Source organism: Tiliqua scincoides, chromosome 8 (genome assembly GCF_035046505.1).
Source record: "Tiliqua scincoides isolate rTilSci1 chromosome 8, rTilSci1.hap2, whole genome shotgun sequence".
In the NCBI taxonomy this organism is placed as follows: Eukaryota; Metazoa; Chordata; class Lepidosauria; order Squamata; family Scincidae; genus Tiliqua; species Tiliqua scincoides.
In genome coordinates this window covers 59,257,189-59,362,456 of record NC_089828.1, presented here as the reverse complement: position 1 = coordinate 59,362,456, position 105,268 = coordinate 59,257,189, and the positions used below count along the sequence as shown (strand labels likewise).

Below are 105,268 nucleotides of genomic sequence, written 5' to 3'. Positions count from 1 at the left end.
AAGCAGCTGAGGGGGGCAGCCCCCGAGGCCCCCTTCGACTGGCCTTCCTGAAGGCTTGGGGGTCGGTGGCGTAGCTGGGGGGCGGACAAGCGGCCCCTCCCTTCGGAGCCATTCCCGGCGGGGGGAGCAAAACGGAGCCGAATGGCTCGGAAGGGAGGGGCCGCGTGTCCGCCCCCCAGCTACGCCCCCGCTGGGGGTCACACACACCTGCAGCCCAAGGACGTCCGCGGGCGGGGCGCCCCCTGGCGGCCGCAGGGCTCCCTGCGCCCCCGCTGGAGGTGTCAAGATGGCGGCCGGGGCGCTGCTGCTGAGGCGAGGCGGGGGCGGCCTCCGCCTGGGCCGCTGCGCCGCGCGGGGCGCCCCTTCCCGCCTTCTCCTCAGGTGAGGGGCCGCGGGGGGTGGCGGGGGCGCGCGGGCCGCTCCGTCGCCGTCCAAGGTCACTGCCGGCGGCCCCGCCCAGGCCGCGTGGGGAGGGCGGGCGTCCCGGCTGCTCCCCGCCCGCTGGGGCAGCCGCCCCCCCGCAGGCCCCCACCCTCAGGCCGGGCGGGGGCTGTAGTGTCTCGGTCGGGGAGGGGCCGCCTCAGCGCTGCCCGCCAAGGGGCAGCTGCAGCCTCTTGACAGACCCCCGGCGCCCCCCTTGACCACAGTGGTGGGGGTCCCCGCAGGCAAGTGGGGGGCAGGCAGGTGTCCACGCTCATCCCCCCACGCGTTGTGGGGGAATCATGGGGGCAGGCAGCGGCTGGAGCCCCACTGGCTGATTCCTGGGCTCCCCCTTGACTGCAGTGGTGGGGGTCGCCCTCCCGTGACACTCAGTGGGGCAGGCAGGTGTCCACTTTAGTCTCCCCTCCCCCCCACACACTTTGTGGGGGGAATCATGCACGCAAGGTCTGTGTTAATCTCACCTTAGACCCCATTGTTAACCCCACACACACCCCGTGCACAGGGTCACCTTCAGACCACCCCCAAGGCCACCTCAGAACCCTCATTATTAACCCCTCACACCACCAATGGAGGGTTCACCTCATAACCCCTTTCAGTCATTCTAAGAGCCAAACAGTGGGTTGGGACCCACTAGGTGGGTCGCAAGCCAATTTCAGGTGGGTCCCCATTCATTTCAATATTTTATTTTGAATGTATTGGAATTGATGCTCCCATGGTATGTGACTGCATTTGGGGAAATGTGATAGACCTGTACCTTGAACAAGCTACTCTGTATGTTCTTTTAGCAATGATAATAAATGGGATTTACTCCTGGGTAAGTGTGGTAGGATTGCAGCCGAACAACCCAATCCTATCCACACTTTCCTGGGAGTAAGCCCCATTGAATCTAATGGAACTTACTTCTGAGTAGATGTGCATAGGATTGGGCTGTAAGATTGTTAAAAATTTTCCTGCTTGATGATGTAACTTCCAGTCATGACATCACTTCTGGTGGATCCTGACAAATTCTCATTCTATAAAGTGGGTCCCAGTGTTAAACATGTGAGAACCACTACTCTAAGTCAGTGGTTCTCACACATTTAGCACCGGGACCCACTTTTTAGAATGGGAATCTGTTGGGACTCACCAGATACATTCTCCAATCCCTTTAGTTATGCAATTAGGTCATTAAGTGAACATTCAGTCCAATCTGTTGCCTTTGTTGCGTTCACAGACATTCCCTGCCAGACACTAACCAGTGGCACAAGCTACTGGAGATAGATTGCCTCTTCTTTCCATTGAGCCTCTCTGTTGTGTAAACAGACACTCTGCTGCAGGCTATGGGAGATGCAAGTGCCTCATTAAGAGCATCTTTATTGTGCTTTGACCACCGTCGTATATGCAGTCTGTCATTAAGCGAGTGGTTGTTAAGAGGTGTCACATAATCACATTGAGTCACTGTTTCAAAAGTTACCTCTCAAGTAAGGAGAATTTTCCTCTCATCTGGGATTCTGAACTCAGACATTGTATATACACCATGGACAAAGTTACAAATGTTCCCCATTTTGCTTGCTTTTGTAACAGAAAAGCCAAGACAAATCTTTTCAGAAACCCACATGGTAGAATGTTCTAAGGTTAACAGATTGTTTTTGTTACATGTAACTGATCTGTATGCTTACTCTGTCAGTAAATTTTGTTATGACCTATGATCATGGCAGTAAACTGAACTGAAAAATATGTAGTTTCTAGAAACAAATACTTAGGAGCCAAAGTCAGATGTTCAAAATCAAAGAAGACATTTATGCTTGTCGTGTTTTTAGCCACATGGGATTTTTCCATCCCTGAACAGAGGCTGTGCTAATGCGTGAACAACGATATGAGCTTACTTAACACTTTTGCCTTCAGCACAGTATGTCAATATTGTATAATCCTCTGGAGCCTGCATGGAAGATAAGGATTGGGACACTCCAGGTCACAAATTGTGGGAAATTAGATAGAGCCATTTCCTCAAGATAACAAAAAGCACCATATTGAAATTTGTGAGGGTGCCCTTCTACATTATCTTTGCCTTTAAGTCTTCTTTGGTAAGGCCAGTATTCATGTTTTTTCCACTTTTGCCTCTTTCCACTTTTACCTCTTTTCACTAAGCCATCCTTTTAAAAAAAATTGCAGTGCCCTGTCTAAGATTTGTGTCAGCTTCCTCTAGGTCTAGGACATACCTAGCTCTATCCATGCTGTTCTTTTAGATCGTTGGCATTGTCACTGGGCAGTCAAGGACACACTGCCACCCTGACATTTGTGACTTTGAATGTTAGTCTGTGCTCTTCCCCCTACACTAGGGGGCAGTAGTCACCTGTCTCTCAGACACTGAAGCTTGGAGACTTACTCAAACATCTTCCTTCTAAAATATCCAGACTTATTTTGTGAAAAGGAGAGTTTGCCAGAGTTTGAAAAATTAGTTATATGGATTAGAGCACAATCCTAACCCCTGGTTAGGCCAGCAGAAGTCCCTTGCACCGGCCTAGGGGTGTCACTAAAGTACCGTAAGGAACTTCTGCACCACCGCAGGAGTCCAGAGATTGGCACATGTCTGTGTGCCAGCCTCTAGAGGCCAAATCTGACCTCTGCTGCACTGGCAACAGGTAAATACATGCCAGCTGAGTCAGGCCAGCATGGGGGTTTGGGGAGGGTGGGGGAGGATGAGTGGTAGACGGGCCTGTGGGCAGACTGGTCCCAGGAGTGGGACCAGGATCTGGCACTTACACCAGATCTTAACTGCCCTCCCGGGCAGCTCATCCTTGCAGATCCAAGTAGCCCCATTGGGATGGTTGCTGCGTTACTCAGGGTAAGTAATTCCCCTTAGTTCAAGTTGTACTGCAACCCAGCTCAATCCTGCTTTGGTTACAGCATAGGCTACTGTGGCCTGCCTGTTCTAGTGCAGGTTAAAATTGGGCTGCCCATCAACTAACAATATTTTGATTGATCAAAAAGATGTACCCCAGTTATTTGGTCAGCAGATTTTTTAATTGGTTCTTATAAAAACTGAAGATGGGAAGTACCATCTTAAAAGAGGCATGTGAGAGGAAGGTGCTTTCCACCACACCTGCATGCATCATTTGAAAATCAAGACAAGAGCTTTTTTTCTCTCATGTAATTTATGCAGTTTTAAATTATTAGTTAATCTACTTAAAATGCATATGATTAATCAAGCTAGATTTCTTCTTGGTTGGGCAGTAGCACTAGTTGAGCAAAATACATTCTAGTAGCTGGGAGTCTAGCATAACACTGACTGTGTCTTTGCCCACTCCCAGGGGTCTTGTGTCTTCGAACAACCGATCTGGGGAGGACAGCTGGTTAAAATCACTCTTTGTCCGCAAAGTGGATCCTAGGAAAGATGCTCACTCCAATCTCTTAGCCAAAAGGGAGACCAGCAGTCTTTATAAATTACAATGTGAGTAGATGTTTTAATATTTTCCCCTTTTTTATTTTTTTCCCCAAAATATTTTTTTCCCCCAAAATATTTATTTTTTCCCCCAAAATATTTTTTCTTTTTTCTTTTGTGTTCAACATTTTATTGTAAACGTTTGCTGTTTCAGTTCACAATGTCAAACCGGAATGCCTAGAATCCTACAACCAGCTTTGGTAAGTTCGGATGTTACACTGGGTGGTTTGAAGAGTTCAAATCTGGAAATGCATTAGTTAGTGAGTTAAACCTGATCTGTACATTTAGCAGAAAGAGGTGGGAGTGTGTTGAAAGAGTTTCAGGTGGCAGATTTAACTATGCCACTTCATGTAGTAGGTGGTGGATGTAGTTGTGGAAGTTAAAAAACAGCAAGAGTCTCTTCTGCAGAGTAGGAGAAGCTCCTGCTGTTTCTTCTCTACACCCTAAAGCAAAGCAGAGAAGATCCCGCTTTCTCCCAATCCCTCTGCATGTGCCAGAGGACTCAGGGGGGAGGGCGTTGGTGATGGCCACAAAGAATGGCTGACTAGTAAGCTGGGTCAACTTGCTTTTAAGAATACTTATTGGCCTAAGGCGAGAGTGCAGAAGTATTTCATGAAATACTTAAACAGACTGGGCACTTGTTCTGAGGGTCAGTCATAGCAAAGTCAATGCAACATGGTGTATGTGTTGTTGTTTTTTAAGTCAAGAGGTGCTGCCAAAGATCCACGAAGGGAAGGAGTATCCATGTACACTGGTGGGGACCTGGAACACGTGGTACGGAGAGCAAGATCAGGCTGGTAGGAGATAGATGTACATCAAAATGCGTAACTGCCAATGATGTGTGCTTGTGGCAGGTGTCCTGTTCCAGCTGGGCAAAGTCTGGGGAACAGAGGGCAGCCAGCAGCAGTGAGCAGATAACAGTGAGCCTCTTAGAAGTATCTGGTCAGATTCCATTACTGCAGAACCTGGAAGAGGTCCCAAGAACAGCAAGATTTGATCCAACAAAGTCCAAAAGTCAGTGGAGTCTTTGTATCCAGCAGGCCCTGCTAACTCTCAGAGCTCCACCCCACCAAGAAACGCTCTGGTCTGGACATAGGCACTGTAATGCCATTGAATGGCTTTAGATTGCACTACTTGCTTTCCCCAGGTGGTCTTGAGAAGAGCCAACAGCCTTGGTTAGTAGAGAGGCTGATTTAGATTCCTCTTAAACTGCCAATCAAAGAACTGGAGTCTTGTAACTTGTCCTCCCCCTCCAGCCTCTATGTCTGACCAACTGAGGGGCTGAGAGCCCTGCCTGCTGGTGCTGCTGCTATTATTAGTATTAATATTTATATATTATTTTCAACAAAACAAACATTTACGAACTACTTTACATAGCAAAGGCCATGAAAAGAATAGTTGTTCCCTATCTTAAAGCAACTCACAATCTAAAAAGTCTGACTTGTTTGCAGGTTGTTTTTGGAGAGGTCTCAAGCAGGCTCCCAACACTGGGCTTCTTCCAGTCACAGCCTCTCTCTTGTTAGTGCTGGATTCATGAAGGAGCTATTTACTCTTCTGCATCCTCCGTTCATTGTGTTAGAAAACTTCACAGTGAATTACACCCTTGATGTTTTGTCTGAGTGCTTCATTGCATAGACAAAGTCTACTGGTGGAAAGAGGAAACTAAACAGGAACAGGGAAGGGCAATCATAACTCAGTCATTACTTTTGGGCTGGAATATGGAGCAGCACAAGTGGCTGATGAGGGTTGGTGGGAATCCAGGGGACCCACTCAGGGTTTTCAAAGTGGTAGTTCAGGGAACATTTAGGCTCCCAGAAGGTTCCCTCTTGGCTTTGCTGCCATTTGCTGATGGCCTAATAGGCACTGAAAATGATTAATTATCAGTGTGGAGCCTGGAAGTGGTAGGGCAATTGTGGGTGGAATGACTGTATGGTTTGGAGAACTAATTGGAGGCCTGCTGAGTTTCTCCTAAAAGGAAGGAATACTCTAAAACATGCCCCTTTTAAATTGCAGTCCACCTCTGGAGGTATGAAGGAGGCTACCCAGCCCTGACAGAGGTCATGAGTAAGCTTCGGCATGACAAGGTAAGTCTAGGCTCCGAAGTGGACATAGTTGGCCCAGTTCTGTGTTGAGCTGGGTAGGCCACTCATTTCAGATTTTGGCATGCCTAATCTGCCTAGGTCTGTATGAGTTCTCTTACAAGCATGTTCTAACAAACCATAAAGCAAGAATTTTGAACTCTTTTTTTCTTGGTCAGGCTCTCAAAACAGCCCTGTGGCTAGCAAAGCAAAATCCAAGGAATGGTGTCCCCGATATCATTCTTATTATTATTGACAGTATTTATATATCGCTTTTCAACAAAAAGTTCACAAAGCGGTTTACAGAAAAAGTCAAATAACTAATGGCTCTTATCACATGAGCTCTATGTGGTTTGCTGTCCGATACAGCACGGTGTTGTCTGATGTTGTTAGGATGATTCAATGCTTATAAATTATGGAGCCAAACAGTGAAGGAACAGGTAAATGGGGTTATTCTGGACTCTTTTGTCACACTGCAGCAGACAAAGGGCCCAATCCAAACCAGGCCTTGGTCTGGCATACATCCCTTGCGCCGGCCCAAGGCTGTCGTGAAAGTGCCGTAAAGCACTTTTGCAACAACCTAAGTGGGGTTAGGCTGGCACATGGACATGTGCTGGCCTCTCCACGCTGATGCGGCCCCGGGAGCCAGGTCGGTTGCATCGGCCAATGCAGGGGTCTGGGGGGCATGGGGAGGGTGGGGAGGAGGCGTTTTGAGAAGGGGGAGGGCAGGTGACGGGTGTTCCCAGGGGTGGGCAGGCGGGCAGGGAGTGGGAGGCGGGGCCAGGTTCCGGCAGTTATGCCAGATCCTAACCCCATTCCCTTGCAGTCCGGGGCTGTCTTGGACTGCTCAGATCCAAGTAGTCCCACTGGGGCTGCTGCGGCTTTATTATTATTATTATTATTATTAACAGTATTTATATACCGCTTTTCAACCAAAAGTTCACAAAGCGGTTTACAGAGAAAAATCAATAACTAAATGGCTCCCTGTCCCCAAAGGGGCTCACAATCTAAAAAGATGCAAATGAATACCAGCAGACAGTCACTAGAACAGACAGTGCTGGGGTGAGGTGGGCCAGATTCCCCTTGCCCCAGGCTGAGCTGCTTGCAGTCCCAATCCTGCCTTGGATGCAGCGCAGACCTGCCGGCCTGCCTGCTCCAGGGCAGGTTTGGATTGCACCCTAAATCAGATTATATGGGAAGACCTGTTCTCTGTCAAATCTTCCTGGTCACAGTTGTGCATTGAACAGCAGAGACTCTTTGTTGCCTACCTCTTACCTCCAGGACCTCAGAGCCAGGTCTGATGACCACCCAGTTTTTTCCCCACTTGCAAGGAAGTAGATATCTTGACTGGTAGAGACTTGGGAACCTCTGCTGCCATGAGATGGCATTCTGCAAATTTAGCAGTTGAATGGAAACTTGGAAATAGGTGCTCAAAAATAACATCTTGTGTGTGGTGCATGGCCTGTGCCGCCAACACAGCTTTGATGGTGCTGTGCCATAGCATTTGTGCTCTGCTTTGCTGCTCTGTCTATCAGCATGTTAAGACTGCCATCATGGTCAAATGCACAGGCTGCTAACTCCAATGTTATTCTTATGAAACTACCCACCTCCATGAGAACTCATGTCCTGGATTACTCATGTCTTGGTTCACAGTCCAGTCACTGAAGCATTGTGTAGGCACACTTTTTGCAACTTCAAAACTACTTTGGGGTATTGTCTACCTGGTTCTGGCTTAGGTTAGTAGTGCCTGGTTGTCCATTCCCCCTAAGGCAGCTTTGAAAGCCTCTGCCTCTGGCTTCTGCTGTGTATACAACGTACCAAGCTGTCACAAATGTTTAAATTGTTTATTTAAGAAAGCATTCTTGTGTGTGTTCACATGCCGCCGTTACATAATGAAATCAAGCAGCCCGTTGCCCCATTTCCCATACCACTACTCATGCTGTATCTAAACTATAGACTTTAATCAATATTGAACATTTATTGTACATTATACAATCTCCTATATATTGTACATTAATAAAACGTTATACAATACTCTGCACATACTCAATTAAATGTTATTAACATGTGTTGTTCAATTACTCAGCTAATAGCTACCTATCCTGCATACAAGAATTTTGGTTTGCCTCCTGGACTTAAACAAACATTTTGTTAATGTATTTCTTTATAGACGAAATGTACTTGATTAATTTTAAATAAACACATTTTAGCTTCATACCAATCTTATGAGTTAGGTTAAGCTCAGAGAGTAATGACCAGCCTAAGGCTATCCAGTGGGTTTCATGACTGAGTGAAAAATTTGGGTTTCCTTGGTCCCATATGCTTGAACCACTGCACCACATGGCTGCCACAAACACATGCTTGTTGTGGTAGTTTGTCCATCTTCAAGAAGCTTGTGTATCTACTCAGAAATGAAGTTTGATGTACTTCCAATATTGAGCCGTCAAGTGTCTGGACAGGATGGGCACAGTCCTAACCAACTTTCCAGCACTAGCTGAGCCTCAATGCAGCCCCAAGGTAAGGTAACAAACATACCCTTGCCTTGAGGAGGCCCCCCTGACTGCCTCCCCACTGCAGAATGCAGTGCATGCCACATTGGCACAGCTATGTCTGTGCTGGAAAGTTGGTTAGGATTGTGCCCTAAGTAGCATAAAGTGGATCAGTTTTTTCTCAGTTCACAGAGCATCCTCCTCTCACAATCTTAAAGAATGCTTTAAACATATTTTATTTTTGGTAGGCGTTCACAGAATTTCGCAAAGCAAGAGGAAACATGCTTCTCTCCCGCAAGAATCAGCTGCTGTTGGAATTCAGTTTTTGGAATGAACCTATTCCCAGGCCGGGGCCCAATATCTATGAATTAAGGTCTTATCAGCTTCGTGTGAGTACCTGTTAACATTTCTAGGAAGTGTTTTTAACAATTTAAATCAAACAAAAAAATAAGTGAACCTGCCTGTGACCTCAGATCAGGAATGTGTTTTTCTCTTATCAGAGTAGCTGGAAATTTAAATGCTCAGAATTGGGGCATAAAAGCACCATTTGTACTCCAGTAACACTTTCTGTGTAAAGCTGCCCTTGAAGGTGGTTCAGAGAATAGAGTTGGTAGAGGGGAAGAGTAACTTGGAATACTTTGACCAGTGCTTCCTTATTTGCTTGTTTCCTCCTGGAAGTTCTACCTTTTGAGTGTGGAAAAGGTCACACTCACTAAATTGTAATTCTGACTGAAAGAAAAAAAAAACCCTAAGAGTTCTAATGGCTGTTGGCAGTGAAAGGTGAGATGGTGGAAAGGCATCTGAACATATTCAGTCTTAAATTGGCTCATCTCACTTTGGACCCAGTCCTAGTGTTTCTGCAGCCAAAGTTCCTTAACAGTAGAGCAAAAACCAGGCTGCTGCCTCAAATGGAGTGCATGTGCAGTAGCTGGCAAGTTGGTGGCAGGGGTTTGTCATGGGCATGGCGGGGAAAGGGTAGGAGGATTTGTCGGGAGGGCAGGGGGAGGGAGTGTATAGTGGCACTGGCATGTCCCAGATTTTATCCCCTTTTCTCCAGTCCATCCTGCCCCCTTTTTTTTCTCCTTGGACATATGCCAGCAAAATGGCTGGTGTGTCTCCAAAGAGACCCATAGTCTACCAGGGTAGGCTACCAGGTAAGTAAAAATATTTTTACTTACGCCCTGCTGGCTATCTGGTCATCTGCCACAATTGAGTTCAGCGCACACTCCACCAGCACAGCTGTGTCAGCACCAATGGTGGGGGATAGTCTTGGCAGTTTATCTGTTAGACTGTGAGTTATTTTTTTTAAGAATGGGATAAAATCCATTGGGATTTCTGGAAGTAGAACTTGCAGCTCACAGCTCCTTCCCAACCTGGAGAGGTAGACAAATTGTACTCATATAGCACTAGTTACATCTTTTGTTGCTTCTTTCAGCCTGGAACAATGATTGAATGGGGAAACTACTGGTAAGTATCCTTCACTGTGTTATGGCTGGTCGCCTAGACTCGTTCACAAACGGCTCCTATGCTGGGTTCCAGCAATCAAGAAGGCACTTGAAATGATTAAATGGCTTTTTTGGCTCAGATTGAGGCTCATTTAGCCCAGCATCCATTTCCTTCCAATGGTTCCTTACCAGATTCCCCTGCAGGCTCACAAGTTCGGTATGATAGTGGCCTTCTGCTGCTTATACCAGTCAAAGGGATAGCGCCTCCAAACACAGAGGTTTCGTTTTTTTATCGCAGCTACATTATCCTCCGCAAACCGGTTCAATCCTTTTTTAGGTTAGAAGCCATCACCACCTGCCAAAACGTGCTTAATGGCATTAAGACGCTGTTTTGTTTTATTTTCCTAATAATGTCTGAATCTATCTTTTTACTGCTGCTGCAGACATGTGCAGGGAAGGATTTGTGTTGGGCTAGCTTGTTCTTCCCAATGAGTGATGTTCTACTATCCCTGTCCCCTTACTCTATATTCTTTCAAGTGCCTTATTGCTAGGATTTCTGAATTCATTGCAGGCTATTGCTTTTAATAGGCAGTGTCCTCACATCACTTCCAATGCCACATGTATCTTTATTCAGTAATATTCATTTGTAGCTTCTTTTTAAAAAGCACCATCAGTTTTTCAAAGTTGTAGAACTGATCCAGGGATAGGGTAGGAAGTGGCTTCACGATACTAGCGCTGCCAGCTAATCAGCATTGTGTACAGCCAGCTTCTGCTGCAAACCGCAGAACTGATTTTCCTTGAATTTGACCCTAGAGAAGGACAGGTGCAATTGACTAGACCCCACAGTGGGTGTGCTTCCAGAGTGCAATAACCGCTATTTGAATGTTAATGGCCTCCAAAGGCCAGGACTGTTTCCAGAATGGATAGGTGAGGAGGCGGCATTCCTGTCCAGGGCAGTGTCCTCCTGTACAGCAATCTCAGTCACCCTTGTTTGATTTGTTGACATGCCAAAGGGCCAAATGCCTAGGAAGCAGAAAATCCCTGTGTGGGGAGAACAAATGTCAGAGTCACACTCCAAAAAATCAACTGCTCAGGGAAAATTTGTCCAGTTTTGTCAGGAGTAAATGAGGGGGTTGCGAGCATGAACAGCTCTAAAAATGTAGTATGTGACTTATTATTTACAGAAAGAAACAGACACCCCTTAACTGTATTTTTGGGGAATACAAATTGTGACCAGATTTGGGCCTCAGTTTCTTATTTGCAAGATGGGAGGAGGAAAGGCCTGTTTTGCATAATAATTCTAAGAATGGATAATACAATACAAAGTTTAATGCTGATGGATGGAATGATTCTGATCACCTTCTCCCAAGCAGCACTGGCTTTAGACAGTTCTGTATCTGAAAGAAAAGTTAAAGTGATGTCTTATTGTCCATCTCTGAACTTTGTATTTTTTAAATGATACACAGGAGATGGAGATTGGGCATTAGGTAAATGGCATTGGGATCTGCTGCCTGAAGTGCCTGCTTCATGTCACTTTTTGGTAAAGTTAGTCTTTCTTCCGAGGCACGCTCAGAACAACCTGGGAGGGAACATGTCAGAGGCCGAGCCTGTGCTTTGCATACAGAGGGTCCTCCCAGCAGGTTCAGGTGTTCTGAGAAAGACCTTAAGAGCCTACACCAAGTTGCCTTAGCAGAGTATTGAGCTAGATGGACTGACTCCATAGAAGGCTTCCTCATTTCATGTAAAGCCTCACGGCCCAGGGGATTAGAAAGCAGGGTTTGAGTTTACAGCACGTGATTTCAGAGGCTGTGACTTTTGCGCAAGTTACTCAGCCTTGATTTCCACCTACACAATGGGAAGGAAGAATAGATGCCTGAGTCCTAGGATTGTTTTAAGAGCAAGCACAGTAAGGATGGTAAACCACTGAAACTGCTGTGGTTAAGGATAAATCGGCCAAATAATCTGTGCCAGGTGCCCTAACCAAAAACCGATGTGAGCTTGTGTGGTGCTGGGGTTTACTGCTCCTTGTTCCCAGCTGCAGTCACCTGTAGCAGTGCTTGAACTCTGGGGCAGAGTTAGTCCTATGTTTGCCATCACCTAGCAGCTCCTGAGTTCATGTCTGGTTCTCAAAGACCTGCCTCCTGCCTTTCAGGGCCCGTGCCATTCGCTTCCGGCAGGATGACAAAGAAGCTGTTGGTGGCTTTTTCTCGCAGATTGGGCAGCTGTACATGGTTCATCACCTCTGGGGTAGGACGGGTCATCATTGTAATGCGCTGGGCACATGCTGAGTTCCATACATAAAAGACGTGCTTGACAACAACTTGCGGTCTGTGACCATTTTCTTGGGAAAGTTTGATCCATGTTTATGTTCATACTGTCATCTTTGTGGTTGGAAAAGAATGTTCCCTTATGGAGGGTTATTCCAGAATTCAGACCTTACTTCTGAACTGTCCACAGTATACATACAATAACGACGCTCAGGTTGCCTGAGAGAACCCAAGATGTCCTGCTTTAGAAGGTAGTGGTGTTTGTGGGTGGCAGGAGGCACACTGAAAGCAGCAAAGCAAGCCCCACTCTAGCCTGTGAGCCACACAGCATGGGAGCCACACAGGAGTAGGGGCATGCACTTCTGTATTAAAAAAAGAAGAGTCCTCACAGGTCACACAGCAAAGCACAAGCATTTCTACAGTTAAACTGGAGTTCGTATGAAGCTGAGGAGCTGAGTCTACCTTTCTCCAAGAACTGGAGCTCCCAGGGCTCAAAGGGGAAGGTTGGGTGGAGCCACAGCAGTAGAAATATCAGTTTAAAATGGAGAAAGACCTGCCCCAGGGAAGGGGTGGACATCAGGGCGCTTGGGAGTTCAATGTAATGTTTCTTCCCATCATACTTCCAGCTTACAAAGATCTACAGACAAGAGAAGACATTCGAAACGCAGCCTGGCACAAGCCTGGATGGGATGAACTGGTGTACTACACAGGTGAGAGTTTAATGCAGAGGAAGGAGGATGTACCTCAAAAATCCCAACTGAATTGTCTTTCTTGGCTGTGTCCCTACCAGGGTTGGGTGATGTCTGTGTTCAGTGTGGGGTTCTGACCACTGGGAATTTGACCAACCACACCACTCCCCTTCAAAGGCTGCCACTGCTCCTTTGGAATTTGTCCCTTGTTAAGGCCATTTCTTTGGATACTTGTTCACCCAGCACCGCCTTGTTCACCTAGCATTTCCCTCACTCCACCAATGCCTGCTTTGAAGCCTTTGATGGCTTATTGTTGTTACCTCTCCAGTCCTTTGTCCTTTTTGAGTTTGGCACCTGAATCTGGTGTGTGTGTCTATGTGAAAGAATGCATGTGTACATTGTTGTTACAGATGCTAGATCAGTATTTAGTGTACTATACAGATGCATCCTGTATTAGAAACAAACATGCAATATTTATTTAAACTGACTTTTTTCAAACACTCTCCTGAGGAAAGGCACTGTAAATGTGTACTGTCTTTGCCGGCCAGAAGCATTGTAAAATGTCTTTTAGGTGCCCATGTTTGGCTGTCTTTCTCATGGTTTACGGAGGCCTACCAAGCAAAGGTCTTCAGATGCAAAAATCAAACTTTAGACTTCTGAAATAAAGCTATTCCAGCAGGAAAATCCCACAATCAATCAACAATCAACAGTATTTATATACCGCTTTTCAACTAAAAGTTCACAAAGCGGTTTACAGAGAAAAATCAAATAACGTAAATGGCTCCCTGTCCCAAAAGGGCTCACAATCTAAAAAGATGCAAATGAATACCAGCAGACTGCCACTAGAACAGACAGTGCTGGGGTGAGGTGGGCCAATTACTCTCCCCCTGCTAAAAAAAGGAGCACCCACTTGAAAAAGTGCCTCTTACCCAATTAGCAGGGTAATCCTAACCAACAGCCCAATCCTAACCAACTTTCCTGCACCAATGCAGCCACAGCGCAGCCTTGACATATGGGAACAAATATTCCTTTACCTGGAGGAGGCCTCAGTGACTATTCTCCCCCCCACCCGGGCAGGATGCAGTGTGCACCCTGTTGATACAGCTGCATTGGTGCAGGAAAGTTGGATAGGATTGAGCCCACAGTCACCTTCCATGTGTCTGACCTTGCGTAAGCCTTTTTAAAGGAGCAAACACAACTCCTTTCTTGTTTTCTTCTTTCCAGTACCCCTTATTCAAGAAATGGAATCCAGAATTATGATACCACTGAAGGTTTCTCCACTTCAGTAGAGTCACTGATCGATGGGTGCCTCTGTGTAGATTTCAGTTGACAAGTGTTTGTCTTTTAGTTCATTTGATGATCTGTGTGTGGCAATGAAAATTTCTGAAAGTACTGTATGCTTCTGGGGCTTCTGAATGAGACCTCTTTTCTTCAGACCCTGCTAGATCACTTAGAGGTGCCCTGGAGAGAGTAGCAGCGTCTTCATATTAAGACTTGGTGTTCCACTGTGTAATCTGTTTCGATGTGAAACTGTCTCTTTGAAGCACGGCTAGGCTTTTGGAGCCTTTCCCATATGTGGGAGAGCCAGTGGGCACTGATGGAAACGCACAAGCTTCAGTAGTAGTTGCACGAGCTTTAAACTCTTGAATGAAGCTGTATTTAATCTTGAGGAGATTTGCCATGTACACTCCTGTTTGTTGTTCTTTTCGTAATTGTACTTGATTGTTAAGCTGGCGAAGTTGCTTTTCAGGAGGAAAACAAAGTGGTCTGCCTGGAAAAAAATATCTCCAGTTTTTCCTGACACTCCAGCGAACTGATGATGGAGTGGCCTGCTTGCTAGGAAGATGCAATTCTGTTAACCTACACAGTTGCTGCGAGATCTCAAAGGGATCTCTGCACTGATGAGTGTGGCAGGGACTTCCTATAAAACAAGATATGGCTACTGGGAGACGTGCCCTTTCCTTGCCTCCACCTTCCTCACCTGGCTTTGTGCAGAGCAATAATTGGGATCCTAGCTTTTCTCTTTGGGGAAACAACTTTTAAAGCCTTGATTTTCGTCTCCTTTTCCACTGATCCACCCAGGAGCAGCCTGAGCACTCCACAGTTCTGTCTTTGGTTAGTCATTGCCAGTTTTTTTTCAGCCAATCAGTGAATCAATCAATAGTGCTTTTTTCCCTGGATTGTACCATTTCAGACTTAGCAAGTTTGAATGGTCCTTTATGAAAAAGAAATCCCTGTGTGTAGAAAACTAGTGTGTCAGGGAAACAGCCAGGCTGAACACGTTGAAAAAGGATTTAGGCAAGCCCCCCAGACCCAGCATGAAGTGGTTCAAGTTCTGGAAAAGCTGTGCAGCTTGATTTGATGAATGTATAAACTGGCCCTTTAAGTGCTTCCACAAGCACCCTTTTTAGAACTTTTGAAGATTGTTAATGCAGCCCCATAACACAAGAAAAAGGCCATACCCAGCTGGAATGAATATCCCCAGAAATATGGCTCTTTCATTTCAATGACCTGATAGACATATGTTTGAAAAGAAATATATATGGCTCACAGAGCAAACCTGTTCATGTCTACTTAAAAGCAAGTCTGTTGTATTCAGTGGAACCTACAGGGTTGCTGCCTTAAAGATGCACGTTATCAACTGGTGATCTTTGTTTTTACTGTGAAAAAAGAAACACAAAGTGTCTTTCCTGAGGGGTTTGGCCTTGATTCTCGGGGATATCAATTCTTGCTTCATGTTTGCTCAGTAGCAACCTTTGCAGCTCCCAAGTTGTCTGTTTGTCCTGAGCCAGACAGGAAGGGGAGAAACTTGACCTTGGGCAGGGTGGAAAACCACCTGTGCAAGAACATGCGGAATTATAATTCCAAGAGGCAGCCACTGACAATTGGGCCTAATGAACGCCAACAGTACAGGGATGGAAGACCCTTCAATCTTTTGCAGCTTTGTGTGCAGTGGTGCTTGTATAGTTCAGTTCCATATGGGATCTCTGATAAGTGAGTTCCACAGTTTTCCGTAGGGCTTATTCCCAGGTAAGGGTGTATAGGAGTGCAGCTAAGGGTGGGATGGCCCTCTGCATGCATGGTTAGCCGTGTGTGGGAGGAGGAGTGCATAGCCCTTCTTGTGCCTGTCACTTCTGCATGGCAATCTCCCCTTCCCACAAGTTAGTGTTCTGGAACTGGGGAGGGGACCAGAGGCAAAGCAGTAGCCAGGGGAGCCTGAAGCATCTTTCCCCCTGCAGATTGCCTCTCCCAACTCTACTTTTTGTTATGAGATCATCAGAAGAGCCTTGCTGGATCAGGCCAAAGGCCTAGTGGCCCACCAGATGCCTCAGGGAGCACACAAGACAAGATACCTATATCCTGTTGCCACTCCCTTGCGTCTGGCATTCAGAGGTAGCCTACTTCTTATGGCTTGTAACCTTTGATGGACTTTTCTTCCATAAATCCCCTTTTAAAGGCATCTAGGCTAGATGCCATCACCACATCCTATGGCAAGGAGTTCCACAGAGGAGTTATGGAGGAAAGGAGTGGTGAGAGTTCCTCCAACGTGTATAGTAGACAGATTGTGTTGTGGGAAGACTGGGTGTTCCTCAGCCTTGTTAGTGGGTTGGAGAATCATTGTGCAAAGCTTGAGAATTCAGCTCAGTCTACAGGCTTAGACTAAGCACGCTTCAGTGGCATGAACATATGTACAGACACTCCTGGATTGTGCAGTGAAGTGGAAGCTGAGGGGGGAATAAGGAGTTTCTTTAATGAGCATTCATTATTCCCACCATTTGTGTGGTTTGACTGATGTAACTCCAGGAGATAATTCTCAAAAGCTACACCAGGGTGAAGCATATTAAGGATTAGGACTGGCACAAACCAGTGTGCTTCCCATGTCTAGTTTTGCTTTTGCTTTTGAATAGACTAAGGATTATTTTTTTTGTAGGTGTCTGTAATGATGTGAACATCCTGTATGTCAAACCAATTATCCTGTTCGCTAATGAATCAGTGCAATACACTGTGTGGTTGATTATCCACTTTATACATTTCAGTGCATTTTTCAGCCAGAATGTGTCAATAAAATCCTTTTGATTTTCGCATATGATTGGCATTGTTTGAACCTATTTCTGAATCATGCCGCATCTTGACTTTTCAACAAGGAGGTCATCCACTGGGATTCTGTAGTGCGTGCATACATGTGTCCTGTTTGGATTTCCTATCCCTGGAACCCAGGTGTCTTTAGGAAGGCCCTACCAAAATCCCTCCTCTTTCCACTGTTGGAGTTCAGGGCTGCAGAATGTAGAAGTTGCAACCCTGTAAAAAACTGGCTCTGTATGTTCCTGTGGGCTGCGCAGGGGAGGATCCACTGAGAGATGTGTGAATAATACATCGCTGTGAGTGTGGGGAAAACAATTCTCAGAAGAGCACGAGGTGCATCGGCGGCCAGTGCTGTGCATGTACCTAGACAGCATGTCAAGGCTTTTCACCCTGTTGTTGTCCAGGCAGAACTGATTAACTAGTCTCAGGCACAGCCTCTGACATGAAGCCAGCTCTAGTTTTTGGATTCCAAAGGGGGTTGAGGCCAAGTTGTCCTCTGCAGCAAATTCAGATATAAGGATCTTACACAGTACAAACGTAAGGACTATTCCACTGACTCAGGCAGGCCCAATCCAAATGTAATGGTGGCGGGTGGTTCCCACCAAAGCAGATTTCTATGTGATGGTGTCAGGCATCTGTGTCCTACCAGCTGTGACTGGCTTCCCATCTGAATCACCCAAGTTGTATGGTCGGTCCCAGGCCAAAGCTGCACCTTCCTGTGGAAAGGGAATGCTGGTTTGGGGACGCACTGAATCCCCACCCCACCCTACACTGAAAAGCCACTTACAACACTGGCAGCAGCCACTTGCCTGGAAAGAGCCCTTTTTCTTATACTCCCCACCAAGACACCCAGGCACATCTCCAGCTCCCTGGCTCCAGCTAACGGAGCTACTGTTTCTGCAGCAAGTTCAGCAGGAGAAGGCTATCCTCAGCGCTGCTCACCTGGGAGTCCATTCCCTCTTCTTCATCTTTGTAAAATCTCCCCTGAGCAGGAGGAACATGAAACACCCTTGACCCCTAAGAAGAGCTCCTTGCAGGCACACACTGCAAGCCTTGCTGGTGGTGGTGCTGGCTGGGATCCTACTGCAGAGAAGAGCGAGCAGCACCATAGGTTTGGGGAGGGATTGTCATGGACTGAATCTTTTGATGGTTTGAGCATTCTGGGGTGAGCAAAGGCTGCCTCCCTTTTCCAGCCCTGACAGTTTCAGCTCTGGCCTGGGACTTGCACATCTCTAGATACAAGAACTTACTGCATCCTGCCCAGGGACTGTCCTGACTGACAGCATCTCTTCAAGATCTCAGGCACGGAGGCATTTCCCTGCTGAGCCCTCAGCTGAGATCCTTTTAACAGATGTTGGGAACTTAGCCTGGGCTCCCCCACAGGTGCTTACCACCAAGCCCTTCCAATAGAACTGAACAAGTGTGAATGAACAAATGAAGCTGGCTTTCACTGAGCCAAGCCATTGGTCTGCCTAGCCCAATACTGTTGCTTCTGCTTCCACTGAGTCACCAAAGCCCATTTTCTCCTGCTTGGGAGTAAAGGTGGGGCTTGGGGATCAAATGGTGTGGCTGTGGGGGAAGTTTGCACTTTTGATCTTCTATTTTTATGTACTGTTCATGGTACGATCTGAACCCCCCACCCCCACCCCGGTGTCAAGCCAAGTTTTGTCCTCTGGTAAACAGAAGCAAAGTATCCTCATCCAAGGAGAAAGATGGAAGCTGTTTTCTCCCCGGCACACCTTTTGGCACACGATGGCAACAGCACATGCTTCTTCCAAGGACAGAAATGAAAGGGCAAATGCCTTCATTTGCAAACAACAAGAACATGTTTAATTGCATAGTTATACATCTATCTAGGGTAAAGGTTAATAAAATAAGACTAGGTGACTCTGTGATTTATCGTTCTTCTAGTTCTTTCAGCAGCTCGTCAAAGTGGGTGATGTACCATTTGGCTTTCTCCTTGACTTGTTTTCGGACTACGTTGCCTCCAAACCCAATGAAACAGTCCTGGGGAAACAGAAAGGGGACAGCTGGTTATGCCTCTTGGAAATAACCTTCATCTGCACAGGCTAAAAGCCCTAGCAGGGGGCAGGAAGAATGCAGACGGGACAGACAGAGGGGATGGATTATGGTCCTGTCTGCAGTGGAACAGGCACATTTGGAATCCTCTGTGGTTCCATTTTTTTAAAATTTCTGGATTTTTCTGAGTTTTTTCTCTGCACATGCACATGATTTTTCTGCACATGCACAATTTGCTACAGGTTTCAGTCCCTTCAGCTTGTTTGTGTCTCCTGCCGCAGCCCCATTACTCTGAAGACAGGAGCAGAATCTCCTCCTTTAAGGCCCTCCTGTGAGAGTGAATGGATGGAGATAACCCCACCTTTCACCACTGAGATGCAGTCTTGGTGTAACTATATGGTCGATTGTGTCACAACAGCGCTCTCTCTCTCTCTCTCTCTCTCTCTCTCTCTCTGTACGTACACATTGGTACCGATAAGGGAAAAGAGATGCAAATGAACGGAAGGAACCCTGTAACACAAGTTCCAGTGAGTGCCAATTCTCAAAGCCGTTGCACTCGCTGACACTTTGCCTTTAACTTGGCTCTGCTCTGCTGGTAAATACCAAACGCAATCATTAACAGATAGTTGAAATCATTAACCAGCAACAAGCATGGTGTCCAAGGCGTATGTAAAACAGCACAGAATTGTTTTCCCCATATATGATCATAGGGGCTTCCCCCATTTACTGAGGAGTTGCCACATCCAGGAATGGGTAACTGAGTGGTGTGGAGATGTACCCTAATTGTTAGGTACACCTCCACATAATTAAGTTTGGGGTGATGTGGTGGATCGTCTCCACTTATGCTCAGGGTCTGATTGCTGAATGTGGCATTGGAAGGCATTTATTTCTACGACAAACTGACAGCAATGGAAGGATGTGACTTGGCTCACTTGTTTGAGATATCTGGAGTCAGGGCTATAGTCACGAGAGCTGTTTAGGGAACTGGGGCCTCAAGGACATTCGATGTCCCTCCCCTGGATTTTCAGCTTTAATTTTAAAAAGGAACATCTAGTCCCTATGTCTTATGGAGATACAAAAGCAAACGCACAGGCAGGATTCTACCCAACTGCTTGTTGAGAAGTCAGTCAGCCTCTGCCTTCTTGTCAATGCGTGTAAACACTGGGGTGCCTGGCAAGTTCCAGCACTTCTTTTCAGATATTCTACAATTACATGTTCTTCTGTTAATATAAAGTAAAATGAAATAATTTTGAACATATAAGACCTATGTGTATGTAGATTCTGGCTGTTCTGCCTTGATTCATCCTCCTGTCAATCCCATTCTAGTGCCAGCTCACTGTGGGTTGAAAGTATTTCCAGAGCCAGTGAGGTCTCACAAGGAGTAGGGCTGGGCAGCCTCAGGAACAAATCCCCCGTCAGCCCCAAAAGGCACTGAATGGTTGCTGCCCCCCCCTTTGCCTAGCCTACCTCACAGAGCTGTTGAGGAGATAAAATTGGGAGGGGGAACCCCAGATATCCTGCTTGGGCTTACAGGAGGAAAGATGGGATATGAAGGTACGCACAGAGTCAAAATCTGCTTCCGATACTCACCGCAGGGGGGCAGGCTTCCATGTCTGTGGCACCATCTCCGATCATGACCACCTTCTTAAACTGAAACTGTTCTTTTAGGTAACTAATAACTTGTCCTTTGCCGCCTGACTCAGCTGTGGGCTGCGTCTCATCAAAGCCAGCATATTCTCCTAGAGGCACAGGACAGAGAGAGAGCTGAGCAGCCGGACCAGAGCTGCAGGTCATCGTGGAGAACTGAAAGGACGTGAGATGCTTTAGCAAGCGAGAGATGAGCAGGCCTCCAAGTGGGGACATGGATGGTGCCAGGGCTCATGCCTGGGACATCAGAAGAGCCCAGCTGGATCAAACCGAAAGTCTGTCCAGTCAAGCATCTGACTTCCCCAAGTGGCTGCCAGAGGCTTTTGGAAAACTCAGCAACATGCAAGCAGGTGGCCTCTTCCCACCCCATCACTTCCTGGCATTTGAGTGCACAACCCCCTTGCTCATTCCAGGGCGTGACAGTGTGCAGTGGTTACCCAGGTGACAAAAGGCACTTTTTATATGTTCAGGAAGCACTGGTGTCCACCATTTAGTCCATAACTGAGCCCAGAAATTCAAAGCAGATTTTGTGATAGGAGCCTCAGCTCCATAAGGGTCTGTTTGCAAATTACTGCTCTGTGATGCATGGAGAGGCTGGGAGTGGCCCTTTGATGACTTGGGTTACCTGAGTGAGCCCAACATCTTGTGTCCCAACATCTCTGAAATTTGAGTTTGGCCATAAAGCTGCGTTTTTACTAGGGAGACAAAATCTCCTGACCTGGGAGCTGCATTCTTTGAGCCCCAGCCAGTGAGTGAGGAGTCCCTGTTGCTCCCCCCGCCACAGAGTGCTGACCTCAGCAGCTGCCCAGGTTCACTCTGCATGTCAGAGCTGAACGCAGAAACTTGACCACCAGAAGGAATTTTCCATTCCACACCATCGGGGCAAACCATCATTTATCACAGCCAGCAGGTGGATTGTCGTGTTCCTTCAAAAGTCTAGGGAGATTACCACTGCTGATTTGTTTTGCTTTTTTGTGGTTTTATATTTTAACTGGCTGTTGTGGAGGATTCTGCACACTGTTTGGGTTTACATTGTAAAGGAAGGTGGGCTTCTTTTTTATAAGTAAACCAAAGGAATTGGCTAAAAAGAAAAACTACACCACAGATGTAAAGCAGTTCCACCCCTGTTTGCACAGCTCTCAAAGCTGCCAACTGAGAGACCAGATGACCTTCAGTTCTGCGAAAGGGTTCAGAGCTCTCAAACAAGGACAGAATGACAACTCTCAGGATTTTTGGCAGGAGCCAGAACAAATTAGTTTCACGCAGTTTGAAGCTGGTTTAAACAAGCGGTGTAGATGTGAAAATACAGGAGACAAAATTACAATGCGGACCATGCATCGGTCAAGGAAACCCCTAGCCTGGCTCTCATAAACAGCAACCTACATACATAAGAAAAGTCCTGAAACAGACTGCGTCTCAGCACAGGCAAGAACATCAGAAGAGCCCTGCTGGATCAGGCCAAAGGGGACCAGCATCCTGTTTCCCAGAGCGGCCCACAGGTAGTGGCTGAAGCACAATAACCGTCACCTGCCATTGCTCCTTTGCAACTGGTATTCAGAGACACACTGCTGCTAAACCTGGAGGGAGCACATCCCACCATGACTGGTGGACACTGATGGACCTTTGGTCCATCATCATCATCATCATCATCATCATAACAATAATAACAATAACAATAATAATAATAATTAATTCATGGATTTGAATAATAATAATAATAATTTATTATAATAATTATTATAATAAATAATAATAATAATTTATTATAATAATTATTATAATAAATAATAATAATAATAATTATTATTATTATTCATGGATTTGTCCAAGCACTTTTAAAGCCATCACCACATCTTGTGGCAATGAATTGCACAGACTAATGACGCACTGTGTGAATAAGTCCCTCCTTTCTGTCCTAAATCTCCCACCGACCTGTTTCGTTGGATAATTCATTCAAACTGTTTCCTTGTTGGAATGCTCATCATAACTCCCAGGATTCTTTGCTTCTTTTTACAGTGTGCATCATGAAATCTCCTTAACTACTCTTCTTATCTGTCTGTGGGCCTTTAGAAAGTGAGTTGGCATGATGTGATCCTGGGCAAGAGTGGAATCCGGGGGAGAAGCTAATTGCTGTTCATGAACTGAGGCCCCTCAGCCAACCAGGATCACGGCCAAGGCCGGCCTGTAGGTTAAACTTTTGTTCTGAAACAGGACAGGGAGGAGCTGGCTGATGGGAAAATCATTTTATAAAGTATTTTCTCATACAAAAATCAGGGACAGGAAAATCTTGCATGAAAGAAGAACATTTTGATCGCTTGCCACAGATCAAATTCCTTCACAAGGAGAAGGTCCTTGGCAAGATATTAGCTGCAATCAGATGCCTGGAGATTGGAAACAAGCCCTGAGCTCACACTCCCCCATCCCTCCCCTCCCCTCCCCATGCATGGCTTGACACATGACTTTCTGTACTGATCAAATGGCAATTGGCCCTCAAATCCTGATTACAAGCCAAGGTCATAAGTAATGTATTGAGCCACATGCAAGAAGAGAGGAGGAACGTGTAGGCCTTACTGTCTATCCTGCCTGGCTTGGAGGATCTCGACAGCCTTGCCTCTTGCCTTCCTTGCAGTACCTGCGCATGGCTTCATCTGCAGTGCTCTTTAATTGTTGCTTAATTACCCACACGAGGCATGGGTGTCTGAGGCATCACAATTAGACCCTGAAGAGCCCCACACCCTCATTTGCTTTCACCTCAGCTGTTCAGGAATCCTTACCATTGAAGTAGAACTTCAACCTGTTTGCAAAGACATTTGCTGTCGGGATGTTCAGCTGCAGTGCGACGTGTTCAACGATGCTCTGGAACCCCCCAGAGACTAAGAAGACCTGAACGCCTCGCTGGTGGAGCCGGTTGACCAGTTCCCTTTGAGACAGACAACAGAGAGTAGCCAATAGGGCAATGTCAGCAAGGCTGGTCGAGACGGGAAAGAAACTTATGGAAGTGATGGGTCAAAATGAGTGACTTTTGCTTTTCCAAACTGGTTTAGAAATTGAATTCTAAACCGATTGACATTTAAACCACAGGCAACTGTTGCCAAAGTCAAAGATTTATCCGGGATTACTGATGAAAATGGCCACAGCCATTCTAATGAAATTGTTCTTTCACATTTTCAAGCTTTCCCTTCAGAATCATGAGGGTAAGGGAATTGGGCCACAATTTATTGGGGTACATTTGCTGCAAAAAGCTCCCTGAATAGCTCTTCGTTTCTGCTGGATTGTCACCCTCTTTTTCCACACCCTCTTTTTCTTTGATTTCACAATGCCTTTTTCTGGGAAAGCTCACCACAAGGTGAGAAATCCTTGCCATTGCTCCACGGCTCTTTTCTTTCCTAACTGTGCTCCACTCTAAAGAAACCAAGGTACAAAAACAGACTTCAGACTCTGAAAATTTAACCCGTTCCTTCCCAGTATGGCAGAAAATCCTTTCTTTTATGACCAGCCAATCCTTCATGAAACAGAACACAAAGGTCAGCATGAAAGAAGATCCCAAAGAATCTTGGGATAGTTCAATGGCTACACGATGCAATAATTTAGACCGTCTTACCTTATTCCTGGCGTTAGCTGAGGTGGATGTTCGGATATTAATTTCTGCACCTGCTCATAGGAGGGGCGTATAAGGCCTAGCCGTGCAGTGAGAGCAGCCTTGAATGTGACTGTACCACCCATAGCTCTGCGAGTCCTAAATTGAGATCCAGAGAAATTCAGATCAAGCTTGGGCTGCTGGTGGTCACATACACACAACAACCTGTAGCTATTTTGGGATAAAAGACCGGAAATTGCTTCCACCCCTTGTTACTTCCAACTCTTACCAGCTCATAAAAATGTCCCAGCCAGCATTATGCTGACCTCAGCTGCTTTGGAATCTCCCTCCCAATGAATCAGCTGTTTGGCTGGCATGAGCCCCAGCTGGATTGGGGTCAGGGATGGCACTGAACGCCTTGCCTCTCAACTACGTACTTCTAGCTAGAATCAAAGTCCGTGCCCGCTCCCTCCTCCACAGAATCACGCGAGCAGGAGCCACGAGCCATACGTACATTTCAGCCACCGCATCTCCGACCCCACAGAATTTCGCCAGCTCGTCGATGCCTTCCTCCCGGATGACCGTGCTGTCCACGTCGAAGCAGACGGCGTCAGCGTTGAGGAAGACCTCCTTCGTCTCCATGAGGGAGGACATCCTTTTGGGAACCTTCCTGTTGTGTGAAGGGAAAATCAGTTCCTGCTGCAGGTCACCACACTGCACCCTGTGTTGGTCCATCTTGGGAAGCAGCACTGTGTAGAGAGGGAGCCGCTGGGGGATAGCACCTTTTCAGTAGGAGCTGGGGGGTGGGAGCAGCTGCTGATTTGCCAGCTGTGGGGGCAGTGCCTCAATGGGCAATCAGTCAAGGTTGGCTCCTGCGCTGAGTTAACCCTTCCAGGAGCCCCAAGCTGACGCAAAGAGTCATTCTGAAAGTTGGCACTTAAAAAAACCATGTTAATTATGCTCCCTCCGGACGTGGCCAACTCTGGACACCACCGCCAAGCAAACTCCCCGACTGCAGCAAGAACATGGCGATCAGTGATCAGCCTCGCTTCTTCACTCAGGGCTTTATCCTCAGCACCCATCCACTGCCCTATCAACAGACGAGAACCACAATCCTAAAATGCAGGAAAATGTCACCGAAACCCCATTTTCAGACTTCTGTTCTAATAGAAAGGAAATAAGACACTAGAACTTCTAAAAGCACCTAGAGGATTGAGGCTGGAGAAGAGGGTTGAGCACGAAGAAGCAGAGACAGCCCTGCCAGGAGGAGCTACAAGGTGGCTCCCTCTGGCAATAGTCTGTGGGTGACAAGAAGGGCAACCAAGTGGAATTCAGGCAGACTGCACCCTGGGGGTGCTTCCCTGCACAGGCTCCACTGCCATGATGGGAACTGTGCCAAAGGACGGAGCCCTTTGGATGTTCTGCTTCAGGACACTGAGACACACGGTTCAGCTCCAAAAAGTGCCAAGGGAGAGGTTTGCCCCACTCCAACTCCAAAATAGATTGTGACTGCATGTGAGGCTGCGTGCTGTGGCTGGTGACACTCTTTGGCTGTGCCCCAAGACCCCCAGCAGGACAAGGATGCAGTGATGTGATTGGGGAGGGGGGCAGGGCTGGCAGTCATCTTCACTTCCAGCTGGACTGCAGCCATGATGGAATTTCCCTCCATCCCTACCTCCTGGGCCAGACCTGCCAAGAATCCTGCAGCCCAGGTTGGGCCAACCACTGACCTCCATCTCAGCAGTGAGATCCCAGTACGGCAGGCGGCCAAGCCCACCCAGTGTGAGAGTCCATGCTCAAAGCCTCGTGGCCACACTCCAAATTTATCTAAGTGCCTCCCAAGCAGAAGAGAGGACTTCACAGGTAGCAGCACCCTGGCATGGTTCGTCTCCTGGCATATTTTTAGGGGTTGCTGACCACAAAGGAGTGTGGTACAATGACTAGCAGGCTGGATCCCAGGGAGACCCTTCCTCCTGCAAAAAGGGCTTACACAGAACTCTCTTTGGAGTGGCGCTATAATATTCATCAGTGCAGTACTAGGCAAAGCTTCCAACATTTTGTGGGTGAAAACAGTGAGGCCCCCCTTCATATCAAAGACCAGGCCCAAGGGACTCACCAGCTGCTATTTATACATGCGCAGCAGACCCTCCCCTGCTTGCAGACTGTCCCCCACTGATTTAAAAGCCCCCAAGGGGTGACCGCTCTTCTGGTTAAAGACATATCTGAAAAACATTCATTGCCCCACAATATTTTATCAATCGTGCAAAACAAACTTTCGAGGCTGTAGAGCAAAACAACACCAGGCTGGGGGTACCGCCCGAGGCCTTTGCAATCATGCGCCCACATGAACCTGAATGTGTTGCTAGAAAAAGGATGCATCCTCACTGCCAGGAGCCCTGGGGGTAGACCTGAGGAATAATGCTGGCACCTCACACTACAATAGTTTGACACCACAGCCCTTGACCAGGGATGGGGGCCCAAAAATACTGTTCCCACTAAAATTAAGGACAGTTGGAAAGAGTTATTTGCTCTGCCCACGTGAATAGCTTCTATACTGTTGTGGTTGCCTCTAAAGACTCCTGGGAAGTGTAGTTTGGGAAGGTGTTGAGCATTCTCTGCATGCTCTGAAAACCACAGTTCCCAGGACTCTCTGGGGAGAAGATGGCTTTTTAACTACTGTACTTCTAAGTCTGGTGCAGATGCAGCCAGAATCTGGTGGTATTGAGAAAGTTGGGGATATCAATTCTTGCTTCATGTTTGCTCAGCAGCAACCTTGGCAGCTCCCAAGCTGTCTGTTTGTCCTGAGCCAGATGGGAAGGGGGGAGACTTGGCATTGGGCAGGGTGCAACACCACGAGCCATGATGCTCCATTGCACAAGGGAAGGCAAAAAGCACGTGCTGCTGGCACCTCCAGAATTCTTTTTGAAACCTGCTGTATTTTTCCAGGCTGCAGGAGAGGCTGATTGTCCAACCAGGTTGCAGGTTGCCAGTTTGGAAAGGTCTGCCCCGCAGGGCAGCACGGAGCCATGTGCGTCACTGCGTCGCCACAACGCCCACAGCCCGAGGCTGGATTGCAACAGGGCCTGTTCCATGATGCAAGGCCAGGATGGGGTTGCCACAAGAGGATGTTTTGCTGAGCCGGAGCAGTCCTCAGGAGGAGCTGCTTCCTGAGATGGGAAAATGCACCACTCCTGGCTGCTCCACTGAAGGCAGAGTCCTGCTCGCCTGCTTCACTGGTCATCAGTTCGGAGCAAGCCGGGGCTCAGAACTCCCACTCACAGGCATTGTACATTTATTTATTATATTTAGACTCCACTCTTCCTCCAAAGACCTCAGCGTGGCACATTCGGTTCTCCCCCTACACAAACAGGCTGAGAGAAGCTTATCCAGGAGGCTTCATAATTAGTACAAGATAGAGGTAGGCTGCCTCTGATTGCCAGGTGCAGGGGAGGGCACCAGGATACAGGCTGTGTCTGTGGTCTAGTGTGTTCCCTGAAGCATTTGGTGGGCCACTCTGAGATACAGAAGCTGGACCTTTGGCCTGATCCAGTGGGGTTCTTCTTATGTTCTTACGTTCTTAGTTGAGATTTGAACTTGTGTCTCCCTGATCCTGCACCACCACCACATCACACTAGCTTGAAGAAAAAGGAGAGAGTACCTTTAAGCATATGGACACCATGACAAACTCACAGGGGTGCCACGGGATGTCCCTGCCCAATGGCCTCTTCTTACCAGCTCTCCTGGTAAGGATCACACATCCTGAGGCGCACAAGGTCTTACACAATTAAAGATAGCAGTGCCCAGGACAGCTGAGGGATGGCGCTGCTGCAACAGGGCTCACAGCAGATTTGGGAACTGCTGCCTTATTGTGAAAGAGCTCATGCTGGGGAGGGGCAACCAGAGGCCAATCACTCTCTCTCAGCCTCACCCACCTCACAGGGTTGTTGTGAGGACAAAAGGAGAGCAGGAACTCTAGGTACACTATCCTGAGCCCCTTGGAAGGAAGGAAGGCAGAAAAATGTGGAAAATATATAAAATAAATAACTGGAGGTTTCCTGGCAATGGGGTGTGCAAGCCAACACTGTTTCACTCAAAACTCTGCCTCCTCAAGTTCAATGTACCTGACTCTCGGCTAAATGTGCACAGGGTTGAAATCTGACTCACAGCTACCTTTAGACAGAGGGGCACTGAGATAAATTCAGCCACTAACACCTTAAAAAAAAATCCAGGAAGCCAACCTCCGTCTGCTCAGAGCCCCACATGTAGGGGCACAGGCCATTGACCCATCTTAGCAGCCTGTGGGGAATGTGGCATCTGCTTTGGAAAGTGGCTTGCGGAGGACTCTGGTTCAGGACAAAGCCTCCAAACTCCTGGTCCTGATGGAGGCTGGTGGAGCCTGGGGGGGGGGGGCTCTGAGGCAGTTCCACCAATCAGGCAGTGGGTGTGGTGCCTCTGCCCTGCCTATGACTCCTAGGTCATTGGGGGCATTCCTCCCCCCACCAAACCAGGGATGCCACCCTCCCTGCCAAAGACGCACATCTCAGCAGGCAACCAAACAGAGCCCTGAGGATGCTCTATGCAAACAGGTGCTGCAATCCTGCCCAAAGTTACATCATGCTCCTCCTGCTGGAGCCAGAGGGCTGTGTGAAGGTCCCAGGGAAGAAGTCCAAGGCAGAAGCACACAAACCCAAACCCACTGGCCAGGTCTTGCCAGTAAGATCAGCCTCCTCCACAAGGCAGAGGAAAGAGATGCCCCTCAGCTCTGCTTGGCCCAGGCACAGGCAGGCGCACTCCCTGCTTTCCTTGTTGTTGGAAGAACCCGGTGTGAGTTTTTCAGCTGCACAGAACCTGATGTGGCATCTCCTTGACAGAGAAAAGGATGCCCAGTGAGCCTGTGGCACTCCATGCCACAAGGTGCCTGTGAGTGCAGGCAAGGACCCTTCGTGTTCAGAAGCAGCAGGTCAGGAGCCCAGTAGCTGGGTGACTTCACACTGAGAGCACTGCCTGGCCACTGGGTGCCTGGCAGCAGGGCGCCAGGGGCTTGGGCCCCCTTCGTGGGCAGGCGCCTCCCTGTACAGGGGCAGGGAGGAGAGGGCCCTGCTGCCAGCTTGCTGGGCTGCTCTGGAGTGGCAGGCACTGCCCTGCACCCCGCCAAGGGTTGAGGGCTGCAGTCCTGTCCACGCCCCCGGGGGTCGGCCCACTGACTAGCATGGGACTTACTTCTGGGGCTGCCCGAGTGCCCTGATCGTCAGTGGGGTGACTCTGTGGCCGGGGCGCTTGGGGCGGCCACTGGCTCCGCGCTCCCCGGCAGCGAGCCGCTCGGGGGGACTCGCAGGGCTGCCGTCCCCTCCGCACCTCCCTAGAGTGAGCCCCACTGACCTGCTTGCGAGCGGACGGCGCTCCCCTCCTCGCGCTGCCCGCGCACCGGCCGGCTCTGGGCGCGCGGCCCTGCAGGCCGGCCGGCCGCCTGCCAGCCAGCCAGCCTCCGGAGGAGGGAGCGGGGAGGGGCCCGAGCCGGCTCGGCGCCCGCGCCCATTGGCCGCCGCGGAGGGCGCCCCTCCCGCTCTGCAGGCACCTGCCGGGAGCAGCGCAGCGCTGGGGGGGCGCCACGCGGCGCGCACTATCCCAGGCGTCCGAGCGGTGGCGTAGCCGCGGGGGGTCGGGGCGCTCATCCGGCGGGGCGGGCCAGCGGCCCCTCCCTTCGGAGCCGTTCCCAGCCTGCGGCTCCGCTTCGCTTCCCCCGCCGGGAATGGCTCCGAAGGGAGGGGCCGCTCGCCCGCCCGCCCGCCCCGCTGAGAGTCCCTGCCAGCCTGACAGCGCCGCCTCTCCGGCTACGCCACTGCCACGCTCGGGATTTGTGCCGCAGTTTCTCCCCTTGTGCGCATCTGGTTGTCTCCCTTTGTCTCCCCTTGTGCGCAGTTTGTGCCCCCCTTGGATGGTCTTGCACCCGCCCGCCGCTGGCCCGCTTTTCTGGTGTGTTGCAGGTAACACAGCAATGCATCAAAGGCATCAAACCAAAGACAGTGGCAGTCTTTGGTGGCAGTGCCAAGTTCAGGCCCGCGGAAGGAGAAACCGGTTAAAACCACGGGGAAGAAGATGAGTCTGCAAGACGAGCACCTGCACTGGTTGCTCTCACTGACACCAGAGGCAAGGACCAGAATGCGCATTTGGTTAATTGCTGCAGCCACTTAATGATGCCACCTTCATGCCAACTTCAGACAACAAGGGCGTGTAGAGCGGATGAACTTCCTGGCTGATCTGGATCTTGAAACACTCCAAAGCCCCAGCTGAGCAGGGCTTGCCAGCTGAGCAGAAAACGACCCATCCCGTTTGCCAGCACCGGTGCAGCTGCAATGCAGAGGTCGGGGAACAAATGTTCCCAGACTGTAAGGCCGGGATCTCCAAACCTTTTGGCCAGAGGTCCACATGAAATATTGGGTGCAGTGCTGAGGACCAGAACCAAATTGTAATATAAAATTGAAATAAATAAGAGATGGAACTTTGATGCATGAATAAATGAATGAGTGGGCTCATTCACTCAGCCTCTCCGGCCCTCAGAACACCCTCCAGATGCAATCAGAGCACAGCTGGGCCAGAGGCGTTCAGGGGACAAGAGGCTGGTCACAGGCCGGATAGAGGCTCGCTGTGGGCTGCATCTGGCCCCCAGGCTGGGCTTTGGAGACCCCTGCTTTAAGGGGGCCTCTGTGATTGCCTCCCCACCACAGGATGCAGCGCATGCCCCATTGGCACAGCTGCACTGGCACTGGAAACTTGGATAGGATTGGCCCACAGTCCATACCACACAGAGACAAACATTATTGCCAACTCATGTCTGCATAAGCTGCTCTTGGGCAGCCCAAAGCTAAGCTGCCCAGAGGAGCAGTGGCACCAAAATGGCTACTACTGCATCCTAAGCATATGGGCATCTCCTCTGGAGGAGGAGACATTCGTCCCCTTCCCCTGGGTAAGGGCGCAGGCCTCACAATGGAGTTACTCAAGTCTGTGCCAGCTATTTTGCTGGTGCAGTGTTGAGAATCCCCATGTGGGACCAGAAGACTCAGCACAGAGTTCAGGATACAGCGAAGCAAAGCTCTGCTGATCCCACCCCTTCTTGCCCCAGTTCTTCCCCCTCCCCAGAACACCGCCCCTCCTGCCCTGATTTACCTCTCCACTACCTGGAGCTCATCCCTTACTCCAGGTAGCATGCAGCAGGTTTCTGGCTGGCACTGAACCAGCGCCAGTGCTGAGTGTTTGCAGGCATGCCTTATGGCACATTTGCCACACTCAGCACCAGCATAAGCCTGTCACTGTGAGCTCAGGATTGGGCTCAAAATTGGCTACAGTGGCCAGCTGAAAAGCTGGCAACTCCAATCTGAGTATCATGCCGGGTGGCAGAATCACTGTGTGCCATGCGAGGAGGGAAAGCCAGCCAAGCAAGGGATTGCCACGGACCGTGGTGGTCCCTCCCTTAGTGACTTCAAGACTGGATTACTGTAACACGCTCTACATGGGGCTGTCCTTGAAGACAGTTCAGAAACTGCCATTTGTGCACAATGCGGCAGCCTGGGTGGCGACTGGAGCTGGGCAGTTTGACTCTTGGACCACTGCTCAGTGACTGCACTGCTGCCCATTCATTTCTGGACCCAGTTCAAGGTGCTGGGATTCGTCTTTAAAGCCCTTCATGGTTTGGGTCCAGGTTGTCTGAGGGACTGCCTTCCCCCATATATTCCAGCCCATTCCAGGTCATCTGAGGGGGCTCTCCTTCAAGTGCCACCTTGATCCCAAGTTAGAGGGATAGCCGTTTTGGGGGCGAGCCTTCTCTGTAGTGATGCCACAACTATGAAATTCCCTACCAGGGGAACTAAGAATCACCTCCCTCATGGTTTTCTGGCAGGGGCTCAGACCTTTTCTGTTTCATCTTGTGAGTGTGTGATGTGTCATCTCTCTGCCCCCGTGCCTCTGTATGCCTTATTTTGTTTTTATTTATTGTCTGGTTGTTTATATTGTGGTGTTTCTGCTTTTTTCGTTTCATTTTTGTTTAAAATCTAAAATTGCAAGCTGTCTTGGACATCTGCTTTGCCAGAGGAAAAGCAGGGTATAAATCTTTGGATGGAAGGAAGGGATGCTGCAGCAGAAATACAAGGCAGCCCAGAATTCTAGAACCCAGCACCAAGCAACGGTGGGTCTTTAAACATTCTCTCCCTTGGTCTTTGGCAAGAAAGCTTCTTGGCTTTTGCAGCTGTTAAACTGCAGACTGAGGAGGCTCTCTGTGAAGATCAGCACCCAAATTGTATTTTTGGGACCTGGAACCCACAGAAATGTCTCTAGACTGGGTGATCATTGGAGCGGCATTAGCCATAGTGACAAACACAGCAGTGGACTTTCTGCAGAGACTATTTTGCAACAAGGAGGGGGTAAGTGCGAGAGTGGGAGGAGATGGATGTACAGGCCACTGGGGACCAGGGGGGCGACTATGGCCCTCCCCTGCCCCAAAGGTACAAACTTGACACCCACAAGTGGGGCTCCCCAGTGCCTGACCCTTAACTTGGGAGGGCTGCTTAACTGCCACCCTGCAACAGAATTGTGCTCCTAGGGAGCAGAGCTGTCATTCCCCCCAGCTTGCCCGCCCCTCAGGAGTGCCCATGTCAGCTTGCACCAACAAGCACCTCCTATAATTCAGCCTCCCCACTGCTACCACCCTTTGAGGCTCACTTCCAACTGAAAGGAGTGACGGGTGTGGGGGGAGAAAACTTCCTCAAAGGTCCCAAATAAAGTCCTCTCCTTGGGGGGTTCCATGGAGCAGTCGCCCCTCCTGAGTTAGGGCCCAATCCTATCCAACTTTCCAGTGCTGATGCAGCCTCAATGCAGCCCTGAGGTAAGGAAACATTTGTTCCCTTACCTTGAGGAGGCCTCCATGACTGCCTCTCCACCACAGGATGCAGTGCACGCCCCATTGGCACTGCTGCACTGGCACAGGAAAACTGGATAGGATTGGGCCCTCCGTGAGCAGCAACTCCAAAGAAGCTATTTCATGGAATTAAATCGGAGTTAGTACATCAGGAGTTTTGCTGCTTGTCCCAGGCCCAGAAGGGGGAGGGAGAGCCATTCAAGGACAAACACCAAAAGCAGCCACAAGAAACAACAGAGCCAGCTCAGATGACTGACTGCATTTCTACCCCTCAGTGACCCAGAGATGAGCTCCAGCCAGTCTTCAATTGCAGACAGCCAAAGCGTGCAGAACCGACTGCCTAGCTGATTTCAGCAGTCCTTCCTCTCTGTCCCTCCCAGTTGTCCCAAACATGACCCATCCCAATTGTCCCAAAATTATGCTGAGTCATCCTGACCAATCATCTTTCTGGGCTCACCTGGCGTGATGCCTATCTGGCATGATGTCATAATTAATGGCACCTGCAAACTCTAAGCATCTCCACTTTCCCAAGGACTTCTCTTCACCTTCTCTGGCAGCTCAGTTCCTCCCTGCCAAGTGTCAACTCACTCCAAAGTTTAACCATTTATTGCCTTCCTGTCAGTTCACCCATCTCAAAGACCACCCATCTCTTTGTGTTGTAGTCACAAAGGTGCTACAAAAATATGTTACAAGGAAGTGACAAGAGCATGTTATTACAGATCAGAAGCATCCTTTTGACTTTTCAGCATCCCTTTACCCATCCCCACAGAAACAGTGTGTTAAAATAAAGAGATACATCCACCCCCCCCCATCACACCCCCTCCTCTCTTTTCCTCCAAAGCCCTCCCAGCACATCAAACTCAAAGAGGTAGCCCTCATGGTAGAGGTGCAGAAGAAGATGGTGAGCGTGATGGTGAATATAATTTCAGTACTGGATGAACTGGAAGCAAGACTACAACAACCCCAAAGAGGACGCCATCGGCAAGCCTGATCTGAGTGATGCAGGGCCTGCAATCCACCAGGGATCAGCCTACCGACTAAGCTGTCTAATGGATTGTGCTAAACCAGCACAACCAGAGCCAGTTGTCATTATTAGAGCAAGATTTATTTTGATTAAAAATTGTTTTGCATCCTTAATTTTTTAGGATGATTATAAATATTATTATTAACAGAAGGGAAGGATCAACCAAGCAGGCAGATGTGGCAGGACAGATTGCTGAGTGTCTCATGGCCCCTCTGAATAGAACAGGTGGCAGGAAAAGGGGGGTGAGAAGATCACTCCATGGTCACATTCTGACAAGCACATGCCAGCATGAGACTGGACACCCCCTTGGCTTCTCCCCCACAGTGGGAGGAAGTCCAGCTCTTCTGCTCCTACTGTCACGCCTCTGCATGTTGTATTAAAGATGAGGAGGTCCAGACACAGTAGCCATGATGACTCTCTGTCAGCAACAGACCTCTCATTCATTCTCCATAGGATTTGTCAACACTTCTTTTCAAGCCAGTGGCCAGACTCGCATCTTGTGGCTGGGAATTCCATAGGCTAAGTTCTGCATGATGTGTACTGCCAGAAAGAGAGAGAGAGTACTTCTGTGCACGTGCAGAGCACCATCAGTGCAACCATGGATCAGAGATGGTGGGGAGTGGGTTCAGGCCCAGCCCTTCTCTCTTTTGGAAGCACTGGTGGCTGTTTGGGGACTGTTTGCCTATGCAAGCCTGGAGGCTTTGCCTGCTGCTGTGGTGACTGGAAGGCCAGGCTAAGAAGCCCCCACCCCACCCCCCAGGCAGAGCAGCTAGAGGAGAAGAGCCAAAGCTTGTGGCTGCTCTTTTTTCAGAGGGGGGTGATCTGATACCTTAGTCTCCCCCCCCCCCCAGATTCAATTCTCAGTGCAGCTCCTTGGCAAACACAGGGAGAAGGGGGTGATAATGCCAACTGCATTGGCACAAAAGACATAAGGTACTGCAAGAAGACTGCAAGAAGACTCTTCTTGCAGGCAGATCCAGAGACTTGCATGGCAGAAGGTGGTCATGTTTTCATGGCCCCTTTTGTTTTGTAAGCTCTGGAACTTGTGGAAGCGCACAGGGTTACACACACACTATGGATGACTAGGCATTCCCAAGCAAGTTCAACACAAAAGAGCTCACCTGAATCAGATCTAAAGGTCCATCCAGCCCAGTTTCCTGTTTCCAACAATGAACATCCGGATGCTGCCAGAGAAGCCCACCAGCAGGGCACAAAGGCAGCCATTCTTTCCTCCAGCTGTTTCCCAGCACTTGGGCTTCAGAGATATGCCACCATGCCCCTCTCTCCTGCAGGCAGCTGCAGTTGCAGGCAGGGACAGCCTCAGGAGTCAACCAGGTGGGGTGCTCTGCAGGCCTCTGCTGACCCCTTGTGGCAGCAGGCGCACCCAGTGGGTCATCAGGGATGCTGTTGGCAACCTTCAGTCTCCGAAGACTCTGGTATCGCGCTCTAGATGGTGGTTCTGGCACAGCGTCTAGTGTGGCTGAAAAGGCCGATTAGGGAGTGACAATCCCTTCCACACTGGGAGCAAGTGTAGTGTGTCCCTGGTCTGTCTCCCTGGCTGTGGGCCTTCCTTCTTTGCCTCTTGGCCAAGTGTCTCTTCAAACTGGGAAAGGCCATGCTGCACAGCCTGCCTCCAAGCGGGCCGCTCAGAGGCCAGGGTTTCCCACCTGTTGAGGTCCATTCCTAAGGCCTTCAGATCCCTCTTGCAGATGTCCTTGTATCGCAGCTGTGGTCTACCTGTAGGGCGCTTTCCTTGCACAAGTTCTCCATAGAGGAGATCCTTTGGGATCCGGCCATCATCCATTCTCACGACATGACCGAGCCAACGCAGGTGTCTCTGTTTCAGCAGTGCATACATGCTAGGGATTCCAGCACGTTCCAGGACTGTGCTGTTTGGAACTTTGTCCTGCCAGGTGATGCCGAGGATGCGTCGGAGGCAGCGCATGTGGAATGCATTCAGTTTCCTCTCCTGTTGTGAGCGAAGAGTCCATGACTCGCTGCAGTACAGAAGTGTACTCAGGACGAAAGCTCTGTAGACCTGGATCTTGGTATGTTCTGTCAGCTTCTTGTTGGACTAGACTCTCTTTGTGAGTCTGGAAAACGTGGTAGTTGCTTTACCGATGCGTTTGTTTAGCTTGGTATCGAGAGAAAGAGTGTCAGAGATCGTTGAGCCAAGGTACACAAAGTCATGGACAACCTCCAGTTCATGCACAGAGATTGTAATGCAGGGAGGTGAGTCCACAGTGAGCAGATTCTATTTTGAACCCAGACCACAGCTTCCTCGCCAGCAACCTGGGGTGACAGCACTGGTTGCATGTACTCATTTACTTTTTCTTAAAAGGAAAAAACACAGATACAAATTAGGGTAACGAAGGACACTATCTGGTTCCCCAAACAAGCAGAAATGGTGGCAACAAAGCCATAAGAAACAAGCACTGATAACAAATGGAACTACAGAAACATTATACGCTTCCTCCTTCCAAGCAGCAAGTTACTCCTCGATATACATGCATGCGTGAATTCTCTCAGACACATGTAGGTGCACATGAAAATCCATAGGCCCCCAAGAACAGATGCAGACTACTGTATTGGTGGTGTCTGAAAAGGACAAACATGGGGTTGCCACCTGTCCCCTTCCAGCAGGGCTGTTGTGTCACTGCAAGTGATCCCCACCGTGGCTCCAAAGGGGAGGGGCTGTTGGCATGTTGGTGAGGCATCATGCAAAACTTAGTGCTTTGCACCTCCTTTAGCTATACTACTGCCTCACCTGGCAGCCCCTACTGGTCACTGCAGGCAGACAGCCTGCAGGCTGCTTTCCTCCCTATGCTGAGGGCAATGCTTGTCCGGAGTCTGGGGGCAGGTCCACTGATGGTCTGGAGGGGGGGACTAGGAGATGGTGCACATGACTCCTCCACCCCCTTGTCTTCTGCAGGCCTCCTGCGCCTGCTCCCATCTCACACCCCGCTTCAGCCTCCCCACTGGGGGGAGTGGTGTTGGCGTGGGGGGGGATAGGGACGGATGTCTGAGTGGCCCTGGTGTTGGCGCCCCTCTTGGGCAGGGCCAGCCTGTGAGGCTCGTCATGGGGAGGCACCTTCTAGTCACAGTTGCTGCCCAGCTCTGGAAGGGCATGTGTCAAGCACAGGCTGGGCGGGTGGGGATGCAGCAGGGTGGACAAGATGACCTCATGGACCCTTGCCACTGTCTTGCTCTGGGCGTCTCTCTCCTCACACACAGAGGCATAACTAGAAGAACCGGTGCCTGGAGCAGTGATGTCATGATGTGATGTCACATGACATTGTGATGTCACTTCTGGGTTCTTCCCCGAGGAAGAGGCGCGGGCGGCTTCGCGGTTCCCCCTTCCTCCCCGAGCCTCCACAGGAGAAGGAAGGGGGGACCGCGAAGCTGCCCGCGCCTCCTCCTCGGGGAGGACATCAGAACGGCACATCAGAACGGCACACAATGATGTCACATGACATCACATACTGTCCCATGATGTCACTGCCCCAGGCACTATGGCTTCTAGTAACACCTCAGTTGTCCTCACCACTAGAGCAGCAGCAGAACATGGAACCAACCACACGCCTCCATTTTAGCTGCCCTAGAACTATAAGCTGGTTCTTGGCATCGCCGATGACGCACTTCCGGCCGCCATCTTGCCGAGCAACGGTCTCCAACGGCCAAGAGGGGCCGAGGCAGCCCATGACGGACGCAGCGGAGGAGCCAATGGACGCGCGGGGCGGGCCTTCCTTCGAGCCAATGGCGCGGCGGGGAGTCTTCTAGAAGGGGCGTGGCCCTGGCGGCGGCGGGCGGGCGTGCGCGCGCAGCTGCGCCCCTCCTCTCCCTGTCGGGCTTCCTCAGAGATGGCGGTGAAGGCGCTCAACCCCAAGGCGGAGGTGGCGCGTGCCCAGGCGGCGCTGGCCGTCAACATCAGCGCGGCGCGGGGGCTGCAGGACGTGCTGAGGACCAACTTGGGCCCGAAGGGAACCATGAAGATGTAAGGGGGGGGAGGCGGCGGGGGGCGAGAGGACGTAGCCTCTGTCCGCGTGCGCTGGGCCGGGGGCTTCTGCGACTGCGCAGAAGGCCAGGAGGTGGGAGGAGGTGGCGCTCCCTGGAGCACGTGGCGCGGCAGGACCTCAGAAGAGCCCCGCTGGAGCAGGCCGGGGGGGCCTCCCAGTCCAGCTTCATGGACAGTGGGGGCAGGGGGCTCCTCTCCCTCCACGCAGTCCCTGAAACCGCCTGTTGGACGAAGATTTGGCCAGCCTCTGGTTAGTCTGTGGAACTCCCTGCCACTGCATGTGGTGGTGGGGATGAGAGAAGGGTGTTGTTGCCCCTCCCACACAACACCAGATCCAGGGGCGTCCACTCAAAGTGAGTGAGGACAGACATAAGGAAATATCTCTTTACCCAGCGTGTGGTTAGTCCCAGCGTTACCCAGCGTGTGGTTAGTGATGTAGCTGGAGGGGGACAGAGCGACCTCTCCCTTTGGAGCCTTTCACAGTGGGGGGAGCTGTGTGTTCTCCCTCCCAGGTGGTGGCATAGCTGGAGCGGGGCAGAGCGCCATAAGGCTCTGTTTTGCTCCCCCCCCGCCAGAAACCCCTCTGAAGGGAGGGGCTGCTTGTCTGCCCCGCTGAGCCTCCCTGCCAATCTGGATGCTCTGCCCCCCTCCAGCTACACCACTGGGTTAGTCTGTGGAACTGCTTGCCACAGCATTTGGTGATGGTGTCTGGCTGAGATGCCTTTAAAGGGGACTGGATGGATTGATGGATGAAAATTCCATTACAGGTGACAAGCCATGCTGGGTAAGTGCAGCTTCTTGCATCTGGAAGAGGGCTGGCTGAGAATGCCAGATGCCAAGGAGTGGCACCAGGATGCAGATCCTGTGTGCTCCCTGAGGCATCTAGTGGGCCACTGACATGCAGGAAGCTGGGCAAGATGGGTCTTTGGCCTGATCCAGCAAGACTCTTATGTATCTCACAGGGGCCGCACCAGATGCCTCAGGGAGCAGGCAGGACCACAAGATCTTCATCCCCTGTTGCCACTTGCTTGCTTGTGCCATTCAGAGATACCTCTAAAGCTAGAGGTTGCATGTAGTCTTGTAACACGTTATGAACTTCTTCTTAAATCTGTTCAATCCCCTTTTAAGCCATTTCTGCCCAGCATTGTGTATATACAACAGGGGCCAAATGGGCCGGAAAAAAATGGGTTAATGGCATCTCAATCAGGTGCCATCACCGCATCCTGTGGCAAGGTGTTCCACAGGTTTATTGCATTGTGGGTAAACAAATATTTCTGAAACTTAGCCTTGATTAGTCTGTTCGCCATCTTACTGGAACAGATGTTGAGCTGATGGGCCTGTAGTTTCCTGGATCCCCTTTACATCCTTTTTAAAAAATTGTTATGGTGTTGGTTTTCCTCTAGTGCTCTGGCACAGTGGCCATTTTAAGTTTCTTTGCCCTGCTTGCTCTCCCCTGCAGGCTGGTATCTGGTGCTGGAGATATCAAGCTTACCAAAGATGGCAATGTCCTGCTTCATGAGATGGTAAGTCCTATGGAACCATCAGAACTTAGTTGTGTAATCTGACGGTTTGCACAGCTAATGGTGACAGTGAGGAATGTGAATTGGATGTGTTCCTCATCTGAGGTGTGAAGGTTTGATGTTTTGTAAGGATCTTAAAACCATCAGCATGTTTAGTTGATGGGTCACTGTAATGAATGTAGTGTCTTTTAGCAAATTCACTGTCAGCAGGGCAGTCTGGAAGGCTTATAAGAGATGGAATCTGGCTATGGCAAAGGGTCACTTTTTCTCTTTTATACACATTTTTTATCTAATGTCATTTATGGACATTATAAAGCACTAGGCATGAGTGGAAAGGTCTCTGCCCAGAGAGATGTACAATGTAGAAGCCAACAGAAGGGAGGGAAATGAAGGCAGGGGTAAACCAAGGGAGGAATATACAATGGTTTCATGCCCATACGTACAGGGTTGACTACAGTAGTTCCAGATTTTAGGTGATAATGCCAAAAGACTTCATGGAAAAGTTGGGATTTGGAAGAATTTCTTTGAGATGAAATGTACGTTGTATGTATTTTCCCTCAAAATGTAGGCAGATGGGAAGAGGGGACAGAGCACGCAATCTTGAAGTATGCACGCAGTATCGTATTGATTGTTCGTATGAATCAAAGCACAACTGATGTTTTGGGGGCAGGCATGGTTCAGTAGAGCCCATTTGTTATCAGATGGTCAGTGGTAAGGCACTGTATTGATGAGAAATAATTTCTAGGCAATTTTTTTTTCTTTTGTTAATCAGCAAATCCAGCACCCAACAGCTTCCTTGATAGCCAAAGTAGCCACGGCACAAGACGACATCACTGGTGATGGTACCACCTCTAATGTTCTCATCATTGGGGAGCTGCTCAAGCAAGCGGATCTCTACATTTCAGAGGTGTGTGGCAATGTCTTCTGTACTTCTGGGGTAAAGAGGGAGCATTGTTCTCAATGAGCTCAGCTACCCTTTGCTTGGCTATTGCCTTTGTAAGCACCTTGTGAGGTTCTAGTCACTTCCACTCAAAACCAGCCCTTTTAACTGCAGCAAACCTGCTGGAGTTGAATACCTTCAGTTCAAGATGCATTTTGGATTTTGAAATTGGAGAAATACTAAGAATGCACATTTTTCTTTGGTGTCTTTTTGTTTGCTCTGACTGTTGAAGCTTCGCTGTGGTGTAACTGACTTGACTTCACCTGTTGTGATTGACCATGGCTACATGAAAATGTTGTTAAGCCTTAAGAAATTGTTCTGCACAGTGAACACCCAAGTGAGCTGTTATAGTTCTCTTGGCATAATTCTGTGCTACAGTAATCTGTACTTTACCCTCTACGTGGGAAGGAGTATCTTTCCTTCCATACGTATTCAAAAGAACAGTACAATTCCTCCACGGTATCTATCTGCCCTCTGGATAAAACTAGCAGAGTAAAACTAACAGAGTGGCTGGGGCTAGAGCAGGGGCCCCCAGAGTACGGCCTGTGGTGCACTGTGAAAATCCTATCGGGTGCAGTGGTGGTGAAACCTTACCATTCTACCTCACTGCCTCCCATCTTCGTGCCCAGTCTTTGTAGAAACTTGTGCTGGGCAGCCATTTCTGCCAATTATCCCAGAAGGCTTTGCACCGCAATTTCCTGGGGGAAGTGGCTGCCTGGTGTAGTTTCTGCAAAGGCAGGAGACAGCAGGATGGAACAGTAAGACTTGCTGTGCCCAAGCAAATTTTCGTGGAATTTTGGATCTGTCCCGCAGACTGTAGTTTAAGGCCCCTGGTCTAGAGGGTCAAAGTTTTTAGAGGCTGCTTTTTCCTCTTTGCTGAAAGAATGCCATGAAGACAAGGAGAATCTGCAGTGGTTTGTCTGTATTCGTGCGTTCTGCTTTTCTTCGCTTTAGGGCTTACACCCACGAATAGTTACCGAAGGGTTTGAAGCTGCGAAGGAGAAAGCCCTTCAGGTCCTAGAACAAGTCAAGATAACAAAAGAAATGGACAGAGAGACACTTCTGGATGTTGCTCGAACCTCCCTCCGCACAAAGGTTCATGCTGAACTTGCGGATATCTTAACAGAGGTCAGTGTTAACTATGGCATCTTTTTCTTGACTTTGTTATAAGTAGTTTTGTGTAACTTTTGTGATTAAATGGGGAAGGTGCAGCTTATGGAGGACACATGGATAAAGATTTGCTGGGCCTGGAAGGTGGAGGTATTTCATGGTATCTTTCTCTTTTTGTGCTAGGCTGTAGTTGACTCTGTTCTGGCAGTCAGAAAGCCCAATGAGCCAATAGATCTTTACATGGTTGAAATTATGGAGATGAAGCACAAATCAGAAACTGACACAACGTAAGTGCAACACCAGGTCAATGTGTGTTAAATCCCTATTGCCTCTTGTGCTGCTGCCTCTCTTGCTCAGGCAGCCACATCACGCTTCCTTCTGAGTGGTTGGGATGGCGTGGCATACATGGGCTCTCCTCTTTCTGCTTGGCAAAGAGATTGGAGGAGGCCGTGGTGGATGGCCAGCAGCACCCTTTACGGTGTACTTCTGGCCAAGTTCTTCTAGATTACTTGTGAAGTAAACTAGGGGTGAAGTTCAAGCTTGGGTGAGCTACGGATATGTGGTGTTTTGGGGCATGGCTGAATTCTGCGTTGGCTTTGACAGTGGCTAATGGAGTCAGACACCATGCAAGAGTAAAGCTGTCTTCGGCATTCATAATAGCACACTATGTTTAAAACAGTGTGCCATGTCAGAGACAGATACATAGGCAAATTGCGTGCCCTGAATTGGGAGACGTGTGTGGGGCTGCCTAGAAACTGGAGGGGGACGTGGAGTTTCCTAACTTTGCTTCTTGAACAGGCTCATCAGGGGATTGGTCTTGGACCATGGTGCCCGTCATCCTGACATGAAGAAGAGGCTCGAAGATGCATACGTCCTGACTTGCAATGTGTCCCTGGAGTATGAAAAAACGTATGTATTCAATGAGCTTGTGAGTTGTTGCTACAGAAGCGCCATTGTGTGCTGGCTTTGTGGCCTCAACAGACTCAACGTTCTGTTTCTAGAGAAGTAAATTCTGGATTCTTCTATAAGAGTGCAGAAGAAAGGGAGAAACTGGTAAAAGCTGAAAGGAAGTTCATTGAAGAAAGAGTGAACAAAATCATAGAATTGAAGAAAAAAGTAGTTGGCGATACAAATAAAGGCTTCATCGTGATCAATCAAAAGGTGAGGTGTTGGGGTTGGAGGGAACAATTGCCTAAGAAAGGGGCCTCTGCTTGGGTCAAGGAATCACAGCCTTGACATATGTTGGTCATTCAGATTGCAGTGTATTAGTTGGAGGGGATCTGATAAGTGTTTGAATTTGCTTTGTCAGGGAATCGACCCATTCTCCTTGGATGCGCTTGCAAAAGAAGGGATCGTTGCCTTGCGCAGGGCAAAACGGAGGAATATGGAGAGGTCAGTTGCTGGAAGGGCACGCAAGTTATTTGCAGAGCTCAGTACTGTTCTGTCTTGTAGAAGCTTCCGTTCCTAGTCTCTGCATTCCAACGCCATGGGGTATTGAGGCTTTTGCTGGGGCAGTGTGGGGCACCAGCTTCAAGACTGCGGCGTGAGCCTTCGGACAGTGGCAGGAGGCTCAGCATGGCAGGCAGAACTGCAGTGTGCGAAAACCAAGTACTGTGAAAAGGCCACCCCCTGACCCTCTTACTGCTGTTTAGAGGCTCATGTTAGGCCTTGCAACCAGAAGTAAATGGTGGTGATGTCACCTGTCAACTTTGGAAAATGCTACACTAGATTAACAACTCTTCCTAAGGAAACTGTCAGAGTCGCAATCCACTGGCTGCAATGAAACACACTTCCAATTGCTATGTAGTGCTTGGTCTCCAGTTGAGCCATTTTGTATTATGAGAACACACCTACTTCATAGTCTGTCTAACCTGTGGGGGCTTGTGGTTTTTTCCTCGTCTCCTCCAGGCTGACCCTTGCTTGTGGTGGCATTGCTATGAATGCTGTGGATGACCTCTCTGCGGACTGCCTGGGACACGCAGGCCTCATCTACGAATACACACTGGTGGGTGTAAACTTCCAACCCTCTGTTCTTCCTGTAGATGTGTTTCTGTTGAAAGTGCTTTGGAGTTGGCTTTGCTGCGTGGCAAATTCCAAAGTGGTGAAGTGTCCCTGCCCAATGCAGTTTGGGTCAGTGAAAACCTGACATCCACTGACATGTTTCAAACAGTGCAAGAAGATAACCTTAAAATAGCCCTTGGTGGCAGAGCAGTAGTACCACAGTCCATCCTCTTGAAAAAGGCATGCTATCCTTGACAGAAAGGCCATCAGTGGGGCTGCCTTTGCATTTGGTATATCTGGTGTACAGGTTACTCTTTGCTCTTCCTCTCTGTTTAGGGCGAAGAGAAATTCACCTTCATCGAAAAGTGTGACAACCCCCGTTCTGTGACTCTGTTGATCCGGGGGCCGAACAAGCACACTCTGACTCAAATCAAGGATGCTATCAGGGATGGGTTGCGAGCTGTCAAAAATGCCATCGAGGATGGTGAGTTGGGTTTAGAAATGCCTCTGGAGGTGCTCATTTGGCTTTTCTGTGGCTTTTTCTGCATCTGGCAGCTTCTAAAATTTAGAATCTCTGGCTATGGGTCTAATGTGGTACCAGGTTAGCTTCCAAAGTGGTCTGTGGGCCAGAGCTTTGATTAAGGGACTACTCCGGGCACAGGTGTGGTGTATGCTTGTTTCTTCTCCTTAGAGGAATTGGTATGGGTCTGTTTTTTGCTTTACATCCTTTTTCCCCGTTGCTGCCTGTCCAGATAGTCTTGGGTGTAGGAGAGTTTCCATATATGGCATCTGTTGACCTGGTAACCTGTTTGGCTTTTAATAGTGTATGATGTCCCTTTTTGCAGGGTGTGTAGTTCCTGGCGCTGGAGCTGTAGAGGTAGCCATAGCCGATGCGCTTATGAAGCATAAGCCCAGCATCAAAGGAAGGGCCCAGCTTGGAGTTCAGGCTTTTGCTGATGCTCTTCTCATCATTCCTAAGGTATGGGTTTTTGACAAGAACTGACACATTTTTTTTTGTGTTATCTGTGGTCTTGGAGCAGGTAGCACCTTGTAGCTCATTCTGAAATATGTTAATATAGTATATGACAGATGCAAGGGGTTGGAAGGACAAACAAGATAGGAAGGTGTAATACTTAACAACTAGGCTTTAAACATGGGGCAAAGTCTCTTTCTGCCAGGGGCAAAGTACTCAATCTGTTGAGTGTTGGACATGTTGAGAAGAAATGTAAGGGCTTTTTCCCCCTGTGTGATTCTCAGGTACTTGCACAGAACTCTGGTTATGATTCTCAAGAAACACTAGTGAAAGTTCAAGCTGAATATGCGGAGTCGGGACAGCTTGTTGGCGTCGATCTAAACTCTGGTAGGTCAGCAGCATAAGGTGGAGTGGGTTTGGTTGTGGAAATCTAAGACCTCCTGCTGCAGAAGGTTCGTCATACTTGGGGAAAACAGAGATGGGGGTTGGGCTGGAACTGTATAAGATGACACATTTTGATCCCAGGTTAAATTACATTATTTACATATTCTTAATGTTATGGATGAGCAATTGGAGCAGTAGTTCAATTAAACGTACACAAACTAATACAGTGCCCCACCTCCTCCCTAACCCTTCAAACTAGGAGATGACTGTTGAAAGCTGCCCAGCTTCAGAACAGCTCAGTGGCATAGTTCTTCTGGAGAACTATTGGCACAGAGGTGAGGTCAGCCACCGTAGGTGTCCTGGGCTGAAAACATTGGCCTGTGACCTTAAGAGGATGTAGCTGTTGCAGAAACGATGGTGGCACGCAGGCCATGGAATGCTGGATATACAGTCTTACAGGCACGTGTGGACAATCACACATCATTTTACATTATGCAGGTTGCAGGTTCATCATTTTATTTATCCAGCCATTTCTATTCTGCCTTCCTGTCTCTGGAGAGGCCCACAACACTTGTACGTTGCTTGCAACACCTTAAAAAGTACAATACACAGTAATGCAACTCTCTCAAGCTAGTGCTGGTCTTTATGGGGCTATGATTCTCTTAGTTGAGAGTGGCCACCTGGAGTGGGGCAGAGGTGATGGTCTTCCTGGGCAACAAGGTAAAGAACATCTTTGAGAGGGGGGTCTCCCGAGTGTGGAGGGGCCCCAAGGAAGCACCATTTTGTTTCCAGCTTCAGGTTCAGTTACTCGCCTTTGTCCATCACCTCCCACTCCAAAGCCCTTATGGAATTGGGTGGGAAGTCTGGCCCTCTTAGTGTTTCAGTTAGTGGTTCTTCTGTATGGAACACTCCATTTTGCACACTTTATATGCATGCACACTTATGTGAACAAATTTGGTGATCTTCTACTGTTTGAAGACTTCAAACCAAATGTGCCCTTGCTGTTGCGTTTAAGGGTCTGTCTGTTTTGCATTTCCAGGTGAGCCAATGGTGGCAGCAGGAGCTGGAGTTTGGGATAACTACAGTGTCAAGAAGCAGCTGCTTCATTCATGGTAACCCTTTTTCCATCTAAAAGAAATTGAGTAGACGTCAAATGGAAATGTAACTTTTAACTGACTTGCAGCCTAATCCTATGCATGTTTTCTTGGCAGTAAGTCCTCATTTGTTCAGCAAGGCTTACTTCCAAATAAATGGGCAGAAAACTGCAGCCTTAATCTTTTTCTTTAAAGCTTGTGGCAGTACTTTTTAAGAGCTTTTTAAAGGCCCTTTTTTAAAAAGATTTGAGTACTCTCTACGCTTGGAGTTTTAGATGTAGATTTTTTTCCTGCATAATGTAAAGTGCGAGAAAGTGTCTCAGGCATGCACCCTAAACTGACATTGCGTTAAAACCTGTAGTAGCAAACAGGGAAGGGTCTGCACTTCAGCTATTCAACCATTTTTCCCTCTTTCCTTCTAGCACTGTAATTGCCAGCAACATTCTCTTGGTGGATGAAATTATGCGTGCTGGAATGTCATCCCTCAAAGGCTAGCGGGCAAGGCCTGCAGATGGGGGAGTGCCTCAACCAAGTGTTTGTGAAGCGTGTCAAGGAGTTCTTTTTCCAGCATCCCATTGGATTCCTGGACCATGACCACTCACAGATGGAGTCTTTAGCTTCTGTGACATCAGTTATTTATTTTTTACATGCACTGAATTAGTACATCTGAAGTTACTGTCTTTCTACTCAATAAACAAATGATTCTGCTCTCTGCTTAATCTGTGGTACCGTCAATTAAATTGCATCCATCTCCTTGCAGTTTTGTTTTGGGTAGTAGTGTCCTCTCTGCGGCTTTGATGGGAGAAGAGCTGCGAGGCTGCAAGAAAAAGAGCCAAGAAGTGGTCATTTTAGCCCTGGGTGCAGTTCCCTCCCATGTAGTTGCTAATTACCTGTACCTTAAGTATTGCTGGAAACATGGTGGGCTCTTTAATGTTGGGGTCCACTTAGATTACAGGAGGTGAGGAAGGGTGGGTGTTAGCATTAGATGAGGCATGTTGAAGATTGAGGGCTAGATGCCCTCTTTATCCCCACTTCCTCCAACAGTGGCAAAGTACGTTAAGCAAATAAGGGGGGCTAACCCAAAGTCCATCAACCAGTGAGCACTGGGGAACTTGCCACAGGATGTGGTGATGGCAGCTGGCCTAGATGCCTTTAAAAGGAAATTGGATAGATTTTTGGAGGAAAGTGCATCACAGGGTACAAGTCATGAGAATGCCAGGGGCAAGGGGAGTGGCAACAGGCATCTGGTGGGCCACTGAGATGCAGGAAGCTGGACTAGGTGGGCCCTTGGCCTGGACCAGCAAGGGTGGTTCTTGTGTCCTTAAACCTGCTGTATCCCACTAGGCACTTTCAGTCTTGAAATTGCTATTGTGGACAGAAAACTCTTCTGGCCCCACTGCTCACCCTAGTCAAAGGAATGGAGTGTGCTGTTATGCATCTCATGCCCATGGCAGGCTGCCAGCCTGTGGGTGGTGGCATTTAAGGCAGAGGGGAGCCCACACAGACTGAAGGCACAAGGATCCCTTTGTGCTTTTGGCCTGATCCTAGGCCATTAAGCCCTGCACCTTTTGGCCTGGTCCATTAAGCCCTAGACTGGGGCAATGGAGCACCAGCTCACAATTGCAACAGGGCTAGTATCAAGGCGGGGGGGGGGGGCTTGACTCCTTGGGCTTGAACGTGGCCCAGGGCAGTCCGAGTGCAACACAGTCCGACTGCTTAAAATACGTGTGCAGCGGGGGGGGGGGCTGTAGGGGGAAGGCCTGTGGCCAGCAAGGAGAGCGGCCCTGAGCAGAGCCTGCGCGGAAGGGAGGCCCGCTCGCTGGCCCCGGGGCAGGCTCCTGCCTGCGCGTGCGCGGCTCCCAGCAGGCAGAGGTGTCAGGAGAAGCCCTGGCACCGGGGCGGTGACGTCATGCTGTGATGTCACACAGTGATGTCACTTCTGGATTCTCCTCCTCCAGGGAGAACCAGAAGTGAGCGCCTTCCGGCCAGGGAGCGCCTGGAGGGGCAGGAGTCCCTCGGCTGGCAGAGCCCGTCCCCTTCCCACGCGCGTCAGCCGCCTGGCCGGACGCTGCGGAAGAAGGAGCCCCCGGCCGCACTCATGCGCCCCCGGCCGGCCTGGCGCGCGCCGCGCCTCCTGCTGCTACTGCTGGGCGCCTGCGGTGAGTGCGCGCGCGCTGCCTGGCCGGGAGGGGGGCGCCGAGGCTGCCGTCCCGGGGAGCAAGCCCCGCTGCCTGCAGTGGGACTCGCTTCGGAGTAGACGCGCCCCTTCCCGGCTCCGGAGCCCCAACTGGAGGTGCTGCTGCCAGGCCTGGGCCTCCTGCGCAGAGCAGCTGCCCGGCTGGGGTTCCCCTTGGATGGTGCTGGGGGGGGGCGTGGAAGGAGCGCCCCAGGCCCAGCACGCCCACACCCCCTGACCCAATTCTGCTGCCCAAGCACCGAAGTTCCCCTCTGGCGCTGCAGTGCAGGAAGGACCCAGAACACCTTCCGCCTCTTGCCATTCCTGCTGCTGACTTTCCTCCTTCCAGCTGCCGGAAGGGGCGAGGACCTGGTGCCGCTGGCCGGGGGGACCTTCCAGATGGGGAGCAGCTCCTTGGATGGGAAGAACGAGGGTGGGCCCCCCAAGATGGTGACGGTCAAGCCCTTCCTGATGGACAGGTGTCCGGTCACCAACCAGCAATTTCGGTAAGAACCCAGCACCCCCACAAGGACAGAGCGCCTGGCACTGGTCTGGGTGGCTGGCACAGTTAGTGCCATAGGGAAGAATTTGCAGCCCAGAGAGTTCAAGTGTTGATGTCATAAGAGCATAAGAAGAGCCCTGCTGGATCAGGCCCAGGGTACACCTACTCCAGCTTTCTGTGTTGCACAGCAGCCCATGGGATGCTTCAGGGAGCACATGAGACACCTTTATCCTGCTGCTATTCCCTTGCAGCTGGTATTCGGAGGGAGCCTAAAACCAGCACATACCTATCATGGCTTGTGACCTGTGATGGACTTATGTCCAGTTCCCTTGGAAAGGCATCCAGGCCTTCAAGTGCCAACACCACATCCTATGGCAAGGGGTTCCACAGTCTAATTACATGCTAGGTAAAGAAATTTTTTTCTTCACCTGTCCTAGCTCTCCCAACACTCCTAGTGCCTGGTTCTGGGAAAAGAGTAACCCCCTATCTACTTTATCCACCCCCTTTGTAGTTGTGTATGTCTCAGTCGTGTCCCCCCTCACATCAGTGCTGTTTGTGCAGCACTTTGAAGCTTTCATGATGTGTCATCCCTGTAGTGGCTTTGAAAAGGAAAAGTGAACAGAGTTTTGTAGGTCCTTAAAGACAAATAAATCCGTCTGAGCACCAAGAAGTTTTGCTGAGCACCAAGAAGAAAATCAGCACAGCAATTTGTAGGAATGGCTGGCTTTAGGATCTGCAATATGATTTGTAACAGGGAGTTTGTGAGAGACCAGAAATACAAAACAGAAGCGGAAGTGTTTGGGTGGAGCTTCGTCTTTGAGGATTTTGTGCCAGAAGATCTCAAGAAGAAAGTGACACAGAAGCTGGAGGTAACAAGCCAGCCCTCCTGATGTGCTGTAGTTTCCATGCCACTTCATCATCTGTACAGTACATAACAGGTGAAGCCTTAGGTTTTCTGTCTGCAACCTGCATTGTTCTCCAGTCATTGGCAGAGTTACTGTGATGTCACAGAATGTTCACCAGCATTCTACAACTGTTGAAGGGAGCAGCTCTGACTAAAAGTCCTTCCCCCATCGAGAAACAAAAAAATGCTGCCCCTGAAGTATCCCCAAGTCAGCTCTAAGAATAACTGAATGATTAGTATGAAAATTAGCTTGATGTTTTGCATTTTGCATCATTTAATTTCCTTCTGATAAACACAGGGAGAGGTTACAAGCTCCTTTGACTCTTGGAAATCTTAATCCAGCAATTTATCTGAGTTGCTGAGTCACAGATCTCACCAGGTATTTCTCCCACTCTTCCAAACATGTCTCTGCAACAGTAAGGACTAGCACCTTGGTTTCCTTTTTTAAATCAAAAGCAGTGATTTTCAAGAAGCAGCAGAGCCAGTGGCCTTTCTGCTCTTACAGAGCCATGATAGATGCACCCAGTGTTCTCCTGCCCCATCTTGCTTCTTCTGGTTCCTGTGTTTGAAATAGGGACCAAACGCCTCAACCATTTTTGTTGGGGGAGGGGTGCATTAACCCCTGATGGAGTAAGCTTGTTTTGAACTTGCCTGTTTTTCCTCCTTCAGTCTGCTCCATGGTGGCTTCCAGTCGAGAAAGCCTTTTGGAGGCAGGTGAGTCTTTCCCAAAAGCTGAGGCCTCCTGTGTATTGTGAAATGTTTGATTTGCATCGCAGGCCTTTGATGGAGAACCACGTGCCTGGAGAAGGCTGAGATCTGAGCAGAGTTGTCCCCAGGGGTAGTCAAGGTCCCACTCCTGCCTGGGACTGCCTGTGGCCTTCCACTTCTGGAAAGCTGCAGTTTTGGACTTCCTCCACCAATTACTGTTCTCCAGTAGATCTTCCTGTTGAAGTGTGTCCTTTGTTAATTGGGGGGGGGGGGTCACTTGGTTGTTTTGTTCTGGACACCCAAGTGTTATGGCCTGGGCAAGCCAGTGCTGTTCTTGTACGAGGACAGTGCGGGTGCAAGAGTCCCATTTGGAAACTTATCTGGCTCCCTGACTCCTCTGCCAAACTGGCTTATGGCACAAGAGACGAGGGGAGAGATGATCTTGCAAGCTGAGTTTGCCCCTTTGGTGGAGCAGATTTGTGCTGTAAAGAGTTGTGTTCTGAAACGACTGCCTTGCTCAAGTCCTGGACATGCCCAGCCTCCCAACCGTTCCGTGCTGTTCTGACTGTATATCAGTGCAAGGTCAGCTCAGAGGAATCTCCCTTTCAGCCTTCAGGTCCTGAATCTGGCATCAAGAACAGGCTGGACTACCCAGTATTGCATGTGAGCTGGAATGACGCCCAAGCCTTTTGCACATGGGCAGGAAAGAGGCTTCCAACGGAAGAGGAGTGGGAGTTTGCTGCCAGGGGAGGCCTGGAAAGTACGTAAGCAAGAGGTCTAAACAGGCCCTCTCCATTGGAATTTTGAGGCATGGAATTCCCCCCCCCCATGTGTTCCTGTGTGGGGCACAATGTCCTTGCTCCTACTGTTGGAGTGCTGGAATGGGGGTCCTACTTGGGTATCTGTCTGTGGGGTCATCCTGGAGCAGAGTCCCTGCAACAAGACAGGTGTGAACAAGTATCCATGTTTGCCCCCCATATTTCTGCAAATTGCCCTTTCTCCAGAGTTCCCATCCCCACAGGTCCTGTGCACAGGTGCTCTGAGTGTATGCAGAGTGAGGCCAGAGGGGTCTAACACCTTGCCATGCACCCTGTCCTCTGAGTTCTGGTCTCCATGGCAAGGGCTGTAGTACTGAGGTCAATGTGCAGTGATTGGCAGCCAAGTGTAGTCCTTATCCTGTACTCCTCTGTAGGAAAGTAGGTGGGGGGAAGAGTTGAGGTTTTCAGGTGTTTTCTCTTCCCCGGTTTCCTGTGGAGTTAAAATTCCTGTCAGCTCTGGTGTTGATATAGCATTTTGGTGATGTTTGGGGCATTTGGGTTCAGAAGAATTCAGCTATTTTTGATAACCAGATTCATGCCTAAGTATACTTTATTCTGGCACAACCCCACATAGGCATCTACCTCATTACAGTTTCTTCAAGGGCATCAAAATGGCTTCCAAGTGCCCTTTTAGGTTCAGATCAAGGTGGGCTCTGACATTTCAAAATATTTAACTTCTGTGTTCTGGTGGGAACTGGCTGAATGAGATTTCCTGGCCAAACTACGGTGCCCATTCAATTTTCTGCATAATTGAAAGCACGTTGATGTTTAGAGGAAAATCATTTCTAGCTGCTAGTTTGACTTGATGAGATGTGATGGCAAGTGAATCAGAACAAAGAATCATAGGAAGGACCAACTGAAATGGTCTTTCTCTCTTTCCCCCACCCTTGATAGACAGGCTGTATCCATGGGGAAACAAGTTCCTGGCCAACCGCACAAACCTCTGGCAGGTAGGAAAACAAAAGCAGACTGGGTAACTCCCAGTGCAGGTGACTGTATTGTGGCCCACAAAGTTCTGCCCTGATGGATCTGTGTTTCCCATCCTAGTTCTTGCTGCATTTGACCCCAGTTCAGGACCATTGCTGTACCCCAGCAATGTCTCTGAAACTGTTTTTCCTTGTTCAGTCCAAGTCTTCTAAACACATTCTGGGTTTGGAATTATAAGGATGAAGTTGAAGATTTGGGGGGGGGTCATGTATCATAGTGCCTATTCGTGAAACCAAAGTGTGGTGTTCCTGGTTCACATCTGCCATGAATTCTAACTAGATGACCTTAAGTGAGTCACTCCTCTTGGCCTGAGTCCTCCAACTGCAGTATGGGGACAATACTTAACAGCAGCACTGCAAGATAAGGAGGGACAATATCAAGATAATACATGGGAAGCGAACTACAAGTGCTGTGTTAGTGCTGATGAAACTGGCTGCCACAAGATGTGGCTCTGGCTTAAGTGTCTTCACAAGGGTGGTGTTGGGGGGGGGGCAGCGTGCAGCCAGGGCTGTGGCAGCGTTAAACGGCCAAGAGCCAAGGTGGAGGGAGAGGCCGTCATTGCCTTCGCAGGTCAGGCTGCTGGACACTCTGTTCTGCTCGCAGGGCAGCTTCCCCAGTGCCGACACAGCTGAAGATGGCTACCACGGAGTCTCCCCAGTGAAGGCATTCCCCCCTCAGAATAACTATGGTATGGCAATGCTCCTTTGACCCTGGCAAGCACCCACGTGCATGTCCCTGTGGGATCGTGTGGGGCTGGTAGGGGGTGTAGATCAGTGGTGGGGCACCTGATGAACATGCAGAAGGACTCAGTCCCTGACAGCACCTCCCAGGGGCCTGGTAAAGACCCCATATGAAGACCCAGAGAGCTGTTGCTAGTTCAAGTAGACGGGGCCAAGCTGGAAGGATGGGTTGGGGGGGTCTGGCTTGATGTGACACCTGTTCCCTCCTTGGCCATGCCAGACCTTTTTTTGCAGTTGGTACGGGGGAGGGGGGGAGAGAATATCCAGTGATGTGTCTTCAGGAAGGCACAAAGGCCGCACCACTTGACTGCTGTCTCTGCCTGCCAGGGTTGTATGACCTGCTAGGAAACACCTGGGAGTGGACGGCCTCAGAGTATCGCACTCCAGGCCCCGGGATTCGCCAGCCTGCTCAGGAAATGCGCGCCCTGAGAGGAGCATCCTGGATCGACACAGTGGACGGCTCGGCCAACCACAGGGCTCGGGTGACAACAAGGTAGATCAGCACTTGGTTGGCACTGCTGGATGTGCCCCTTTCCTTCCCATGCCAGGCTCATCTTGTGCCACAGAAACGAAAATGTATCCTATTAACAAACTACAAACCCTCACTGCGTTCAGCTGAGAGGCACTGCCAATGAATCAATGAAGCTTCTCAGTCAATCAATCCATCAATGAGGCTTCTCTGTGAACTTAGAAGTGTTCAAATGGATCAAACTCAGCACTTTTCATTTTGTATTTTGGGCCCCTCCTCCCTCAGTCTAACAATATATTAACTGGAGATGTTGAACTGGAAGAATAATATTTCTGTTTCAGAACTAAATGGTGTTTGAACCCTCTTGATCAGGGCAATGTGAATGGCTAATTTAAAAAAGTCCACATGGGAGTGGATGCAGCCTTCAGTTTTCCAAAAACCTCCATTTTCCTTTCTAAGCTAAGTTTCTAGCTCTGCTGGATACGACATGTGCTTGAGAGCATAGAGGTGATGTGAGAGGAGAGCCACATTTGTGGGTAGCTCATCCTAAGACAAAGGCTTGTGCCAACAGGTCCTTGGAGAGATTGTTGCTGATGGAAAAATCGATTGATTATTTGGGTCTTAACTGATCTATGCATATGAGTACAGAGTAAATCTGAACCAAAAAACACCCTCTGTTCTTGCAAGAGGCCAGCCTCTCAAGGGGCTGCTGTAGGCAACATTTTAGGATTTTATTCCCACCTGTGTGAGGAAAGACAGGGAATGCCTCTTCACATCTTAAGTACTCGGTTTTCAAAAATGAAGTATCTTTAATACAAGTACTGAAAAACAAAATGAAAAACACACATCACTGAAGAGAGATTCCCCCTTCTCTCTCTCTCTCTCTTGCATAGGAGGGAATGCCTCTAAGTCCCACTTGTTCTTTAAATATATTTTAAGTACGGTGTGCTTGTATTGAAAACAAAAAACCTTCAGTGTTGAAAGAAATCTGTTCCCCACTTCTGTAGGGGCATCTTCTTAATCTAGCAACAGGTTTTTGATTAACCTGTTAGCCTGATCAGCTCAATGCTGCAGACCCAGGTTGGCTTCACGAACTCCTTTTGCTCCTTAGGATGGGGAACACACCAGACTCTGCTTCAGACAACCTGAGCTTCCGTTGTGCTGCCAGCCATGCCAAAACCGCAGCCCCAGGAAACAGAAACCAAAGAGCAGAGCTGTGAAGCCCTCCTTGCTCAAAAGGATGCAGACCTGTCCTCCACTGGAGACGGTTGGAGGGGGGGGGGGATGCTGCTTCTGGCAAGAGCAAGACTTTGAGACCTGCTTGGATCACCCTGGAAAGGCTGGAGAATGGTATGGAATAAGGGGGGGGGGAGTTAGATAGAAAGATACCATCAGTTGCCTTTGACTCTCTTGTCCTGGCCATGTTGCCATATGCTCCAGTCCTGGTTCAGTCCCCCACACCTTCAACTCAAGGGTCTCGGGCAGTAGGGTAGTAGTAGTGTGGCCCCTCCCGCCCCTGTAAGCTGCTGCCAGTCCAAGCAGGTACTGGCTTCGCAGCCTGGCCTATGAGCCCAGCAAGGACAACAAGGGATTGTGAGATGCAACGTGTTGGTGCTCATCACCACCCAGACATGCCCAGTAAATAAAGCACATTTATTGATACTTTAAACAGATGATCTTTTAGAAAACTGGTGTATTCCCCTTTGGACATGCAGCTGCAATAAATAAGAATAAATAGTTCAAAGCCACTGGCGGTTTGGGGCTAACACGAGCTGTGCCTCTTTCTGTCCTCTGCATTTACTACATCAGCCCTGTTGCTGCAGGTTGATTTGGTTTTCCGTCCGAGTCAGGGTTGAGCTGCTTGGTACTACATACTGCCGTGTGGGTGTACAGCAGGAGTTTTGCTTCAGCAGCTGGGATGTTTGGGAGAGCTGCTGAATTGGCCACAAAGGGTCCTTTCAGCTGAGCAATGGCTTCCTGCATTAGGCATGCAGATGCCCCAAAGGGGGGAGCTCACGAGGAGGAGGTCAAGGCAGCAACCTGCTCCTTCTGCAAGTCCCCAGCACCTTCTGCTTGGTGGTCTACTGCCTCTGATGCTAGAGGCTCCATCTAGTTATCATTGCTAACAGCCATTGCTAGAGCTCTCACCTCCCATGAGGTTGTCCAATCTCCTTAATGCTGTCTAAGTTAAGGGCCACAACCTCATGTGGCAACCATGATTTCCATGAGTCCAGCAGGCCAGGGTTGAGAGGCCTGCATTCCATAGAAAGGTTTGGTACCTCTCAGCATTTGTGTGTGCCAGGGTGAGAGTTGACGGGTTGAATTTCTCCATTCTACAGTCTACTGCAGTGATGAAGAAAGAGACACTTGCTCCACTTAGCCCCATCCTGAAGCCCTTGAACCCGCTTTTTAGCAGAGCAGTGTAGAAAATGCAGAGAATCTAATCCAGACCAAGGCAGCTTCCTGTATCATTTGAGGTGGGGTTTTTTTGAGGGGGGGGGGTGGTATCCTGCTATCTGCCCATAAAGGGAAGCAGGGAAGCTTGAGGTGGATATGAAATAAACAACCTTTTTGCAAGAAGGTGGGGGGAGCAGCTGACAGTCTCTGGCTCCCGACAGGGGGGGCGGGGTCAGTCTGCACATTAGGAAGCATACGTGGCATTCTGCCTCGGCTGTTGATGCGCTTGGATGTCGCCCACCCAGGGACTGGCCTGCTTGCCCTTCAGAAGAGTTCTTCCTCGGCTGCTAGGCTGAGCAGGATGGCCTTAGGAGTGTTTTCAAACAAGGCCGCCCTGTTCTGGGCTTCCCCCTTCTTCACCCAGTGGCCGTAGATCCGGAAGGCGCAGGCATCGATCAGTTTGCGGACAGGCTTCAGGCCATAGGGGTCGCGCTGCATCACATCTGGGGTGACGGGCTTGACGTTGCGGTAATTGAGGTAGATCCGAACTGAGGCCAGGACAGTCAAGCAGATGACCTGGAAGGAAACCAGCCAGCCTCATCTTTGAGCCACCCCAAAAAGAAAAGCACTCTGGGTCTGTGGATGTTACATTGCAGTAAACAGCCTGTTCTTTAGGGTGCTACGGTACAGTCTGTTGCAGCAAGAACCACAACCCGCTTGTATTCCCTGCCACTCTGTAGCACGGAGCCAGTGGAGCGTGCCCTGCAGGCAGTGAGGGGAGGACTCAGGTGGCCAGCAAGAAGTCAAATTATGTCCAAGGAGAGGAAGGGGAGTTGGTGGGTTGGAAAACCAGGACCAGGCCTGCACCTTTGCCATCGCGATCCACCCACTTCCCGGCCCTCCCCCTGCCCAACCACACACCACCCTCTCTGCCACCTTACATGGTCCAGGAGAGAGTCCGGGCAGTTCTGGCATGTGCACAGAGCTTGGGCCATTTCCACCAGCAGCTCCATCACGTGCAGTGGCAGCATGACATTTGCACCACCACAGGGCCACACGTGACAGTAGATTGATAGAGCCACTGTTATAAATGACTCATAGGATTGGGCTGCATAGGATGGCCCCATCTGGAAAATCACTTGGTTTTTTAGCTAAGATGCTGACCTCCAAGTAAATTAGCTTAGAAAGTGATTAAAACCCCGGGTTCCAGGGATGCACTTGTCTACTTTCCAAAAGGTCCCTGCAAAGATTCCTTCTCCTAAATGATCTCAGCCCAGCAGAGGACCCAGAGAAGACCATGCAAAGGCAGATTCCACCCAGCATCTACAGAGCACCAGTGGGAACCTCACATTCTTGCCCCTTTGTGGAATTGCCTCCTTGCTATGGCTGTGGCTAGTCAGTCCTGTTTTCCCCAACACGGTAGCCTGCAGTAGGGAACAGTGAAGTTAAACCCTGTCCAGCACGTGCCCCAAAACTAGAATTGCCAGGATAATCTCAAGGAAGCCATGTGAGTGACAGGCGGCAGACCGTATCTATTTTGGCAATGCGGGAACTGTGGCCAAAGAATTCCAGGCACCTTCACACTGTGACTGTTTCCAAGTTAAGCAGGCCGAAGCCATGGAACTTAAACCAGTTTTAAACCAGATTTAGCCATCTAGTAGAGTCAGCACCCCCAGTGAGTCCCCAACCAGGCAGCCCTGGTTGTAAAAGAACAGGAAAAGCCTTGGATACCCGAAATTTCCGGAACGGACTGAAGTGCCGAACTTCCTCCACCACGTATTGCTGGAAGAAGGGGTGAGCGAGAGCATCCTCCACTGTGTAGCGCTTCTCTGGCTTCACTACCAGGAAGTGGGAGATCTGCAGGCAAAACACACCACTGGGGTCAGTTTCTGGCTAGGACCAGGGAGGCCGGAGTGTGAATCTCCATGCAGTCATGAAGCTCACTAATGTGGTAACCGGGGGGGGGGGGGATGAAGGTGGCTAGTCTCAGTGTTGTCATGAGGATAAAAGGGGGGGGGAAGACTAGGGCTCCCGTTAGGGAGAAGGGCGGGATAAAAATAAAGTTTTATTATTATTTATTAGGGCTCTTTCAGAACAGTTGGGCCACAAGCAGCCCACCTTTCCCCATCTCTGCCTTACCGGGGCCCTCCCCAGCTCCCGGCCCCCCCTCCAGATCTCAGGGTCGCCCACCAGGTCTTTGACGGTGTCTGACTGATCGTCCCACTCTGGGGAGCCAAACTTGTAGTCCCCGTTCATGATCATCCGCAGCATCAGCATCTGCTTCCGGTGCCAGAAGGGGGGGGAGCCGGCCAGCAAGGTGTACATGATCACCCCTGTGCTCCACCTGCAGACACACAGACACCTTCTTCACTGTGGCTGCTCTCCAAAGCCACCCGCCTGCTCTCTCTCCCCTCTTCTTTTACGTTACATTTGCTAATTATTCTGACTTTTAGTGTTAACTATTTTCAAACCTATTTTGCTAAACTATGTTTTGTCCATGCAAACAAAACCAACCATTTAAAGGACTTCAGAAATACCAGCTTCTTTCCAAGATTCCAGAGGCGCATGAACAGCCCTCCCCAAGTCCCCTCAGCAGTGCCAGAGGACCTCTGGCAGGCAGTCACGGGTCGGAACTTGCTGAGAGAGGCTGACCTCCCTCCCAGGGCTGTGGTTGGAGCTGCCCTTCTCCATTCGGCCCTCAAGCATTCCTAGGAATGGAGCAGAAATGGGAATGTGCCCAGAAGGAACACCAGCCTGCCCCCCCACCCAGCCAGGACCTGCCTTGGGATAGCCTCATCAGTGGTGTTGCTGCTGCTCCTCTCTCCACCAGGGGATTCCCAGAACAGAGTAGCAGAGCAGGGGCAGCACCTACACAGCTGTTGGGGGGCGGGTTCAATGGATGAACTGGTGAGGGGGATTGGGATTTAACAGAGTTCCCCCCCACCCTCAGTCTGTTGAATGGAGGGTTCACTGTACACAATGCTTTATGAAGAGTGAAAAGACAACCTCTACCCCAAGCAGCTACAATCTCAGCAGGAGTCATGAGGAAGACAATGGAAAAAGGAAAGGGAAATTGAGGCACACGCACACATGGCACACACACACACACTGGGGAGCTGGGAGCGAGTTCCAGGCATGAGGGACAGAGGGGAGAAAGGGTGGAATCACATGAGCGACCTTTGTATGACTGAGGGTTAAGCACAGCTACTATCTACCTTTACATGGTGAGAAGTAGGTTGCCACATTGTTCCACTTACATGTCAACTTCCTTCCCATAACCTGGATAGTTTGGATCCATGGAACATTCTAGAATTTCAGGAGCCAAGTAGCCAGGAGTTCCACAGATCTCTGTGAGAAAACAAGAAATTTGTGCTTAAACTTTTGGTGACTGTACATGATGTCACTGCTACCTGGAAACACTATTTTTTTAAGTGTGATGCGTGACCTGCTTGTCTACAGGTGTACCTGGTGCTGGGTGCCTGCCAGGAGAGCACGACCCAGGCCAGCGCCATCATTTTGGAGCTGAACTGATGGCCAGAGGCCTCGTATCCCACAGGCTGCCAGGAAGGCCACTTTTTAAACCTGCTCCCTCTTCAACCCCCAGTCCCCCCACCTTTGAGTTTCTCCTCTTCCTGCAGCTGACAGGAGAAGCCAAAGTCTGTCAGCTTGATGTTCATGTCGTCGTCCAGGAGGATGTTCTCTGGCTTGAGGTCTCGGTGGACGATGTTCAAGGAATGCAGGTACCGAATCACTTCCAGGAGGGCCCGCATGATCTTTCTGGAGGGGGGGAACCACCCTTGTTGCAGCTGAACAGAGGCACCCAAACAGAAGGCAGGTGTTTCCCCGCTCGTCCCCACACAAGGAAGGGATCTCTGTCCTCGGGGAGGGGCTGTGGCTCACCTCTTCTACATGCAGAAGATCCAAGGCTCAGTGCATGGGAGCACCCGTGCGCAGGCCCTGGAAAGCCCCCCTTCCCCTGAACATGCCTGAATGACAGTGTTCTTATGTTCCTGTGGCATCCTCAGGGGGTTGGGGGGGGGAACACTTTAACTTTACCTGGTTTCCTTCTCACTGAGGGTCACTTTCTCCGTGAGGTAATCAAAGAGCTCCCCTCTTTTCATTCTGTGTTGCGGTGGGAAAAGAGGACATTGTAAAGAAGATGGATTGGTCCAAAACCAAAGGGGCAGCTCAGGCACATCCCTCAGGGATGCCACAACCTCTCTTTCTCCTTCAGAACTCCAACAGCATTCCGAAACTTTCCAAGGGACAGTATCCTGACATCCTGCAAATCTCAGCTTTTATCTCAACATGCTACTAGCCCTTGTTGTTTCAGGAATAAACTTCCAATTTAGCTTAGAGCCTTGCCAGATCTGAGAAGGGCTCAGCAGGAATTTCCACTGGGCAATCTGCCTTTTAAAGAACAGTAATTCAGTCTATGTGGAACCCTAACCAGAGAACTTGCTAATTGGCAATGAGGTGCCAGCAACTCATTCAGAGACAGGACAGGCTGACTCTTCAGAGTAATTGAGTGGAGTGGTGCTGCAGCTGACTGAACCAGACACAGCCAGCGTGGAACGGGCCAGGATTACCTGCCCTGAGCAGAAGCTGATATGAAGGATGCCAGGTCAGAGGAGCAAATCATTCAGATTGGCACATGCACAGCAAACAAATGGAGACAGATTGCGTTGCCACAAGTGCCCTGGAGACACACCCTTCCAACCCAGAAGTGTGTGTTCAGCTGTTGGTCATAGAGTGCCCCTTCTGGATGGTGCCAAGAAAAGCAATAGCGAGAGACTTAAAGCCCAAAATATGTCAACAAGAAGATATTTATGGGGCATGGGGAAAGAACTGAAACCCCCTAATTTCTAGACAGTGTTAAACAAGTTCTGCCACAACTGGTCGGTTACAGACAGGGAAGGGGGATTGAGTTGGGAGGGGCAGCTTGGGGCAGAGGCAGTGAGGACAAGCAATGAGAGAAGGACTCCAGTTCAGAGTGAGCTTTCCAAGGACAAAGCGGTGCTGATCCTTGATGCAGGATGACCTTCTTTCAGGGCTGTTGGAGGCTACCCAGAGAGAGGTGTCAAAACCCCAGCAGGCTTCAGCTGACATTCCCCGGGGCGAGGTTGTTTCTTGGGTCAAAATAATCAGCTTGCTCCTGGAGGAGGAATTTGCAGCTTCCAAGGGGCAATCTGCTAATAACCCCTTCAATTGGAGGGGGGATCTCATTGTCCTTCTAAGAGGCAACAGGCCCTGTGGGTGCATGATGCAAATCCCAAGTTGCCCTCTGGACTGTGTTCTTTAGGGAGTCTTGGCAGACTCAGTCTCAGAAATGGGAAAGTTTTTAACCCTTTGCCTGCTCAGAGTGCACAAGGCTGGGGAAATGGTGACCAAGGCCCATTTTGGGTTCAGAACTCGCATGAGCCGAGCACGTTTGTTTATCTGACAGTTCGGGAATGACTGCCCTGGTTGCTTCTCCCCAGTCCTTGCTCATCCTTCCTCATCCCCAGTCCCAGTTGCCTTGCTCATCCTTCCTGTCCCATTCAGATCTTCCATCCTAGGAGAAGTGGCATCTTTCTCCAACTGTGCTGCTTTAAACAACCATCCGGTTTGCGTCTTTCCCTTCCTTGCTCTTGTTACCTAAGAGGCTGCTGAAAGCAGACAAGTCCTGTCTCTCGCACACGTCAAGAATGAATAAATATAGACTCTATAGATCTGCAAGACCAGAGACCTTAGCAAAGGTTACAAGGAAATCTGAGCAGGCCCCAGGAAGCCTGACACAGAGGCAGGACAGGGACAGCTGCGCCTAGGGGAGGAGACTGGATGGCCGGGAAGTAAGACAGGGAGTCCTGGTGGTCAGGCAGATACCAGAATGCCCAATTTTTGATTGCAGCCCCATGCAGGGCTCACAGTACAATACTCATGGCACAAAGGAAGGCAGCCAGGCCTCTGCCTTCCAGGAGCACATGCAAGTTGGAAGCCCTGGTACTCACAGGTCAAACACCAGGAAGAAGAAGGTGTGAGATTCATAGCTGTCCTTCAGCTGGACTGGAAACAAAATGCAACACCTTAGTGAGGCAGGATTGTCTTGCAAGCATCTCCCCTCCCTGCACACCTGGGCGCACTGCTCCAAACCGATCTGCAGAGGAGGCATTGCTGGATAGCAGATAAACGGCTCCCACTTCCTTCAAGGTGACTGGGGAGCAATGGGAGCTTGGTGGGAGGCAGACACAGGCACAAGATCACCCTCTTACACTCCCCCTTTGTGATTCTAGAATGAGCTCTTCCTTGGAGTCTGTTCACGCAATCATTAATGTGCCTCAAAGTTTGCCTACTGAAATTTGCACTGGATTTCCTTGGCAGTTTCATTCTCCTCACTGGTTTGCACTGATGGCCTGCTCTTCAGGGTTCTCCTGATTTGGAGTTAGTGGTTATTTTTGGGAGGAGGGGAGGGGGGAGCTTGCGGCTTGTTCTTAGTTTCATTGTGCCTATTTCTTAATTATTATTATTATAAGCAGCTCTGGGCAGCTCCTTTTTAGGAGGGGCAGGCAAGATAAAAATATTTTAAAATAAAAAATGGTTGGCTGGCAACCTTCAGTCTTGAAAGACTATGGTATAAGCCTACAGCACCTGGTATTCCCAGGCGGTCTCCCATCCAAGTACTAACCAGGCCTGACCCTGCTTAGCTTCCAAAAAAAAAAAGCAAAGGAGCATTTAGCTATCCAGAGATTATACATTGCAGAATTTCTTACTTAATGACCAGGGATTCTCAGGGGAAGTCACTGCAATTAAATGACATGAAGTTTGCAGTGGTGGATGGCAGGAACAGCCCAGGACAGATCCAAAACTTTTTGCACCTGAAGCAGCAAACCCAAACGGCTCTGCTTCTCCTAATACTAAATTAAATAAAATTAAGTTATACTGAAAATCCACCACTAAGGTGGCGCCTTGCTCTGTCTTTTAGCAAATGTGGCTCTGGAACCAACAGACATTTTGGCAAATGGACTCTACATTGACTGGTAATGCCTTGAAAACTTCCCAAGCCAGAACATGTCAACCCCTCACTGAGAAAGACCTCCTGGAATCATCACAATGATAAATGAGATTTGCAAGTCATCTGCCTCCATGCCTGGAAGGCTGCAGCAGTCAGTGGGGACTGGAAACCCTCTTCCTGGGAGAACTTGCCAGGGCTGGATTAACCAGTAGTAAAAGTAGCACATACTGCAGGCCCTGCGTTTTTGAGGGCCCTGTACTAAATGCCTGCAAGCTGTCTCTGGAGAAATTGGCACCTCAAGATCTGGCAACCTTGCTGTTTACATGCCAGGGGAGCTACATAGTATGCATCATTAATAACATGTAATGAATAAATAACTGCATTCAAATTTAATGTTGCTGTGGGCACAATCCTATTGTACCTCAGCGGTGGAGTAGCTGGAGGTGGGGTGGAGCACTCAGGTTGGTAGCGAGGCGGGCAAGCAGCCCCTCCCTTTGGAGCCATTCCTGGTGGGGAGGGGAGCAAAATGGAGCCGTATGGCTGACTTACTTATGTTTGGGTGCCCGGAGACTTTCCGGAGGATGTCTATTTCCTTCAGGGTAGCTTCCCGCAGCTCCTGTATTTCTTCCGGGGACAGATTTCCAGCTGTGATGTCTATAATTTTTACAGCATATTCTTCTCTGGTGACTTTATGAATGCAACGGCGGACCACACTGCTCACGCCTCTGGAAAGGCAGACCAAACACAAGGGCATCAGGCAAAACAGAATCAGGGTGCAGTCCTAACCCCTTATGTCAGTGCTTTCCAGCACTGGCATAGCAGTGCCAGTGGGACGTGTGCTGCATCCTGCAGTTGGGTGTCACTCACAGAGGCCTCCTCAAAGTAAGGTAAGTCACCCTTACCTCGGAACTGCATTGCCCTGATGTCAGTGCTGGAAAGCACTGACATAAGGGGTTAGGATTGCACACTCAGATACTTTGTGCTGTCTTGGAAGAGGCACTCCCCATTCTCCAGGCGGGACTGCCTCTTCTCAGATGACATCAGCACCCTTTGACACTGCATGAGTGGAGAGCCCAGTTTATGGGCTGCCCAGAAGCCCCTGGCCACCCAGTGTTGGACTAGATGGATCCAGCAAGGCTTGTTTTGTGTTCTTATCTTTGCTGCATTTTTCTGTACATTAAAAAAAATTATTCTGAGAGGCATGGAACATTGGAAGCTGTCTTATATCAAGCCAAACCATCTTGCTCAGGAAGTCTGCATGCCAAACCGGCGAGCTCTGGCCCTTCCCTTCACAAACATCATTAGCAAGACGGTGTTGTATTTTTACCGTCCCAGGATCTCCTTTGGCTCATATTTTTCATAGAATTCCCCCGATGAGTGGCTATCTGGAAGCTCTTCTGTCTTGGTCATTTTAACCAGCTTTCCAGGACTCCACTAGAGGTTTACTTCAGGACGATAAAATGCTACAAGGAAAATAAAGCAAAATGAATGGTTTTATCCAGGACTATCAGAAAGAGATAAAGATCTCTCTCTTTCTCTGTGGGGGGGGAGGGGGAGGGAGAGAGAACTATGCGAATGTCTTTCCTGAGCCTACTGGAATAGTAGTTTGCATGTTGTCACTCAATTTCTTTTTTGACAATTGGCACAGAAAGGACCAAAGGAATGTTCACCTTCACCCCCAGTGTCACAAAGGAGGTTGCAACAGTCACTAGTGTCTTTTGGCAGCCCTCAGTCACTGTAAGGTGAAAGATTTGCACCATTCCCTGAAATTAGGCCTGCTTCTAAAGCCAGCCAAGCTGGTGCCCAGTCACCATGTTTGGAGGTAGCAAATTTCAGCAATGAAGGGCAGCCTCCTGCCACATCAAGTCCACAGGCTTCTTTTCCTAACCATGACTGTGTTTCCTCAGTTCAGGAGTCAGCCCACTTGATCCAACACACTGATTTTAAGGTAGATCTTGTCATACAAAGCATGACTAACACATGGAATGCACCACCACAAGATGGCCACCAGCTTCCTTGGCAATAATTCTATAGACACATCAAGTTTTTTTTTGGCTCTCAGTGGACTATGAAGGCTACTTGGAGGAGGGCATAAGTTGGCTAAAAATGGGGGGGGGGGTTGGAAGGTGGGAGTGTGTGGATTTAATTCATTCCCCCCCTCCTTCTGTATAATGCAAGCACATAAGTTCACATGGAGTTAACATCTGCTGACTTGGCAGCTCCAATCTCAATGGTACGTCTTGGGGGCTGACTGCAATTACCCAGCTAGGAAGTAAAATGCACTCTGTGCATGGTAAGAGGCATCTTGACATCCTGCACCTGGCTCAGACGATGCCCTGCTTCTAACCATTCTCAAAAGCCTTGGGCTTACACAGTAATCATGGCGTTTCTAGAGCTGTGCATTGACTAATATTGCTGAACAAGATTGGCTTCTCAATAAAGGAAGTGTCTACTCACCATAACCTTTGCTGCTCAGGTCGTTGCACGTAATTCAGTAAGCCAGGAGCCAAAGCCAAATTTCCAAAATATTAGTTCTATTTCATTAAAGTCTCTGAGTCAAGCCACAACAAACCAGTCTTCAGCCTCCCCTCTTCATTTGCCGTGGGTCAGGTTTCCTAGAGGGGCTGTGATGCTGAAAATAAAAACGGCAACGCAATCTGGGAGTCTTTCCAAGCCCTCCAATTTGAGTGCTTTGCCTGCTGGAGCGTTTATTTAGAAGTGACCCTGCTCTGAGGTGAATGAAGAGAACCATCCGGCAGGCAACTCTACAGCACAGCCATGAGTCACCTGCTTGTCACTGAACACGGGCCCCACACCTGGAGTGTCACACACAGGAGAGAAGACCCCAAACAAAAGCAGAGATGTGTGCATGACATGGTTTTGCAGGACAGGAAAGCCACACGATATCTTTACTGGAGAATTCAGTTTTCTTTTTTAAAAGCTTCTCAAGTTTCTAGCCCTCATTGTAGAGAAGATATATCTGAAAGCACATCAGCGATATCCGGTGAAGTCTTCAAAGCCCATAAAAGATTTGCAGGAGTGGGGAGGCATGATGGGTCAGTGCCCTGCAATGTCCCTCCCTGTGGCCATCAGACACATTACACATTACACAAAAGAGGAAAAAGTGGCAAAATTATGCACAAAGCATGCCATTCCAATTTGTGTAATTTGTACACTTCACAGAATTCAAACCCGCATTGCCAAATTTTGAGGGTGCCCCCCCCCCTGCATCCATACACCCAACTCACTGCTCAGTTAACAGCAGTAAGAATCCAACCTTGTGCCTGGCATACAGTTGTGCCAGTAGACCAGGCTTTGTGAGGGGAGAAAGAAGGGCCACCACCACCACCCCAGCAGAAAAGATGGGGCGGGGCACCATGTTGGTACAATTCAAGGTAAGAACAAGTCTGGCTTTTCTCTGAAAATGGCGTTGAAAGTTTGATTCCCCCCAACCTGACAGAGGGATCTCTCCCATCATCACCACTACCTGTGAATAGCAGGTAACAGAGCTTATGTCCTGTGAGAATGACTGTTCTTCCCTGGCTGCCACTAGAACTCACCCCCCCCCACGGCTGATTTCAGGGAAAGGAGCTGTCCCAGCCCACATTGCAACCTGGCACACAATTCTTTGCACCAGAAAAGTAAACTTTGCCTCCAAGCCCTCTTAAATGTCCCATGTTGTGACTGGTCCAGTGATGAAGAACGGCTTGAATGGGGAACCAAATTTCACACTGAATGCTATGCACCTTCCTTGTGTGGCCTTTGAAATTAGCCTGATTGCAGGGAGGAGCCAGGCAGTTTAGGACTAAGGAGCAAGGCTAAACCTCGGCTTTTCAGAGCAGCACCACCCAAGCTGGCTTAAGAGCACCCTTGCCTTTCTTTAGCTTTTGGGAAATTCCCTACCTGGCTGAGCCTTGCTTGACCAGCAGACCTGAACCTGCACACAAGCAGTATCCTGACTTTGTTGTACACAGTCATCAGCGACATACAAGAGGTGCCCTCAGCCTTAGCTTCCCTCACCAACCTCACTGTAAACCTAACTGAGTTTAGGGCAACTGAGGCATGGACCTCTTGAGCAGTCAAGGAACCCTCTGCCACCCTCTCAGCAGGGTGCTGGACAACAGAACATCTCCTCCAGCCAGGGACAGACCATCATGAACTTTCGTAACACAAAATAAAAGCCCTTGATGACCTCCTCACCCCACCAGATATTCCCTATGGGAAAGTTGCATATAATAAGATAGGGTCACACCCATCATCATTTTATCAGTCCATCTTCCTCCAGCATTGCTGCTGTCCCTTGCAGACCTGCTGTGTCTGCAACAAACATGTTCCCATTCCCCAAGGACCACTGTGTCAACTGGTTCCCAGGTCAGGTATCAGACTGCCTCCCTTCCCCCCCCCCCAAGTTATGCCAACTGCAGCGGCAGCACGTGCTGAGCTGCCTCTCAAGAACTTGTCTCCCCAGGAAGGCGATCTTGGTTCTCTTGCCTTGCTTCCCTCCCTGCAAACCCTCCCAGGCTTGTGTTTGAACGCTTTTCTGTCCTTCTGCACACCTTTGAATCGAGATTGCTGCATCCTCACACCCTTGCCCCACAGTTGCTGTAACCCTTCAAGCTACTTCAGCAGGTACAGAGGGAATCCCTTAGCACTTATGAGGAAAGGCTACGGCGTTTGGGCCTCTTCAGCCTAGAAAAGAGACGCTTGAGGGGGGACATGATTGAGACATACAAAATTATGCAGGGGATGGACAGAGTGGATAGGGAGATGCTCTTTACACTCTCACATAATACCAGAACCAGGGGACATCCACTAAAATTGAGTGTTGGGCGGGTTAGGACAGACAAAAGAAAATATTTCTTTACTCAGCGCGTGGTCGGTCTGTGGAACTCCTTGCCACAGGATGTGGTGCTGGCGTCTAGCCTAGACGCCTTTAAAAGGGGATTGGACGAGTTTCTGGAGGAAAAATCCATTATGGGGTACAAGCCATGATGTGTATGCGCAACCTCCTGATTTTAGGAATGGGTTAAGTCAGAATGCCAGATGTAGGGGAGAGCACCAGGATGAGGTCTCTTGTTATCTGGTGCTCCCTGGGGCATTTGGTGGGCCGCTGTGAGATACAGGAAGCTGGACTAGATGGGCCTATGGCCTGATCCAGTGGGGCTGTTCTTATGTTCACTTGGCCCACAACCCACCCTGTAACTTGAGTGTCCTACATAGTCAAACTAATAACACGCTTGGCACTTCCCTTTTCCTTCTTTTGTGTGATGGGAGCCTGCAATTCTTGATATATTTTTCACCATTTGAGGGAGTTCAAGGCCTCCTTTTCAGGCAGACTCCCTTAACTGTCAAAGGGAACTGGGACAGTACTGCAGGACAGCTCATCTTAATTAGATGCAGTGAATACACATTAGTTACACAATTTTGTTCAAATTGTAGAATTTAGCTTTTCCTGGAACATTTGTGTATGTGAGAGGTGAGGTAAGAATGACCTGTACCTTCAGAAAACATCTCTAGGAAAATGTGACCACTTAGAAGACAGAGGTGGGAGAACCAGCTTTATCTTCAAGGAGGTGGTGACCTTAAATGTCAAAGGAAGTCACTTCCTCAACTTCTACCCCACCTTGATTTTATTCCCCAGAGACTGGAGTTAATCAGTTAATCATTGTAACCCATGCTGCAGGCTCTTCAAAAAACACATTTTCTAGTGAGTAAGTACATGTTTATTTCAAGATCACAATGGAGCATCATCAACAGGCACACAAGCAGGGAGGGAGAACAGCGATAAAATTCTGAAATACCCTGCCCAGCCCATCCACCACAAAAGATGCCGAACTCCTTTGCCACCACCCTTTCTGACGTGGAAACACTCCAGACTTTCTTTGGGATAGACAGGTGGCCGCAGATTAACAAGAAAGGCGATTTAGACATTAAAATAAAACTTTGCTAGGAGAACATCTTTAAATAACTGGAACAGTCTTCATCCTGCAGAGCCGATGTTAAGCTAAACCTACAGATTTACAGATTGGAAGGAGAAAAAGAAAGACACTGATTAGTATCGGAACTGGAAATTGCTTAGATCCAAAAACCAGAAGAGGATCTGAAGCAGGACATTCCTGGCCTCTGGCAACATTATCCTACTACAAGGACAGTCACTCTTTTTCTGGCTCCTCGCCTGTCAGCAAGTGGTTTTTATAAGACCAGTTGATCCCAGATCCTATCTTTTGGGGGGGGGGGAGGCGCAGGGGAAAATGCACCAATCACTAGTTAAGATATTAAGCTTAAAAAAAATTTTTGGGGGGGGGGAGTGTGGAGTTATAACTATCTGACATGCAGTTCCTACACAGGTCAGTGCTGCATTCTTCTCCCACCTGGGAGTCTCCTCTCTGTAGTGATGAGTACTGCCCTTTTGCTTTTTCCCTTTTAAAAGTCACCCCAGGCAGGGGCTGGAAAAAAACAGAGGCATCTTTCAGTAAGGTGATGCTGACTCCCGGGATGTGGCCATCTTCCCTCAGGCCAGACCAGAGTAGCTGCCCTGCTGAGAAGGCAGGCCTGTCCTCGGGCCACAGGGGAAGTCAGCCAGACTCCTTACCATTTGCAAACCGGCACTGCTTCAGCACCTCGCTGAACCCCTCACACAGCTTCAGATCGGTCTGATTCTGGGCACACTCCAGAAACTGCTTCATTTCGTACTGGCAGGGGGTGTACTGAGACTGCTGCTGCATTGCAGGCTGGGCCACCTGGGGCTCCTGGGGAGCAAACACCAAACAAATAAGATGGCAAGACTGATTTTAGAACCCAACAACTCACCAAGGGAATAACCCTGACCAAAAACATCAAACGGATAAACATTATGCAGCAACCTGGACATTTCACTTTATTTTGAGTATTCAGAAACAGAAGACCATACAAGCTGTACTGGATACCAGAAATCTTATTCAAAGCTATCAAATTACGTGCAAAGGACAGACACATTTCTCCTTTAGGCCTCAAGGAGCCTGAATGCTGACAGCAAAGCAACATATCCAAAGCCAGAGATGGGGAATTCACAGTCTTGATCTCAGGAGAAGATATAGTGACAAAGACAGGTCTGGCACTTATTTACAAAATACACAGAGACAGACACTACGCAGACTGTAAGAAGAATTCTGTATGCCTCAATGCATCACTCACATGTCAGATTCAAATAAGGGCATCTCCTCACATACCTGGTAAGTGATGTCAGGCCTTGCAGCTTCAGAGCTCCCACCACCAAATCCTCCAGTCATGGCGTGTCCAAGAGTGTGCCCAACAGCAGAGCCCACGGCCACGCCTGCAGCTGTGGTGGCCATCTGGGCCATCAGACCAGGCTGCCTGGGGGCAGGAGAAGCCACTGCTGAAGCCGGGGTGGGAGCTGGGACAGGGGCACGTGCAGCTTGTGGTGGAGGAGCAGCTCGCATAGGGGGCGCACGGCTGTGGAGACAAGAACAAGCATGTGTGTTCGTTTTTAGAACAGCCCACTACTCTCAGGATGCAATTCTACACAACCTTGCCTGACAATGTCGCTCACTGATTTGAACATAATCTTGTTGCCTCAAAACATTTAATGCTTTTTTTTTTTGCAGCACCTTCTGAAAAAAAGAGATGAAGTAACAAGAAAGCAGGAACAGATTCCCTCTAATGAAAACACAGAGCTTGTTCCAGTGCTTTGCCCATGTTTCCGCTGGCAGAGTAAGCACAACCTCATCTCCTTCTGGGGGGCTTCCTCCTCTTTCCTGCAAAATGAATCATGCTTTTATGGACCTTCTAACAAAGTAACCTTACCAAGGCGCCTCTCCATACCTTTCTGGAAAGTGAAACAGAGCAGAACAATTGGACCTCTTTGTGCAACAAGTGGGAAATCAAAGGCAGGTCCAGCTGTGTTTGTGGGAAAGCAGTTTATATTAGCCCTGCAACTGGTCCCTCAATTGGGGGACAATTTCTCCCAGAAAATTAAACTCACAGCTCTACCGTTGAGGGTATCTCCAATGCACTGGCAAGTTTTTGTGGACTGGTATTTTACACTTCTATGAAAAGATGGGCTATTAAAATGCCACCTTGCAAGACTCTGAAGTTTAAGCCTGAGTACTGTTACTCAACGAAGTACAGAGTTGAAAGGGCATACAAGATTAGAGTTCAAATCCTGCCCAAAAGAACATCCCCAAGTGGATGGTTGTGCAGCATTTGCTTAAAAAGGTTTCCAATGGTGGAAACCAGCACCTTCCACTGCCCAACAGTTCTGACCAGTAGGAAGTTCTGATGTTTAACCAAAATCTCCTTTGTTGTAATTTAAACCCATATGTCCTGGTCCAGCTTCCTGGAGCAACCAAGAATAAATCTGCTCCATCCTTCACACATCATGCCCCCCCTCCTTGACTACCTTCTCAAAACCAAGCAAGCCCAACTCCTTCAACCTGCTCTCCTGGGAAATGGCATCCGGCCCCCCTACCCCCAATTCTAGTCACTCTCCTTGAACATACTTCAATTTGCCACCATCCCTCTTAAACAGGGGTGTCCAGAACTTGATACACTATTCCAAGTGAAGCTGAACTAAAGCAGCAAAAGAAGAAAACTGCTTCTCTCCGCCAATGTAAAGTTTAAGCAGAAATAAGATATGGCTTTAAGGCTGCACTGTTAAAAGCTAAACCAGCAGCTGGGCTGCCTGCACAAAACAGTATTTTTAAGCCAGTTAAATATTCACAGAACAGGCCAGCAGACTCTTGCCTAATCTAATGATAAAACAGAGAGTGCTAAACAGACAAGAACATCTTGATGGCTGATCTTTGTCAGAGCTGTTACAGCAACCAGAGACAACCCACTCAATGGTCCAAAGACACAAACTACTGAATGCAAAGGCTAATTTGGCCCCCTAAGCCCCCTGAGTGGGAGACCCTCCAGGAAACACATGCAAGCTACTCTTGAGAGGAAGATGTGGGGACCAGGGGATAGGAAGGGATTGCAACGTAAACCCGGAGTTACAGATTCTCTGCACCAAGACTAGAAGGCAAGGAGAGCAGCTGTGAGGCTCTGAAGATGGACACCTCTGCTTCTGTTTGGCCCAACCCGGTAGATTCTATCCAAGCAGACTGGACCTCTCTGGAAACTGGGAGGGGCAGTGCCCAGGACTGGACAAGCATCTCATCAGCCCTTCCAAGAACATCAGCCCTGTTGGCCCAGGCCAAGGACCCGTCTAGTCCAGCTTCCTGCAACTCTCAGTGGCCCACCAGGGAGCACAAAAGGCAATAAGCCACCCCCTTGTGCCTGGCAGTCTTGAGGTAGCCCACCTAGAACCAGGATGCTGCACATGCCCATCAGCTGGCAACCTGTGATGCAACTTTTCCTCTATCCATGTGTCCAAGCCCCTTTTAAAGACCCTGGGCCAGGCTCCATCCCCATGTCATGTGGCAAGGAATTCCACAGGTTAATTGGCATAAGGTGTCAGAAAAGCCCCGCTGCAGCAGGCCAGGACCATCTAGTTCAGCTGCCTGCATCTGCCAGGTACTCAGGGAGGACACCCCCAACCAGTGGCGTAGGTGGAGGGGGGGCTCTGCCGGGCGGGCGGCCCCTCCCTTCGAAGCCATTCCCATATAGCTCCGTTTTGCTCCCCCCGCCGGGAATGGCTCCGAAGGGAGGGGCCGCTTGCCCGCCCTGCAAAGCCTCCCCAACAGCCTGAGTGCTCCGCCCCCCTCCAGCTACGCCACCGCCCCAACACCCGCTCCCGGCCGCCTGAGGAGGAGGAGGCCCGGCGCCAGGGGAAGAGGGAGGCCGAGCCCCCCGGCGGCCTTCCGGCTCCACTCCCGTGCAGCTCTACTCAGGAGCCAGCCCCCTGTTAGTCAACGGGGCCGGCAGCCTCACCTGGCGGGCGGCGCCACCCGAGAGGTGCGACTCCTGCTTCCCCGCGGCATGGCGACGACCTCACTCGCTGCTGCTACTGCCGCCTCCGGACCCCGATCCCGCCGACTTCCGCTTCCGGTCCGCAGCTCTGAAGGTCAGCACAGGCGGCTTCTCCCCACTGCGCCTGCGCGGGGCTGCTCTCGGAGGGGCGCGACCAGACCTGCGACGTCAGCAAGACAGGACACGCCCCCGCGGAAGCCCCGCCTTAACGGGCTGCAGTCCTACTGCCCACGCCTCTGCATGTGCACTCAGGTCTCACGAGTCAGTGGGCCTCGCCCCCAGGGAGGCGTGGAGAGGACTGCAGCCCCAAGCGCCTTCTTGGGAGCGAGCCCCGTTGCCCAGTGGCCCTGTCTAACCCTACGCAGGTCTACTCAGAGGTGTGTGCAATGGGCCTACTCCCATTGTGCTACTACTCCCAAGTGTGCAGAGGACTGCAGTGCCTGCAGGTGAGCCCTGGTGGGAGTCCTTAGTGGGGACTGCGCAGCCCTGCGCACCATCCCCACAGCGCCACCCGCTCTGCAGGCACAGGCTGACTCTCCTGACCGACTGGGGTCGCAGTCCTAGGTATGCGCTTGCCTGGCAGCAAGTCCTACTAAACCCACTGGGGCTGCCATCTGAGTAGACGTGTATAGGGCTGTGCTCGAGGACCACGCACCTTCCAACACTTGTGGAACTCACTGCCACAAGACGTGGTGATGGGTACTGTACATAACAGGCAGAATAGCCATTTCAATGGCCTTGAAGGCTGAAGAGTGCCCCATCCCTGGAGTCATAAATGCGCTTTGCAGCACATGTTGAATTGGAAGCAAGTCCCACTATGTGCAATGGGGCTGACTCCCAAGAAAGGGTGCACCAGAACGCAAACCTAAAGCACTGGACTTCACATAAGGGCAGTCACCACTGTATTTTGCACATTTCGTGGCCATTTGGACCCACACACATAACCCCAGTACTCTGGTGAAGGAACACCAAAATCCAGTGCCTATTTACCTAGAAGTATGTCCCACTGAGTTCTGTGGGACTAACTCCTAGGTGTGTACATGATTGCAGCCATAGGTTGCAGTTCTATGCAAACTTTCCTTGGTGTTCATCCCATTGAACAAAAGAGGACTTCCTTCTAAATAACATGGATGGGATTGTGCTGTAATTCAGCACAGCTAGGAAGACTCCTTTCATTCCTCCTGTCACTGTAACGTGGAGCTATTTCACACCCCCCCCCCAAAAAAAACCTTAAGTTTCTTGACCTTAAAGAGAGCTGGTATCCATTAAAACACCTGCTGAAATATGCTGGTTCATGTTTAAGGAGCTCCAAGACCTTTTGTTGTTTTTCTGAGTGGAGAGGGAGTGTACATCTGCATGCATCTGTATTGTGGGTCATCTTAGGAAGACTTTCATTTGGGAAGGAGGTTAACAAACATTAAAAATAAACCTAAAAAATGGATTGTAGACAATAATGCAAGGAGGCCAGCAAGGTGCTAGGAATGTTGGTGTATTGAACAGAAAGGCCCCTCTGGTTTGTCCTGGAGAATCTGGGACCTGTTGACATGTAAGAGCTCTGCCATGAAATTCAGCAACAGCAGTCCTGCTAAGGTGTCTTCAGCTCCGGAGCAGTCAGAGAGGATGGGAAAAGATGCTCAATGGACAGCCATTTATGCAGCCTGAAAGAAACCAGAAGCCACCTTGACTCCTCAGATTAGTGGACTACCTAGCCTTCACTGTCTGCTCTCTGAGGTCTTAGGCAGACCCATGGAGATGGGGATCTGCATCCACTGAAAAGGAACTGGTCTGTGGAGACCTCCCTTGCCCTGCCTGAACCCCAAATATTGGAGGCCTTGCCCCTGTGCAGAGGTCTGTACTGCTCTGGAAGTGATTAAAAGCCCAACCCTATCCAACTTTCCAGCTCTGATGCAGCCCTGAGGTAAGGGAACAAATGTTCCCATATCTTGAGGAGGCCTCTGTGACTCCCTCTCCACCCCAGGTGCAGTGCATGCCCTATTGGCACAGCTGCACCCACACTGGGATATTGGATAGGATTGGGCCCTTACCTGCCACAGGACTACATCTAAGGAGCCAGTGGAAACAGGGGCTGGCCTCTAATGAACCAGAGCAGTGGTTCTCAAACTTTTTAGCCCCAGGACTCACTTTTCAGAATGACAATCTGTTGGGACCCACTGGAAGTGATGTCATTAACCTGGAAGTAATGTCATGACCAGAAGTCACAACACCAATTTCAAACCTAAGGTGTGATCAACCAAAAGTCTCATGACACAGCATGCTCATGGTGTTATTTTGCATAGCACAGAATTCAAACATTCCAGCTTGGAAGTCAAAGCAGAACATACATTTGGATCCTTCTCCAACCACGCAGCACTCCCCCCTTTCCAGCATCCCTTTTTCCTACCTATACAGGGTAAAGCATCATGCCTCTCTTTTACAGGGAGCCCATCCTGCCCAGCAGCTCTGTACCCTATACTTTCAGCAGCAGCTGACCAGGTGCTATGCAACCCATTTGAAAATTGGCACCTAGTGGGTCCCGACCCAAAGTCTGAGAAACACTGAACTAGAGGTTTTTAAGGAATCTTTGAAATGGGAGGGTGATGGTGGAAGAGAAGTTAGTTCCCCTATCAACTAGTTAGGCAGGCTAGTTCTACTGTCTAGAAAAGCTGATCCTGCAGACGGGCCTGATCCTGCAGACGAGGACTAGGAGGCCTGGCCTGCAGGTTCCGTTCATTCCACAGCACAGATTCTTCTGCTGGGGGGAGGGGGAGGGCAGAGCCGGGAGGGGGGCCTGCGTGGCGCGGAGTACCTGCGAGGCTGGCCTAGCAGGGAACGTTCATGAGCGGATTGGGCCCGGAGGGGGGGGCGGCGGCGGCCTCGTCCCCGTCCTTGCTCCCTGCTCCCCCGGCGGCGGCCCTGCTCCTGCTTTTGCTTCTGCGGAGGGGGGCGGAGCGCGGCCCGCGCTGCTCGCGGCGGCGCCGCTTGGCCAGGCTGAGGCGGATCTTGGCGGCCACCTTCCGCTCGTGCCCGCCGGAGACGGTCCAGTTGCCGCGCTGCTCCCGCTCGCGCCGGCTGCGGCCTTTGCCCCCCGAGCCCGGGCCCCGCGGCCCGCGGCGCCCCGCCTCCGACTCCCACGACGAGGACGGCGACGGCTCCGCCTCCCCGGGGCCGCCGGGGGGCGTGGCGGGCGCCCGCGCGCGGCTCCGCCCCCTGCGCATGGCTCCGCCGCCGAAGGAATGCACCGCCCACGGCGCCGCGATGCGGGCGGGCCTCCTCCGCCCCCATTGGCTCCCCGCCGCCTACGTCACACAGGGCACGCCCCCCGCCGATCTCCGCCCCTCGTCGTCACGGCAACGGGGCCTGCTGCGCTTGAGGGCCTCAGAGCTGCGAGTGCGACCTGTGCGCGTCCCATCGGTGGCGTAGCTGGAGGGGGGCGGACCGCTCAGGCTGGCAGCGGGGCGGGCAAGCGGTCCCTCCCTTCGGAGACATTCCCGGCACGGGGAGCAAAACGGAGCCGAATGGCTGGGAACGGCTCCGAAGGGAGGGGCCGCTTGCCCGCCCCGCTGCCAGCCTGAGCGCTCCGCCCCCTCCAGCTACGCCACTGTCCATTACAGTCCTTGGGGCTATATCGTTGGCAGCCTTCAGTCTCAAAAGACTCTGGTATCTCGCTCTGAGCGGTGGTTCTGGCACAGCGTCTATCAGGAGTGACAATCCCTTCCACACCGGGAGCAAGTGCAGTCTGTCCCTGGTCTGTCTCCCTGGCTGTGGGCCTTCCTTCTTTGCCTCTTGGCCTCAGTCTGTTGGCCAAGTGTCTCTTCAAACTGGGAAAGGCCATGCTGCACAGCCTGCCTCCAAGCGGGCCGCTCAGAGGCCAGGGTTTCCCCCCTGTTGAGGTCCACTCCTAAGGCCTTCAGATCCCTCTTGCAGATGTCCTTGTATCGCAGCTGTGGTCTACCTGTAGGGCGCTTTCCTTGCACGAGTTCTCCATAGAGGAGATCCTTTGGGATCCGGCCATCATCCATTCTCACGACATGACCGAGCCAACGCAGGCGTCTCTGTTTCAGCAGTGCATACATGCTAGGGATTCCAGCACGTTCCAGGACTGTGTTGTTTGGAACTTTGTCCTGCCAGGTGATGCCGAGGATGCGTCGGAGGCAGCGCATGTGGAGAGCGTTCAGCTTCCTCTCCTGTTGTGAGCGAAGAGTCCATGACTCGCTGCAGTACAGAAGTCTACTAAGGACGAAAGCTCTGTAGACCTAGATCTTGGTATGTTCTGTCAGCTTCTTGTTGGACCAGACTCTCTGTGAGTCTGGAAAATGTGGTAGCTGCTTTACTGATGCGTTTGTTTAGAGCTCGGTATTGAGTCCTTGGGGCTACTCCCAGGAAAGTGCCCAAGCCCAGGTTGCTTTCCTGGGAGTTACCTGGCACAGCAGGGCTTTCTTCTGAGGAGACTCCCAGACTGTCATCCCAGCCACACTTTCCTGGGAGCAGGCCCCAGGGACTGCAGTGGGACTTACTTCCGAGTCGACATGCACAGGCCTGGGCTCTGATGGCTCCGCACAGCACCCATCCTGGCTGGTAGCCTGTGTTGGGCTTTCCTCTGGACTGTTCAGTCCCCCTTTGAGAGGCATCCAGACGTTCAGGTGCATTCACCGCCCCCCGGGGCAAGGAGTTCCACAGACCAATCACACGCTTGGGAAGAGATGTTTCCTTCTGTCTGTCCAGACTCCCCCAACATACCACCCTTTGCATATCAGACAGCAAGAGGCTTGTCACATGTGCTTGGTCAAGAAACGCATTGGCACTGGAAAGCTGGTTAGGATCAGGTCTTTCGCCTGTTTGCTGGGCTTTCCAAATAAAGCATCCCAAGCAAAAGGGCTGCATGGCCTTCTCCAGGGCCACGTGCCCCCTTCAGACCCCTCAGCCCAAATAGGTGATTATGAAACAGGATGACGGACATGCTGCCAAGGAGAGCAGGGCCTCTGCCTTCCTGCTTTGGCTGGTGTGTTTCTTCTCCCCCTTCCCCCCAATGTCCTAAAAGATCTTCAGCAGGAGAAACTCCAAGTGGATCAGAATTAAGAGCGTATCAGATTTTACGGATGGATTCCTGCTCCAGCACCCACCTGCCCTTCTCGGGTTGTAGGGGGGTCGCCTTCCTCCTCACGCCCCACTTGTACAGCGATATTTGTTCCCACAGAGACCTGCTTTTCTGAGTCTTGGAATTGCCAACACAGGACACCAAAGGCATAAGGAGGTGGGGCCAGAGGGGCACAGGTGCTACACCAAGGGGGTGCATGTGACTGCCTGGGGCATTTGGTGGGCCGCTGTGAGACACAGGGAGCTGGACTAGGTGGGCCTCTGTCCTGATCCAGCGGGGCTCTTATGTTATTATGCCCCTCAGACTCTGCCCTGGCTATGGAAAGGCACTGGTGGCTTCGAGCCCAGTTCCTTTGCCTTCAGAGGGCAGCCGGCGGAGAAGGAAGGGAAGCCACCAGGGCCGCCTCCTCTGGGGATAACGCAGAAGGGGCATCGCGACGTCACTGCGCCGGTGGCTTCCTGCCCCACTCCTTCTCCTGCGAGCTTCCCTTTCAGTCCCAGAGTGAGCGCTCCCTTCTTTGGGGAGAAGTGTCACGTGACGTCACGATGATGTCACGTGTCAACATGGTGACGCCACAGCCCCAGGAGCCGGGCGGAGAGCCAGAGAACAGGAGAGGCCGGGCCGCACCACCTTCCCTTCCCTTCCCCGCGCGCCTGAAGCGGCCACGCGGAAATCTCGCGAGATTCCAACCGAGGCGCGCCTGGACTGATCGAGGCGGGCGGAGAGCGCCACGTCCTGCGGGAGGGGCCGGGAGGGGCGGGGCCAAGGGGCTGCGCGCGCAGGAGGGCCAGTCTTCTGCCGGGTCCGCCGAGGCGAGGGCTGGGCGAAGATGGCGGCGCCCGTCCTGCTGCGAGTGTCGGTGCCGCGCTGGGAGCGGGTGGCGCGCTACGCCGTCTGCCTGGCCGGCATCGCCCTCTCGCTCTACGCCTGCCACCTGGAGCGCCAGAAGGGCCGCGACCTGGGCTACCGCGCCCTCTGCGACCTCGGCGAGCGCGTGCGCTGCTCCTCCGCCATCGCCTCCAGGTCAGGCGGCCTCTGGGCGTGTGCAGAGGGCGGCCTCGCCGGGCGGGGGCGTCCTGGCTGGTGCCGCCCTGGAGCAGTGGCGTAGCTGGAGGGGGAGCGCTCAGGCTGGCAGCGGGGCGGGCAAGCGGCCCCTCCCTTCGGAGCCCTTCCCAGTCATTCTGCTCCCCCCGCCGGGAAGGGCTCCGAAGGGAGGGGCCGCTTGACTGCCCTGCTGCCAGCCTGACTGTGCCGCCCTCTCCAGCTACGCCACCGCCTGGGAGTAGCCCTTGACCTGATGGAGCTTCCCTTTGAGGGGGCAGGCGAGGGCCTGGGCCGACTTCCTGCTCTCTATGGCGCCCTCCATGTGGAGCATGGAGCACCTCTGCCTGAGGGACAAGAGTGGGTGGGAGGTAGAGCCTCCCCACTGGAGCCCTTGGGAAAGCGCCACTGCCCTCTGAGGTGCTCCAGTGCTCGGCCTCTGCATGATGTCTGTGGGTTGGGTGTGCCCGCGCACCTCAGGCAGTGGGGCTTTTCAAAGGCTCCAGTGGGGAGGGTCTGCCTTGCCTGCCTCCCCATGTCCCTGCTCCCAAGGGCCTGATCCTGTCCAACTTTTCTCTGCCTCACCTCACAGGGCAGTGGCACTTCTCAAAGGGCTCCAGTGGAGATGCTCTGCCTCACCTGCCTCCCCACCCACCACATGTGAGGCACAGGGTGGGCAGACAGGCGAGGGAGAGCCTCCCCACCAGAGTCCTTTGAAAGGTGCCACTCTGCGTGTGGATTGTGAGTAGTTGCACACCTCACATGGCAGTGGTGCTTTCTGAAGGACTCCAGTGGGGAGGCTGTGCCTCCCCACCCACCGCACATTCCTGCTGTGCTCCCACAGCTTAATGATGCTTGGTATGCAGGAGCTCCCAGGCTCTGTTTCCTGCATCTCTAGTAAAGGAGGATCTTGCTTGGTAGGGCTGGGAAAGGCCCATTCCTGCCTGGTGAACTGCTGGTGGCCTCAATAGGAGTGATGGGCTGAGTGGACAAGACAGGCTTCACGTGGCCTATCTTGAAAACTGCCTACAGTTCAATGGCAGAACAGATGTTTCGCCTGGCCATAAAAGAAAGTCAGGCCTGGCATTTTCACTGCCAGGAGGCATTTTTGGAGGATGTCACATGCTACAAGCCTTGATGGGTACGTGCAATCTCCAGCAGGCCACCTCAGAATGCCAGGTGCAAGGGAGGGCACCAGGATGCAGGTCTCTTATTGTCTTGTCTGCTCCCTGAGGCACCTGGTGGGCCGCTGTGAGATACAGGAAGCTGGACTAGATGGGCCTATGGCCTGATCCAGCAGGGCTCTTCTTATGTTCTTAAAATGGTTTCAGATTAACAGGTATTGATTGCTTCTTGCTGCCATCAGCTCAGGTGTCCTCAGGTACAACACCCTATTCTCTGGAACTTGCATTCTTAGCTATAATGGTATTCCTAATTGCAACTACCAACCAATTGCAACTCTCACCTGTCTCACAGCCGTGTCCAGGAGTGAAGTAATGCGGGTGTGTGGATGCATCAGCCCTGCTAAAGCTGAACACATCCATGTATGATCACTACCTGGAGTGGAGACTACCTATTAGCTAACCACCATGTATGTTACCCTGAGTTCAATGGAAAAAAGATGGATAGTTGCAACTTAAACAGATAACTGTAGGAGACCTGAGGGATACAGGGTTGATATCCAAGCTCCCCTCTTTCTTTCTCAGATCCTGCTTTCATAATTTGACCAAAACTACTATTCCACTTCAGGTAAGTCATATTGGTGCTCAGAAGTACTAAATACCAGTGTTTCCAAAGAGCAGCTGTGTTGGTCTGTTGTAACAAAAATGGCTGTCTGTTGGTACCTTAAAGATTAACAGATTTGTTGTGGCAGAAATGTTTGTGGGCTGAATGGCTCACTTTATCAGATGCAAGGCATTTACTGTTGGGGAGTGGGGCAGGGGAGTGCTGTACATATTGGATCAGAAGAGTAAATGCTGTTAGAAAGTAGAGAGGCCCCAAGGATCTGTCCTGGGACAGGAGCTTTTCAACCTCTTCATAAATGACCTGGAGGCAGGGGTGAGCAGTGAGGTGGCTAAGTTTGCAGATGACACCAAAATTTTCTGAGTGGTGAAGACCAGAAGTGATTGTGAGGAGCTCCAGGAGGATCTCTCCAGACTGGCAGAATGGGCAGCAAAATGGCAGATGCGCTTCAGTGTCAGTAAGTGTAAGGTCATGCACATTGGGGCAAAAAATCCAAACCACTTATAGGCTGATGGGTTCTGAGCTGTCTGTGACAGATCAGGAGAGAGATCTTGGGGTGGTGGTGGACAGGTCGATGAAAGTGTCAGCCTAATGTGCGGCGGCAGTGAAGAAGGCCAATTCTATGCTTGGGATCATTAGAAAGGGTATTGAGAACAAAACGACTAATATTATAATGCCATTGTACAAATTGATGGTAAGGCCACACCTGGAGTATTGTGTCCAGTTCTGGTCGCCGCATCTCAAAAAAGACATAGTGGAAATGGAAAAGGTGCAAAAGAGAGTGACTAAGATGATTACTGAGCTGGGGCACCTTCCTTATGAGGAAAGGCTACGGCGTTTGGGCTTCTTCAGCCTAGAAAAGAGACGCCTGAGGAGGGACATGATTGAGACGTACAAAATTATGCAGGGGATGGACAGAGTGGATAGGGAGATGCTCTTTACACTCTCACATAACACCAGAACCAGGGGACATCCACTAAAATTGAGTGTTGGGAGAGTTAGAACAGACAAAAGGAAATATTTCTTTACTCAGCGTGTGGTTGGTCTGTGGAACTCCTTGCCACAGGATGTGGTGATGGCGTCTGGCCTGGATTCCTTTAAAAGGGGATTGGACAAGTTTCTGGAGGAAAAATCCATTACGGGTTACAAGCCATGATGTGTATGTGCAACCTCCTGATTTTAGAAATGGGCTATATCAGAATGCCAGATGCAAGGGAGGGCACCAGGATGAGGTCTCTTGTTATCTGGTGTGCTCCCTGGGGCATTTGGTGGGCCGCTGTGAGATACAGGAAGCTGGACTAGATGGGCCTATGGCCTGATCCACTGTGGCTGTTCTTATGTAGGGTTAGCAATACGTTAAATATGTTTCTTAGTGTTATGCGAGAGATGAAAACTGAGTTGTGACAGAGTAAAAGATCAGTCTGAAGTAGATGTGACCCATTCTCAATTACTGATTAAAGCCAGATGAATCGTGTACATAAATACAGAACATTTACTTTCTGTAGTGAGCAGGCCGCTCCCAGTTTGCTTTGAGGCCATGTCTGAGTGTGCTAAATCAGCAGGTAAATTACTGCAATTTTCATTATTTTACATTGTAGTAGTTTCCAGTTTAGTAGGGATCCTTTAATATTGTGCTTCACCTCAGATCATTTGATTGATAAAGGAGAGAATTCTGGAAAATGAAATTAAAAATAGATTTTTAAAATACACTGAAGGAGCTGACGATTTAACTACCTTTACCTTAGTTACTAAAAAGAGATATCTGGAACTTTGCCTGCAGTGTGTGGGGAGTAGGGAACATCTCCATGAGGGAATGGTTCTCTATGTATGTTCAGTGCACTGTCTTGTAGTGCTCCAGGTCTAGACCCTGGCATTGAGTCTAGCTCCTAACTTTACCTGAACTTTATCTTGAGTCTGAGGAGTGGGTCTCTGGTGCAAAGGAATTGCTGGCAGTGATAGTGAAGGAGCAGCATGTGCCAGGAATGTGTCACATCATTGTTGTGACCTTGCATTTTCTAAACGGAGAGGGTGTGGTGGTAAATCAAAGAATGGGGTGGAAATGAAGAAAGGAAAGAGGTGAGGCTGCATTCACTGTGGTGGGTGTGGTTTGAACTGTTCTGGCTTTGGCTAAGTTCCCTTCTGGGCTGGCTTCATGGATTTTTGCCTAGTGACAGGCCTCAAGTCTGTGATATTGGGCAAACCTTGCTGGCCAGATGCACTAGAGGACCTATTGAAAGAAATTGGGCTATGGAGAGCGAGATGCCTTGGGACTCAGATTGGTGGATTGACATGTGGTAGCTATGCATATCGAGCAGTAACTTGTGCTGTGGCTTAGAAGCAGGCAACTGGGAACAGAGTTGTAGGAGGCTTAGATCTTAAGGCTGAACATGGGTTTCTTGTGAGTGTGGCTGTGAGACTGTAAGAAATGGCAGGAAAGGAACCTGTCGGGGTCAGAATTTAAGAGCACCTGCCCAGGAAGAGTAAAACTTCCTAGTTTCTCAGGGATGGGTACAGCCAATCTTGAATTTCCCATTCAGTATTGTTTTTAAGTTCCTTCTGTCATGCCCCAATCAGTGAAAGAGACTTCGGCTCATCCCAGAGTTGCACATAGTTAAGCCCACCCAGTTTTTTCAGCCCAATCCTTTGTATAGTTACTTGGCAGTAACTCTCATTGGTTTTAGCAGGGCTTATTTCCAAGGCAATGTGTGTGACTGCAGTTGTACACAATGTTAAATTTTAATCTGCAACTAGTGGTGGATTTTCTAAACACTCCCAGTTTGTTCTCTTAAAATTACATGCATTTATTACTTCCCCTGCAGAAATTTAGTGATGCTCTGCACCAAAGCTCTGGTTTAGGATGTTGATGCTCTGGGTTTACTTAAAATTTGTTTCTGACATGCTTTGATTCTTTTCAGTCTTTCACAAAGCCCTTGCTGCTCTTACAGAAGGAATCGTGATTCATTTCTCAAATACTGTTTTGCAAGTCAAGATATCAGAAGTGTGCGCGTATGTGTGTCTCTTTGTTCATTTCTTTTATCTAGCAAATTATAATGTATGCTTGGCAACAGATCTTGAAATCACAGCTACTTTCACATTCTGAAACATTAAGTGAAACTGACTCGCTTGTCATGATACTGTTTGTGCAAAGCCTTCTGCAGTCAATAGAGGTCTTTGTCATGGAGTCAAGGCTTACTAAATATCATAAGATCACTGAAGAAATCTCATTTGTGTGAAAAGTGTTTATCAGAACATTGGTCACTTGGACAGCCAGAGGTTGGACTTTTGCACCGTTCATATTAGTCATGTTGATTTACTGATGGGGAAAATATTGCTGCCAAGGTCATGATGACTGCAGGCTGTTTCTGGAAGTTTAGAAAACATGTTCTTTCTCAAACCAGCTTGGCAGTGGTTGAAAAGTGTCATTTTGGATTAACAGCCCATTCTTGTTGGGACTGGGGGAAGGGACGGACGGTGCCTGAATTTTGGTTCTTTATTGAAAACCAATCAGGGTTTCGGTTGGGGGTCTTTCTCAGATGCCAGGGGTTGAGGCTGGAGCCATTTGCATGCAGACCAGGTGCTCTTCCACTGAGCGAGCACCTTTGCCCATCATGCAGTGCTTATATGATCACGTTGCCCACAGAGTCAGGCTGAGCCTCAACCACCCTGCATCTGTTTTCATTGCTCTTGCATCTCCTGTGCCAGGTGGCTTTCTGAAGTCAGCTGGCCACAGGCACATACGTACTGATGGCTCTATTCTATCAGCACCTGTATACCTTGAGAGAGTAAAAGTGGCATATGCAAGGAGACTTGATTCCCAGGCCAGTCACCTGAAGGAAAGGTTATCTGTTAAGACTCTTTTTTGGTGTGCTTTGTGTGGGTGCATTTTGTTCAGAGTTTCCTTTCAACTTCTCAGGGTGGTTTGCTTCAAGGGCAGGCTCGAAGAGCTCTGGGTGTATGGTCACCTGATGCCAGGAACTGGAACGCTACCATCCCTGTCTGTGCTGGCTTCTTAAAAATTGATTTGTTCATATTTTTATCTCTTCCTTTATAAGGCTGTAATATAATACAGGGAGGCTGGTTCTTGGGCCAAGCTGTTCTTGAATAAAGAGTTCAGGGGTTTTGTAATTGAACCTGAATTGCTACTTTTAGTCAAATAAAACTGGATAGCTGATTTCTGGAAAAGGGTGCTGAGAAGTCAGCCTTACAAATAAGTTGGGCATTACTACTGAGCTTGCATCTCGTGTTGCTCAAGTTAGTCATTTTGAGCTTAAAAGGAGGCAACCTATGTGCCATTTATCTGTGACTGCCTGGAGGAGATCCTGTTTGTCTGATCATTTACAACTGGCTGTTCTCAATTCTGTGCTAATTTGTGGTTAATCGATTTTGCAAGTGGTAGTGACCTGTGAGAGTTCGGGTGAGAATTGACTGTTGAATCTTGGCACCTCCATGTGTGCTGTGTTGAAATGTTTGCTGGCAGTTGCAGCCCTTTTGGTGAAATGTTTTCTGACGTTGAGTAACTCCTCCAAACTTTCAGCTGCAGCAGAGTGCAGGTGTTGTGCCTGCAGGTGGAATGGACATGGTGTGGCTTCCCAAAAAATTGGGCAGTCTGTGTTCAGCTAAGCTGCACTGGAGAAGGACACAGGACGAAAAGTTGTATGGTTTACGTAGCTTGGAACTGTGGGAAAGAGATTCTGTAAGGTCAGACTTGAGAAGAGTGAGATTATGGGAGGCGACCCAAAAAAAGAAGAGACTGAGACTGGGTGAGACACGAGAATGAGCTGTCTAACTGTAGGGGTTGTAGAGCCTGAATTGTCCTAGGAGTGTGGTGAATAGAGAGACTCCAGGCAGGAGGGCTAACTGGTTTATAAACGTGGTCTGTAACTGACCCCTTAATTGGGTCTGTCTGTTGATCTGAGGAAGAACCCCAAATTTTTTCCTGTACCAGGTAAACTGTTTGGGTGTTTAACTAGAGACCCAAAGAGCATCATGGCAAGAATTAATGGGTCAGCGCAAATTGTACCTCCATGATGCCTAAAGCAGCCAGCCTTTGGCTTGCTCTGCTCTGCGCTTACTATGCCAGAAGGGCTCTATCATGGCTCTCAGTCGAGGCCTTGTCAGCACCCTTAATAGCCAGAAAGCTTTTCCTTAGTTTGCTTAGAGGCATAGCCACAGACAAAACCTCAAGGGTGCAACTTTGACGTGCCTTAAACCGCAGGAAGAATGTAGGTGGGTGAAACTGCTCTGCAGACCCATTTAGCTGCCTTGTGGGCAGAAGTGTCTGTAAAGTTTCTGTGCCTGGTCACCTGAAGGCGATTCTCATTTGCCCCGGGAGAGTGGCTCTTGGCACAGCTGCATTTGCTGGTTCAGGTAGGCAGCTTGAAACTGGTTGATTTCATGGGTCTGAGTCCTGGGTCTGCCTGAGGTCTCACTTAGGCCAGCTGGAGTATAATGGGATGATAGCAGAAAATATATGTGGAGGGCTCTGCACGCCCCAAAAGAGCTGTAAATGCTAAGTAGTAGCACTGATGCTATTAGTTACCTAAGCCATCAAAGTGCTGATTTGGTTGTCTTGCAGGATGAGAAGTGGGGAGGGCGCTGTGCAATGCTGATCTTGGGTGCCGCAAAACACCCAGGCCAAAAGAGCTCCGTGCTCATCTGGACATGCTGCATTGCAGCCTCAAACCATGAGTGTGGATTCCCTTGTGGTGCTGAGAGGTGAAAGGCAGCCTGCCTTGGTTCAGACAGCCCTTCTTTCTCCTCTTGGGTCAGGCAGCCAATCTTCCCATGGCACTCACCCAGGCTGTTTGGGCTTCATACAGGAGCATTGGTGGAATGTAGGCCATGAGTTGACCAGATGAGTTGTGCCAGCTTCAGGGGAAGACCTTCCTAGCCTGAGATTTCAAAGTCTTGTCAAGACTCACTCATCAGTTTATTACCACCACCACCACCACCCCCCGTCGGAGCACAAACCAAGCTCAGTTAGGCAGCCGCGTGATTCCGTGTAGCCCTCAGAGTGGCTCTCGCACAGACACACCTTTGAACAGCCCACCCTTTGTGAGCATCATCTTCCTGGTGTGTAACGCAACTGGAGTGGGGGCTACACCATGAAAGGCTGTTGATGAAGAGCATTTGCATTGCCCTCTGTCATTTGAGATCATGCTTTATTTGTACCATGTGGTGTGACTGGCAGTGATGGGGTGTGTGTTGTGGTGAAGATGTGTTGAAAGTCTGTACAGACTTGTCCACATACTCTTTGACTTAACAGAGCATTTTTGGGCTCTTTTTGGGGTTAAAGGGGTGTGTGCTTATCTTAAGTGTGTGTGTGTGGGAGAGATGCAAGCAACCTGTGTGTGACTATTTCACCCTTCCTGCCCCTTGTCTGACTTACAGACACAGGCAATCCTTGCCAGTCCTTTTGAAGCTGATCACGGGCTTGCTCTGTCTTGCAGATGGGGTCGAGGCTTTGGCCTGCTGGGCTCCATTTTTGGAAAGGACAGTGCAATAAACCAGCCGAACAGCGTCTTTGGGCTCGTCTTTTATGTGCTGCAAATGTTACTGGGTAAGTCCCAAATGTTTCCTCATATGATTGTCATCTCCCTCTCCTTCCCCTGTAAACTTTTCTGACATCTGCATTGAATGTTGCATCAGACTGCCTCTTTAACACCTGACCTGAGAGAAGTAATGTCTGAACTAGCACCTTGGAGCATGTCTGCTGTGGCAGCTCCTGCGAGTCTGAAACAGAACTGGGAAAAGGGGCCAATTCTTGGCCATCTGAATTCAGTCACCTTCAGGGAAAATGAGTTAAGTTCTTGAAGCTGGTGCTTTGCAAGAGGGAGAGAATCTGCACCTGGCCACCCCTTGTCCATGCTTGCAGGTTTCCTCTTAACTGTGATGCCTGCATGTCCTTCAGAGCCCTCCCCAGGAAACCACCTTTGCTATGAAACCTGCAACCCTGGCTTGCAAATAGCCCTGCTGTCCCTCTGGGCAACCAGGAGGAGGAGCACCGTGTCACTCACTGAGGAGCTGCTCTGTTCTGTCAGGCTGTCATTGGGCTACAAATGACAAGTGTGGGTGTGTAGAGTTGGCCAGACTATAAAAATGGACCTGGCCTAGTCAGTTGGCAGACTTGTTTGCGAGCCAGTGTGGTGTTGGAGGGAGAGATTCTGCTGGAGTGTTCCCTCCTCTCCAGGGGCAGATAGAGCTACACCCACAATGAGAGGGTGCAAGTTCCCTGAGGTGGTGCAACTCTGTTCTGCAACATTCTCCTTGAGGCAGTGGTTCTCAGTTATTTAGCACTGAGACCCACTGTTTTAGAAAGAGAATCTGTCAGGACCCACCAGAAGTGACATCATCAAGCAGGAAGATTTTTTTAACAATCCTAGGCTGCAATCCTACCCACACATACCCAGGAGTAAGTCCTATTTACTATCATTGTTGAAAGCATATATATAGTAGCCTGTTAAAAATACAGAGCTGTAACATTTCCCCAGATGCAGTCACATACCATGGGAGCATCAAATCTAATATATTAAATATAAAATATTGAAATGAATGGGGGTCCACTTGAAATTGGCTCATGACCCACCTAGTGGGTCCCCACCCACAATTTGAGAAACACTGCTAAGGGAATGTTCAGCAATCCTTGATGTCTGGGCCTCTTCTAGTCTTTTCTAGTACTACTGTTTGCAGATCTTGGATAATGATGGTGGCATTTTTTAGCAGCATCAGCATTTGTTGGCTGGCTGTGGCTACCTCTGTCAAGTACCCACCCCAACACTGCCCCCTCCTGCCCTGGAGAAGGAAATGCAGGACTCGGCTGTCTTCTGGCCACGCTTGGCCGAGGCGTACAGTGCACCTGCCCCCGCGTAGTCCAGGACAGGTCCCTTCTCTGTGTTTTCCTTTCCTGCTCTGGACTCAGCAGAGATGTCCAGGGAGACTCCACTGAGCAAGGCCTGTTTTGCAGCAGGGTGCCAGGCTACTCACCGTGGTGCTGGGTGTGCGTGTGAGTGTGTGACCAGCCTTGAGGAAGAGAGCCTTGCAGAGAGAACAGTCTTGGGCCTGCACAGGCAGCACTGCTTGAGACATGAGAGCCCTGCAGGCATGTGTGACTCTGAAGGGGAGGTGACCCCATTAGGGTCTTCGCTGGGTGCTGTATTGTGCTCAGAGTTATATAAAATGTTGTCAGGCTGGCTGTGCTGAGTTCTGCAGAATATTGACACCTGTGTTTTTCACTTGGTTTGTTGGTGGAGCAAGAATAAATCAGCAATCATAGCTTGTTTTGTCTCTCACAGGTACGACGGCCAGTGCGGTTGCGGCGCTAGTTCTCATGATGTCCTCCATAGTGTCTGTCATAGGATCCTTGTACTTGGCTTACATTCTGTACTTTGTGCTGAAGGAATTCTGCATTGTCTGTGTCCTCACATACTTGCTGAACTTCATTCTCCTTATCATCAACTACAAACGACTCGTTTACTTGAATGAAGCCTGGAAGCGGCAGCTCCCGCCCAAGCAGGATTAAACTCCCTGGTGGACTTTTGACAGATGGTTTGAAGTCCCAACTTCCACTTAAATTTATTTTATGTTTTAAACACCCTGCATTTTTAAAGACTCCTCATATGGATGCTTTCCTCTCAAGAATCATAACTGGTCTAATTACAGTGAATCAAAAGAAACGCCTCTAAATAACTTCTGTGCTGATCTCCAATAATTCAGTGTGGCGAGGAAGCATTCAAGGAAGTTCTCATCTAATCAAAGACGAGCCTGAACTCTGCTCTGACAGAGTTCTTAGCTGCAGATTGTTTGCTCCAAGTATTTAAAGTTGGTCACGCTTGCTAGGAAGCCCTGCCGCCTGTGCGTAAATTCCGTTTTGTGGGGTCCAGCGGAAGATGTGACCGTGACAACTTTGTTTCTAGACTGTAGAGGTACCGTATGGGAAATGTTGCCGTGTTTACATGATGTGTATCCGTAGCTGAGGGATTGGAAATGTGTTAATGAGACTAGGATACTTACCGCAACACTTGTACATAGCGCTAACAGGGACTGGCTGGGCCCCTGCAGTACAAGGTGCTGATGTCTTCTCAGCCAGTTCCGGTTAGAAGCTTAACCACTTGAAGGATCGTCCATCCTGTTGGAAGATTTTTTAAAACTGAGGACGGACTGAGCCCATTTCTGGAGAAGATGGTTGCAGCAAGTTAGGGCTAGCTTTCTTTTTTGTGGGGGGAGGTGTCTGATGTGGAAAACTGCCTGCGCATTCAGAACGATAACAGACCTGGTTCTGGTTCTTGTGTAGCGTGACCAAAGGCTGTCAAAGATCTACTCGTGAGGACTCTTAATAAGCAGCCTTGAATGGGGTAAACGGAGCACCTCTTGACTGGGGTGACTTCTTCTGAGTAGGAAATGTGTTGGGGGACAGCTGTGCCCTTCAAACTGATGTCAGTCGGCCAAATTGCCTTCCTGGCTTGAGGCTTCAAGCTGCTCTGCAGGGCAGCCATGACTCTTACACTGGATCCCAGTGACTGGTGCACTGAAGGCCTGGCCCCCAGGGATGTCTTCCTGCACAAGCCCCATTGAGATGAAGGGCTTGTACAGGAACACACTGCCACAGTCCATGCCTGTAGAGACGTAGCAGTTCAGCACCCTGGATGTGAACATCCAAATGAAGATTCCTGTGGATGTGCATTAACTGCCCTCATCTGGAGACAGGAGCAGGGCAGGCCATAGGCAAATGAAATGTGTGTGTAATACATGGAATGCGGGGGATTCAACTGCGGTTCTTCTTGAAATGTTATATTCAAGCAAATTGCAGATCACTGTGTTTTCTTTTTCTTCCATTCTGTGTTGTCCTGAAATGCAGTGTTTAAAAAGTGCCTTCTGTCTTGAAGAAAACAAACACAAAACCAAATACTGGGGGTCTTTGGAACTTGGCAGGCAGAAGTGTTTCTTCCGTAGATAGCTGTATCTCTGATATTCTGAATGAAACCAATCTTGGCAGTATCTCGAGTGTGTGCCTGCAGAGCTCTGTGCACACTTTGAGGTGTGCTGGCACCATGAAGGGGCTTTCTCTTAAGAAGATCCCAGGGGAAAGGAGTGCTGCTGCCAGGGGCCTCAGGCCCTGCTGAAGCCCTACGGTGGCTGGGACCCAGTGCTGCTTGTACAGGCCCTACGGCTGGCCTCTGCTCTTCCTGCAGGTTGTGCGCCATGCTAAAATATCCCACTGGCTGAGCTGGAAAGCTGTCTCCAGTGAGTTGCAATTCACACAAGAGCTGACACTTGGGCCATTCTGTGGCGAGGCACCTCCACATGCATGCAGAACCTCTTGTGGGACTATTGCAGTCACCCCAGGGAGCCACTGCCTTGGGACTGCCACAGTGCTCACGATCTGGAAGGGGAGGTAACATCTTGTGCTCCCTTATAGCAGCTGAAAGAAGCCAGGAGCAAGTGAGCAGAGTGGAAGGGGAGTCCCAGCAGGTGCCTGTAGCAGCTGTTGGAAGCAAACCACCATTCCTGTCCCCAGGAGGCCTTTTGCCTCCTGTATGAAGCAGTGCAGGGACCTGCTGTGTGTTTAGGGTAGCCCTTTCGCCAGAGGACATCCACTGCAGTTGCCTGGGGCATCAGTATTAAGGCCATTGGCAAGCAGTTGAGTCACATGTCACACCTAATGGGAATGTGAGCACTCGTGCATGCTTTACAAGGCATCTTGAGGCTCATCTCATGGGAGAGCATGAATATATCTTGCCTGTGGTGGGAGAAAGGGAGTCCCCTGCTCCGAGTATGTCAGTGCCAAAGCCCGAGCCCTGAAGCTGCAGCTGCAGTGGACTCTCTTCTTGCCTTCACAGCTGAAGCCCCCTTAAAAAAAGAATTGACATCCATTTGCTCTGTGTCTAAATACTTTCCTTCTAGTGAGTCTGTGTGAGAGATCTTTGTTCTAGTGTACTGCTGAAAACTACTAAAAAACCAACCAAACCTGAAACCCAACCTTAAGGTGTTACTGAATTCTCTTGTGTTTTTGTAAAAGTGCAGTTGTGTTCACTGGAAGCAGAGTCTGCCTGGGATGAACTTTCAACAGTATTTAAATGTCTGCCAAATGAACAGTTCAGCTGGTTACAAATGACATGGGGGGGAGGAAGCCAGGCTAGGAGTATCATTTGTCCTGTATGCATAAAGGCAAAAACACTAAGCTACCTGCTTGTCCTTGTTGAAAACCTGCTCAAAAAAATACATCTTGTGTTGACAGGACTACAGTTAAAACTTCTCTTGAACTTTGCAACTAGAGGGGGTGGGAATGGGACGTTCTGTAACACTTGGTGGGGGGGGCAGCTGTCCAGGTTTTCATGCACTACAAAAACCCGCTCTGCTGGAAGTGTTGCTTTTAAACATTCCTGAATAAATGAGAAGATTTGATTTTGTTACATATCTGTCTTTACACTTGAATCTCTGACCAAGCAGAATTTGTATGCAGTTGTCAGCCATGTGGGGGTGTAGTGGGGGAAACAGTGTCCCTGATCTTAAGTCTCCCAATTTTTCAAGTTCTCATATGGGGGTGGGGGCTGCTAGGTTGTCTTCTGCCTACTGGAGGTGAACTGTCAGCAAAACCTTGGCTGTGTGTTGCTTTCAGAATTGAGGAACAGAAGACAAATCTTTCCATCTTTTGCATATATTTGCTCTGAAAGATTCTCAGCTGCACAAGCAAAACCAGCCACACCTTGCTTGTTGGTGTTCTTCCCAGTCCTGGTGTTTTGTAAGAGATAAAGCTATCCGAGGAGCCAGGAGAAGCGAGGGGCAAGGAGCTATCCGAGGAGCCAGAAGTTGGACAAGGCTTGCCTCTTCCCAGCCACCCACCTAAGAATGGAGCCCTTCCTCACTGAGGGGCAGAACCGGCTCCTTAGGGTGTAGATTGCCACTTTCTCCCCCCAGTTGCAAGTGTGTGTGAAAGAGACAAATAGTGAAGGTTCAGTCTGTTGTGTGTGACAGGGTTGTTGCTCATTGTGACTGAATGCTGATAGTGTCAGATGGAGTCCCACATTGTATAAAGGTGAAGCAATCCGTGTCTGTACCCGTGGCAGGTTCAGGAGTCCTGCTGTCCTCTGGTCTTAAGGCAGTGATGGTCAGTAGTGCTCTTGTCTGCCTGTGATACCTAGTTGGGCTATTAGTGGTCAGGAGCCAGGTTGCCGGAGCCCCCTCCTATTTGCTCTTCCCCAATTATTTCCTTCTACTAATAACTGTGAAGTGCCCCATAAATTTTTGGAGATCTGGACTGCCCCAGCTCCTTGCCCATTAACTGCCAGGTCATCGTGGAGGTGGGGCTTAAAGCTCTGGTGGTTCAGGTAAGGCCAGCTGCATCCCTTGGGCATCCACCTGAACCGATAACGTGAGACTGCAGGAAATGGATCCCAGGCTAGAGGCCTCCATCATGTCCAACTGAAAATCGGCTTCCCCCTCAGTTTAGGGTTTTCAATTTGATGGTTTCAGTGAAGTAAGATGAAACAAAAAACCAGCAAAAATGTCAAGAGGAGCCCTAGGAAAGGTTAGAACAGAGCTTCCCAAATGGAAGGGTGTCATGATGTCCCAGGCAGGGAAGCCTAGTTCCTGCCCCCTTAAAGGGTGGGGCACTGTTGACAGCAGCACAAGCGCTCCTGTGATTGTGGTGGTGGGAGAAATGGCTTTTTTACACTTGGTGGGGTTTACACTGGTCCTCCAGAGGGTGTGGGGAGCTCACAGTCCGTCCGTCCCCTGCAGGCCTCCCTGTGCATCAGAAACGCTGCAGATTGTGATCCAGTTTTTGGCCAAGAACTAGAAGTGGATCACAATCTAGCATATCTGGGGTGCAGGGAGGCCTGCAGAGGGGGTCAGTGGCTCCCTGCATCATCAAGAGGCTCAGAGTGATCCCCAGATATTTTTAAAAAGCCCTTTTTCAACAATGCAATTGCAGAGGCATTAGTGCTGCCCCCTCCCCACAAACACTTTTGAGGTTCCCAACTCTCACAGACAGTTTAGGAACTTCTGGGTTAGAGTATCGGATAGCACCCTGGCTCCTGAAACTAAGATGAAACTTTGAAGTAGAAGCCAAGTTTGAACTTTGCTTGGGTTTTGCCAACATGGTCTGGCAGAACCAGTCAGAAGAAGCAAAGTATTCTGTTACCATTTAAAATAATGCAAAAACCTGTACTAAGCATGTCCTTATATTTGGTGTGTGTTTTTTGTCTTGTACAATTGAGCTGACCAATTCTATGACGTGCTTTGAACTCTAGACCATCTGTGTCTCGAGCAGAGGTGTTCCCTTTCTACGTCTGGCATAAAGATTGCGACATCCTGAGGTCTAGAATCCAATTTTGCTAATGGGAATTTAAAAGCAAAACATGTAAATAATGTAAGAATGTTTATTTGTTGCACATAACTTTTTTGGTATAAAAATAAATGTAGAAATTATCTGTGGATGTCCTGGCAGTCTTTTTAATGCAAGTTGTGGCAGTTTCATATTTCCTTCTTGTGGCTCAACCTGGTCATTTGTAGAGGGGTCCAAGCGGTACTTCCTTTTTAAGACTAGAATGTAAAATTAACCAGTGTTGAAAGGCAAAGTGCACAGGTGGGGAACTATCCTCTGGATAGTGCATGACTACAGCAATACCTGGTGCTTTCATCTGGTTGGGGACCAGAGCATGGATGAATGTCAAAGCAAACAAACTTACTTTGACTGATGAAACATGTAGATATAATAATATAATAATAATATACAGTATTTATATACCACCTTTCTTGGTCTTTATTCAAGACTTTATTCAAGGCGGTTTACACAGGCAGGCTTATTAAATCCACGCAGGGATTTTTACAAATTGAAAGAAGGTTCTTTCTTTCAAGAACCACTACATTCAAGGTGTTACACTCCGATCTGGTTTAACATTCTGGCCTCCACCCTCCCACGCTCCGAGCAGATGGAACAGCTCAGCTGCAGCTTGCCAGCTGCTTCAAGGTCGCACGGTGCCGGTGGCCTCGAACTGGCGACCTTGTGGATGTTAATCTTCAGGCAAATGGAGGCTCTACCCTCTAGACCAGACCTCCTGCCCTGTAGATAACTACAGCTCATGCCTTGTTACCCAGTGGTGTTCTGTTCCAGAACCTTCAGTGGAAAAATAGCTTTAAAGAACCACTTCCAGGTTTTCTTGCTCTATACCAATGCGTTCTGGGGTGAGAATGGGGGAGCAAGAAACCCAGTAGTGGGTCTTTAACACTATCATCAACCCCAAGAAGCTTGCAACCAGTGCAGTTTAACAGCCCGAAGATAGGAATTAGGATTTTGGTGCTTCTTTGTTGCAAGGTATTTAACTCACTTTTACCCACCCACAGCTGTACACGTTTGGTCCCTGTTGTGTATATTCCACACTGGGCAGAAGTGGCTTAAAGGTGGAACTTGATATCAGTGGTGAGTCAAATCAGTGGATAATGAGGCACGACATGTATCTAAAGAGTGAATTTGTGCAAAACCTAAATTAAAAAAATTAACAGAAGAATGTTGACAGACTGTGTAGAAGGTTGGATGAGAGAAGAAAGCATGTGGACAATATTTGAAATGTTATAATTGAGACCAGCTGGAAGAACAAAGTGATGAAAGTCAAGGTATTGCTGTACATGGGAAGCAACTCACGCCCATGACTTGATTGTGTCTGAATCTGCCCCACAGATCAAAATGCAGGGCAGAATTTCTGCTTTGTCTGAAATATCCCTGAGTTCAGTAATTGATTGTGAATTGGCAAGAAATCAAGTGATTGTATGCAACCACATCCCTCCCTACCGGCCTGACCAGTGAGAGAAAATGAGGGCTTCCCCCCCCAAACATCCTTCTCACTCTTCCCTTCCCTTACAGAAATTGCAGTTTGTCCATTTTTGTCCTTAAATAAGAGATAATGAAACATATTCCAAGACTAGGTCATGTTATTGAGAAAATTTGAGGCTAACTTTTTTTTTTTGCGCGTAAGGCTTTTTGGTAATTTTAGAAACTGGGGCACTTTTTTCAAATTGGAAGGAAAACCATGTCTGTTTCTTTGGATCCCCACCCAGGCTGCAAAAGCAGAGAGTGGCCCGGTTGCCAGCAGCTGCACTCAACCCTTGCACCAGCTCTGCTGGCCTTGCTGCCACAACTGAAGACACACCTCCTGTTTGCTAGCTCCTTCTGGAACAGCCTGAATGACCAGCTGGAATCTAAGCCTCAACCTGCAGCACTCAAGTTCTCATATAAAAAATGAAGGCTCTTAAGTCCACTGGAAGGCCCAGCCCAGCTTAAGGCAAACAGACATTGTCGTACTTGGGGGACGTGAGGCACTGAGACTCATTGGCAAGCTTCCAGTATCGCTCCTTCAGAAGAAAGGCGGCTGCTTTGGGTTGCCTTTGTCGAGTGAAGATCCCCTTCTTGTTCCCAAGAACACGCGTAACTCCTGTAGATGAGAAAGGAAGGTACTTAACAACTGCTGTTGCATTCCCTTGACTCTCCCCTATTCTGGTCAGCTGCAGAATTCTGCAGGACTCCAGAACATAGCATGCAATTGCACTTTAAAAAATAAGCTACGTTTCTAGCCCTTATGGCGACTGAGATGAGCTTTAAAAAGTGGGAAATGCTTCCTAAAGTCTCTCAATCAGGATTCAAGACTTCAGTGGATGAGAAGCTGAAGCACCAAGATTGGGGGTGGGAAGCAGGCACAAGTCCCCCAAGAGGAATCCTTGAAGTATGCAGAGTATACAATGAAGAACTTGACATTGCTTCCTTCTATCTTGGGTCCTTTGCAGGAAGGGTGGTTCCTGTTGGGGCAATGGGCCTTATACCATATAGCGTCTTGTTGCCCCTCTGGAGCCCATCATAGCTGAGAACTGCTACAGTACCGATTTTGGCAGAGGTGGCCCTTGGAAATCTTGCAGTTTCACCCTGTAACTCGCCTACTGTGTTCTAGTTCAGCAAGGGCTCTGCCAGTTCTCAGCCCTCCTTGGCAGACACCTCAAAGATGCACTTGGCAAGCATTCAATTAGGGTGTATGTGTAAAATTTATCACTGCACTGAGTATTGACCAAACAGTACTGCTGCATTGCAGTTCCATTATTTTTACTTATTGAGAAATTGATTGTGCTTAAGATGGCTTAAATTTTGATTTTTGGCAGGCATCTCATCAACTGACAAATGATATTACATACCATTGCATGTTATTTTCCAATGCTACATTATGTCACCGCATGTCAGCAAGTGCAATATTAACTTCAATATTTGACTTGGAGCTGATTGCAAAAGATTAGATGTTGAAATAGAGGTATCAGCTATTTGAATATTCAGCGAAGTATCTGCTGAAGTTTTGACCTGCACTCAGAGAGCAGAATTTTGGGGCTGTTTTGCTTCACCACACTGAACAAAGGGCACAATCCAGGCAAAGCTCTGTACCTTTAAGTCCCATTTACCTTGATCAAAGAAAGCCAAGCATTTATTCAGCAATCCCTTTAAGCCACTGGGACTTAAATGCTTGATTCTAGGCTGGAAAGTACATTCAGAGTGGATAATTTTGAACTCAGATGCGTTTGTACCTTGTTCTGTCATAAAATCAGCAAAATTCCAGATGAGCTCCCCAATCACATACTGCTTTCTCTTTTGGTCTAAGACGGCATGATATTCCTTCAGCACTGCTGCCTGGTATTCCTCTGAGAACATAAGTGGTGGGTCCTGCAGAGAGTGAAAAAGGGTGGCAAATGCAATTGCAATCAGGCCGGTTCTGCAGGAAATGGTTCCTGAGCAGGCCCTTTGGAGAGCATCAAGAGCAGAGGAGGTGCTGGTGATGCTTCAGTATTAGCCAGCTGGGGCCCATCATGGCAATGCTCCTGTGCAGGCTTCGTTCAGCTCAGTGAGGCTTGCCTGGGATCGTTTTCTGTGTCCTTCCAGCGTGTGTTTATTTTTCCAGAGTGGTAGATGATCCCTAACCCACACCAACCCATGATCTTGGCCCAGCCCTGGCAGGACTAGGAATCTGTGGCCTTTCCAGTGCCAAGAGGTTCCCTCCTGGCCCTTCTGCAAATGAATGTATGTGATCTGCAGGCAACAGTCTCCCCTCCAGCAGCCACACTCACCACATGAAGGCCAGCAATGGCATCGGCTCCGTACTCGCTCTGGATGATGGGCTTCTGGTGAGTCTCGTACCAGTTCTCAAACTGTGAGCTGAGCTGCAGCCCGATCACCTCCAGGTGCCCAGGGTCATGGTACCAGGAGAAGTAGCTGTTCACGCAGATCACATCCACATAAGGTGCCTACAGGAATATCCCCTTAATCCAAATGAGCAAGTTTGGCCCAGGCCCCTTTAAAGGCAAGGTGGTCCATATCCAATTCCATTCCATTTTCCTGTCCAAATAACCATCCCCACCCCCAGCTTCTGTGGGCCCCCACATTTGCTACTGTAGCCAACAGACCATTGGAAGCCTACAGCTGTGCCTGGAACATTAAAAGTCCAACCCAATCAGAAATGCAGCCTTACCCCTTGATCTCGAGCATAGTTGGCGTTTGAGACGAATGTCACGGGCCGGGTAGGGTCAACAGATTTGGTGTGAGCTATTACTGTCCTGTGTGCAAAGAAAGTCTTGCTATCCTGGATGCATTGGCCTTCGTAGCCTCTCTTTGCCACCAACCCTCCATTTCAAGCAGTCTCTCATCTCCATGCCTTCCTGGGCTGAAGGTTTTGGTGGGGACAGTACTGGAGTCCTCAACCCAGAGAGAGGAGACTCAGAACCAGCAACTGAGACGTGTCTACTGCAGCTCCCTCCATTCTACCAGGTGTGCATCTCTTGCACCAGTGATGACTCCTCTCCAGCGACAAAAACTGCTAGACTGGGAATCTCAACCTCAACCACCCAACAAGGGATATACCAGGAGACAAGCCAGAAATACCGGAGAACTCCCCTTTCAACTGCTAGTTGCCCTCCACAAGGAAGCTGGCCACAGTCCTGATTCTGGTGCTTTCAGTATCCATCCAACCCCACTGGTTGCAGCTCTGAGCCACCCAATGAACGGAAGGAGACTTTCCAAAAACCACTCCCTCACGGGGCTGCAGTCCTCCCTCCCTCTTAGCCCCAGCCACTCACAGGCCAACAGAGGCATCTACTGCCATCTGTGAATGCAGCTCCTTCTCTTGCATGCCAGTTTTCACAGCACGCCCCAAACTGCCCTGCATGGGAGAGACTCACTTGAAGTAGTGCGCGGCCGAGGGCAGCTCAGAGGCAGGTTCGTTGGCCACGGACCACATCACAACCGAGGGGCGATTCTTGTCCCGGCGGATGAGCTCCTCCATCACAACCAGGTGGTGCTGAAGTGACTGGTTTCCAAAGTTGGAGCTTAAAAAACCACAAATCCCAGAAAGGCAAAAAATGAGGGGGCCACTCCCTTGCGACAGCTTTCTTTCTCTGTCCGTTCTCCCTTCAGTTTCCTCCACTGAATTTCCTCCCTCCTCCTATTTGCTCTGCCCCTCTCACATCAGGGCAGAACAACCAGTTGCAGACTGGTCTTCTGCCCACCCTACTATGGCCTCCCCTTCTACAGCATCACAACAGCTCAGCCAATCACTTCAAAGGGCTTCGCAGATGCCCCGACCACTAAATTCTTCCATGCCCTGCCAGAGCAATTTTTCAGGATAGCACCAACCACTCACCTGTCTCTCATGCCCACTGCTGGGCATTCATTGATCACTACAATGCCATAGGCATCACACAGCTCCATGATCTCCTCCGCATAGGGGTAGTGGCTGGTGCGGAAGGAGTTGGCCCCTAGCCAGCGCAGGAGGCTGAAATCCTTGGCGATCAGAGCCCAGTCCAGCCCTTTGCCACGGATCTGGGGGTGGGAAACAAACCAGGTGAGAGCGCCGTGGTTCTAGGCGGATACAGTGGCTGAGCTGAGCACTGAGGTCCTTCTCGCAGTGCTGCTCAAGGTCAGTTGTAATTCAAAGAACCACAATCAACACACAGAGAGAAACTAGATTCTTGCTTTGCTCTTCTAACGCAGAGCGCAAGGAGTCAGAAGCTGCACTGCTTCTTAACTTCATACAGCACCATTGGTGGTGGCAATGTGTGCTTGCAAAAGAGCCTAACTCACATCAGCGTCTTCGTGCTTGTTGACCCCGTGGAAGTAGAAGGGCTTGCCATTGATGAGGAACTGGGTGCGGGTGACGTGCACTGTGCGGATGCCAACTGGCTGGACGTAGATGTCTTTGGAAACCTCACCATCCACCTCGGCTGACAGCGTGACCTGCATCCCAAAGAAGCCACCCTCTGCATCAAGAAACCCACACCCAGGACTCTGCAACCCTCATCCCTGCCACTGACCATCAGTCCACTTCTGTCCGGCCCCCTCGTGCAACATGCAGAACTCAAACTACTGCGCAAGGCAGCCTGTCTCCTGCAAAGTCATTCTATTCCCACCCACTGACTGTATTGGTTCACCTGAGAGAATGTGGCTCACTTGTTTGACTGGTTCTATTGCCTTTTAAGTGTCAGGGTCTGTTTCTCTTCCTGCAGTTTTTTTTGCTGCTGTGCTTAATTCTTGTGAAAAGCCAGCCAGGTAGATTTGGGCTTGAAGGATAGGAAAAAATGATCCCTGTCAACAAGCCAGCCACGGCCTGTGCCTGCCAGGCCCCCTTTGCTGCCACACTCAGAGGACGGCAGGGCTTACTGGGGTGGGCAGAGGGGTTGCTCATAGACTGAGGGAGCCTGCAAGGGAGCGAGCAACAGTCATGCAACTCACAGGCCTCTCCCCTCCATGCCTGGGCCCAAGGAGGCTAACGTTACCTCTAAGGAGTACAGGTACCCTGGGCGCTCGTGCATCAGGTACGGCCACCAGAGAACAGGATCTGGCACCAGCAGCTTCCCGGCCAGCCCCTCTCCCGTCGCCACCACACGGCCATCTGCGTCCCGCAACGTCAGGGCCAGGGAGTAGCCAGGGGGGCTCCCAGAGACCGAGACCACGTACTGCACCACACCTGGTCCACAAGAAGCAAAGTGAGTTAGGAGCTGGTGGAGGGGAATATGAGCCTGCCCTCAGCAATTTTTAGAAGCACTTAAAGTAAGTATAAACTGAAAAAAAGATTGCTGCCCAGTTATCCCAGAATGCCTCTGGAGTCTGCTGCTCCATATTTGGTATGTGCTTGGCCATGGAGCACAAAACTGCTTTCCCCGGGGGCCTCTGACACTGGAGAGCCCTACTACTGCCAGAGCTGTCACAGCAAGACCTGACAGCAAAACCTGCAATGCCGCCTGCCTAGTGCCGCCGCCTAGGGAGGTATGTGGGGCGGCGGCAAGAAATAGGGCCTTCTCAGTAGTGGTACCAACGCTATGGCACTCCCTTCCCCTTGACTTAAGAATGGCTCCTTCTCTTGAGACTTTTCGGCGAGGCCTGAAGACCCTTCTGTTTAAACAGGCCTTCTGAGTTCTCAGCCTTTTTAACATCTTTTAATATTTTATACAGGCCTGATTCTTTTATGATTTGCTGCTCTATGTTCTTTTTACCTGACTATTTTTTATCTGGCTGCTGTTTTTATGATATGTGTTAATATGTTTTTAATCTGTTTTAACTTGTTGTAAGCCGCCTTGAGTCCCTTCGGGGAGAAAGGCAGGGTGAAAATAAAGTTGTTATTATTCCTGTGAACACTGACAGCACAGGGCCACTTCTCCACTCTGTGGAGGGTTTCATCCGCAGAAAGCAGAGAGGAAGATGCCTTTGGGACCATCTCACATCCCTCACACAGTCCTCCTTGTGGGGAGGAAGCAGCCGGTGGACAGACATTTACATGGGACTAAGCAACACCCATGTGAACAGCAAAGGAGTGTGGTGTGGCCTCTGCAGGAGCGCCCAATTCAACCTTGTTGGAATTTGGCTGCAATGTCACCTGCAGGACTCTGGGGGGCAGTGTACTGTCCTGAGACCCTTTACTTGCCCTCTAGGATGATACCTGTAGGAGATGTGCCCCTTTGTGCAACTTCCTTCCACACATTTTCCTCTCTCTCCCTGACCATCACAGGAGAAGGATGCAGCCTCCTGAGTGCTCCCTCTGAAGGGAGGCAGTCATTGCTGGGGAGCACCCCCTCGCACCCACACAAAGGGAACAGCTGCTGGGTTCTCTGTACCGTAAGTAGCAGAAGCCTTTGATAAGTGAGCGTGAAACTGTCAGTCGAGTATTTCTTTTGGAACCCAAACTATCTCTTCTCCTCATAGCAGCAAACCGATGTGAGGGGTGGAATTTCCCATGGGAACAGCATCTTCTGTCAATTATGCTGCTTCCTAGAAACCTCAGAATGGCCTTTGCCAACCCAGTGCCAGCGCTCCCACTCAAGACGTGTCTCAGTCACCTACCCACATTTCCTCCCAGATCTGTTGTCACCGTGATGTCATCGATGTAGGTGACGGGGGTTGTGTACAAGATGACGGGGCGGTGAATCCCAGCATAGTTGAAGAAATCAAACCTCGTGTTTTGCACAAAGTAGCCCTTGGGGTACCTAAAGGGAAGGAGGAAGAGGGCGGCAGAAGGGAATCACCAAACGAGAACCAGAAAGCTGAGAGGAGCCAAAAGACCACCGGGCCCAGCTCCCGGGAGACCATCTCTTGCTGCCTGCCTTGGTGACTGTATCCCACGCCAGGTCTAGCACAGCGGGTGGATCACGTGGCTATCCCCAGAATATGCCCGGGCATTTGTTCTTGCTACGCTGTGCCCTGTAGGATTTGCTGCATTGACAGTACACAAGCAAAGGCTTGCAGCATTTCACGGTGGGCAGCTGAGAAGGTCTCATGTTTGATGCTTGCCAAACAATTGGGCTAAACTGTTTGGTAAAATGTCATGTTCAGAACCTGAATTTGGATTCCAAATGTGGAAGCTGTGTGACCTGTACACTTTCTTTGGAAAAAAACAAGATTGAGAGAGGAGGGGAAGACAACTCCCTGACATCCGTGGACCCAAATCCTGGCAGGGAACCTGCTTGGTAACTTCATTCTAGGGAAAGCACTCCAGCCATCTGGGCGGAAGGAGGCTTGACAGGCCAGTAGCAGGACAGCTGGTCATATACTCACATTGTCTCATCCTTCATGTACTCAATGGTCCCTGGTGGCAGCGTGTGGGGCGTCAGGGTGTTGTTGATAGCGATGGTGATGCGGCAGCGCTCCCCAGCAGTGCCCCGGAGGAGACTGCCAATCTCCACTTCAAAGGGGAGGTGGCCGCCCTCGTGCTCCGTGACCTGCACTCCATTGACCCACTGCAAGGGAGGAAAGCAGAGGGCTAGAAGGGACCATCAAGACCAAGTACATGCCCTGGGGAAGAAGCGTCTCGGACAGAAGACTCCTTGCCACAGAAGCTGCCCTTCTGCAGCCACCAGCTCAGCAGGGCTTAGGGGCAGCAATTTTCAAGCTTTTCCATCTCACTGCACATGGAGAAAGCACTAAAATAGTCAGGGTGTACCATCAGTTTTTTGACAATTGACAAGGCACACCACACACTGCAGGCCAGGGCCTCATATCCCACAATTGCCCTAATATATGACCCTGGCCCAAACTCTCACAGCACACCTGCCAACCATTCATGGCACACCAATGTTCCTTGAATGAAAATAGCTGGCTTAGGGGAATAAAAGGGGCTGGTGGGGTTTCAAGGAACCGAAGAAGAGCCTTACTGGCCCAACCACCCATATAGTCCAGCATCCTACACATGAAAATACACATTCCTGTGACTGGTGCAGCTCCAAGGCTCTGCTAGAGGAACAGCAAATGTAAATCCATCCCATTTGCAATCTATGACATTCTTGGCTCCTGCAGCTGTCCAAGAATTCAGGATGGTGCTCTGGAGAAACAGGTCTTTTCACAGACTGCCCGCAGCCCCGACCCACTCACCACAATGGAATAATAGTGTGCGCTGCCAATCCGGAGCACCACGCGAGTCCCAGGGTCACCCTGGAGCCAGCGGGCAGGTGGGAGCACCTCTTTCTCGTACCAAATCCAGCCAACGTATTGCCGCAAACGGGGGTCCTGGGTGATCTCGTTGAAGCTGGCAGGGACTGGCATGTCCATCACTGGCCCAGACTGCAAAGGTCAAAATCACACATTAAGGCCTGGCCATTCATGGTCTGGCTGTCAGACTCTGCCACAGCCTGGTTCTGAAGGCTGCATTCTGACTTTGTCTCCTGCCAGGATGCGTAAAGAGCTGCCACCTTCTCATACTGATTCTGCCCCTCTTGTTTCAACTGCAGCTCTGACACAGAGAACTTAAGCTGGTGGGAAGATGAGATGACGGGATACACTTCATCCACTAGATTCCTGCCTTAAAGGCCCAGGAACCGGGGGGGGGGGGGGAGCCGTGGCAGGAGTGGAAACTCTACTGTACAGCCAGGAGAGGGCACTAACACAAAGCAAATATTGCCTATGTACTGACCATGCTCTGCCTCACCAGGACAAAAAGCAAGTTCTCTTTCACAGTCTACTATTTAGATTTCTAAAAACTATTTTAACAAACTTCAAGCTTCAAACATAAATGGTACAGTCATGAACCTGATAGTCTATTTTGCCCACCCTTCTTGTAAGACAGCACCATTCGTAAACTTTTAACTGTTCATTTGTGAGCACGACAACCTGATTTGAAAAACACACTCCCTCCAGCTTCTTTTGCAAAATACAGCATGTTATCCACAGCATAGTTTTGCTTAGAGAGGGGGTGTAACCTTCCAGTTTTGCACTGCTCTATTCCCTTGATTGTAAGACAAGGCACTGAATCGATATGCTACATGCTCATCTACTGTCACCCAGTAATTCTTTCCAAGTGCCCTGATCAGCCAAGGAGGAATGTGAAAAATGAAGGTAACCTACAGTCACAGCCTAAAACTCTCCTTTCTTTGGATTTAAATAAGAGCATAAGGGTAGCCCTGCTAGATCAGCGATTGCTCAAATTCAGCATCCTGTTTTAAGGATGCCCTTGGAAAGCTCACAAACAGGACATGAAGAGAAACCACCTTTTCCCTTTGTTGCCCCAAGTGGTTTTCAGGGGTACACTGTCCCTAAGCATGGAAGTTCTATTTAACTATTATCAGAGCTTCCTTCCACAGAATGTTAGAATTTTGCATGGGTTGCTTTACATGGGGCAGCCCTTGAAGGCCACTTGGAAACTCTGTTAATGCAGAATGCTGCTGCTCAAGCTGTGCTGCCTGCCTGCCTGCTTCCACATGCAAATCGGGGAGCTGGTTCTGAACTTTTAGACAGCTCAGGGCTGGGACACCTGATGGCCTCCCCCATACGGGATGGCCAGTCCTCTGAGCTAACTGGTGAGGCAGGTTCCAGTGCTGGCAGAATTGCAGCTGGTGGTGAAGTGGTGAGGGGCCTTCTCTGGGGCTGTGCCACCTCGCGTGTGGCTCCCTGGCCTTTGGCGATCAGGCAAGTTTCCTCTCTGCCTGGTATTCTGACAGCAGCCGTTTTGCCCAGCTTTGCGGCTTTGGGTTCATTATTTTGTTCTGCTGCTTGGATGGGATGCTCAGTTTTAGCTTCAGTTGTGCACTTCAATGCTTTCACTGCTACTCTTGTGTTTGTTTTTAAAACCTTGCCAGCTGCCTTGAGCACCTCACTGCAGGACAGATACACATCTTCAGTCAACGCTTCTTGTAGGAACATACCAAAGGGTTCCACTGACT

The 105,268-nt window shown here is 49.8% G+C and overlaps 10 protein-coding genes and 2 non-coding genes across 13 annotated transcripts; 6 read left to right on the top strand and 6 right to left on the bottom strand.

Moving 5' to 3' along the window:
- Positions 1-251: 251 nt before the first annotated feature.
- Positions 252-16,915, top strand: LOC136658411 (protein NipSnap homolog 2-like). The gene is made up of 10 exons (XM_066634975.1): positions 252-381; positions 3,732-3,871; positions 4,017-4,062; positions 4,565-4,659; positions 5,876-5,946; positions 8,678-8,818; positions 9,865-9,896; positions 12,027-12,121; positions 12,768-12,851; positions 14,055-16,915. Exons 1-10 carry the CDS (start codon positions 287-289, stop codon positions 14,117-14,119), a joined length of 864 nt encoding a protein of 287 aa, XP_066491072.1. The 5' UTR covers positions 252-286; the 3' UTR covers positions 14,120-16,915.
- Positions 16,916-18,716: 1,801 nt separating this feature from the next.
- Positions 18,717-29,629, bottom strand: PSPH (phosphoserine phosphatase). Of its 2 annotated transcripts, none has more exons than XM_066636055.1 (6): positions 29,536-29,629; positions 24,671-24,826; positions 24,181-24,315; positions 23,354-23,499; positions 20,523-20,671; positions 18,717-18,920 (listed from the first exon to the last, which is right to left on the bottom strand). In XM_066636055.1, the coding sequence occupies exons 2-6, from the start codon at positions 24,808-24,810 to the stop codon at positions 18,810-18,812; spliced, it is 681 nt and encodes a 226-aa protein (XP_066492152.1). In that variant the 5' UTR covers positions 24,811-24,826; positions 29,536-29,629; the 3' UTR covers positions 18,717-18,809. The 2 variants fall into 2 exon arrangements, with proteins under 2 accessions (XP_066492152.1, XP_066492151.1); XM_066636054.1 differs by lacking the exon at positions 29,536-29,629 and adding an exon at positions 27,730-27,774.
- Positions 29,630-37,912: 8,283 nt separating this feature from the next.
- CCT6A (chaperonin containing TCP1 subunit 6A) lies at positions 37,913-46,844 on the top strand. Its single transcript, XM_066636071.1, has 14 exons — positions 37,913-38,082; positions 39,563-39,626; positions 40,396-40,530; positions 41,518-41,691; positions 41,857-41,960; positions 42,472-42,582; positions 42,675-42,834; positions 42,983-43,065; positions 43,582-43,678; positions 44,011-44,158; positions 44,520-44,653; positions 44,932-45,034; positions 46,071-46,143; positions 46,548-46,844. The coding sequence occupies exons 1-14, from the start codon at positions 37,949-37,951 to the stop codon at positions 46,618-46,620; spliced, it is 1,593 nt and encodes a 530-aa protein (XP_066492168.1). The 5' UTR covers positions 37,913-37,948; the 3' UTR covers positions 46,621-46,844.
- Positions 40,882-41,014, top strand: LOC136659605 (small nucleolar RNA SNORA22). Its single transcript, XR_010794871.1, has one exon. It is a non-coding gene; the product is annotated as a small nucleolar RNA SNORA22 (small nucleolar RNA).
- On the top strand, positions 42,246-42,377 carry LOC136659604 (small nucleolar RNA SNORA15). The gene has a single exon (XR_010794870.1). It is a non-coding gene; the product is annotated as a small nucleolar RNA SNORA15 (small nucleolar RNA).
- A 1,095-nt stretch (positions 46,845-47,939) lies between the features above and the next one.
- On the top strand, positions 47,940-54,913 carry SUMF2 (sulfatase modifying factor 2). The gene is made up of 9 exons (XM_066635115.1): positions 47,940-48,284; positions 48,651-48,807; positions 49,558-49,672; positions 50,377-50,421; positions 51,025-51,175; positions 52,128-52,183; positions 52,824-52,908; positions 53,288-53,453; positions 54,541-54,913. Exons 1-9 carry the CDS (start codon positions 48,056-48,058, stop codon positions 54,647-54,649), a joined length of 1,113 nt encoding a protein of 370 aa, XP_066491212.1. The 5' UTR covers positions 47,940-48,055; the 3' UTR covers positions 54,650-54,913.
- A 1,198-nt stretch (positions 54,914-56,111) lies between these two features.
- PHKG1 (phosphorylase kinase catalytic subunit gamma 1) lies at positions 56,112-65,615 on the bottom strand. Its single transcript, XM_066635109.1, has 10 exons — positions 65,275-65,615; positions 64,145-64,280; positions 63,367-63,542; positions 61,817-61,871; positions 59,883-59,948; positions 59,440-59,603; positions 59,084-59,174; positions 58,017-58,170; positions 57,558-57,683; positions 56,112-56,402 (listed from the first exon to the last, which is right to left on the bottom strand). Exons 2-10 carry the CDS (start codon positions 64,225-64,227, stop codon positions 56,151-56,153), a joined length of 1,167 nt encoding a protein of 388 aa, XP_066491206.1. The 5' UTR covers positions 64,228-64,280; positions 65,275-65,615; the 3' UTR covers positions 56,112-56,150.
- Positions 65,616-68,517: 2,902 nt separating this feature from the next.
- Positions 68,518-72,816, bottom strand: CHCHD2 (coiled-coil-helix-coiled-coil-helix domain containing 2). The gene is made up of 4 exons (XM_066635114.1): positions 72,691-72,816; positions 70,026-70,269; positions 69,410-69,566; positions 68,518-68,827 (listed from the first exon to the last, which is right to left on the bottom strand). The coding sequence occupies exons 1-4, from the start codon at positions 72,738-72,740 to the stop codon at positions 68,817-68,819; spliced, it is 462 nt and encodes a 153-aa protein (XP_066491211.1). The 5' UTR covers positions 72,741-72,816; the 3' UTR covers positions 68,518-68,816.
- Positions 72,817-74,202: 1,386 nt separating this feature from the next.
- NUPR2 (nuclear protein 2, transcriptional regulator) lies at positions 74,203-75,944 on the bottom strand. The gene is made up of 2 exons (XM_066636483.1): positions 75,536-75,944; positions 74,203-74,387 (listed from the first exon to the last, which is right to left on the bottom strand). Exon 1 carries the CDS (start codon positions 75,942-75,944, stop codon positions 75,549-75,551), a length of 396 nt encoding a protein of 131 aa, XP_066492580.1. The 3' UTR covers positions 74,203-74,387; positions 75,536-75,548.
- Positions 75,945-78,642: 2,698 nt separating this feature from the next.
- Positions 78,643-91,309, top strand: VKORC1L1 (vitamin K epoxide reductase complex subunit 1 like 1). The gene is made up of 3 exons (XM_066635112.1): positions 78,643-78,847; positions 87,058-87,167; positions 88,900-91,309. The coding sequence occupies exons 1-3, from the start codon at positions 78,654-78,656 to the stop codon at positions 89,124-89,126; spliced, it is 531 nt and encodes a 176-aa protein (XP_066491209.1). The 5' UTR covers positions 78,643-78,653; the 3' UTR covers positions 89,127-91,309.
- Positions 91,310-94,343: 3,034 nt separating this feature from the next.
- On the bottom strand, positions 94,344-100,585 carry LOC136658496 (beta-glucuronidase-like). The gene is made up of 8 exons (XM_066635111.1): positions 100,400-100,585; positions 99,708-99,860; positions 99,268-99,446; positions 98,807-98,953; positions 98,101-98,185; positions 97,700-97,876; positions 97,163-97,298; positions 94,344-96,033 (listed from the first exon to the last, which is right to left on the bottom strand). Exons 1-8 carry the CDS (start codon positions 100,433-100,435, stop codon positions 95,879-95,881), a joined length of 1,068 nt encoding a protein of 355 aa, XP_066491208.1. The 5' UTR covers positions 100,436-100,585; the 3' UTR covers positions 94,344-95,878.
- Positions 100,586-101,952: 1,367 nt separating this feature from the next.
- On the bottom strand, positions 101,953-103,671 carry LOC136659345 (beta-glucuronidase-like). The gene is made up of 3 exons (XM_066636482.1): positions 103,485-103,671; positions 102,672-102,853; positions 101,953-102,103 (listed from the first exon to the last, which is right to left on the bottom strand). Exons 1-3 carry the CDS (start codon positions 103,659-103,661, stop codon positions 101,953-101,955), a joined length of 510 nt encoding a protein of 169 aa, XP_066492579.1. The 5' UTR covers positions 103,662-103,671.
- Between the last annotated feature and the right edge of the window lie 1,597 nt (positions 103,672-105,268).

Bases quoted from the DNA above. Each gene is read 5' to 3' on its own strand.
- LOC136658411 (XM_066634975.1), top strand. From the start codon at position 287: ATGGCGGCCGGGGCGCTGCTGCTGAGGCGAGGCGGGGGCGGCCTCCGC. The intron at 4,063-4,564 runs GTAAGTTCGGAT...TTGTTTTTTAAG, and splicing joins GAATCCTACAACCAGCTTTG to TCAAGAGGTGCTGCCAAAGA. The intron at 4,660-5,875 runs GTAGGAGATAGA...TTTAAATTGCAG, and splicing joins CGGAGAGCAAGATCAGGCTG to TCCACCTCTGGAGGTATGAA.
- PSPH (XM_066636055.1), bottom strand. From the start codon at position 24,810: ATGTCCTCCCTCATGGAGACGAAGGAGGTCTTCCTCAACGCTGACGCC. The intron at 24,316-24,670 runs GTACGTATGGCT...ATCTCAATTTAG, and splicing joins GGAGATGCGGTGGCTGAAAT to GACTCGCAGAGCTATGGGTG. The intron at 23,500-24,180 runs GTAAGACGGTCT...TCTGTCTCAAAG, and splicing joins CAGCTAACGCCAGGAATAAG to GGAACTGGTCAACCGGCTCC.
- CCT6A (XM_066636071.1), top strand. From the start codon at position 37,949: ATGGCGGTGAAGGCGCTCAACCCCAAGGCGGAGGTGGCGCGTGCCCAG. The intron at 40,531-41,517 runs GTGTGTGGCAAT...TCTTCGCTTTAG, and splicing joins CGGATCTCTACATTTCAGAG to GGCTTACACCCACGAATAGT. The intron at 44,159-44,519 runs GTGAGTTGGGTT...CCCTTTTTGCAG, and splicing joins CAAAAATGCCATCGAGGATG to GGTGTGTAGTTCCTGGCGCT.
- SUMF2 (XM_066635115.1), top strand. From the start codon at position 48,056: ATGTCACTTCTGGATTCTCCTCCTCCAGGGAGAACCAGAAGTGAGCGC. The intron at 48,285-48,650 runs GTGAGTGCGCGC...TCCTCCTTCCAG, and splicing joins GCTACTGCTGGGCGCCTGCG to CTGCCGGAAGGGGCGAGGAC. The intron at 50,422-51,024 runs GTGAGTCTTTCC...TCTCCCTTTCAG, and splicing joins AGAAAGCCTTTTGGAGGCAG to CCTTCAGGTCCTGAATCTGG.
- PHKG1 (XM_066635109.1), bottom strand. From the start codon at position 64,227: ATGACCAAGACAGAAGAGCTTCCAGATAGCCACTCATCGGGGGAATTC. The intron at 59,949-61,816 runs GTGAGTACCAGG...ACCGCAACACAG, and splicing joins TTCTTCCTGGTGTTTGACCT to AATGAAAAGAGGGGAGCTCT. The intron at 58,171-59,083 runs GTAAGTGGAACA...GTGTGTCTGCAG, and splicing joins TATGGGAAGGAAGTTGACAT to GTGGAGCACAGGGGTGATCA.
- CHCHD2 (XM_066635114.1), bottom strand. From the start codon at position 72,740: ATGCCGCGGGGAAGCAGGAGTCGCACCTCTCGGGTGGCGCCGCCCGCC. The intron at 70,270-72,690 runs GTGAGGCTGCCG...TTGTCTCCACAG, and splicing joins CGGGTGGCGCCGCCCGCCAG to CCGTGCGCCCCCTATGCGAG. The intron at 69,567-70,025 runs GTATGTGAGGAG...TTTGCTCCCCAG, and splicing joins GGCCTGACATCACTTACCAG to GAGCCCCAGGTGGCCCAGCC.
- NUPR2 (XM_066636483.1), bottom strand. From the start codon at position 75,944: ATGCGCAGGGGGCGGAGCCGCGCGCGGGCGCCCGCCACGCCCCCCGGC.
- VKORC1L1 (XM_066635112.1), top strand. From the start codon at position 78,654: ATGGCGGCGCCCGTCCTGCTGCGAGTGTCGGTGCCGCGCTGGGAGCGG. The intron at 78,848-87,057 runs GTCAGGCGGCCT...TCTGTCTTGCAG, and splicing joins TCCTCCGCCATCGCCTCCAG to ATGGGGTCGAGGCTTTGGCC. The intron at 87,168-88,899 runs GTAAGTCCCAAA...TGTCTCTCACAG, and splicing joins TGTGCTGCAAATGTTACTGG to GTACGACGGCCAGTGCGGTT.
- LOC136658496 (XM_066635111.1), bottom strand. From the start codon at position 100,435: ATGCACGAGCGCCCAGGGTACCTGTACTCCTTAGAG. The intron at 99,447-99,707 runs GTGAGTTAGGCT...TCCCACCCCCAG, and splicing joins ACAAGCACGAAGACGCTGAT to ATCCGTGGCAAAGGGCTGGA. The intron at 97,299-97,699 runs GTGAGTGTGGCT...CACTCTCTGCAG, and splicing joins CCATTGCTGGCCTTCATGTG to GACCCACCACTTATGTTCTC.
- LOC136659345 (XM_066636482.1), bottom strand. From the start codon at position 103,661: ATGGACATGCCAGTCCCTGCCAGCTTCAACGAGATCACCCAGGACCCC. The intron at 102,854-103,484 runs GTGAGTGGGTCG...CCTCCCTTGCAG, and splicing joins CACACTATTATTCCATTGTG to TGGGTCAATGGAGTGCAGGT. The intron at 102,104-102,671 runs GTGAGTATATGA...CCTTCCCTTTAG, and splicing joins TACATGAAGGATGAGACAAT to GTACCCCAAGGGCTACTTTG.